A 144,179-nucleotide genomic window follows, 5' to 3' on the forward strand; every position below is an offset into this window, starting at 1 on the left:
GGATGTTCTTGAGTTACTAGAGCCACTTCTCATAGAGAGGTGAAATTTACAAATCCCAGGAGTAGTCAGTAGCTAGTAACTTGTTCAGAGTATGAAAGCCTAGCTCCTTTGCCTCCAGGTGGGATAAACTCTCTTTGTAATTTATGCTCTGGAGGTCCCTGGGACTAACTTGATGCTGAAATCATACCCTTGCTTTTTTTCTTTTTTTTTTTTTTAAGATTTTATCTATTTATTCATGAGAGAGAGAGAGAGAGGAACAGACACAGGCAGAGGGAGAAGCAGGCTCCATGCAGGGAGCCTGACGTGGGACTCCATCCCGGGACTCCAGGATCACGCACTGGGCTGAAGGCGGCACTAAACCGCTGAGCCACCCAGGCTGCCCACCCTTGTTTTTCTTATTCTCCTTTCTTGTCCTGCCTTCCTGACTACCTTATTGATTTCATTTTATAGCACATTTCTTTCTCTTTTTTTTTAAGGTTTTATTTATTTATTCATGAGAGATAGAGAGAGAGGCAGAGACATTGGATGAGGGAGAAGCAGGCTCCTCACAGGGAGCCCAATGCAAAACTCAATCCCAGAACCCTGGGATCACACCCTGAGCCAAAGACAGACAGACGTTCAAAGGCTGAGCCACCCAGGCATCCTTTATAGCACCTTTCTAATTAATCACTTGCACCTGGGTCCATATCTCAGTGTCAGCTTTTGGAGAACACAACCTAAAATTAGCTTGCATTTTAAAATTGCTTTTCTATAAAATGTCTCAATTGGTCTATTTTGCTTTTGCTCCCACATTTTTTGAATTTTTTGTTTGTTCAAAAAAGCTTTATTCTTTTTTTTTTAAAGTGTAATTTCCTATGTTGGAATTTGAACAAGGCCCTGTGGTTAATAATTCTTTTTATTTATTTTTAAAGATTTTATTTATTTATTCATGAGAGACACAGGGAGAGAGAGAGGCAGAGACATAGGCAGAGGGAGAAGCAGACTCCATGCAGGGAGCCCGATGTGGGACTTGATCCTGGGACTCCAGGATCATGCCCTGGGCCAAAGGCAGGTGCTAAACCACTGAGCTACCCAGGGATCCCCTCAAAAAAGCTTTAGAATAAAAGTGTTGAGCTGAACAGATATAGCCAGGGCACCTGGGCAGCTCAATCTGTTAAGTGTTGGAGGCAGGCACTTAAATGGCTCAGTTAGTTCAGCTTCCAATTCTTGATTTTGGCTCAGGTCACCATCTTAGGGTTATGAGATCAAGCCCTGCATCAGGCTCCATGCTCAGCATGGAGTGTGCTTGAGAGTCTCTTTCTCCCTCTCCCTCTGCCCCTATCCCTACTCTCACACACACACTCTCTCTCTCAAATAAATAAATCTTTTAAAATCTTTTTTAAAGAATATATCCAATTAAATCCTCTCATTTAATAAATGAAGCAACCCAGCTTCAGGATGGCAAATAACTAACTAATTCATGTTTACATAAGAGTAACTAAAGGTAACTGAGAGTGACTGAGGCAAGCTTAAAATCAGGTTTCATCATTTGGACTTATTCAAGTGCAACATGCTTTTAATTTTACAATGATCAGATTTTACTAGCTATTGGACAGTATGTTGCAAACCTTTACTTATGAATACTGCCAGATATAAATATTTGTGCAGACTTTTTCTGCAGGTGCAAGTTTGTACTTGTACAGTTTGATTACCTTCCTCATTTTGTGATCTTTGAACATTAACCCTTGGTTAGTGGTGAAGCAAGTGAACACATGCATTTTTAAATCTTTTAAATTTATATCTTACACCCAAAACCAAACCATCTCCCTCCTCCCATGTAGCCTCTCTCTCACTCTCTTCTCTCCTCCCAACCTCCCCTTCCTTCCCTCAGTCATGACACTTCAAATTTGAAGTAAAAATCACAGAGTCTTCAATACCTTATTGGCATGCATCAACTCTACATAGTGCTGTGGTCTTGGGACTGTTATCTCCATTTCTAAACTTCCATGTTTTCATCTCTCTTAATTTACTCTTATTTTGTAGCACATCCCTCAATAGTTTCTTAATTTTCATTTCTGGTAGATTTCCTCAACTTCATCCTCTAACTCCTGCATACTTTATTTCTGCTATCATATTTTCACTTTCTAATTATCTCTTTTTTATTCTCCCTAAGTTCTACTTTTAGATAGTCTTGTTTTATGTCCTCAGTATCTTCTCTAATTTCTTTGAAGATATTAATATACTTAAAAAATTATTCTGCTCCCAACATTGACTATTTTCTGTAAGCTCATTTTATCTATTATTTGTTTCTTTTTGCCTCTTTCATGCTACATGCTCTCTGTATCACAAAACAAGGAATAAAAATGCTCATTTGCAACTGTGTGTGCCTAGGTAGGATTTATTTATTTATATTAGAGTGATGTTGACCGGTTAGCTTAACATTAGAGTAGGGTTTCTCATCTTTGGCACTACTGACATCTTGGATCAGATAATTATTTTGGGTGTAAGGACAAGTAAAGATGTAATGCAGTGCCTTGTACAATATTAGTAGCATCCATGGCCCCTACACACTAGATGCCAACAGCACACCTCTTCCCCACTTCCCCCAGTTGTTTACAATAGCAAATTTCTCCAGACATTGCCAAATGTCCCCTGGGCTCAAAATCATCCTTAATTAGTAACCACTGTATTCTGGTAATGAGAGTTTTGAGAATTTCTTGTGATAAACTATCCAGTTTTCTGCTTTCTGAGTAAGGAATATAAACTGGTTACCAGCATTCAGAAGCCTACCAGAAGACTGGACCTGGGTGTCTCACCACTTAATATAGAGACCTTGACTTAATCTCTGCCATAGGCAGAATAATGGTCTCTCAAAGCTGTCCACATCCTAATCCCAGGAATTTGTGAATATTTTATGTCACATGGCAGAAGAGAATTAAATTTGCATAGGAAATTATAGTTGATAATCAGTTGACCTTAAAATGGGGAGATTACCGTGGATTTCACAGTTGGGTTTAAGGGTAAAAGAAAGCAGCAGAGTCAGTGTTAGAATGGTGCAACATGAGTGACTGGCTATTGCTGGTTTTAAAGATGGAAGAGGCTATCAGGCAAGAAATGCAAACAGCTTCTAGAAGCTGGAAAAGACAAGAAAACAGATTCTCTCCTACCTTCCAAAAAGGAGAATAACACTCTAACTTTAGCCCATTGGGACCCATTTTGGATTGCTGATCTCTAGAACTAGAAGATAATAAATTTGTGTCCTTTTAAACCACTGAATTTGTGGTAATTTGTTATAGCAGCCATAGAAAACTAACATAATCACACTGCTTACACTTTGGTACTTTACCAATCACCCTCACCTCTGCTTGATACTCTCAAGACCAGAACCAACTTGGGACAATCTCTCTCATCAACAATCAACAGCTCCCACTGATCTTCTCTCAAGGTTGAAGAAGGAGCAGTTTCCAGGCACCTGCATTGGGGAAGGGATCTAGGGAGCAAACTGCTCCTTTTTTTTTCTTTTTTTAAGATTTTATTTATTTATTCATGAGAGACACACACACACACACACACAGAGAGAGAGAGAGAGAGAGAGAGAGAGAGAGAGAGGAGAGAGATGCAGACTCAGGCAGAGGGAGAAGCAGGCTCCATGCAGGGAGCCTGATGTCAGATCATGCCCTGGGCTGAAGGTGGTGCTAACCTGCTGAGCCACCCAGGCTGCCCCAAACTGCTCCTTAAGCAGATTTTTAACCAATCTTTCCATTTCAAGCCCCCCACCCCCACTCACTCCCCCAGACTACTTAGAGGTATCTTGTGCCTCAAATCCCCAACATTACTTAGAATTCTGCAGCAGAGATAAACTTGCTTACATTTCCTCTTTCTCTACTCTGCTAAATCAATCACCACTCATCCTCATTCGTTTTTCCAAAATTTATGGACATCTCTTGTCCGCTATCTTCCTCATTCTTTTTGATTTTTAAAGGTTCATGCTGTTGGTTCTTTACTGCCATTGGAGCAGGACTTTTAAAAATAATAGAAATAGCGTGCCTGGGTGGCTCAGTCAATTAAGCGTCAGCCTTCAGCTCAGGTCATGATCCCAGGGTCCTGGGATTGAGCCCCACATTGGGCTCCCTGCTTTTCAGGGAGGCTGCTTCTCCCTCTCCTTCTGCCTGTAGCTCCTCTTGCTGTGCTCTCTTTCTCAAATAAGTAAATAAATTTTTTTAAAAAATGGAAATAAACACTAATATGTTTAACTATCATATTTAATGAGTTTTATTTTTAGCTGACATTTTATTGGGTCTTTACTGATTTTTGGATAAAACTTCACATGAATTACAGTATTTGAAGCTTTCAGTAACTCTAAAGGGTAGGTATTATGATTTTCATTCATATTTTATGAGTAAAACATGCTTAATTCACAAGACAAAGCTAATTTATTATTTTTTTTATGAGTCAGTTGACAACTGACTTTTTTTTTTAAATTTTATTGATTCATGAGAGAGGGAGAGAGGCAGAGACACAGGCAGAGGGAGAAGCATGCTCCATGCAGGGAGTTCGACGTGGGACTCGATCCTGGGTCTCCAGGACCACACCCCGGGCTGAAGGGGGCACTAAACCACTGAGCCACCTGGGCTGCCCGACAAAGCTAATTTAATGGAACAAAATTGGAATGGAACCCAAGTCTTTTGGACTTCCAAAACCCATTTTCCTAGCCAATTAAGCAATCTTGTTAATTTCTATACATTTCACTCTAGAACCTGGGTCAGCAAACTATAACCTACTCATCAAATCCAGCTTGTCACCTGTTTTTATAAAGTTTTATTGGAATATAGCCACACTCAGTCTTTGATTATGGCTTATGCCTGCTTTTACACTATAATGTTAAAGACAAATAATTGAAACAGAACAATCTGGCCCACAAACCCTAGATTTATTCTTTGATCACTTGTAGAAAAATTTGCTGACCCCTGCTCTAGAAATAACCTTATTACTAAGTTTTGAGGTCATGATGTCCTCAGGTACTTTTAAAGCTTTTACTACTATATCAAATCAAAGACATTCTTTTTATTGTTTCCTCAACCTTTTGTTATCCTACAGATAGCAATCTTTGGTCATGGTTAAAAAAGAAAGTTTCTAAACCAAACTCCTTTGTGAAGTCTTTCCCATACTCAACCATACTTGCTCCTTTTCTCAATTATTATAATTAAAGTACTTAATGCAGTTTCATTCACATCATAGTTACTAGCTATGACTCCCCTGGGATCTAGCAAGTGCTGGGCCTGAGTAGATATTTACTTAATAAGCATTTACTAAATACTTTCTAAGTGGCAGTGTTCTAGACACTGGAGATAGAAAAGTGAATATGGCAATTTTTAATATAGAAAAGAAATTGAGCATGGAATCTGGGCCTACGGTCCCTTCAACAGCTGCAGCAGATTCACCAGAGTGCTAAAGAACATTCAGACCTATTGAATCAGAATTTCAAGAGGTAAGGCCCAGTAATCTGTTCATAATCAGCACTTCAGATGATAACTTAAATAGGAAAGTTTGAGAATCACTGTATCAGTAAGTAGGAAAGGCTGTTTATAAATGTGCAAATATTATGAGAAGAACAAATCTCACATGATCTCTCTTAATACAACCAATTTCTGTCAAAATATGATCTTCTGTTATTTCTTCCTTCCAAAAGATTACTACACATACTTAACTGGTAACTGGGACCTTGTTCCAATCTCTTACTAAACATCTCTTTTACACCACTGTAACCCTGTTCCTGGCACATGGAAGGTATCAATAATTTGTGTTCAACTGTTGAATATTCAAAGTAAAAATCATTCAAGCTGTCCTAGTATATAGAAATAGGAGGTCTTCCCAGCTTTAGACTGGAATGATATGAGGATCATTTGAGTACAAGGAAGATAACATATTCAGGCAAACATCTGGTCAACTTATACCTTGTTTTCCTCCCTTTAGAAATGCCTCCATCTAGGTCTCAGGGCCACTCTCAAGGCTAAACTAGACCAAGCAGAGCCAAGTGGACTAGTGGAAAAGGTCAGGCATTATGGATTCTTCTTCATTGTAGATAATCTCTTTCTAGAGGCTTTAATCTGCAGAAAGCCCTGAATTATATTTTTAAAAGGATTACCTACCTCTGAAGATGATAGATACTCCAGTATCTACAATAAGAGGTTTAAAACAATGGACTCTTGCTATGCCTGCATAGATCTATCCCTCCCACTAGAACTCTGAATTATTTTGCTGGAGGCTACAACATTCTGAGTAGTTTGTTGGGAGTTGATGGGAGGTGGGGATAACTCACCCATACAAGCTTAGCAGAGTTGAGCCGCTGCAGCTTGTTGGGCTAGCCTTTGATGCAGACTGGTTGGACAGGTTCTGGATCTACAGAAGAACCGGTTTGACTGGCCTGTTATGCCAACATATTCTGGTTTGATTCCATGTTCCACAGACGGTAGAAACCTGCCCAGCCAGTTAAATGAAAGGCATATTAGGTTATCCATTGCACACTGTATATAGCTTAGATGCAGCAGGACTCTTTCACATAGCAGTAGTGTCTAGCAAACTCTAGTGTGGTCCAGAGAAGCGGCTTCCTCTGATTTACTGTTTAAGTTTGTAGCTTCAGAAGTCAGAAGTGAAACACCTTGTGCTTTTGACCCAGAGCAGAGGTTTCCTAAATAAATTGAAGGGTAAGTTAACATGTTTTTTTATATTCCTCAATTTTCTATGCACTTTTGAAAAGCTAAATTAAGAAATGATGTTTAAACAGGTATCTATGTTTAACATGATAATGCCTGGATTATACCTTTTATGTCAAGTTGGCTAAATATTGTTTTATAATACTTCTATATAAGTTCATTGATTTGTTTAAAGATTATTTGGTATATAATACACTATTTTTTGTAAGTTGCGCATGGCTTTAGTTATGAAGAAAACTGGGTTGAATACTTTTACTAAATATATTTCCTCTTAATGATTCATGTTAAGCCATCTACTTCTTTGATAATATACTATCATGTTTTATAGGCCGTTGCTATATGGTAACAATTTTATATGGTAAATCTAATTGTGAATATGATAATAATTGCCTTTTTAAGGCATAAAAAATAGTGTTGGCCTGCTTGGTGATCCTAAGTACAATACAGGAACAATTCACAGTAAGAATTGAGAAGTGTGAAAAACAAAGATTGTGGAATCTGGTAACTGATTAACTATTGGAGCTCAAAAGTACTTGCTGAGCTGAATAGAAAGGAATGAAGACAGGTTTTGTCATGCCTATTAGGTCTGAAAAACTTTTTAAGTTAAAGAATATTTGGATCTTCCTTTATATTTTTAAATAATTTTTACCTCTCTTTTTTACTGATGCAATTTTTATTTTAAGTAGTTTGTGTCATTTAAAATCAAAGTTACCAATCAATCCCTTTACATTTATTTTGGTTACCAAACTACTCCCTTAGTTATTAATATCGGATTGAATTGAATGTACATATCTTCTGGACATTGAATTAATATAGCAGCTGACAAGTGAATTTATCTGGGAATTAAAACAGCTTTTTAAAACAGAATTATACTGAATACTTTTCTGTCAAGAGCTGTCTATATATCATCTTAATATGACTTTGTCTTAAACTGAGCAAGAGTGATGCATCTTTTTTATTGTCCCCAGGTCCCCACTTTGTCATGATGTTTAAACTCAAAGGCTCTAAAAGTTTCTTTAGGAAGTTAATAAAGAATTTTTTTAAGTGAGAAATAATGTTCAGATATCATTTTGTTTGCAGGAAGGTTTGCACAGAATTGCAGGCAATTCTGCACAAAACTTCTGAAAATTCAGCTGAACTTCTAAAAAGCTATGTATGTTGAATCTGCATAAGGAATATGCTGATTCAACAAACCGAAATCAATTTTATTCAGCATACATTTGTATTCTGACAATTTTAGGGGAGACTATGGATCAAAATTTTTCGTTGGCTGAAAGTTTCTCTTTTCAATTAATTTTCAGGCAAGATATAGATATATGTCATTAGAGTATACTTTTAGTGTTTCTGGTAAATATGTTATACATATTAATTAAAAAAATTTAAACTATACTATGTTTAAAATACAAGGCTTTCTGTTTAAAGATAAACTTAAGTGGGAACTGCAGTTTATTTAGTGGACATTTTTTGTTTATGGTTTTGAAGAAAGCTATTTAGAAACTAGATACATATTTCATATATACATGAAAACTTTGGGTAAAATTTGCCTAACTATACTTTGGAAAAGGATTCTACAGCTCTCATATAATACACTTTGCAGTTTCAAATATATGAAAGTCCATAAATATGACCTTTATGTATTTCCTGTAAATTGATCCCTTTAAAATACTAATGCATTGTGATGTTTTGCTAAAATTAAGGACATATGGATTTATAAATCAAATTATGGAGCTGTAAGTGTACATGTGTGTATTTCACATAGCCCTACATTATCTCAGGACCCAGGTCAAAAAGGATTCTACCCATCTAAAAATCTCTTTATTCTTTAAATTAAGTCAGGGATGCATTCCTTTATCCTTATTTCTAGCCTCTCAGTTTCACACAATGACTCTTTTTGTCAACAATTCTAGCTTTCTTAACAACTGCAACCTCTTTCCTTCCTAAATTCTTCATATGTTTCCAACAAAAAGCACTTAGAATCCCGAAAATTTTTAACTTGAACTCTTAAAGAATAACTAGTGCAGGGGCACCTGGGTGACTTAATCGGTTAAGTGTCTGACTCTTGATCTCAGCTCAGGACTTGATCCCGGGGTCATGAGTTCAAACCCTGCAATGGGCTCCAGGCTGGGCCAAGAGCCTACTTGAAAATAAATAAATAATGCATAAATAAATAAATAAATAAAGCATCCAACTCTCCATTCTTCACTTAAATAAAAAGCCCCCAAATGTGGTTAAATCACTACTATTCAAGCTAAAAGTAGACCTGGGAGCAAAACATTTCAGTTTCCTGAATACTAGCCCAAACTAATATTTTTCACTATCCTACATGGAGTCTTCTGAATATTACATGAAATCTAAACTATATTTTCTAAAGAACTCTAAAAGGTAAAATTATAAGTTTCTACTAACTCATAAACAAAAAATGTTTATTTTCATATATGTATGTGTGTGTGTGTATATATATATATATATATATATATATAACTCTTATATCAATATAGTTTAGGATTTGCCAAAGAAGTTAGTACTTCTAAGATTTGGTTGGAACTGGCAGGAAAATTTCAGTAAGGTTATAAAGACCAGAATTGCAAAGTTCAAAACCCATTTTAGAGGTAACAGAACCTGCTTTTTTAAGGGGTAAGGTTCTTAATATGGTGCTTTGCACATAAGTTCTCAAAAAAATGTTTTAAATGTTTTTAACTTGAGGAATTCCAAGGAAATGGGACCACAGAAATCTTGAGAACAAAGGCTCAAAAATTGCAATTCTGATTTCTAGAACTAAATGTTAATTCTCCTAATCCCCTTATTTTTTCACAGGTAAACTTGTACCTGAGGGATGCTTCTTAACTTTCACAAATTTAGTTTTGTCCAAGTGGACTCTGAAAAATAATCACTTCCATTTGTTTCTCATTTTTACAATTAAGAGTAAAGGTAGTATACTGGAAAACATAGGCTTTTGAGTCCAACTAAGATGTATTTGAATACTGGTTGTTACAATCTAGTTTACCTTTGCAAATTATTTAACTTTGATTTCTCTTTTCTCCATCTGTAAAATAAGGAAGCGAATACCATTCTCTCAGTTGTTGGGAGGATTAAATGAGATACTTTGCCTAAACCACCTAGCAAGTACACGGTAGGTGCCACAGATGTCAATTCAATATCCTTCCCATCTCTTTAATAGACTATATAATAAATTTCAACAAATGGCTTAAATAAGAAAAGTCAAAGCTTAGCTTGGAATATACACTTTAGGGATCCCTGGGTGGTGCAGCGGTTTAGCGCCTGCCTTTGGCCCAGGGCGTGATCCTGGAGACCTGGGATTGAATCCCACGTCGGGCTCCCGGCTCCCGGTGCATGGAGCCTGCTTCTCCCTCTGCCTGTGTCTCCGCCTCTCTCTCTCTCTCTCTCTCTCTCTCTGTGTGTGTGTGACTATCATAAATAAAAAAAAATAAAAAAAAATATAAAAAAAAAGGAATATACACTTTATTTTTGTCAGAGAGATAAAAACTAAATTAGCAAACTCGGAAAGTGTCAGGGAGGAATGCCTGCCCCTGCCCTATGGTCCTTCTGGCTGGACTCATAATCAAATTGACATGAGACAGATTAACAGGAGAAAATCCAATTTAATAGGCATTTGGGGAATCCACACAAACATGAAATTCCAAAGAAAATGAGACAACATGAAACTTATATGAGCAAAGAGGGGGTATGGTTCGAGGATACAAAGGGGAGGAAAATCATTAGCAAGAATGTGAAAGGATGTGTTTGGAAAAACAAAGGTTGCCTCCTTATGCAGATAGGCTCCTTAATAAAGGACAATCTCTCTCTCTTTTTTTTTTTTTCAAATAGGCTCCACACCCAATGTGGGGCTTGAATTTACAACCTTGAGACCAAAAGTTGCATTCTCTGCTGATTGAGCCAGCCAGGCACTCTAAATTTCAAATATCAATCATCTATACCAAAGGAAGGAATTGTGGCAAGGACGGTACAAATGATACTTACTTGTGCCTCTTATCTAAGTTTTTCAAAGCCATTTCATAGCAATTTGTATCTATTATTTTATAAGACATGAGATTAGTTGGCCAAAGATTTCTATATGCTCTAAGGCTTGTGTTCTTTCTAGTTGAATTATTTCTTCAGGGCTCTAGAATATTTTTGTTCTTCTTAAAGATTCTCCTCCAAATTAAATTTATTGTAGGTCAATATTAAATTGTATTTCATTCTCATGATAATAAATAATGATAGAGAGGTTGAGTCCAAAGAGGGGTGGGTGAAAGAAGTAAGATGGAATAGGATTTAACATTTTCTAAAAGTAATACTAAATTAGTGATACATTGGTTAAGAGATGAAACCAACAAGCAAAGTTCACATGTGAGATACTATGAAATTTTATATCATGGATCAGAAGGGAGTTCAGAATAGTGAGCTAAGAGCTTGCTTAACTAAAGTTGGGCCAAGGGGGTACCTGGCTAGCTTAGTAGAGCATGTAATTCTTGATCTTGACATCATGAGTTTAAGCCCCACACTGGGTGTAGGGATTACTAAAAAAACAAAAACAAAAACAACTTAAAAATAAATAAAGTTGGGTTGATTGACACATCTTCCAGAGTGTAAATAAAAAGCAGGAAACAGATTATGACTTGATATTAGAACCAATAGATTCACTTATAACACAAACTCATCTTAGCTCTTGCAATCAACTTTAACTTCCTGAAAGTTTTTTTTTTAAGATTTATGTATTTGAAGGAAGCTCTTCTCCTTGAGCATGAGCAGTGGGAAAGGGCAGAAGGAAAAAATCACAAGCAGACTCCCTGCTGAGCATGGAGCCAGACACGCTTCATCTCATGACCATGAGAAGAGACCTGAGACAAAATCAAGAGTCAGATGCTTAGCAACTGTGCCAGCCAAAAGCCCCAAATTGTTTTTCTTTTAAAGTGAAAAGCTTGTATGTAGATGGTATACCTAGAGACAAAAATATCACTTCACCAATGTAGCCCATTAATTATATAATATTCTTATTAAAACTATTTTATTAGATACATAAACAATTTAGCTTTATTTGACTACTTATTGAATTAGTATTCAATTTGCATATTTTCATGTATTTAGAGTGGGTATTACTATAAACAATTGAAAAGGCAGGAAGTAACATAAATTTTTAAAATATTTTTAAAATATTTATTTGGGCACCTAGCTAACTCAATTGGTAGACAATGTGACTCTTAACCTTGGGGTCATGAGTTCAAGCCCCACATTGGGCATAGAGCTTAGTTTAAAAAAAGAATTTTTAAAAATTTCTGCATAAAATAGCTAATTTGGATAAATCAGCCCTATCAAACTTGCTAAGCCTCAAAGACTAACTAGGAAACAGAAGATGTTATAGCTCATCCTTAAAGACATACAGACTTAAAAGTAATCAGAAAACTATTGCCTTAGAAGTTATGTATTACTGACAGAGTGAAAATATAACTTGCATGGCAAACTTTAGTTTCAAAGTTCTATCTTAAAACAATTCCCTTGAAGTTTCTTTGTCTGTTACTACAATGATTTAGATTAGCAGTGAGAAACACTTCCCCCCAATATGAAAACATTTTAAATCTAATGAATTTCTAAATGAATCTTGAAGCATTAAGAAATACAATATCAGTAACTTTATGTAGCTCGCAGTACATTTATGAACCTGGAACAATATTGCAGAGTTCTGTAATGTGGATCTTTATTTAAAAATTTACATTTAACATATACAGGGCTAAATCTGGAGGGCAAGTTCTCCTAACTGAAAGTAGATGGTAAAATCAGTCATGTCTCTAAAAGTATTAATACTGTAATCAATTTTCAATAATATAATAATTACTGAATGGTAAATACTATTCCATAACATTTTAATGAGCTGTTAAATTCTGTTCTAGTCATTTTCCAAGCAGTTGTTTAACAAAATTTAAAACAAATTTATGTTGTTCAGGAGTAAGTATACTATTTTTTAACTATAATGTCAATTTAACCACTTGAAACTGGCTACAGGCCATTCAGCAAGAAAAGCTGTTCAGTCCATTCCAGCATGACAATATCAATCTCTTTTCCCACAGCTTTATTTGTTAAGATGTGTTTACATCTTTGAGATAAGTGGCATGTTGTTCTAATTTCTCCACTAAATGTAAATTAAACACATCTAGCATAAATTAAATTCTCAGCAGTTCATTGGTATCATAACAAACCACATGTTTATACAAATGTTGAAGCCAAGTAAGTATTACCAAATCAAATTTCTACAGAGGAAGAGCACAATGACTCTGAAATTAAAATTGGGTTATCTTTTCAATCTGACAACCCAGTCTATGGTTTCTTAGTTCAGTTTATGAGAACATGTGATTAACAGTATCATGACACTCATTCAGTCCCTGTGGAGTAAATTGGCTTTCATTTATTTCATAGTCACAGGTTACCCTCAGCAGCATTATCACTGTAATAATGTATCAATGTTTCTCAAAGTGTAGTCTGTAGACCATCCGATTCACCTGAAGGATGCTTATTAAAAATGCAGATTGCTAAATTCCATTCTAGACATATCACATTAGATCCTATGAATCTACATATTTATATTTTTTCCAGATTATTCTAATGTTCAATAAAGTTTGAAAAGTGGCAAGAAAAGATTCTCTTCCCTATAAGAGACTGAGCAAGAGTGTATAAATTCCTTCAAATCAAACTGTTACCACTACCAGAAAAATAGCCTCAATTGTGCAAGTCCAATCAGTCTTGAGTCAGTATCAAAATCCTTACAAATTACTGCATATAATTAATCTGACTGTCCCATCCACACATTCAAACTTTCAAAAGTTAAGTTTTCTTTTCTTTTTTTAAATTAATTTCTATGTCTAACATGGAGCTCAAACTCAAACCCCAAGATCAAGAGTCACATGCTTTATCAACTGAACCAGGAAGATACCCCCAAAAGTTAAATTTTCTATTAATAACTTTAAAATAGTGAAATGGATGAGGCACCTGGGTGGCTCATTGGTTAAGCATCTGACTGACTCTTGACTTAAGCTGAGGCCATGATCTCAGGGTTGTGAGACTGAACCTCTCATGGGGCTCCTTGCTCAACAGGGGATCTATTTCAGGATTCTCTGAAGTAGAATTTCCCCCTCTTCCTCTCTCCTTTGCCTCCCTCTTGCATGCTCTCCCTCTCTCTCAAATAAATAAATAAATTTAAAAAAATAAAAATAGTGAATTGGCTCTATGTCCAACATGGGGCTTGAACTCACATGCTTGAGATCAAAAGTCACATGCTTTACCAACTGAGGCAGCTAGGCACCCCTGAAATGGAAACGTTATGTCTTAGTTTGGATTTTCCGTGGAAAATGAGTCTTCCAAATTACATGCAAATTCTCTACTTGAGAAGTCATCCCCAGGGAACAATAGCTAAGCATTAGAAGAAAATGGGAGGGAGGGGAAAGCCAAAACAAGAGTGCATCCTTGAATGCTTACTTCTATACTGGCAAATGGGGCTCAATCCCAGGACCCTTCTTACAAGCCATGAAGCTGACTCAGGCTTGCCTGCCAGAAGATGAGAGAGAAGCATTTATCTATCAGTTCTGACTTCTGTCAGTTAAGGGTTGCCTCATAAGTTGCTAATTTCCTCACACTTTCAGGGGGTACTTCTGTTTCCAAAGGCTTCAGAGAAGCCCCCAGGCAGAAAGCCAGGTGAAGGGCTGTCAGTTTTCACCTTCAAGAATCCAGCTGCCATTGGAACGGCTAAAGCCAGCGGAGTCCAAGAGCTGTCCAGTACCTCACTGTGATAGGAGAAATATGATTAAACTGCTTTTCCCTTAATTGACCAATATAATTTAAACTAATACATATGCAACTAAAATGGATTTTCTGAAAAATGAGTATAGCAATTTCAAATGGCAAGAGAGGAACTTTAGCCTAATTTTGTCTGATGTATTTGATCCATTCCCACAAAACCTGAGATGCATTGAAACTTGATCTTTTGTGAGAAAGGCATTTTCTAATAAACTACATTTCATTTCCTGAATTTGGCTGCCAATTTTTAAAGGGCCAAACAGCACCAAATGAACAAATCAGTATGTACTCTGTAAATACTTTTATGCCCAGTATTGATTCAAAGGCTTTACTGTTTAGTTTACATTGGTAAAATTATAGTTAAAAACAGACTGACTACACTGGACCCTAAAGTAACACTTCTCATTATAGTGAAACACAGAATTTTGAATAGTACAAGTTTGTGTTGGACTATGTCCAAGAGGGTCTGGTTACAAGAGCTAATTCATTATAACCTTTATGTGATCTTGGAGCATAGCTCTGAAGAATACATTAGAGGAAGGCTCTACTCAAGTAGATTAAAAACAGAAAACTGAAATAGCCAGTTATTTGCTTTACTCAAGTAAATATCCTATTTGTTGCATAATTATAAAAACCGAATTTAGAGAAAATGAGGAAGGAGTAAATATAAATGTTTTAAAAAGAGCTGATTAAAAGCATATCATCTGGGCAGCCCCAGTGGTGCAGCAGTTTAGCGCCGCCTGCAGCCCAGGGCATGATCCTGGAGACCCGGGATCGAGTCCCACATCAGGCTCTCTGTATGGTGCCTGCTTCTTCCTCTGCCTGTGTCTCTGCCTCTCTCTCTCTCTCTGTCTCTATGAATAAATAAATAAAATCTTTTTAAAAAAAAGCATATCATCTCTTCATTTAACTTGAATTATGTTAAAATCAAATATCTGAGTTTTATAAAATAACTCTCTTGGACAGTGGTTAGATTAGCTAACGAATTCATAAAGGTAAAATAGAGAAATTGAACTAAAGAGGGCATAGAAATTTTTTAAAAGTGAGGACACACACTGTTGAACAAAGGCCACTACGAAGAGATACTATTTTTAGAAGGAGTTATCAAATATTCTCAGATCTTCACTAAATTAGTTCAGATCACAACCAACTTGATGCCAATACCTCTTTTCTTGCACCTGAAGCTGAGTAGGTAAATATAAATCTGTTAGGTAAACAATTTCTTACAATCACAAATTTCCAAAACACATGAAGAAGTTAGTTTCCCCTTTCTATACAGTTTTGCAGTTTAGCTAGATGATTTTTAAAGTTCCTTGGAGGGCAGCCCCGGTGGCCCAGTGGTTTAGCACGGCCTTCAGCCTAGGGCGTGATCCTGGAGACCAGGGATAGAGTCCCACATCGGGCTCCCTGCATGGAGTCTGCTTCTGTCTCTGCCTGTATCTCTGCCTGTCTCTCTGTGTGTGTCTCTCATGAATAAATAAAATCTTTAAAAAAAAAAAGAAGTCCCTTGGAATATAACAGAAATAACACCAATATAATAATTCTATCTGGCTTAAATTTAGTTACATGAATCAAATAAGATGTAAAAGCACTTACACTGTAATTTAAACTTTTCTACAATTATGTATCTCACAATTTTCATAGCATTTCAATAGTTTTGCTACAATTACATAACTTTTGCAATTGAAGAGATCTCTAAGCTGTACTTCTCTAATCTATTAACCACAGCTTCTTACACTCTTTGGATACATTTATAATCATTCAATTCTGTCAATAATCTTGCATGTAAAATACCCAAGGTATATATTATCTTCATATTACCGATAAATGAGGCACGAGAAGTTAGATTTCTTGCTCAGTATGATTATTATTAAAAATTAGAATTTATTCAACCTATACATTACTATATACTTACAGTTTCCAGCACTTACAATGATCCCCCATAGCAGAATGTTTGCACATACCTTCTGCCTGGAAAGCTTTCTACCATTCTACTCCCAATAGGCAAATTGCCTCAAACTTCTCTGAAATTTTCCTTAAGAAGTTTCACATATATTATTTTATTTTTATAACAACCCCTTGGACACAATATGAATATTCTCATTTTTCAGTTGGGGGAAATAAGACTCGCCTAGGAAACATGCAGATTATCAGAGAATCCTAGCGCTTAAATCTTAAATCCTGGGTCCTGTCTCCAGCTCAGGACTTGTACAGTATCCTAGGCCAGGAAAATGTCTATATGCCATCATCGATTTAGAACATAGTTTTTTGGAGCACTCCTTGCTGTGGTCCCTTCTGAGAGAACAACATAATTTAAGGCCCCTCCATCTACTTAGTTTTAAACTTACAACATGGAAGAAGCTTAAACTCAGCAGAAAGCTAGTATGAATGCTTCTGCTAACTCCTTTAGATGTTGATTTATAGGGGATCCGTGGGTGGCTCAGCAGTTTATCCCCTGCCTTCGGCCCAGGGCGTGATCCTGGAGACCTGGGATTGAGTCCCACATCAGGCTCCCTGCATGGAGCCTGCTTCTCCCTCTGCCTGTATCTCTGTGTGTCTCTCATGAATAAGTAAATAAAATCTTAAAAAAAAAAAAAAGAAGCTGATTTATATTCATCTCTCAAATGTCCACCATTATAAGGCATGTAAAAGAACATGGGTGCCATAATTTCTACCGAGTATAATTATTAATGCAAAAAAGTCTAAAAAAATGAACTCAGACTGGTCCATATAGGAGGTGCTTCACTCCAACCCTGAGGGAGAGAGTCCAATTTATTTTTCTTTTCTAAATTACGGACTTAAATTGCTATCAAATTTTAAAATTCCTTTTAGTAACCTCTTATAAATTTTCTGAAATAAATACAAAAATGTACTGGGACTGCAAATTAGCCTTTACAGAATAATTTTTGTGATAGGTAATAATTACTGATCAAAATTTAGAAACTTTACTTGGTTGTTTTCTCAAAAATAGTTTCCAAGTTAAAAAATAGAAAAGCACAAAATAAACTTTATATAGATTTTATTGTTCAAAAATAGCATACTGTACTGGAAAGAGCATAGATAAAGGATTTATAGCCAGAAAACTGGGTTAGGAGTCTTGGATCAACTTACCTACTAGGTTTGTACATATAATGTTAGTCAAATCACCTAATTTCTCAACCTCTGTGAAAAAGATGAAAACCGGGGCAGCCCCGGTGGCTCACCAGTTTAGCGCCGCCTTCAGCCCAGGGCCTGATCCTGGAGACCCAATGGAGCCTGCTTCTTTTTCTCTCTCTCTCTGTGTCTCTTGTAAATAAATACATAAATAAATAAAATCTTTAAAAAAAAAAAAAGATGAAAACTGAAACTGTTCTACCTTTATGACAGTTATTTCTAGGCTCAATGGGAAGATATGTAGGAAAAGTATTTTGTATTTTACTATAGCTAATTATTTTGAATCCATTTCCTATTAAACAAACCACTCCTCAACTCATAGGGAATTTCAGAGTAGTATCAATAAGTCAAAAAATACAACCCTTTTATGGCTTATATTATCTATTCCACAATATTCTTTAAAAATAATTTAGATAGGTCTGTACATAGTTGTGAATGAAATACTCTTGACTACAAAGAGTCATTTAAATCTTCCCTTTTTTTATTAGTTTATATTTCAAATGCCTTAAAGCTTCTGGCCATATGATTTATCATCCAAACCAGGACATTTTTTAGAGTAAACAGGAGCCCTATTAATAATTAAACCAGAACAATAGATATTAACCAGATTTATTGCTAGTAAGCCAGGGGATATGGTCACTTTAGATAAGAAGCATATTAGATTTGTCTTAGTATCATAAATAATCCACAAAAATAGTCACCAAAGGTATGAGGAAAGTTAAAACATAATTTAATTTCTAACACTTCTGACTATAACTTAAGTAAAATTGACAGGTATTGGCTAAAACTGAAGGTCTCCTCTAAGAACTAAATTTTTAAAAATTTATTCATTTATTCATGAGAGACACAGAGAGAGGCAGAGACATAGGCAGAGGGAGAAGCAGGCTCCCTGCAGGGAGACCGATGTGGGACTTCATCCCGGAACTCCTGGATCATGACCTCAGTCGATGGCAGACGCTCAACCGCTGAGCCACCCAGGCATCCCTAAGAACTAAATTTAAAATGTAAACATTTTTGGAAAGGTAACTATCAAAACTTCCTTAACTATAGACTGACATATGAATTAGGAAAAGCAAAAAGCTGATATTTTAAACAAAGGCTATTTTTCTCAAACAGAATAGAGAAAAATTGGGAAACACAGTCTGCCAGTGATTTGAAGACAAACCTGTAATTTGTGAGGCATGAGTACATTAAAGATCACAACTATTTTTCAGGATTGAATAAATTCATCAATTCATAGATGGAAAAAATACCATGTAAGACATGAATCATTATTTTTCTTAAAGTGGACAAAACAATGAATATTAAATGTGTTTGCTCTTGTGAACCTACTAAGGACTGCTTCAACTGAATCCAACTGTCAGTGACTTATCCTCACAGCTAATCCTTCTTAAATTTTCCATTTACATTATTGTACCTAAATATTGTCCCCACAGCTTTCGTCATGTTAGTATTATACATATGTATATAGAATGCAAGTATAGTACTATATTTACTGGATAAAAAGTTAAATATTACTTAGTTTTATAAGATTTTCAAAATAAAACCCACTTTTCTATTCTATGGTCTTACGGATCACTCTTAAATTCTTTTATCATCTCCATAGCAGTTAAGCTCTGGAGTTCTTATAAATGCCTATGTTAGAAGACCTAAGGGCTAACTAACAAAATTCCTGGGCTTTATAGACCTATATGCATTAAGTATGAAATACTGTCAAGCAGCCATATATTAGCCATATAATAAAATTATTGACCTGGAAGTAAAAGAAGACCTTTTCCATTCACAATAAATCATTTTGTAGTAACATATCATTATCATTCTATATTAGCCTGCCATCAATTTAAACGTAGGCAACTAACCAAATATACACTATATTCACTATAGTGAATTTAAACGTAGGCAACTAACCAAATATACACTATAGTCAATTTAAACGTAGGCAACTAACCAAATATACACTATATTCACACACTTCACTATACACTGTATTGTATAGTGTATAGAAATCTTTATCAAGTATAAAGAGATAAATTGGGCAAATTATATATCTAATAAAACTTTGCCCATTACTGATGTGAAATGAAGTAGCTATACAAATAACACAAGCAGGGATGCCAGGGTGGCTCAGTGGTTAAGCGTCTGCCTTCGCTCAGGGCATGATACTGGAGTCCAGGGATCGAGTCCCACATTGGGCTCCCTGCATAGAGCCTGCATCTCCCTCTGCCTATGTCTCTGCCTCTCTCTCTCTCTCTCTCTGTATATTTAATGAATAAATAAAATCTTTTAAAAACAACAAAAAAACTACTTTAATAGTTTATAAAGAGAAATGAAGAATGTATATGTAGCCATAATAAAAATCAAGCTTCTTATATCTAAGTTGGAAGTTGGCCAGACTACATAAGGCTAATTTTTCTAATTGGAAAGCAATGTATAATCTTTAATGTCTGTTATAAGTACATTAATGACCATTTAAGACTGCCAAAATAAAAACTGTAATACTGACATTCTCTGTAGAATGTTAAATACATTCTTAAAACAATTATAAAACTGCTCAACCCAACTGGAATCTTGCCACCATCAATTCAAATCATAAACAAAACATTTTGGCACTTGGGGCAAGATCACCAACTGATATATACTCTTACCCACAAACAACACTTAGTAATTACTGTAAACAACTTAAAAAATTAAATCAAGTGTTCAAGTTGACACAAATGCTGACAGGTAACATAATTTTCTTTTGTCTCAAAACTTCTTTTCCCTCTTATCTCTCAAACAGCATTTTGTCTTGTTCTTAAAATAGTTCTGACTATAGACAGCTCAGCCCAGTTCACTAATATCGTGTGTTCATTTTTTTATTACAATATGCAAAACAAATACTAATACTAATTTTCAAAGTATTGAAAAAGTTCGGGAAACATTGTTCAAAGCCACAAAGTTTTCTCACTTATCTTTAGGACCTCATAATTTATTCTATAACGTGGGGGTTAAAGCTCCTATCGGGAGAGAATATCTATGAGTATGCCCACCATTTCCACTATTAAGTGACCATCATAAAATCTCACATGGAGAATCTAAGAATTTTAAATGGATTCAAAGATTTTCTCCACTTACATAAAAAATAGCAATCCCTTAAGGGATGCCCAATTTATTCGTTTACCCACACAGTACAGACTTTATGGCAGGCACTGGGTTTCGGGAGATAAAAAACAGCAACAAAAAAAAGGTAGACAAGACATGGTTTTGACCTCAAGAAATTTAGTTTAGTGAGGAGAGAGAATTAATTAATTAGAACTAGTAAGTGCAGGACGCCTGGGTGGCTTAGTGGTTAAGCATCTGCCTTTGGCTCAGGATGTGATCCTGGGGTACCGGGGTCGAGTCCCACATCGGGCTCCCTGCATGGAGCCTGCTTCTTTCTCTGCATGTGCCTGTGTCTCTGCCTCTTTCTCTCTGTGTCTCTCGTGAATAAATAAAATCTTAAAAAAAAAAAAAAACTAGTAAGTGCAAGATGGGAAGGTACATAGTAACATAAGAGGATCTAATAGAAAAGACTATTAAAACTAGATAAAATGATTCGTAAATAGCTAGGCAAACAGCAAAGGTAGGTTTGGTTGATAATTCCAAACAGAAGTGAAGTCATGCAAAGACCTGCAAGACACTAAAAGGTCAGCAAGGCCTGGAGACACAATAGACAGTTCAGTTACTCTTCAGAGTATGCAGCATGATCAGATTTTTCAGAAAGATCACAGTAGCTACAATGTAAAGAAGTGGACTCAGAGTACGTAGGAGGAGGAAAAAATATTAGATTTCCATTTTTTCTCATCCTTTTAAAAAATGTCTTCAAAAATATAATACTGGGGCGGCCCCGGTGGCACAGTGGTTTGGCGCCGCCTGCAGCCCGGGTTGTGATCCTGGAGACCCGGAATCGAGTCCCACGTCAGGTTCCCTGAATGGAGCCTGCTTCTCCCTCTGCCTGTGTCTCTGCCTCTCTCTGTGTCTCAATGAATAAATATAATCTTTAATAAAAAAAATAGGGGATCCCTGGGTGGCGCAGCGGTTTGGCGCCTGCCTTTGGCCCAGGGCGCGATCCTGGAGACCTGGGATCGAGTCCCACGTCGGGCTCCCGGTGCATGGAGCCTGCTTCTCCCTCTGCCTGTGTCTCTGCCTCTCTCTCTCTCTCTCACTGTGTGCCTATCATAAATAAAAATTAAAAAAAATAATAATAATAGTCATGAGTTAGCTCAGAAGTACTAATAAGGGCTAGCTTTTTTTTCTGAACACCTCCTGTGTATCTAAACACTGTACTAAGCAGTTTACATGTATTCAATCATATACTCTTCATAACCCTGTATGGTTGATACTATTATCTTCATTTTACTGGCAAGAAAAGGTGACAGAAAGATTAAAAAATCAGTCCAAGCTCACTTGTTAAGGAAGTATTAGAGCAGGATTCAAACCCAGAAGTCTGTCTCCAGATCCCAACTTACCCATTAGACTATATGCCATTTTTCAACAATACATGTACACAATTTATCTTTTTTTTTTTTAAGATTTATTTATTTATTCATTCAGAGAGAGAGAGAGAGAGAGAGAGGCAGAGACACAGGCAGAGGGAGAAGCGGGCTCCATGCAGGGAGCCCGATGTGGGACTCAATCCCGGGTCTCCAAGATCACACCCTGGGCTGCAGACGGCGCTAAACCGCTGCGCCACCGGGGCTGCCCTCTTTTTTTTTTTTTTTTTTTTTTTTTAATTAAGCTCTACGCCCAAAGTGGTGTTTGAACTCATGACTTCAAGACCAAGAGTTGGCAGTCTCAGTCTACCGATTGAGCCAGCCAAGTGCCCCTATTTTTTTTTGAATGTATACAACTTAAAATTTAAATATATGGATGAATTGAGAATAGATACTCACATTGTTTTCTGAACACCAGTGAAGAGAAAAGTTTAGGTAGGTTTGTTGGTTGGGTAGATATGGAAAATAGACTAGCAGACCAGGTAAGAGAAAGTGGTATATTGGAATATGGTGGTAGTGAAGGAAAGAAGGGGATTAATTTGTAATATATTTTGGTAAGTAAAACTGAAGGGGCTTGGTAATAGGTTGGATACAGGGGCTAAAGGGGAAAAAGGTGCCAAGGACCAGATTCTTTGGATTCTGACTTGTATAAATGCATTGGACAGTGGAACCTCAGAAGAGGCCAGAGGAACAGGTTAGGTCATTTTGTTCTGACAGTTTTTCTTTGGACCACAAGTACACTGTTCTTCCAGTGTACTATTATTATATGACAAACTGATTACAAGTTCTTTCCATTTATAACAAAACTGTTTCCATTCTAAACACTTATACAAGCAATTATGCCTCCTGTGTTGCATCAGAAGTGACGGTCAATTTTTCACCCATTTTCTTTAAAAGTGTTATGAATGAAGTCTTATAAAATTTAGAAGCAAATGGATGCCTGGGTGGCTTAGCAATTGAGCATCCGCCTTCAGGTCAGGGCGTGATCCTGGCTGTAGGGATCCAGTCCCACACTTCGAGGAGCCTGCTTCTCCCTCTGCCCATCTCTCTGCCTCTCTCTCATGAATAAATAAATATTTTTTAAAAATTTACAAGCAAATGATAGATTACCGTCATAGGGTAATGAAGATTCAGTAACTCTCTTCCCTAAAGAAACCAATGTTCCTATAGCATTGCTAGAATGGTATAGAAACACCCTGTGGGTGCCATTCCAAAAGGAGTAAGCTCTGACAGTCATCCCTTAACATTGGGAGTGAGTGGAAAAATTACCTTTACAGTTCGTATCTATGGTCTCCTAAATACTGCTTAACCTCTAAAAGTTCCTAATACTATCCTGTCTTCCACCCAGATCTTAGAAGTACTACAGAAAAGGACTGAACCGCCTTAAAAGATCCTGTTGATTCTATCCTGTTCTGTTTATTTTCAACTTCATTTGTAGAATTGTTAACGCTAACACGCTTCTTTTATTAATCAAAATAAATAAGAAAACATACCAACGGTTTGAATGTTATAAACAGCCACAGGCACTGTTGATTTTTTTTTAAAACATTAAATTAGGGGATCCCTGGGTGGCTCAGCGGTTTTGCACCTGCCTTCAGCCCAGGGCGTGATCCTGGAGTTCGGGGATCGAGTCCCACGTCGGGATCCCTGCATGGAGCCTGTTTCTCCCTCTGCCTGTCTCTGTCTCTCTGCCTCTCTGTGTCTCATGAATAAATACATTAAATCTAAATAAATAAATAAAACATTAGATTACCTAAGAGCTTGTTGGTCCAACAAATAATACTAGTCACTTCTGATTCCGTCTCATTTCAGGGTCTTCAGGAACTCTGCCTGCAATCTCAGCAAAATACACCTCGTCTTGCTACACGGCCCCAGCGCCCGGTCCTGTCCGCTCCCATCACTACTGAGCTGCAGGTAATAGCTACAGCGCAGAAACTACGGCGGACGGATCCGAGTCCGCTCCGTCCTCGGTTCTAACCTCCAGGAGGTTCTCGCACATGCTTGCCCGAAATGCGCCGAAGTCAGACGCACCACGGGCTTGAAGTTCCCCAGGCAGAAAAGCATGCGCTTTCTCCAGCGCATCTCAACAAAAACGCCGCGGCCGCCAGCTCCTGGAGCGGCTCCCGAGTCCCAGGCAGCGGCGCGGGGACACACGGGGCACCACCTCGCTCGGCCGCAGGAGGCGCGGCGTGACGTAGCGGGAACCCCGCGTGACGTCATGCGGACCCGGGCGCGGGGCGGGGCGGGGCCGGGCGCCTCCCAGCCTGGCCCGCGGCCCTCGGGCGCTCCCCCGCCTCCGGAAGCGCAAGTCTCCCCGAGGGGCCGGCTTTCCCGGAGGGGGCTTGGCGGATTAGTGAGGGGAGGAAGAGCGAGCGGCTGCCTCCTCACAGCCCCGGAGCCGTGCGTGCTTCCGCGCGTGGGCTTTCGAGAATCTCTGAGGCAATCTTGGAAGCCGTGAGTAAAGAGGCATCTCCTTCCCGGAATCCGGAGCGGTGGGTCGTGGCGGCTACTTCCGGCCTGGGGCCCGGCGACCTTCGGCCGGAGGTGGGTCGGAGGGAGGACGAGCCGGCGCTCCCCGCGGGCCTTTGGTTTCCCGCGCGCGCTGCGGACCGGCCTACCGGCGCCGAGCCCGCCCCGCGCATGCGCCGGGGGCGCGTCGCGCGCTGTGCGCCAATCGCGCCGCGGGGTTTCGCGAGTTTGGGTGACGGCGGTGGCGGAGCTTTGCGCGGCGCAGGGCGGGAGAGCTGGCGGCCGCGGGCCCTCTGCACCTCTGCTTTGCTCGGAGGAGGACCGGCCCACGTCCCCGTGCGAGAACGTGTGGTGGGTGCGACAGGAAAGAAATTCTCTGAGCGCCTTCCCTGTGGTGGCTGACACTGCCGCAGGATGCACGGGAATGAGTTACATTACTACGGACCTTTGAGCGCGGGAGGCACTTCGAGACACCAGGTGAACGTTTTTGCGAAATCAAGGCACGTCATCGTGCAAGGTAGCGGTTCCAGCTGAAAGCGAGATTGTGACAGGAGAGCTGGGCGTGCAGCGTAGGTTGGAGAGGGCTTTGCGAGCCAGAAATGCCGAGTTTAGTGTTGTGCTAGTCAGTTGTTTTTATGTGGGGGAAAAAGACTTAAAAAAAAAAGATTTTATTTATTTATTCATGAGAGACACAGAGAGAGAGAGAGAGAGAGGCAGAGACACAGGCAGAGGGAGAAGCAGGCTCCATGCAGGGAGCCCGATGTGGGGCTCGATCCCAGGTCTCCAGGATCACACCCTGGGCCGAAGGCAGATGCTAAACCGCTGCGCCACCCGGGCTGCCCCCCCTCCCCTTTTTTTTTAACTACTTCTGAAGACACATTGAAGAATGCTTGTTTTACACTATTGTTTTTGTTATTTAATACTACGCGATTTAAATCATTCATTAGGGTAAATAAGACTTTATTTTAAACTATCACTTAAGAGAAATAATTATTTTCTTGGGCGGCAGTATTCTGTAGTTAATTAGCATCACTTGTGAGCCCCCTCCCCCCACCTCTTTACCGGTGTCCCAGGTAGCCTTTGTTGGACCTGACGGTATGACCTCGGGCGAGTTACTTAATCTCTTAAACCTGTTTCTCAAACTCTAAAATGAAATTATTATTATTTTTTTTAAATGAAATTATTAACAGTAGTTGTTTTACAGAGTTCTCAAGATTAGGTTTTAAGGTATAATTATAAAACATTACAGTATCTTTTTTTTTTTTTTTTTTTTTCCAGTATCTTACGTAGTAGTAAATGGTAGCTTTTGTTGACAATAGATAGGCCTGTTATCTTTTAGGGTTAAGATATAGTAGAATTCAGGCCTCTTTGGAATTAAAGCTGTATTAATCCATGCACCCAACCTCTCTTTTAAAAACTTAATTACTGGGACACCTGGGTGGCTCAGCAGTTAAGGCGCCTGCCTTCAGCTGAGGGCCAGGATCCTGGAAACCCGGGATCGAGTTCCAGGTCGGGTTCCCTGCATGGAGCCTGCTTCTCCCTCTGCCTCTCTCTCTCTGTGTCTCTCATGAATAAAGTGTTAAAAAAAAATAAAAACTTAATTACGGAAATAATAAATATACCCAAGAAAGAGACTAGAATTACGAACTCTGTCACATATCCATCCATTCCCTATATTCAATAATTGTCAAAGCGGCCCTTCTTATTTCATCCAACATTCGTTTTTTGTTTTAGCTGAAGTATTTGAAAGCAAATGCACAACAGGTGAATTTACTTGTAAACATATCCGAATATATCTCAAGAGCTAAGGACTTTTTTAAAATACATATTTTATTTATTTATTCATGAGAGGCTCAGAGAGAGAGAGAGGCAGAGACACAGGCAGACGGAGAAGCAGGCTCCATGCAGGGAGCGTGACATGGACTAGATGTTAGGACCCCGGGATCAGGCCCTGGGCCGAAGGCGCTAAACTGCTGGGCCACCAGGGCTGCCTTTTTTTTTTTTTTTTTTTTTTTTTCTTTTTTAACATGAGCACACTATCATGCCCAAGACAATTAAAAATAATTCCCTAACATTATCTAAAATCCAGTACATGTTTTCACTGTCTCAAAAAAGCCTAATCACAATTTTTAAAAAGCTTAATAAACGTGTATTTTAACAGTATTTCTGTAGTGCTTTTAAAGTATCTTCACTCATCACTTTGCTCCTTTAGAAAGGTCATTGCTGGGGCGCCTGGGTAGCTCAGTCAGTTGAGCATAGGACTCTTGATCTCAGAGTCATGAGTTCAAGCCCCACCTTAGGCATGGAGCCTGCATTTACAAAAAGAAGGTCATTGTTTATTTTAGCTTCATCATCAGAGACCATGAGAAGTGGTTTGTAAGAGACACTTAAATCAGTTTGGGCACGTTAGCAATAGTAAGGCCTTGGCTAAGGAGCCATATGTGAAATTTAGTAGACTTGTTTTACTCTTTTAGAAGTAGTTAGTTATTGGTTTCAGTTTAAGGACACATCTTAAAATGTTTATGAATCCACTTGAAGTTCTTAGCATACCATTGCTTCTTTTAGGGGCCACACAGATAATCATTCACCTCTATTCTGAGAGGGACACAGTATAGCCTCACTACCTTTTTGCCTTGTTGCTTGACATTTTTGTGTTCATAGATCTTTACTGTTCCTGTGTCTTGCTCACTGATTTCTCTTGTTATGTGAAAGGTATTCAGATCTTCAGGTGTATTCATCACAATCATCTTTCTTGCTCTTTTATAAGATTTGAGTTCCTTGGAATATGTAGGTATGTATATGTGAATGTTGTTTAAGTCAAAAGTATGTCAAGTTTTCCAGTTTTTGTTGCACTCCAGGCAACTCAAAAGTTTAACGAGGAAAAAAAAAAGTTTAACGAGGAATAAATTATTTTAGAAGGTGAAGCAATTAATACTGAGCATGAATGACTACAAACCTGTCAAAAGTAGAATCATCTCAACTTAAGTAATTGCTTCTTTCTAGGAGGACTTAGAGAAGGTTTGCCTGAAGATTTAGCTTAACTAAAGACCAAATAACTGCCATGAGGGTTCTCACCATAATTATCTTCTTCACTTCTGTCCCCCGAATTCTCAAAGTGATTGATTGTAGGTAAAGGAAAACTTGAGATGAATTGGCTAGGCTCAAAGATATTCTGACTTCAAATTACATACAGATAAATGCGAAATTCATTTATGTTGCCATCTGTTGTTTCAGGTATTTCAACTGTTGAAGACAACTTCATACCTGTATAATGTAACAGAAGAAGGTCAGAAAATATCAGGCAGATAGAAGTGTGGAGCATTTTAACAAGATGAACATCTCTGGAAGCAACTGTGGAAGCCCTAGTTCTGTAGATGTATCTAATGACTTTAAGGAACTTTGGACAAAACTAAAGGAGTATCATGATAAGGAAGTACAAGGTAAAATCTTCTTTTTAAATACTAATAGTATTCTATCGAGACTAATAGTGATAACTTTGTGTGACAGTTCTGAGATCTCATTTTTAAAGTACCTTTATTGTAAGTTTTTGTGACCCATTTATGGTTAAGCTTTATAACTATAGACAACTACTATAGAATGTAGTTCTTGCACAATATGTAGTTATTTACTTACAGTAATATGTGTGGTATGGTGGAAAGGGCATAGAAATTGTTGATTGAAGACTGGTATTTAAATTATGAATTCATATTTCCTTGCTCTATGATCTCAGTTTAATAAGCTTTAAACTTAATTTTTTTTCCTGTAAAATTATTTGAAGCTTTTTTTTTTTTTTTTTTTAGATTTTATTTATTTATGTATTCATGAAAGACACAGAGAGAGGCAGAGACACAGGCAGAGGGAGAAGCAGGCTCCATGCAGGGAGCCTGATGTGGGACTTGATCTTGGGACAAAGGCAGGCACCAAACCGCTGAGCCACCCAGGGATCCCAATTTGCAGGATTCTTTATAGACTTTGAAATGCTACTTGTTATTCTCTAGGCCTTTGGGAATCTATTTGCTACCAGGCACTAAGATATAAGAACAAATGGCAGTTTGCCCTCAAAGAGCCTGAAGTCTAGGGGATCCCTGGATGGCTCAGCAGTTTGGCGCCTGCCTTTGGCCCCAGGCATGATCCTGGAGTCCCAGGATTGAATCCCGCATCGGGCTTCCAGCATGGAGCCTGCTTCTTCTCCCTCTGCCTGTGTCTCTGCCTCTCTCTCTCTCTCTCTCTCTCTCTCTCTCTCTCTGTGTGTGTGTTTCATAAATAAATAAATAAATAAATAAATAAATAAATAAATAAATCTTTTAAAAAAAAAGAGCCTGAAGTCTAATAGAGATAGAGTTATATAAGCAGATAATTACAGTGTAATGAAATAGGAGCTAAAAGGTTTATACAATGTACAGTGAGTGTGCAGAGGATTGAGCTATTTGATTGGGATGAATATATAAATATTATTTGTGATTGTGTTATAAGGTACTCCATATAAAACAATTTTCAATTAAAGGTAAACTCAAGGGGCACCTGGTTGGCTCAGTTAGGCATCTCTCTGCCTTTGGCTTGGGTCATGATCCTAGAGTCCTGGGATTGAGCCCTGCATCAGGCTCCCTGCTCAGCAGGGAGTCTGCTTCTCCCTCTGCCCCTCACCCTGCTTGTGCTGTCATAAATAAAATCTTTTTAAAAATACAAAGGTAAACTCAAGGTGTAATATTATTATCTATCTAATTCTGTAACAGAATACATTTTTTCGATGCATGAGAAATGCATGGTATTACATTTGTTTCTTGCTGTAACTATAGGTTTATTTATTTATTTTTAATTTTTATTTATTTATGATAGTCACACAGAGAGAGAGAGACAGAGACATAGGCAGAGGGAGAAGCAGGCTCCATGCACCGGGAGCCCGACATGGGATTCGATCCCGGTTCTCCAGGATCGCGCCCTGGGCCAAAGGCAGGCACTAAACCGCTGCGCCACCCAGGGATCCCAACTATAGGTTTAATAGTAGAGTGCTTTGCAGCTTTTACGTTATGCTGAGGTGCCATTAAAACATGATCCACCTAAATCTAGGTGTTGGAACTTTTCCTGTGGTAAATGTAGTTTCTGGCAGAACTTCATCATAATGGACTCATCATTAATTAATAGGTTCTGAAACATGAGCCCCAGAAGTATTCTTGCATGCCTCCAGTGTACTTGGGAGACACTTATTGAAGGGGTGCACTTGCCATCTGCCATAACTTGTGAATAAGAATGAATCATATATAGTTATAGTTCTAAGGGATTTTGTAGTGTACCCTGTTATCTGGGAACACAAAGGAAGAACAGGGGTGCATGTGAGATTTACTGTCAGACCAGACTTTACAATCGAATGAAGTCAAGAGAACAGCATATGCAAAGGTTTGGTAGTTAATGGCCTCATTTTATTTTATTTTGTTTTATTTTATTTCATTTTTTTATTTATTTTTATTTTTTTTTTAAAGATTTTATTTGTTTATTCATGATAGACGTAGAGAGAGAAAGAGAGGCAGAGACACAGGCAGAGGGAGAAGCAGACTCCATGCCAGGAGCCCGACGTGGGACTCGATCCTGGGACTCCAGGATTGCGCCCTGGGCCGAAGGCAGGTGCTAAACCGCTGAGCCACCCAGGGATCCCAATGGCCTCATTTTTTTTTTTTTTAATTTTTATTTATTTATGATAGTCACACAGAGAGAGAGAGAGAGGCAGAGACATAGGCAGAGGGAGAAGCAGGCTCCATGCACCGGGAGCCCGAGGTGGGATTCGATCCTGGGTCTCCAGGATCGCGCCCTGGGCCAAAGGCAGGCACCAAACCGCTGCGCCACCCAGGGATCCCAATGGCCTCATCTTAATCAAGAAACTGTAGACAGGTTGGTATAGCCCACAGAGGGAATGAGGCAGGAGATGGGAGTTTATTGGGCAGGTGGATAAGAGATAATGCTAGAAAGGGAGATAGGCTCCGATTATGTAAAACAGTATGTACTAAAGGGATTGTTATCATGCTTTGCCTTTAGGATTTAGTGTAAATCCTACAACACCTATTTCTATGGTTTGGGAGTAGTGCTGTGTTGAGAAAGAGATATACTTGTTAAGTCTGTGAGTTCTGGATGGAGGCTGCCATCTAAGATGCCATTTGAAAGCCATCTCACCATTCAAAGGTAGTGGCCTTGTACAAGTTATTTAACTTTATGATGCATCAGATTCCTTATTTACAAAATAAAGATACTAATAATAGCTACTTCATAGTGTATTAAATAGTTTTATATATGTAAAGCATTGGGGAGAGTTTCTGGCACATAGTAAAGAAAATGTGTGTTAGTGATTATGTGTTAGATATTAGAATGCTATCCTTCTGAAGCAGCACCATTATATTATCAATGCCTGCTGTGGACCACCATCCCAGCTAGATACAATAAGATACTATTAAAAATTTGTAACAGAAAAAAAAATTCGTAACAGAGGTTTCACATACTGATTCCTTTTATTTTCCTCTTTATGATTTTTGTAAACTGCTAATTTCTAGAGAAAAAAAAACAAAAAGAATAGCCAAAGTAAACATGAGAAAATTTAAATGGTTAAGAAATCTTAGAAAATTCTTATCTTCTATCTCTTTTGGCACGGGATAGTTACTATCTCAAGGGAGAGTTACTATCTCTTTTTGAAGAATGGGGATAGTTACTTTTAAAAAATTGTCATGAGGGGGACGCATGAGTGGCTCAGTTATTGAGCGTCTGCTGCCTTCAGCTCAGGGTGTGATCCCAATCTGGGGATCAAGTCCCGCATTGGGCTCCCTATGAGGAGCCTGCTTCTCCCTCTGTCTGATTCTACCTCTCTCTCTGTGTCTTTCAGGAATTAAAAAAAAAAAAAAAAAAAAGTATATTGTCATGAAATATACATTAAGTTTTTCATCTTAACCACTTTCAGTTGCACAGTTGAGTGGTATTACATTCATCATGTTGTGCAACCATCACCACATCCATTTCTAGAGCTCTTCCATCTTGTAAAACTGAAATTTTATACCTATTAAACAATAACTCCCCATTTACCTGCCTCCAGCCTCTGGCAGCCACTTTTCTATCTCTGTGATTTTGACTACTGTAAACACCTTGTAAAAGTGGAATGTTACAGTCTTTTTCTGACTGGCTCATTTCATATGCATGATGTCTTCGAGGTTCATCCATACTGTAGCATCAGAATTTTTTTCTTTTTTAAGATTGAATGATATTCCATTGTATATACCACATTTTGCTTATCCATCCATAATTAGACATTTGAGTTGCTTCCATCCTTTCGCTATTGTGAATAATTGTTGCTCTGAACATGAGTGTACAAGTAATCTCTTCAAGATCCTACTGTCAACTCTTGGGTATATACCTAGAAATGGGATTGCTTAATTATATGGTAATTATATTTTTAATTTTTAATTACTATATTCTTTTCCATAGTAGCATTTTACATTCTCAGCAGCAGTGCATGAGGATTATAATTTCTCCATTTTCTCACCAACTCTTTCTTTCTTTCTTTCTTTCTTTCTTTCTTTCTTTCTTTCTTTCTTTCTTTCTTTCTTCTTTCTGATAGTGATAGCTATCCTAGTGGATGTAAGGTGATACTGTGGTTTTGCTTTGTATTTACCTAATGATTAGTGATGTTGAACATGTTTTCATGTGTTTATTGTCCATTTCTGTATCATTGGAGAAATGTCTATTCAAGTCCTTTGCCTATTTTTTAATCGGGTTTGTTTTTTTGTTGTTGTTGAGTTGTAGAAGTTCTTTATATATTCTAGATATTAATCTTTTTTTAAAAGATTATTTATTTGGGAGAAAAAAAGAGAATGCATGGGCAGAGGAGGAACAGAGGGAGAAGAGAGAGAATCTCAGATTCCCCACTGAGCATGGAGTAAGAAGCAGGGCTCACTCTCACAATCCTGAGACCATGACCTGAATCAAAATCAAGGGTCGGATACTCAACCAACTGACCCACCCAGGTGCCTCTGGATATTAATCTTTTATCAGATAATATAATTTGCAAATATTTTCTCCCATTCTGTGGGTTGCTTTTTCACTCTGTTCATTGTGTCCTTTGATGCACAGAACTTTTAAATTTTGATACAGCCCAATTTATCTGTTTTTTTCTTTTGTTGCCTGTACTTTTGGTGTCTTATCCAAGAAATCGTTGCCAAATCTATCATTTAGCTTTTCCCCTGTTTTCTTCTAAGAATCTTATAGTTTTAGCTCTTATGTTTAAATCTTTCATCCATTTTTTTTTCTTTCATCCATTTTGAGTTACATTTTGTATCTGATGTAAGGGTCACACTTCATTCTTTTACATGTGGATATCCAGTATTCCCAGCACTGTTTGTTGAAAAGACCATTTCCCCATTGAATGGTCTTGGCACCATTGTCGAAAACCATTTGATCGTATATATGAGAGTTTACTTTTGGGCTCTGTATTCTATTCCATTGGTCTCCACTTCTGTCTTTATGTCAGTACTACACTGTTTTGATTACTGTAACTTTTAGTTAAGTTTTGAAATCAGGAAGTATGTGATCTCTAGTTTTGTTCTTTTTCAAAATTATTTAGGCTATTGGGAGTCCCTTGAGATTACATGTGGATTTAAGACATTTTTCTATTACTTCAAAAATCCTAGAAAGAAAGAGAAAGAAAGAAAGAAAGAAAGAAAGAAAGAAAGAAAGAAAGAAAGAAAGAAAGAAAGAAAGAAAGAAAAAAGAAAATCCTCACTGGGATTTTGATAGAGATTGCATTGAATCTATAGATCTTTTTGAGTAGTCTTTTAGACATCTTAACAGTATTCAGTTTTCCAGCCCATGAACATGCCATGTCTTTCTATTTAATTTGCCTTCTTCAATTTCTTTAAGGAATATTTTGTAATTTTCTTTGTCTAAATATTTCATTTCCTTGGTTAAGTCTATTTTAAGTATTCTTTTTGATGCTGCTATAAATTGAATTGTTTCCTTCATTTATTTTTTCTTTATAAGTTCATTAATTTTTTTTTAAGTAATCTCTACACCTGACATGGGGCTCAAACTCACAACCCTGATCTCGAGTCACATACTTTTCTGTCAAGAGTTGCATACCCTTCTGACTGAGCCAACCAGGCACCCCTCATTTCCTTTTCTAATTGTTAGCTTATAGAAACACAACTGACTTCTATGTATTGATTTTGTATCCTGTAACTTTGTTGGAGGTCTTTACTTATTAATTGTAGTTTTTTTCATTCCTAGCTGAAATAAACATTAAAAGCTCTGTAATTTTTTTTTTTTATTATGAAAGGTTGGAGTTCAACTACCTCTACTATACAAGTATCCCTTACTCTTCTAGTCTCATTCTTTGATCATTCTGTTTCATGTTTCCATTAAAGCCCTCTTTCAGCATATAGAATTGCTCATCCAACTAGGGTGTAATTTCATTTAGAAATCCAGGTATTGGGGTACCTGAGTGGCTTAGTTAAGCAGCTGCCTTCACCTCAGGTCATGATCCCAGGATTCTGGGATCAAGCCCCAAATCAGGCTTCCTTTTCTTTTTTCTTTTCTATTCTTTTTTTTTTTTTTTTTTAAGATTTTATTCATTTATTCACGAGAGACACACAGAGAGACAGAAGCACAGACACAGGCAGAGGGAGAAGCAGGCTCTATGCAGGGAACCTGACATGGGACTCGATCCCGGGTCTCCAGGATCGCACCCTGGGCTGAAAGCAGTGCTAAACCTCTGAGCCACCCAGGCTGTCCAGGCTTCCTTTACAATAGGCAGCCTGCTTCTCCTTCTCCACTGCTTGTGCTCTCTCGAGTACATACTTTCTCCCTCTCTCAAATAAATAAATAAAATCTTTAAAAATAAAATAGAAGTCCAGGTATCAATTTTCTTATTATTGTTTTATGTATTGATTTTTTTTAGCTTAAACTTTTTCCTAAAAATATTGAAACACAAAGTAAAAAAAAGTTATACAGTTATACCCCAACACAAACTGGCAACCACTTTTATAATCTTTTTTTCTTTTTTTCTTAAGATTTTATTTACTTATTTCAGAGAGAGAGCATGAGTAGGGGCAGAGGAAGAAGGACAAGCAGACTTCTTGCTGAGCAGGGAGCCCGACATCGGGTTCAATACCAGGACCCTAGGTTTATGGCCTGAGCTGAAGACAGACTCTTTTTTTTTTTTTTTTTTTTTTTTTAATATTTTTATTTATTTATGATAGTCACACAGAGAGAGAGGCAGAGACATAGGCAGAGGGAGAAGCAGGCCCCATGCACCGGGAGCCCGACGTGGGATTCGATCCCGGGTCTCCAGGATCGCGCCCTGGGCCAAAGGCAGGCGCTAAACCGCTGCGCCACCCAGGGTTCCCTGAAGACAGACTCTTAACCAACTGGGCCACCCAGGCTCCCTTTTATAATCCTTTGTGTTTGAGTTCTTCTATGTTCCTTTCTAATTTAAAGTTTAAAATGGGGATACTTGGGTGGCTCAGAGGTTGAGCATCTGCCTTTGGCCCAGGGCATGATCCCAGGATGCTGGATCATCCCACATTGGGGCTCCTTATGGGGAGCCTGCTTCTCCATCTGCCTATGTCTCTGCCTCTGTGTCTCTCATGAATAAATAAATCTTTAAAAACTTTTTTTAAATAAAGTTTAAAATATTATGTTCTGTTTTGTTTAGGAAATACTATATATAAAAGTAAAGAAAACTGTATAATAATCTCTTATATACTTAATCACTCAGCTTGAACTATCATCAGTAAATGGCCAGTCTTATTTTACTTGTATTCCATTTACTTTTCAATCCCTCTTTCAGTCAGTCATTTTGGCATCTCTGACATAATTAATTTATAAACACTTTAGTATGTATTTCCAGTAGGCTTCTTTTTTTAAAGATTTTATTTATTTATTCATGAGAGAGAGAGGCAGAGACAGTCAGAGGGAGAAGCAGGTCCCATGGAGGGAGCCCGATGTGGGACTCGATCCCGGAACCGCAGGATCACACCCTGAGCCAAAGGCAAATGCCCAACTGCTGAGGCACCTAGGCGTCCCTCCCGTAGGCTTTTTTTTACCAAATAAATCTGTTATCACACTAACAAAACAATTTATTAACATCTAATATCTAATAGATGAAAGAGTTCAAATTTCTACAATTATCTAAGGTGTCTTTATTGTTGGTTGTTCAAGTCTAAATCTAAAAGACATCTTCATGTTATATTTGATTACTGTATATGTTATTTTTGTATTTCTCTTATGAGATTAAGCGTCTGCTTATGTTTAAGGGTGATTTATATTTTTTAAGAATTTTTATGAACTTATAACAATTTTACGAATTTATAACACTTTTTATGAATTGTTACACACCTTATTGCTCACTTTTTAGGATTGTTGGGCTTTCTCATCCCAATTTCTTGGAGCTGTTTAATTGACTGAGGCAGATAATTAACTTCAAATATTTTAAAAAATGGAAATTCAAAATTGTTGTAGTGATAAAGATCTAATTTTAAAGTGAACTATGCTCATGGTCATATGTCCAAGGATAAATATGAATTTTTAAAATTAATTTGCTCTTCTTTTGACTATACGGTTTTCTCCCAGAAAATCTAGTGTATAACATTGAGGAACAATTCTGAGTTTTAATACTGACTTCCTATTCATTCAGGGAGTAGTAATTGGATTATATGCTAGGAATGATAGGAGTTGCTGAGAATACAGCAGTGAAGAAGACACAGTAGGTTTTGGGGTTCTGTATTATTTTTTTTTTCCTTTTTTTTTTTTTTAAAGATAGACATAGTGGGGAGGGCAGAGACACTGGCAGAGGGAGAAGCAGGCTCCATGCAGGGAGCCCGATGCGGGACTCGATCCCAGGTCTCCAGGACCACGCCCTGGGCCAAAGGCAGGCCCCAAACTGCTGCACCACCCAGGGATCCCTTCTTTTTCTTTTAAGGAAAATGTTTATACAATATGATTGCATAATGAAATGATAGCAAAAATAAGTCACATACAAGAGAGTCTTTGTAATCCTAATAGCATCAATATAATCCACTATATGCACTACTTTTAAAACTGGGGAGGAATAAACAGTCTTCCAATTTCTGTTATAGAGCTGCAATATCTTCTTTTTGGTTTCTCATACTGTATCACATAGGTTTACCAATAAGAACAGCTTTAAGTTTATTATGGGAGTGTTACTACTGCATATTATAAAAGTTATTACTCTTTGAGACCTGGAAGTGAAGCAAATACAATACTTTGAAGTAATTTAAATAGGACCAGATGTAGTTGAGTTAGTTACTAATAAACATTTGATAGAGAATTAGCATTCTGCTGTCTTCAGGCATAAAGTTAAGTTCTTTATCCTTCAAATAATTACTTTCTGTTGTTTTATAACTGGTTTGAAGAAGATCATAAGTTTTTATTAGGCAGAGTAACTATCTTACTCATCTTTACATCTCTGTAGGTAAGAGTGCTTGGCACAGAGTAAAAAAAAAAATAAATGATATATGAATGAATTACATAGTTTATAGCTTGGTCAATGGAATATTTTCATGAACATCAGTATTTTAAATCCCATAACATGGAAATATCAGCATTTTATTTTATTTTATTTTATTTTTCAGCATTTTATATTTATTTAAAATGCTGAAATACTTTACTACCCATCAGGCTCCACGCAGGGAGCCTGATGCCGGACTGGATCCTGGGACTCCAGGATCACACCCCGGGCCAAAGGCAGGCACTCAACTGCTGAGCCATCCAGGCATCCCTCATTCCTAGTTTTTTTGTTTGTTTGTTTTAAAGATTTTATTTATTTATTCATGAGAGACACAGAGAGTGAGTCAGAGACACAGGCAGAAGAAGCAGGCTCCATGCAGGGAGCCTGACATGGGACTCGATCCTGGGTCTGCAGGATCATGCCCTGGGCTGAAGGCGGCACTAAACTGCTGAGCCACCTGAGCTGCCCCTCATTCTTAGTTTTAAAAGAAATTTGTGTCGCTTGTATTGTTGTGATCAGTGTATATAGTGTTTTATATCTGACTTATTTTTGTTATTTCATTTAAACTCTACTTGCTTTTCCATGTTGTGCATAATCATTTTAGAATTTTTATATATGCCCATTTAAAATTGAGCCACTGGGATGCCTGGGTGGCTCAGCAGTTGAGCTTCTGTGTGATCCCAGAGTTCCAGGATTGATGTGGACATCGGGTTCCAAATGGAGAGCCTGCTTCTCCCTCTGCCTATGTCTCTGCCTCTCTGTGTCTCTCAGGAATAAGTAAAATATTTTTTAAAAAATTAAATAAATAAAAATAAAATTGGGCCAGTTTTATTTTTAGGCTCTTAATTTAACAGGGATAAAATATTTGGCAGATTTCTTCTTCAGGTTCCTCAGTGTTTCAGGGTCTTCAGAAGATACCTATTTTATGATGAGGAAGAGTCAGGAAAATAAATAATACACTTTTTATAAGAAACAACATGCCATATTCATCAGATTATAAAACATATAAAACTCACAAATATTATATGGCAATAATTATTTTCAATTGTGTGCTCATAGCTATGCCCCAATACTCATCGCATTCCCGAGAGAGAGTTTGTATACACTGAAAATATTGAGAGGAATATAACAATTTTTAGTATGTTTAGCTAATATCTGTGTCTTATGAATGGTAGGTATTAGATATATGTGTGAATTGATGAGAAGATAATTTCTGGTACCTTAGAATACTAGATTAATCAGGGTACTTTTTCCAATTTCAGAATCATTTTGGATTCTTAAAGGTGTTGAATGAGTACTATTTTTAAAAAAGTAATGTTATTTTAGGGCAGCCCTGGTGGCTCAGCGGTTTAGTGCCGCCTTCAGCCCAGGGCCTGATCCTGGAGATCTGGGATCGAGTCCCCACATTGGGCTCCCTGCATGGAGCCTGCTGCTCCCTCTGCCTGTGTCTCTGCTTTTCTCTCTCTCTCTCTCTGTGTCTCTCATGAATAAATAAATCTTAAAAAAAAAAAAAAAAGTAATGTTATTTTAAAACATTTGGGTTTAGGGACGCCTGGGTTGCTCAGTGGTTTGACGCCTGCCTTTGGCTCAGGTCATGATACCGGGATCTGGGATCAAGTCCCACATCAGGCTCCCTGTGAGGAGCCTGCTTCTCCCTCTGCCTCTCTCTCTCTGTGTCTCTCATGAATAAATAAATACATCTTTAAAAAAAAAATTGGGGTTTAGATGAGGCAAGTTTGCTGAAAGCAGACTTTTTTTTTTCTTTTTGAAAGCAGACTTTTTAAACTATAGTTCTTTGTCAATGTATTCCACATAGTTCCATATAAAATTAGATCTTCCAACTGTGTGATAAGATCAAAGACATGCCTGAAGGGTACTTAATTTTTTTTTAAAGTGGGGGATCCACTTGGAGAAACCAGTATAAGAGGCTATTTGAAAGACATCAAACATGGACTTGTCCAGACTTTGCAGGTTTTGAAGTATATATAGGAATCAAAATTGACTCATTACTTTTAAACCTTTGTGTCAATTTTAAAAAGAGAGAAAAGAAATGTTTTGAACGAGAGTACTTGAATATATAATTTTTACTTAGATATACAAGGAAGTCTACCCACCCATAGGCACTTACATGCATCTGAATACCCACACTGTATCTTAAGATGTTTTTTTCCCTTATTTGACCAAAACATGATAAAATGGTAACTAAAACATGCCATATACAAAACAGTTTGTACATTAATCAAAAGAATGTATTAAGCTACATGCATTTCTTTTTAAATTGGGAAAGAATAAAGTCAACCTCTGTTGAAAAACAATATGTAAAGGAGACCATTTTTGTTGGAAAATTCTGGAAACATTTGTGACTGAGTTTTTATATCTTGTATCCTTAGGATAATTGTATCCTTTAATGATTGTTCCCTTTATTGTTTTTGTGTTCCTTTTGTGGCAAATGCTGCTACTATCAGGTCAAAAACAAGTTGTTACAGATAAATGTTACTGATAATTTGTTAGAGCATGTTTTATGTTTTAATATGATTTAATAGAAATTTCAGAATTTGTTAAATTTTAAAGGTTTGAATGAAGTATTTGGGTGCAATATCTTTTTTTTTTTTTTTCTTTTTAAATCTTTCAGTATCAAGTTTACTTAAAAGCACAGGTAATAAAATAGAAGTTAGAATGTTTATTTTTCAGAATGCTACCATTTTATTTTTCTTTACTTTTTTAAAGATTTTCATTTTTAATTAATCTCTACACCCATTGTGGTATAGAGGCACCTTAGAATGGCACCATTTTAATAAATAGTCTCTTATCCATGCCGGGTTCTATTGTCAGCATCTCATCTAATAATGTTTTAGTAAATCTGAACATCAGTTTCTTAGAAAACTAGGCAGGTTTTTCAGGACAAAATTGGAACCCCTTTTGAAGAAATAGGAAACACTAGGGGCGCCTAACTGGCTCAGTCAGAACATGAAACTCTTGATCTCAGGGTTGTGAGTTTGAGCCCCATGTTGAGTGAGGATTACTTAAAAAGAAATAGGAAACTGTAGAGGTTCTCTTACAACAGGATAAATACTTCTTGATTCAGTTCTGGACTATTTCATTTATTTCCTCAGATGTTTCGTCAAAAATTCCTAAAAGATAACATTTATATTAAGACTATATAAATAAACAGTGAAAGGAATTGCATGCAATTTTGGTCCATGACATCAGTGTCATACTCATTGTTAAGAATTCTATCAGCAGCTCTCACATCTATTATTTTTCCATTTGTGTTAACATCTATAAGTTCAGTTGGGTCTACAGAAAGTAACTTGTCCATTTTGAGATAATTAAATCTTAAGACCAAATAAAACATAAAGTCAAGATTTTTTACTTTGGTATTGAAATAACTTATTAGGGCCTTTGCAGAAATACTAATAGTAATATTTTGGTAGAAATTAAATTGCCTGAGCTATATACACAAAACCACTATTTGTCAAGAAAAGTATTATTAGGCTTATTCAAAACCATAAGTAACTTGTTTTAAAGTAACAATATGAGGATGCCTGGGTGGCTCAGCTGTTGAGCATCTACTTTTGACCCAGAGCGTGATCCCAGAGTCCCGGGATCGAGTCCCACATCAAGCTTCCTGCATGGAGCCTGCTTCTCTCTCTGCCTGTGTCTCTGCCTCTCTGTGTCTCTTATGAATGAATAAATAAAATCTTTAAAAATAAATCAGTAAAGTGACTCAATCAATATACGTACACCATATATGGATTGTTCTGGGTAGACAACTAACATAAGTAAAAAATTAACAGTGATTTTTATTTTGTTTATAATAAATTCTTGCCTCATTTCTAAATTCTTATAAATTTGTATCATTGATACAACTATACATATGGGCCCTTAATTCTTTCATTTCTTCTAATATTCATATGTTAGCCAGTGTAGGGTTAATTTGTAGTACAGTGCTTAGTCTTGTGAATGCTGTTTCCTCAATAGGTATCTCAGGTTGCCAGTGTTACAATCCCAAATACTTTGCCGAACAGACTACCTGTTCATACAGGAGCTGCATTGTTGTATAGCCTCATTCCTTCCGATGGGTGTGGAGCAGGATTAAAGCACACTTTATAGGGGTTCTAATTGTAGATGCCTAATTGACTTGATGAATAGCAAATGCTAAAATTTAAACACACATACATATACATACATACATAAACCTGTTTCAGGGCTGATCTGCATGACAGAACAAATGCCTCACAGGTGTTGAATGCTTGTAAGATAAAAGAGTACTCTTTCCATATTTCCCAAGAATTTTCTTTTGATGTTTATGTGGATTTTCTATCTCATTGTTTCTTTTCTTAAAATGGCCATGGCAAGAATCCACTTCATGTTTGGCTGCACTGAATTTTAGAAGTCAGCTAAAATTAAAAATAAGAAAATCTATCAATAAGTAAATTTTCACACACTTTGAGAAGAAAAAGAGTGAAAAACTGCTGACTTCAGTTTTTGGCCTAATCAGGTCATAAGTTCTTAATTCTTCAAAATGATTTGATGATTTACTAAAGTAATTTCAGGTTCTCATGCGTTTGTCGTTACCTGAATTTGTTTGACAAATGGAAAAGATTAAAAAATCGTACCAGTTTTAATCCTTAACATTAAAATATTTTCCTTTATTATTATTTTTTAAGATTTCATTTATTTGAGAGGGAGATTGAGAGAGCGATAGAACACCAGCTTAGGGAAAAACAGGCAGAGGGGGAGGGAGAGAGAGAGGCAGTCTCCCCCCACCCACACACACACTCCTGCAGCAGAGAGCACAATGTGGGGCTCGATCTCAGGACCCTGGGATCATGACCTGAGCTGAAGGGAGACACTTAAATGACTGAGCCACCCCGTCCCCTTATTATGTTTCATATTTTAATGGTCTTCCAACTCTTAGGGCTGATCTTTTTCCATAATTTTTTTAGCTTTTTATTTTAGCTTGTTGTAGGTTTCACATGAAGTTGTAAGAAATAATATCAAGAATTGTCCTGTACTCTTTACCCAGGGAGACATCTTTTATAACTGTAGTATAATAGCACAACCAAGAGATGGACACTGATACAATTTACCAACCTTATTCAGATTCTTCTAATTTTATATGCATTCACTCATATGTGTGTGCACCGTGTTTTCTATGGAGTTCAATCACATAGATCCTGTGACTACCTACCACCAAAGATCTCTCACACTGTTTTTTAAAGTTCCTGACCCCCTGTCTCCTATCCCTACCCCTCCAGTTTGTGGCTATGCATAATCTGTTCTTTATAATTTTTTCCTTTCAAGAATGTTATATAAGTACAATCACATAGGATATATTCTTTGAAATTGGCTTTTTTTCAGTCTGCATAATTTCCTTGGAAACCATCCAAGTTGTTGCATGTATCAGTAGTTCATTGCTTTTTATTGCTGAATATTCCATTGTGCTATAAGTATGCACCAGTTTTTTTTTTTCTTTTTAACAGTTGCCTTGGTGAAGGACATTTGAGTTGTTTCTAGTTTGGGGCTATTATGAATAAAGCTGCTGTGAACAGTTGATTATTTATAACTTTTTTTTACTTTTCATAATATTTGTTTATTCAAGTTTTAAGCTGTAAAAATAAGTAAAATTGTATCGTATCAATTGAACATTTCCTGGAGGGAGGTAAAACTTGTATCCACAATTGGGAAAATTGTAAAATACTATAAAGATTGATTTAGGAATCAGAAAAAGTAAACACAGAAACCTTTTCCTTCCTTTATGATAATCACATTGCAGAAAATAGAGGTCATAGAGAAAATAGAAAACCAAATTGTTTAGTGTTGCTAAACAGACATTTTTTTTTTACCTAATGCCTTTGATAACTGTATTATTCCATCAAGTGTTTAAATCATATTTTACTTAAACATATCCCTATTTTAAGCATTTTATATTGCTTTAAATTGTTCAATATCCTTTGTGACTATAAGTTTTTCTGGTTTGGATTATATTTGTAGGTTAGAATCCAAGAAATGAGATCTTGATGAAAGTATCTCCAGCAAAGTATAGGAGGATAGTTTCATAACACTTTTATCATATTAGGTATTATGATCATAATTTTGCTAAGTAATTGTTTTGGTTTGAATTTATAGTTAGTTAGTAATGTTGGATAGCTTTTCATATTTGTTTAATGATTGTTTTTCTCTTGTTAATTATTATTTCTGAAAATTAGAAATGTCACCCTATTTTGTTCATATCCTTCTTTGCAATTTCAGTGCCCTTCAGTCTACTTTCTTCACAATAACTACTTGAGTTCCATAGGCAGAGATCTTTTCTTGTGTTTCATGTCAGATTCCATTAAAATTAAAAATACATAGAACAGCTATCTTGAGTGTCCTTTGTTAAGTACTTTAGTGTAAGCAGTTTTGCTCCCTGTCCAGGACTTCCTGCCACAATCTATTTTAATCCCAGAAGACTTGAGCCTACATAAGCACGATTACTGTTAGCAAATACCTAGGCTATGTCAGAACATAGACCTTCGTTTATAGTGAACCTCTAATTATATGCTTGCCCCTGCTATTATAAAGGAAGTAACTCACTTTAGGTGGAGAAAATTTCATTCTACTTAGCTGTCACATAGTAGACTAAAAGCAGTAATGTTGCAGATATACTTTTGTGACCTCAGGGTACAAGTAAGGGAAATACACTCTCCAAACTAATGGGACCTGGCTCATTATTCAGAGCCCAGAGTTGAGTGACTTAATAGTGTAGCATTAGACTCATAAAGAAACTCAGATCAACTGCTTTGGAGATGATGAATGTATAAATAAAATACTGTGGGGTTTTTTTTTTTTTTTTTCTTTTTCAGGTTTACAAGTAAAAGTAACCAAACTGAAAAAGGAACGAATTTTGTAAGTATCAGTATATAACACTGATTTCTTATTTTTAAAGCAATTGACACTGATGTTCTATTTGACCTCAGTGTCTTATTTATAAGAAATTAGCTTTACAGCATGGACCTTGGATAGTTGACAATGAATTTTTGAAAATTCTAAGGTAAAAAGAATAACTTAATTTTGAGTATATCTTAGTTAATATTTGCATGTATTTATATTTTAATATAATTTTTATATGTGCACACATATAAGTTTGTATGTATATATACTTTTTTTTCCATGAAGTACTAAGATGAGAGCTGGTCTAGACATTCATTTTTGATCTATTAATGACATTCTTTTCTCAGCTGTGATTAACACCTGGACTGCAAGAAGGGAGAAGAATAATTCTGGGATTTCTGAACTGATAAAAGAAATGGGAGGGATCCCTGGGTGGCGCAGCAGTTTGCGCCTGCCTTTGGCCCAGGGCGCAATCCTGGAGACCCGGGATCGAATCCCACGTCAGGCTCCCGGTGCATGGAGCCTGCTTCTCCCTCTGCCTGTGTCTCTGCCTCTCTCTCTCTCTCTCTCTCTCTCTCTCTCTCTCTCTCTCTCTCTCTCTCTCTGTGTGTGTGTGTGTGTGTGTGTGTGTGTGACTATCATAAAAAAAAAGAAGAAGAAAAGAAATGGGAACAAATGAGACCCCTTTATTAACCAGTGTGAAGTTACCAGAGTCCCTTAAATTGTTTTGGTTATTAAGCTTAGAATCAGATCTGATTTTCTAAGTCAGAAGCAGATCTTATTCATGGTTCTTTACATCTTCCACATTCTGGGAATCTGAAACATATGGAGTCATAGAATATTATTGCTCATAACAAAATTAATATCATTGTGACTAATATTGCATTTGCTTTATAGTGTATAAATGCCATTGGGCCTCCGTTACTTCATATTCCTAAAGCTTCTAAGGCTCTAACCAAAATCTGAAGTTAACAACCACCCATCAAAACACACCCAGTTGTTTTTCTCCATTATAATCTGAAAATGAAAATTGGAAAGTTTCTTTCATACCTAGAAAATCATGTTTGGGAGATGACTGAAATTCAGAAATATAAAATTATAAATTTCATCTCTATCAAACTGAAAGTTAACTAGAAATATGGTATGTCAATCTCACACACCTCCTGATTTGATGCACTAAGAAGAGCACATTACTCCAGCCCATTTTTTGTCATGTGGAGACGCAGAAAACCCAAGTCGAAAGACAAATTAACTGGCCAGTACTTTTCAAAGATGTCAAGACTGTGAAAGACAAAGCTGGACAAACTGCCCCAGATTGAAGGAGACATGACATGAAATGCAGTGTAGGGTCCTTGATTAGATCCTGGACCAGAAAAATGACATTAGAGAGACAATAGGCAAAATTTGAATAAGGTCTATAGATTAGTTTATAGTATTGTATCAGTGTTCATTTCTTGATGTTCATAATTGTATCATGGTTACACAAAATGTTAACATTTTGAGAGGTTGAGTGATAGATATACAGGTAACTCTGTTCTATGTTTATAACTTATAATCTGAAATTATTTTAAAATGGAACATTTAAAAAAAATTTAAAAATTAATATTCATCCCCTGAATCTGGAGAGATCATCTTCTCTTTAAGCAGCTGTTGCATATTTAAGAAATTCAGAATTCTTTTAGCAAGGAATGAGAAAGAAATAGCTGTTGGACAGGCAACCAAAAATGTCACTATAGTTAGACTAGCCCTATTCCTACAGTTTAGAGAGTAGTTGCCAGTGCAACTTTTGAGGCATGATTTCCTTTTATGGCACAAATTACCTTCTGTTTCTGTGGGCAATAGGGATATTAAAAACTCCAGCTCTTTAGTGTACTTTAGTTAGTATTGATAGTATCACCTTATGTTTATGTATGTTAGAATTATCTGAAGAATTGCAGAAGAAAACTCTAAATGTAAATTCTTCCAATAAGAGTTATTCTAAAAATAAATATTTTGAAATTGTGTCAAAAGGGAAAAACAGGATCATTTTCTTGCTTAAGTAAAATTTCTCTTTAATCCACTTGAAATAAAAAAGGGGAAGCATCTTTGTTTTACTTAGAAATAAATACACTTCTTTTCAATGGTGAAAATATTTTGAGTCATTTGAGATTTAAAATTATAAAATGTATTTATTGTGTTGTTGCCATCCTCATTTTTATTTATAGCCCAGCTAGTGTTGGTTGCTACAAACATTGTTAATCAGAAAATAAGTACCATACCAAACTTGTTCCCTCTGGCCTTTTTTCTTTTTCTTCTTTTTTTTCTTTTTTTTAGAGAGAGCTTGTGCAGCACATGAACAGGGGGGGGTTGGGGGTGGTGTGCAGAGGGAGAGAGTGAGGGAGAGAATCTTAAACAGGCTCCACCTCAGGGTGGAGTCCAACTCAGAGCTCAGTCTCACCACCCTGAGATCTTGACCTGAGCCAGACTCAAGTCAGCCCCTTAACTGAATGGGCCACCCAGGCGCCCAACTTCTGGCCTTTTCTAATATCAAAAGTGTAATGTTTCTGAGTTGATTAGTAGTTAGAAAATGAGTACTTTATATTGTACCTTGGTTCCATGTTAATCTTGTTAATGCTGGATTAACAACCATTGATTAGAATGACATTTTTTTTTTTCTTAAGATTTTATTTATTTATTCATGAGAGATACAGAAAGAGGCAGAGACACAGGCAGAGGGAGGAGAAGCAGGCTCCATGCAAGGAGCCTGATGTGGGACTCGGTCCTGGAAATCTGGGATCAGGCCGTGAGCCAAAGGCACTTAAGCCACTGAGCTACCCGGGTATCCCAGAATGACATCTTTTAATCAAAATGTTGGTCACTTTTAAGAAGCAGTACTGAAACACAGAAATTACTGTTTGTGATTTGATTACACATTTTAAGTTGCATTCACAACATGTTTTTAAAGGAATTTAGTTTTATTAAAATGGATTCTTCGTGTAGGCCTAGTAATTTTCTTTTCTAAAATACTACTTTTTTTTTTTTTTAAGATTTTATTTATTCATGAGAGACACGGAGAGAGAGGCAGAGACATAGGCAGAGGGAAGAGCAGGCTCTGTGCAGGAAGCCTGATGCAGAACTCAATCCCAGGACCCTGGGATCATGACCTGAGCCAAAGGCAGAGGCTCAACCACTGAGCCACTCAGGTGCCCCAAAGTATATTACTATTTTAAATCCTAGATTTATAACTACAAGGTAGACCTTGAATCAGAATCATTTCCCTGCAATTGAATAGTAACACATAATTAGAAGCCATCTAGATTTGCTTATCACAAATGTACATTTTTATTACAGACTTTTTACACAAACATATTTCTCCGTATCTATAACCAATCAGCCACATGAAAAACTTCTTAAATTTGTAAATGATTGCTGAATTTTACTTTCTCAAAAATAATCTATCACAACTTTGAATTTTAAAGAATGGAAACAGCTGGTTTTTCAATAGCTGATAATGCCTTTGTAAGTTTACAGAGTCATTTGATCATCTTAGCAACCTTCTAATATATATTGTAACTGCTTTGTACCTGTGTACCTCAGGTAGCTTGGGGTGTACATTTTGGAAGCGCAGGTAAGTTACTGAATTCCCTGAGTAATAAGAGAATTCATGAGGTGCTCTATTTTGTAGTAAGTTAAATCTTTGTATTGTGAGATCAGGAACTTGAGCTTGACTATATTACCATAATCCCCCTATATCGGTATATTTTACAGTATACAGTGAGGGTGTAAGAATAATCAGGATGTCTTATCTCCATATTGTTAGAATAGCTATATTTATAAAATAGGGATTCCCCGGGATGCCTGGGTGGCTCAGCAGTTAAGCATCTGCCCTTGTCTCAGGGCGTGATACCACGAGATTGAGTCCCCCATCGGGTTCCCTGCATGGAACCCGCTTCTCCCTCTGCCTATGTCTCTCATGAATGAATAAATAAATAAATCTTTAAAAAAAAAAAAATAGGGATTCCCTATCCTTAGAGATTCCCACCTGGAAAAAAGCAATTAGAAGAGGAATTAATTATACCATATTTTATTCATCACTTGGTTGTTTCAGATATGTGCTTTGATGATCTTGCACATAGTTCATGGTATTCTCTTACACAAATTCATTTATAAAACTAAACATGGAAAAATGTCAACAGCTGAATATTGTGAGATTGTTTTTGAAAAGTTATACTTAAGCCAGGTCCGCCTGATTGTTTTAACCTGCTTGTGAACATGGACTACATCTCTTTGCCAATGTATATCCATTACTTACCAACTGATTAACTGTCTTAATAATCAATTCATGAATCTGATTATCCTATTTATTTGCCATTCTTTTTTTTTTTTTTAAGATTTTATTTAATTATTTGAAAGAGAACATGGGATAGAGAGAGGGGAACATGAGCAAAGGGAGGAAGCAGAGGGAGAAGCAGATTCCCTGCTGAGCAGGGAGCCCAATGTGGGGCTCGATCCCAGGAACCTGAGACCATGACCTGAGCCAAAGGCAAATGCTTAACTGACTGAGCCACCTAGGTGCCCCTGCCATTCTTTAAAGAAGAATAATAGTAACTACTTTAATTTTCACTGAGGAAATATAAAAATTAACATTTACCATATTCAGTTATCCAGCTTTATAGTAAAGATAATTCCCTTTTTAGCTGCCAAGAAATTTAGAAATTCTAAACCAACAAATAAACTAACCACCAACAAATAAAGCCCTTTAAATTATTTTTTTAATTTTTAAATTACAAAGAAAAAAAATCCTGCAGTTGTACAGGACTGTTTTCATACTTTTAATTTCTTAATAAAATTTAATTAAAATATATAAAATTTATTTATATATTATTTATATATATTATATATTTTATTGATTAAAATTACTTAAAAGTTTTTTCCACTTTTACATGCCAGTTATTATTTACATGCTATTTATTTAAAATATTCATTTACCTCAGAAAAACAGAAGGTTGCCTACTAGGAAAATGATACTAAGTTTCTAGTAAAGTGTTGCTTGTGGGATAGATACACTGAGCTTGCCTTAGATAGGTGAAGTTGGTTAGTTAGTCACTAACTTCCTTTGGATGAGTTCGAAGGTAAACCTGTCTTACAATATATTTCACTTGTAATTACCTGGATGGCTCAGCAGTTGAGGGTCTGCCTTTGGCTGGGGTCTTGATCCCAGAATCCAGGATCAAGTCCCACATCAGACTCCTTGTGAGGAGCCTGTTTCTTCCTCTGCCTTTCTCTGCCCTCTCTCTCTCTCTCTCTGTGTCTCTCATGAATAAATAAATAAATTCTTAAAAAAAAAACAAACAAACGGGGATCCCTGGGTGGCTCAGTGGTTTGGCGCTTGCCTTCGGCCCAGGGCGTTATCCTGGAATTCCAGTATCGGGTCCCACGTTGGGCTCCCTGCGTGGAGCCTGCTTCTCCCTCTGCCTGTGTGTCTGCCTCTCTCTCTCTCTCTCTCTCTGTGTGTCTCTCATGAATAAATAAATAAAATCTTTAAAAGAAAACAGTATTTTTCACTCAATATTTTTGAAATTGCATGACTGTTTTTTGTACCATTTAGAATTCATCAATTTGTTTTCTTAAAGAATTTGTTAAAATATCCTTATAATTAGTAGAAACCTGTTGTTTACCACTGAGTTGACATGAATATTTAATTAAGTAATTGAGGTTAGATTTAATTTGAACTTTGGCCATCAGTCTGTCTGGTTTTAAAACAAATTCTATTATGTTCTGAATCATTCTAAATAGAAACAATGTATAGATGTAGGAAAATCAGACATTACATTACTATTACAAGTTTTCTCTTTTCATAATTTAAGAAAAAAAGTTTTGCTATGAACTTTTCATTCCTTGAGAGAGAGAGTGTGTCTAAGTCTTTAATATATGAATCTGGAATGTAATATTTGATATATTTTTATGATTTAAATTAAATAAATTCAAATTATTTTTAGCAGCTAACAATCTGTTAACTTAGAAAATGTGTTCAGTTGTTCCCCCTAATTCAGACAAGTTTTAAATTTGGTTATATTTGTTAAATACTTGCAAAGTAGGATCAGCGAGAGCTTGATGTACTGCATCTGAATTAAATACATTTTCTAGAAGTATTGGAAAATATGGTGGGGTTTTTTGATAATTTTTTTTTGATAATTTTTTTTAATTAAGTGAGAAACTGCCAAATTAATGAGTTTCAGCTATCACCATATTATTCCCCAGGTTTTGGATATCTACATATGCTACCAAAACCATGTGCAGTAGGCAGTTATTCTTAGATGTATTGATTTTTCATTTCTCATTCAATATCAGCTGTTCAACCAGCATGATGAAGTATCCTCTGTATTGGGTATCTGGCATTTTACTTAGTTTGACTCTGTTTTGCTACCAGTGATATTACAGTCTAACCATTTTGACATAATCATTCTGACATCTACTTTTTGTAAGTGGACTGGTTTGTCATCATTTGATATTTTAGACCCTTGGGAGAACTGGGGAAGATGTTTCAATCACAGTATTATCTTTTTCAGCTTCAAGACCATACAGAAAATCCCAGTCAAATACCTAATGGGTTTTCTTAGAATTAAATGATATGTATACTTTATATAATAATGTGATTTTTAAAAATATGGAAGGATAGAATAAGACACTAACTTGTAAAGAAATTAGGTAATCTAGGAGAAAATTTTAGATGTCTTTGTTTTTTCTTGACTATAAAATCACAATGTTACACACTTAAATAGAACTTAATATGTGCTTGTACTATTCTGCATGCTATACACAAATTAGTGTTTAGTCCTTGCAAATGAACTCTCCCATAACTGGAATAGAGATGAGTGGAGATATCTTGTTACTTACATTAACAACTGTAGACAAAATAATAAAAAACCGTAAGTGTACATTTTAATAGCATTTTTGACAACATTGAGTCATCAAAATCCACTGATGGCATCAGAATCCACTTGTTCCTCTGTTCCAACATTGTATAATGAATGGCTGGTAATAGGACAATACTTTATGGTACATAAAAATACTATGTAACAAATTCTAGTATAATTTGAACTATAACAAGATATTTAAACTTTACCTTTGAAGTTACTTATTTTGATACAAGAAATACATGTTATGTAAATGTGAGACCATACTTTGGAGTTCTTATAGTAGAATTAATCCTGTTATGATAATTACCCTATTAGGATTTTTTAAAAACTTATTTCTTGACTTTTAGAGATGCACAGAGACTAGAGGAATTCTTCACCAAAAATCAACAACTGAGGGAGCAACAGAAAGTCCTCCATGAAACTATTAAAGTTTTAGAAGATCGGTGAGTCTAGTTCTTGGGTATTCTTGCGTAAGAGGTTATTTCCCTCCTTAATAGAACATTGCTTTTAATTTATAAATAGTTCTGAGACTAAAAGTACCCTTTTCCCAACCTTTATATAAATGCCCTTTATCCAGTGTCAACATTGAGTAAATACTTTATGAAATCAAGGATCTACTCTTACAAGTTCGTTTTTTTAATTAATTACAGCAATCTCAACAATTTACCCTTTAAATAATATTTCTTTATCTGGTATTTGATACAGGACAAGCGTAAGAGTAGCACTAATTAATTAGAATTAATGTTCTAATTCATTTGATCCTTTAATTCCATGTTTACCTCTAAGTAGGTGGCAACTGCTTCACAATTCTATTTGTCTTCGTATTCTGCCCTTTTTTCCCTGCATATTTCTCTACTTGCGGGGAGTCTAGGGATTCTTCTTTCTGAGTATTTCCAAGATGATGCCTATCACTTACTCTACTTCCACATACATCCTTCTTTGTTTCTCACTCCTATGAGATTAACACCCTAGGTTTAGAAGAGACTTCCAGAATTTGCTGTATTTTCTTGTCTGAACTATAAGTGCTATTTAAAACTTTGAACTACCTATAACAAATAATGTTTCCTGTGTTTATAATTAATAATTTTCTTTTGTTACTATTTTGTATATGTTACAGAAGGGCTGGTGGGTTTGAGTTTGCCACTGTTCCTTTAGTGGTGGGGTAGCCTACTACTATGCACCTATGCAAATTGCAGTTGTATGCTTGTCTTCTACAACTCCTGTCCCAGATGATGCACATTTACTAAAATAAGCAGCCTATTGTGGAATAAAGCTCCATATGCTTTGGAATCATAGGTGTGAATTTGAAATCAGGTTTATACTGTGCCCTTAATTCAGATTCATAAATATTTGAGTCCTTACTACAATCTAGGTGTTATACATCCTAGGGATAATACTATCATGTCATGAAGCTGATATTTAATTTTCAAAGGTTTGGAGCAAGTCATACAAATAAGATGATTTCAGATTGTAAGGACTATGAAGAAATACAATTATATGATGTAATGAAGTGAGCACAGACATTGGGAAGTGAAGGGATAGGTGTCAGGAATAGCCTTTTTGAGGAGGTGCCATTTGAACTAAGATCTGAATGATACAGATAAGAGCTAGTCACCTGGAGAACAGACAAATGCAAAACATCTAGGTAGAAATGAGTTTTGAAATATTTGAAGAATAGGAAGTCCTCTGTGGTTCTAACTTAATGAGTAGGAGAATGACTGATAGGAGCTAGGATTGGAAAGGTGGGAGTAACCAGATTATGTAGAATCATAGGCAAAAAGTTTGGATTTTAATTGCAACAGGAAGCAATTGGAGGGTTTAAGCAGGGAAATTACGAAGGGATATGAGCAGGTATTGACAGCATCTGTTATATCCATGTGGAGATGTCAAGTAGATAGATATGTTGAGTCTGAAACTAACTAGAGAGATTAGGGCTAGAGAAAAGAATTTGAAAGTCATCTGCATATAAACGGCATTTGAAACCTAGAGACTGGGTAAGATATCTAAGGACATGTTAGAGTATTGGAAGAAAATTAGAAGTGTTAGGGCTGAATCCTTGGACATACTAATACTAATTAAGGTTTAATGAAGAATAAGGATTCAGCCAGCAAAAAAAAATTGAGAAAGAAAAATTATCAGAATAGAAGAAAAGTCAAGAACATATGACATGACATTAACCATACCTTCTCCGCAGGGCTATTTTGAAGATAAAATGAGATTAATACAAGTAAAAGTATATAATAACAATTTTTTAAAACTTACAGTATCCTTCCTAATTGGTGACCATTATTCCAGCCATTTGTACTCCAGTCTGTAGAGTAGCCAGACCCAGTCTCTCTCCTGCTGAGGTATCAGGAAACTAGAAAGTCATTTGCCCCCTTCTCCCCAGTTCAGGATCAAAAGGGAAACCATCAGCTAGGTACTCTTAGTGTGGTGAGGGATTTCCTTGTTTTCTCTGGATATGTATTGGAGCATTTAGGAGGAATGGTGGAGAGCATATCTTTCTTAGGCTTTAACTCTGGCAATCAGGGCAGTCCCGGTGGCACAGCAGTTTAGCTCCACCTTCAGCCCAGGGCGTGATTCTGGAGACTCAGGATCGAGGCCCACGTCAGTTCAGGCTCCCTGCATGAGCCTGCTTCTCCATCTCCCTGTGTCTCTGCCCCTCTTTCTCTCTCTCTGTCTCTCATGAGTATAAATAAATAAAAATCTTAAAAAAAAAACAACTCTGGCAATTGATATGTATTGAAGGCTCACTTTGTACCCAGACATCTAGCACTTAATCTTCACATTAATGCTATAAGGTAGATGATAAAACCATTTTACATGTGAGGAAACTTAGCTGGCAAAGATTGAAAAAACTGTCCCTAAATCACAGTTAATGGATAATGAGGTAAAATTTGACCTTACAAACCCCCTATTTTCTGTGTTCCTGAAGCCTTGCTTGTATATTGTTTTAATTTTGTAAATGTGATATAAATGAATTATACTTTAACTGATCATTTCAAAGTATTTGTATTTGACCTAAAGTTACCAAAACAGATACTCTGAAATATTAACTCCCCAGCATTGTCCATTTTCTAGTCTGGTTTTTTGGGGGAAGTTTTGTTTTTTATTTCTCCTTTAAATTGCTAACTATATTCTACTTTTATTTTATTTTATTTATTTATTTATTTTTTTTTTATTTATGTTAGTCACACACAGAAAGAGAGAGGCAGAGACACAGGCAGAGGGAGAAGCAGGCTCCATGCACCGGGAGCCCGATGTGGGATTCGATCCCGGGTCTCCAGGATCGCGCCCTGGGTCAAAGGCAAGCACCAAACCAATGCGCCACCCAGGGATCCCCTATATTCTACTTTTAAATGTCTAAGTAGATAACATTTGGTAAAATTCTGCCTTATTTAAAATTTCATTGTAGTTTTATGTTACATAAGAATGATAAATAGAGCAAGCTTTAAGAATCTATACAAATGAATGTTTTGCCAAGACCTTTATTTTTTTTATTTTTTTTTTATTTTTTTTTATTTTTTTTTATTTTATTAAAGATTTTGTTTATTCATGAGAGACACAGAGAGAGAGAGAGAGAGGCAGAGACACAGGGAGAAGCAAACTCCCCTTAGGGAGCCCGATGTGGGACCTGATCCCTGAACCCCAGTATCACGCCCCAAGTGGAAAAGCAGAGCGCAACCCCTGAGCCATCCAGGCATCCCTTGCCAAGACCTTTAAAAAGCAAAAGTGTTTTGTTAAAATTTCTAGACAGTAATTCTGAAACTTGCTACTACTCTTTGTAGGATGAGACCATTTTTATTTTTATACTTATGTGAAAACATTGTGAGATGTTTAGATGAGAGGAATTACTTGGTAAAAGTAAATTAGATAATAAAAAGTTCTAATTTTCTGTGGCTGGTTTATATTCTACTCCTATTTATGTAATAGACTTTCCTTAAAGGAAACAAAGTATTTCACTAAATCTAAGAAATAGTCATTGTGTGGAGAAGTAGAATGCATTAAAAAAAAAAAAAATCTGAACAAAGTAGTTAAACCATGATTGTCTAATAGATTTTAGTATTTCTAAAAGCATTTTTGGCAATCATGGGAAAGTCATATTTCACCTGTCATTGAAAGGGAGAATTTGTACTTCTAATCAGAGGATTTATGGTTGTGAAACTATTTTTCAAATAATAGACTGTCCTCTTTTTGTCTTACTCATAGATTTTTTTTTTTAAGATTATTTATTTATTTATTCATGAGAGACATAGGCAGAGAGAGAGCAGGCTCCATGCTGGGAGCCTGATGTGGGACTCTATCCTGGGATTCCAGGATCACGCCCTAGACCAAAGGCAGATGCCCAACTGCTGAGTCACTCAGGCGTCCCATAGATTTGAATTTAAATATATTCTTCATGAAACCTCTGACTTTCTAGACTGGATTTAATTCTGGTAAGTACTTTCATAGTACCATGTATTTCCACTGTCGCGATGTGAATCATACTTTGCCATAATTACTTTTTTATTGCCTTTTTCTAATACACTGTAAGCTCTTTAAAACAAATGACATTATCTTGGCCACTGTTGTATATTGGCATGTATAGTACTCATTGTAGGTGTTCAGTAAACCCTTTTGAATGAAAATGAATAAATTTGAGGAAATCTTTTTGGGATGTAAACAATTGAGCATTCTGTTAGTCTGGTAAATTTTCCAGTTGCAAAATGAAAGGTTTTATTTGTTCATCTCTATGAGCAAACTGTAATATGACTTAGGAAGCATGTTGCTTTCTAATCTTACAAATGGAATTATGTTTCTTTTTCTGATAGCATCAGTGGAAGAGAGGCAAGAGGAAAGCAGTGGAACTTTGCTGATGGAAATAGGAGCTAGCATATTTTCTCACATCCATTTAAATTTAAACTAGGATCTGTAAGCAATCAAGAGTTGACTCTTTTTCACAGATGTTACCAAGAATGGCAGTTGAATTTGGAGGGACCTGGAGGGTATTATGCTGAGTGAAATAAGTCAATCAGAAAAGGACAAACATTATATGGTCTCATTCATTTGGGGAATATAAAAATTAGTGAAAGGGAATAAAGGGAAAGGAGATAAAATGAGTGAAAATATCAGTGAGGGTGACAAAACCTAGAAACACCTAACTCTGGGAAATGAACAAGGGGTAGTGAAAGGGGAAGTGGGCAGGGGATTGGGGTGACTGGGTGATGGGCACTGAGGGGGACACTTGGCAGGATGAGCACTGGGTGTTATGCTATATGTTGGCAAATTGAACTCCAATTTAAAAAAAAAGAATGGCAATTGACTGGAGAAAACTGGAAGTAATGAACAAGTTAGGAAATATTGTTTCATTTTAGAACTGTCTATACAAGTGGCATTTTTAAACTTGAAAGTAGGGGTTCTGAGGGATTGTTTTTGATGATACATTATATTTTAATATATTAGATTTGATTTCTTAGAAACAAGTAGTGTTCAGTTTTTACTGACAAATCAACTAGTAGAATGACATTTAAATAACCATTAGAATTGTTAAATGCCATTTATCTCCTTCATTCAGTGTTTTTCAAAAATGACTTTTTCAATTTTTTATTTTAATTTTTATTTATTTATTTTTAAGTGAGCTCTACACCCAACGTGGGACTTGAACTCAAAATGCTGAGATCAAGAGTCACATGCTCTACTGACTGAGCCTGCCAGGAGCCCCATCAGTGACTTTTCAATATTCTGTTCTCTTTGGCCTTTATTTTTTTGTTTTTTAAGATTTTATTTATTCATGAGAGACAGAGAGAGAGAGAGAGAGAGAGGCAGAGACACAGGCAGAGGGAGAAGCAGACTTCATGCCGGGAACCTGACGTGTGACTTGATCCCGAGACTCCAAGATCACGCCCTGGGCCAAAGGCAGGCGCCAAACCGCTGAGCCACCCAGGGATCCCCCATCTCTTTGGCCTTTATAGTTTAAAAATTCTGTGTGTAAATTATTTAACACAATTGGGTCAACTATTTGAATTTTTACTAATTGGACCCTAAGCTATTAATTTGAACAAATCTTAAAAGAGAAATGTAAATATGAAATGTCAGGTACTTTAAGCAAATGGTTAAAATTGAGTTTCCTCTTAAAATAGTTTAATAGTGTCTTGGTTTTGGAATAGTTTACAGAGACTTGTTTCCTTTAGAATTTTAAGGGCATAAACAGACTTTACCATTAGCTTTAGAAATGCTTGAGAATCTGAAGACATGTATTAGAGCAGAAAGACAAGATGTATGTCTTTTTTAGTACCTTAATTCTCAAAAAGATGTCACACAAAGTTTACTAGAATGTACTACTATTAAATTAAAATGCTATGATAAAAGGAATATACCATTTAGCTTATTTTCCCCCTTTTGAATTTTTATTCAAGTAAGGCGTGTACATTGTATAAAGTTGTATAATTACTATAAAAGCAGTAGGTTTTTTTGTTCTTCTCTTTGCCACCCATGCCAGTCCCAGTTCTTCATTCTCCAAAGTTCTAAATGATGTATCTTTTTTTTTTTTTTTAAGATTTTATTTTTTTTATTTGAGAGAAAGAACAAGAGAGGGAGCACAAGCAGGGGGAGCAGCAGGCAGAGGGAGAGGGAGAAGCAGACTTCCCGCTGAGCAGGGAGCCCAACACAGGGCTCAGTCTCATGACCTGAGCCGAAGGCAGACACTCAACGGACTGAGCCACCCAGGTGCCCCATAAATAATGTATTTTCACTCTAACACTTGATTTATCAATTTGAGACAATATCTGCTTACTTCTTACTATGAAGATGAGTATACTATTTATCTCTTGCGTATTTTTGAACAGTTACTATTTTAGTTCTATTTTACCTTCCAAACTATTTAATACATACATTTTTGTAAAAGTATGTCTTTACAGGAATATATTTTAGGAAAATGTCTGAACCATCTCCCTGAACTCACCACTATATTGCAGGAAGGTATTGATACTTTAACCCTTCCCGGCATCATTCTTCCTCTCTTCTACTTCCCACTTTGTTCAGCTGAACCTTTAAGTGTAAATAATGACAAGCTTGATAAATGTTACATTGTTTTCTGTTACCAGATCTCAATCTTTTATATTTGGTTTATAAGTTAATTATAGAAGCTGAAAAATTGTAAACAGTGTTTATTTATTGACTCTATAAATACTCTCAGCTGAGCCGGGATAAGATTTCCTTCTCTACAGATCCAGTATCATGACCTCTGTGCCACTTGAGACTTGTTTCCAATGTCCAGGCCACATAGATTCTTTTCTATTCTGTTTCATATCTTGCTCAAATCAGCCCATAATTATATTATGACTTGGACATATTTAAGTGAGTTTGCTGTGTTTTTCCTAGAAGTTCTAACAACTTTTTTCATATTGAGATAAGAAACATGTTTTCCTTACCATGTCATTAGTATTATGTAATGTGTTATTCTATTTATTGATTATAATCTTTTTTTGTTCTTTTCCTTGAAGGCATACTTCTTTCGCTGAAAAACTCTGTACTGATTTGGACCATTTACTTTCTAGGTTATTCTACAACTGCCATTCTGGAGTTTCTCTTCACTGGATCCCCACATTAATGCCATGATTTCTTTCTACTCATGTTAGCAAATAATTATGGAGCACTTGTTTTGTGCCAAGACACTATTTTAGACCTTGAAGATATACCAGTGAACATGGTTGATGAAATGTGGGCCTATTTTTCCTTTTTATTGGTTTTTCATGCTCATTTTGTTATAGGTCACCCTCAAGTATCTGCTGAAAAGAGCACAGAAAGTAAATTTTCAGAGTCCCTGCATATCTAAAAATGTTATTTTACTGTTGATTTAGATATTTTGAAAGGATATAAAATTCTAGTTTCCAAAATAATTTTCCTCCAAACTTTGAAGACATTTGTTTTCTCATTATCTTTGCATCCAATGTTGATAAGACTGATATTCTAATGTTATTCTTTAACATTTTTTCTTTCCTGGGACTTTTGATCTTTTTATCATTCTGAAATTTTGTGAGGGGGCTGTATGTGTGTTCCCTTCAATGTGTTAGGCACTCAGCCTGTTACTAACCTGAAGGCTAGTATCTCTAAAGGTCTGGCAATCTTTTTCTGTTATTTCCTGTCTCCAGTTTAATATGTTCTCTCTTTTTGTAACATTTCTTTCTTGGTCATAAAGTAATACTTTATAATCTTTTCTCTGATTTCTGTCTCCCCCCACCCCCCCATGTTCTGGAAGACTTCTATTTTCCAACAACCCTACAATTGAAGTTGTTTTGATAGTCACGTGTTTAATATTCAAGAACTTTTTATTGTTTATTGATCATTGCTTTATATGTACATGTGTGTTATGGCCTATTTTTGTCATTTTTCTTGTGATTCTTCTTTAACTCATTGTTTATTTAGAAGTACATTGTTTAAGATTCACAGATTTATGGGTTTTCTAAATTTTCTTATTGATTTTCTTTTTTCTTTTTATTTATTTATTTATTCATGAGAGGCACAGAGAGAGAGAGAGGCAGAGACACAGGCAGAGGGAGAAGCAGGCTCTATGCAGGGAGCCCGACGCAGGACCGGATCCCGGGTCTCCAGGATCACGCCCCAGGCTGAAAGCGGCACTAAATCGCTGAGCCACCCAGGCTGCCCTTGTTATTGATTTCTAATTTAATTCCAGTCTTCTCGCCTTAGGGACTTCCGAGTGGTACAGCGAAGCATCTAACAGAGGGGTTATGGCAGGCAATGGTAGAAAACTTCCCCTATTAGAGCAACAGGTGTCACCTAAACAAAATATGGCCCCAAAATAGCTATTCCCCTACTATCTTTACTAGAAAAGGCTCTAGCAATGCATTTAATATTCTAGTATATTTTTTAATATGTTCTTTAAATATATTGTTTTTTTAATCCATCAATAAACAGTGTCCAAAACAGTTTGCATTTACATGGAAAGGAAAGGAGTTTACATACCATGTGGTCCCAGTACTAAGTTAGTTTCCCTACTGTTTGTCAAAGTTTGGTTTGAAAGGACCTTAAGGTTGATATATAATAACTAATATGCTGGTGACATTAATCTTTGCCTTTTTTCACGTACAAAAACTCACTATGAAATTACTACCAAATATATCATATGAATTATTGCATGTATTATTAACTAGACATGTATAGTGTGTGTGTGTATATATATGTATATATATCACCAATTTTATCATTTCCATTGTTTTGTTTTTAAGATTTTATTTATTTATTCATCAGAGACCGAGAGAGTGGCAGAGACACAGGCAGAGGGAGAAGCAGGCTCCTCTCAGGAAGCCCGATGCAGGACTCAATCCCAGGACTACAGGATCACGCCCTGAACTGAAAGCAGATGCTCAAACACTGAGCCAGCCAGGCATCCCCCATTGTTATTTCTTTTACTTATTGTATTCACCACTACTGAATATGCCTTTCTTTAATTTATTACTCTTCTAAAACTGGAAGGCGCAAAGGGTAACATGAAGAAAATGTAATAATTTTACTTTACACTAAGCTTTGAATAAAAATGTTAATGATGAAAAAGATAGAAAAACACTGAGGAAAAAAGTCTATAATACTGGTATCTACAACATAACTACTATTGACATTTTGAAGTACACCTTTCTCTGTACCATTCCCCATCCCCTGTGTGCAATATGTGTATTTCCCCTCTTTCCTTCAGCACTAAACAAATAATCAGTGAAAGCTATTTTTAAAACTTTTTGCATAATAATACATTGTGAATTTTTCTAACATTAAGTTTTTTTATGCTGAAAAGAGGAAAATATGAAATACCTTTTTTTTAAACTTTGTATTCTTTGACCTTTAATATTCATTCAACTAAAAACGTTGAACATTTAATATGTGTTAATGCTGTACTGAGCAATACAGATGCCAGCTTGCTTAATATATAATTCAGCCCCATGGTACTGGACTGGAGTTCATATTTTGACTATAATAAAATAAAACAAGGTCATTTTTTCAATAAAGAAGTTCCCTTGGGGGATCCCTGGGTGGCGCAGCGGTTTGGCGCCTGCCTTTGGCCCAGGGCACGATCCTGGAGACCCGGGATCGAATCCCACGTCGGGCTCCAGGTGCATGGAGCCTGCTTCTCCCTCTGCCTGTGTCTCTGCCTCTCTCTCTCTCTCTCTCTCTCTCTCTCTCTCTCTCTCTGTGTGACTATCATAAATAAATTAAAAAAAAATAAAAATAAATAAAAAAAAAAAGAAGTTCCCTTGGATAGAGTTCAAAATTGGCGGAATTTGGGATGCCTGGGTGGCTCAGCAGTTGAGTGCCTGCCTTTGGCCCAGGGTGTGATCCTGGCCTTCCGGTATTGAGTCCCATGTAAGGCCCCCTGCATGGAGCCTGCTTCTCCCTCTGCCTATGTCCCTGCTTCTCTCTGTCTCAAGAATGAATGAATGAATACGTCTTTAAAAAATAAATAAATAAAATTGGCAGAATTTACAGAATTCCACTTGGAATTATAATCTATTGTAGAAAGTGATGTTGTGGCATGATTTCAGCCTATTCTAGAATATGTTAAAGGAATAATACATCATTAAACTAGTTAATTTTCTCTATTTACCAAGTCAGTTCTTTAGAGCTTCATAAAGTATAAAAATCTTGGAGTCCAAATATAAGGAAATAACTTTTAGAAGTTGAAAAATTGAATTTCAGCTTTATAGAGGTATAATTGATAAAAGTGTGAAATAAAATGTACATCATGGTGATTTGATAAACATATACATAGTGAAAGAATTTCCACTAATTAACATAGCATCATCTCACATATTTGTTTTCTGGTGAGAATAAGTTCTACTCTAAAAATATTTCGGTTTTGGGATGCCTGGATGGCTCAGCAGTTGAGTATCTACCTTTGACTCGGGGCGTGATCCCCAGGTCCAGGATCAAGTCCCGTATCAGGCTCCCTGCATGGAGCCTGCTTCTCTCTCTGCCTGTGTCTCTGCCTCTCTCTATCTCTGTGTGTTTCTCATGAATAAATAAAATCTTTTTTAAAAAATTAAAATATTTTGGTTTTGTGTCCTAGGCTAAGAGCAGGATTATGTGATCGCTGTGCAGTAACTGAAGAGCATATGCGGAAAAAACAGCAAGAGTTTGAAAATATCCGGCAGCAGAATCTTAAACTTATCACAGAGCTTAGTGAGTTGCCTTTCTTTATTCATTAAGTATTTAAAACATAATGTACTGTTGTTTAAACCTATTATTAAATTGGTTGCCGTCAAATGGATTGTTTACCTACCTTTTTCCTCATGTAGGCAAAAGTTCAAATGTCCTTTATTCCCTTTCTGTAGATTTAATTTAATGCTTATTTCAATAAGAAATAGGGTACAAAAAGATGGGATATACATTGTTCACATTTGCCCTCAAGTCTTATCAGCTGTAAAGCAAGAAGGAAATTTCCTTTGATCATGTCCATGTTTGTTTCCTTAGTTTTATCTTATTTCATATAATTTAATTGGTATTTAGTAAAGTTAACCAGGGTTAGTTTAGTAACCTCACGTATTATAGATAGCCAAAAAAAAATTCTGTTTACTTAACGAAGGAAAATATGTTTAGATTTGTAAACCACTAAGTTATTAACATATTTTTGGAATATGATTAACTTTCTTTTTTAGAGGTTTAGTCATATTTACTATGATCTTAGATATTCCTCCTAGTGAAGAATGTGCTTTAACAGTGACTTCATACTAAGGATTTATAATAATTTTGTGCTGATTGAAGTGGAAATTATAGCCCAAAGTTGAGTTTCTGCTTTCTAAATTAAATAAACACAAATTTAGTCAAGGTAGATTCAAACAAATACTAATACCAAAATTATGAAACAGGGTATGACTAAGGAAGAAAATTGGACCTAAATCTGCTTACGTTATAAAAATTATATACTGCTATTCAGTGTTATTTTACTGTTATTATCAGATTTATTTCAAGATATCTTTTACTAAAATGGTATTTGAAATTAGTAGGGCTGAGTAACAGATGGAATGCTCCCTTGACCTTAGTATGGATAATTAAACTGTACTCCCCAGTACATGAAGTACTTTTTCTCTTTTGCCTAAAGCATAAAATAAAATTATCAGTTAATTAGTTACATGGAACTGGCACAATATATGGGATGTAGTAATCACTACCTAGTAACGGATTAGTCTTGCACAGTAGTATTAACTCTAACATATGACTTAGAACTAGAAATCCTAATTTCTCCATAATTAATGATATTATTAAAAAAGCCTAACAGACATGTTCATATAGCTATAATATGTGCTTCTTTTTCATATTATGTTTAAGTGAATGAAAAAAATACTCTCCAGGAAGAAAATAAAAAGCTTTCTGAACAGCTGCAGCAGAAGATTGAGTAAGTATCTTTCCTTAATTGCAGCATAAAATTGAATATTTTCCCCTCAACTTTTCTTCCTTTGTTACACTTAGCTATACAAACTATAAAGATAATTTAAGAGTTACAGATTTTATTTTAAAAAACGGTACAGTTTTCTGTAACAATATAAGAAAAGCACTTTTTGTGTTTTGGGAGTATACATGAAGAGTGTATATGTATCTCCGGTTAATGCATACATAAAAAACATTTTAATTTAAAGCATTTTGATTTAGTAATAATTTAATCAGAACATTTTAATGGAAAGCATTTTAATTTTTAAAATTATTTTTTAATATGTATTTTTTTTAAGATTTATTTATTTGAGAGAGAGCATGAGCAGGGACTGAGGAGGGAAACAGAAAATCTCAGATTACCCACCAATCATGGAGCCCAAAGCAGGGCTCACTCTCACAACATTGAGACCATGACCTGAGCCAAAATCAAGAGTCAGACACTCAGTCCATTGAGCCACCCAGGTGCCCCTGAAATACTTACATTTTTATTTATTTGTTTGTTTATTTAAGATTTTACTTATTTATTTTAGAGGGAGAGACAGCATGATGAGCAGGGGGAGGAGCAAAGAAAGAGGGAGAAGTAAGCTTTTTGCTGAGCAGGGAGCCCAATGCAGGGCTTGATATCTATTCTTTGACCTAAAGCCCTCTATTTTTTCCATTATTCAACAGTATCTCAAAGAAAAAATAATAATCTTTTTGTGTATATGATCTGTCAGAGCTAAGATATTCTTAGTCCCCATTTGTAATAAACTTTATGAAACATTTTTTAAGAATTAGGTTCAGGATAGTCTTAATGGTTTTATAGTGCTTTTAAAGATTCTATTGCATTGCCTATGAGTGGACATCTATAAAATTTTGGTAAAAATTAAATTAGATAGATAGATAAAATTTTGGTAAATTATGCAGGTGTAACACATTATTTTGGCACACATCTTACAGGTGGAATTAACATCCTTATCAGTATATACTTTTAAGTACTGGATATCCAATAGGATTTTGATATTCCTCCCATGTTATCAGTCAACTAAATATTAGCAAAGGAAATTTTCAAAATGTCAACACTCTCCAGTTTTACTCATGCTGCATGTTGAGGTAAGGCTAGAACATACATCCACAATCTTTTATATGATTCTAAAATCCAAAAGTTTTTTAAATGTTATTTGCAACCTCACCTCAACTCACAGGATGCTATTTATATAGTCCTTATTTATCCCACTTCATGTGAGCATTCCTATGCTTTGCTGTGAAAGTCTCAGCATGCTTGACTACAGGATGATGCCTTGGGCTCCACTGGAGGTGTTATGTAATAAGCTATATATGCTCCATATTACCCTTCATGTTAAAAAAAAAAAATCTGTATTCCAAATCATGTCTGGTCCCAAAGATTTCGGATTAACTGATTGTTAACCTATATTAATTAATGTTTTGTGAAGTGATTCATATGTAGCTTATGGTATTTTGAACACCCCAGCCTTGATATTTATGAATACCAAAGATAAACAAGATAATGAGAGTGTAGAGGTTAATGTAAGACCAGAGAGGTGAGTGCCTCTAACACTAAGGCATATGAAGTGAATTGAAACTGGATAATGTCACTTGCTTGATGAAATATGATCTCGAATTCATTCAGAATTACTTTATTTTTAGTGTTCTAAAAGTCACTAAAGCTCACTGGTATTTTAGAAAAGAAATGAGAGCTAAAGTTTGAAATTACAGTTAAGATTAACCAGGTTAATGAGCTTCAAGGTATGCTTCTTTAATTTCAGACATGCCTGAATCAGAACAGTGTAGGAGTTTATCTAGCATGTCTTTAAGTTCTCTTCTGAAATTTAAGGGAGTTTTTATTCTCATAAGCCAACCTCTTTTGTAGCTTGCTTTCCTTAAACAAATTTACTTTTATTTGGCAGTTTAAAAAAATGCAAGTATTATCTTTTCTTTGACTGCCTAAACCACTGTAACATTATGCTATTAGGGCCTGAAATTTCTCTGTTTTTTCTCTCTTAGAAAAAACATTTGACTTATGCTTCTGCTTGTTATAGGCAATAATTGAGACCTAAACTGGTTTTGATGTTACAGATATGTTATATGGTAGGACAGTTACTTACACTGTACTAAGTGTACACTGTACTAAGAAATTATTCAGAAAAAAAAATTTGCTGTTATAGTTTTTAAAAATGTGTGTGTGTATCCTTATATGTATAACATATATTCAACTCTACCAGTCACAGAAAGCAATAAATAAGCTAAATATAAGTTTAAATAAGCTAAGTGTTGAGGTCATGGCTCTTTTTGTTTTGGAAAATGAATGTGCTAGATCAGTGGTCAAAGCAGTCTATACATTTAAGGGCTATAGGATTCATTTCATTATCACTTTTTTTTTTTTTTTAAAGATCATATTTATTTATTCATTCATGAGAGAGACAGAGAGAGAGAGAGACAGAGACACAGGCAGAGGAAGAAGCAGGCTCCATCCAGGGAGCCCGACCTGGGACTCGATCCCGGGTCTCCAGGGTCATGCCCTGGGCTGAAGGCAGGCACTAAACCGCTGAGCCACCCGGGCTGCCCATTATCACTCTTTTCTAAATTGAATTCTTTATATAACTTCTTTAACAAATAGCCATTGTTTGAATACTCTACTGTAAATGTAATCTCTCGAACCTGTTTAATTTTTTTTTTTTTTTTTTTTTTTTTTTTTTTAAGATTCCATTTATTTATTCATGAGAGAGACAGAGAGAGGCAGAGACACAGGCAGAAGGAGAAGCAGGCCCATGCAGGGAGCCCGACACAGGACTCGATCCCTGGACTCCAGGATCACTCCCTGGGCCAAAGGCAGGCGCTAAACTGCTGAGCCACCCAGGGATCCCCTGAGTCTGTTTAATTTTAGTGAGATATTAAAAACCTCTTCCCAAGTTTGTGTAGAAATTATTCTACTTACAGGTTATTTGTTTATTCCAATTTTGCCTTCAGGAGCCTCTGGAACAAATTTTACTCTTCTACTTTGCACATGAAGACAACTGTCAGGGCCCTCCTGAGTCTTACTCTTCCTTAGGGTAAATAGTCCTTTGTTCATTAACTGTTCCTCAGGCAGCATTACTTTAAGACTTCAAAGGACCATTTCTCTTAAACGATTTAGTTTGTCAAAAATCCTAATTACAAATTCAGTAGTCTAGGGGCACATGGGTGGCTCAGTTGGTTAAGAATCCAACTCTTGATTCAGCTCAGGTCATGATCTCAGGGTCATAAGATCAAGCCCTATGTTGGGCTCTGTCCTCAGCAGGGAGTCCACTTGAGATTCTCTTCCTCTGTACCTCCCTGGTACAGACCCGCTCTACGCTCACACGCTGTCTCTTTTACTTATATTAATATAGTCCAAGCATTTAGATATTATTGGTTGTTCCTTTTTGGGCTTACTGTGACTAGAACCTTGAAATCTGTCTTTCTTATCCTCTACTTGTAGATGCGTTGTTTTAGATAAAAATAAAGGACTTCAGAGTCATGGCTTCAGAGTAGGTTGCAGAGAAACCTTATACTATTTTTCCTACTCCATTGTAAAAGAAGAACACTATTGAATAAGTACTATATTCTGGAAATTGGATTATATCTTTATGTATACTGCTTCCATTTCACAGCTTTCCTATAAAAAGGAAGTAGTAACTTACAGTACCATACTTTATAGATAAGGTAACTAAGTTTCAAAAAGATTAACTGACTTACCCAAAGTGACTGATAAACGTCAGGGCCAGCATTTGAACCCAGGTCTACCTCACTTCAGAGTTTGTATACCCCTTCTATAATTTTGTGCTAAAGCATTTTCAAAAAATTAGCTGCCTGTGTGGGTGGCAAGCCGGATTCTCTCTTCTGATTCAGTTCAGTGAGGTTTTAGAATCACACATTTAACCTGTTCTATTTGGCTTTGTTGGATTTGGCCCATTATTCCCTCCTCTGGAAGTCTTTCATAGTTGGGTTTTTTTCCTGCCTTGTATTAAGTTAGGGCTTATTTTCAGCTTTATGTCTTCCACAAATTTGATGAGTATTCCATTAGTGCCCAGCATCAAAATCATTAATAAAATGTTGAGCAAAATCTGCCTGAGGATGGAGCCCTGAGGCATATTACTACATATTTCTTTCATTAGCACTCTGTGAGATGATACCAAGAGGATCATTTTCACATGCCTTCCAAAGAGAGCTACATATACAGTATTCCTCAGAATTAAAATTAGCCTTACTTGAATTACTCATATTATAAACTTGTAGTGGTTCTAAGAGAGCAGGATCTCAGACTCACTAGTTTGTATTTTAGGGGATTTTTCTTTTTTTTTTGAAAATCAGAATGTAGTGGGGGTTTTTTTAAAGATTTTATTTATTTGAGGGCAGCCCGGGTGGCTCAGCAGTTTAGCACCACCTTCAGCCCAGGGCCTGATCCTGGAGAGCCAGGATCGAGTCCTATGTCAGGCTCCCTGCATGGAGCCTGCTTCTCCCTCTGCCTGTGTCTCTGCCTCTCTCTCTGTGTCTCTCATTAATAAATAAATAAAATCTTAAAAAGGGGAGAGGGGCAGCCTTGGTGGCCCAGCAGTTTAGCGCCGCCTTCAGCTTGGGGTGTGATCCTGGAGACGCGGGATCAAGTCCCACGTCAGGCTCCCTGCACAGAGCCTGCTTCTCCCTCTGCGCGCCTGTCTCTCTCTCTCTCTCTCTCTCTCTCTCTCTCTCTCTCTCTCTCTCTCTCTCATGAATAAATAAAATCTTTTTTTAAAAAGATTATTTATTTGAGAGAGCACTAAAGAGACAGAGCAAGCATGAGTGAGGGGTGGAGGGAAAGAGAAGCAGACTCCCCACTGAGCAGGGAGCCTGATGTGGAGTTTGATCCCAGGACCGTGGGATCACAGCCCAAGCCAAAGGCAGATGCCCAACCAACTGAACCACCTAAGTGCCCTGAAAATCAGAATATTGAAGTAAACTTGATGACTGTAACTGCTTCATTAAGTTTATGTTTTCACTCTAAGTTCTTTAGAGGAGAAAAGCTCAATGTTAAAAGCTTTTTTTGTAGACTCTATACAGAGGGAGACCCTGGATCTTTATAGGTCTTTAGAATAAATAACTAAAGTTGTTTTGAAAGGAATTTAAGGGGAAGCCAACAAATAAAACAATCAAAAAAATTTTACTCTGCTGTTAGAAAAGTAGAAGAAAGCTGATGAGTGTGCATAATAACTAAAGCTATAGCGTGAACTTTTAAAGTTTCTCAGAAAATCAGAGACCTAATGCTTTAAAGAAGAGATTTATTTGGTTAATACATGGACTTATTTTGGTTTTTTTCCTTTTTATGACAAAAGAGAACAAAGCCAGCACTTGTTTACTTATTCCTCTAATTAGATCTAGGAGTTTTTGGGGTTTGTTTTGTTTTCCTTTTGTGATCCTCACTACTTATAGATGATGCCAGGAAATCAATTTCTTCTGACTCATTCATGTTCCAGGTTGAATTTTCATGACTAATAAGCAGATAGCCTGTGACGTGATTAGTTAAAGCAAGGTCAGATAGATTTTACACTCCATTAATTTATAAGGCTTTCTCATATGACCTTAGCTTACTCTGTTTTTCCAGAATAAGACAGTTTAAAAGTAAATATTAGCTCTAAAGATTTTCCTCAATATAGATTATAGGATTATAGGCTCTAAGTAATATTGATATTCCCCAGGAAATTAAGATACAAATCTGTGTTAGGAAAAATTAATCTTGTAATTTTTTAAAGATCTCTATTGGTCATTTTTTTTTAAGATTTTATTTATTTATTAGCATAAGAGAGAACACAAGCAGAGGGGAGGAGCAGAGGGAGAAAGAGAAGCAGACTCCCCACTGAGCAGGGACCCAGATGTGGGACTTGATCCCAGGACCCTAGGATCATGACCTGAGCTGAAGGCAGATGCTTAACCAACTGAGCCACCCAGAACCCTCTGTTGGTCATAATTTATAAAATTCTCATTAATTTTTGTTGGAAATCATATTACAAATTAATAATGAATATAATAGACTGGTTTTGTCACATGAAGCCTTATATGCCTGACAGACTGGTAAGAATTGGTCAATAAAGTCAGTAATCATTGCACACAGGAAAGTCAATTGAGTTCAAGTTAATCATTTACTTGATAACCACAATTCAGTCCAAACCCTCTTTACATGCCATTGGTCCTGAATCAAGTTAGACAGAAACATATGCCTGGATCAGCACAAATTTTTTTTCTAATGGAATCTGGGATTCTCTCATATTTATTCATTCAACAAATAATTTATTGAGCACATACCAAGTGCCTGCTGTTGTAGACACATAATGCATCAGTGAACCAAAGATTCTTTATGCTCTTAGAGCTTACATTCTGGCAGGTGAGCAGTAGACAAATCAATTACATACTATGTTTGAAAGTCATAAATACTGAGCAGGGCAGAGGGAGAGAATCTCAAGCAGACTTGGTGCTGAGCGCAGAGCCTGATGCATGGTGCTCAATCTCATGACCTGAGGCCCAAAACCAAGAGTCTGATGCTCAACCATCTGAGCCAGCCAGGCACCCCAGAGGTTACAATTGTAAATAGCACGTTCAGGGTAGGCACTGATGAGAAAATAAAACTTCAGCAAAGACTTGAAAGAAATGAGATATCTAAGGGCACCTGGGTGGCTTAGTGGTTGAGCGTCTGCCCTTGGCTCAGGTCATGATCCCAGGTCCTGGGATGAAGTCCCCCATCCGGCTCCCCACAGGGAGCCTATTTCTCTCTCTCCCTGTGTCTCTGCCCCTCTCTCTCTCTCTCTCTCTCTCTCTCTCTCTCTCTCTCACACACACACACACACACACACACACAAATAAAATCTTTAAAAAGAGTTACCTAGCTAAGCGATATCTAGAGATGAGCATTCCAAGCAGGTGGAAGAACTAGAGCAAGGAACCTAAGGTTGGTAGGTCAAGGAACCTTGAGGAAGCAAGGATGATTAGAATAGAGTCTAATATAAAAATAGATCAGAGAGGTAGTAGGAGGAAGGGACAATTAGATCATGTAGGACCTTGTAAATAATTTAAAGGACTTTGTCTTGTGTTTCCAGAGAAATGGGGAGAGGTAGCAGCTTATTGGAGGAGTAATATGATATGACTAAATTGTAGGACTTTTCTGACTCATATGTTGAGAGTAGATTGTAAAGGGGCCTGGGTAGAAGCAGTGGTGGAAACTCAAAATTTAAATCCTACTTGTAGTCAGTTATTTATCTCATGGTCTATACTAAGGATAACACATTGAATGCTTCTCGGTACTGTCTTAGGAATCTGCCTGTCTGGATTTAGATCCTGCTTCTGTTACTTATTATTTTAGTAAGTGGCTTTACTCTATATCTTCATTTTTTCTCATTTGTATAGTGAAAATGATGTTAATAGCTCATACAGTTGTGATAATTAAACTGATGCATGTAGCACTTAGTGCCTGGCAACATAAACCTCAACAAATGTTGGTAGTTATCAGTGTTAATATTAATCACTCTGTATTTGTCATTTGCCAAGTCATGTTGATTCTGCTACCACAGAATCGGGCCTTCCTTTCCATAGCTGTTTTCAACCTTCTAGTTCAAACCCCCAGAAACTCTGTTTTGTCTTGTTTGTTTTAAAGATTGTATTTATTTATTCATGAGAGACACAGAGAGGCAGAGACACAGGCAGAAGGAGAAGCAGGCTTCCCAGAGGGAGCCCGATCGATCCCAGGATCACGCCCTGAGCCTAAGGCAAACGTTCAACCACTGAGCCACCCCAGGCATCCCAAACCCACAGAAACTCTTGCCTGGACCATTATAGCCACTGCCTAGTTGATTCCTTGCTTCCTTTCTCTCTGTCCCAGTCCATGTTATGATCTTGCTGCTGGATTATCACATTACTTCCATGCTTTGAAACCTTAATTAACTCTTCTATCCTTGCTTTCTAAATTATGAACACACTTAAACAAGGCTCTTTTTCATGTAGTTCCAACTTGCCATTCTCTAACACCAGGTGCACAGTATTATATATGCCTTTACTCAAATGTGTGGAATCTCTGCTCATTTTCTCTGCCATTTGAAGTTCATTTCACCTCAGAGTACCACCAATCACACTTTGTACTTCACTTTTTTTGTTCTTGTACTTCACTTCTCGCAATAGTATTCCCTACTTGGTGCTCTAATCATTCATTTGAATACTTCTCTAGTCCTTGTATTTAGATTTGGAGCATTAAATGCAAGGAATTACCTCTCTTACAGCTTCATACCTGTGTTCTTTTATAAGTCCATACTAGATAGCGATGTTTTAATAAATGTTTGTTGAATTTATTTTCTTTCGTTTGTCATTTTCGTCTAGGAATGATCAACAGCACCAACCAGCTGATCTTGAATCTGAGGAAAATGTTATTCCAGATTCACCGATAACAGCCTTTTCATTTTCTGGCATTAACCGGCTACGAAGAAAGGAGAACCTCCATGTCCGGTACATAGAACAAACACAAGCCAAACTGGAGCAATCTGTGTGTACAAATGGTAAGGATTGGAGTTTTCTTTTAGTTATCTGTTTTTGTATAAAAACATATTCTACAATGGTGAGTTTTTCCATTCTTCCATCAAGTGGAAGAAAGACAACCATTGTTCAGGGAATTCACATCACAACTATAAGTTTAACTTCCATTAGTGAGGTGAACTGGGAAGGCATTTTCTGCCTATGTAACGTATAGGCATGTGTTGCTTATCTGAATATGTAAACGCTCAACATTATATAAATATAGTGTATAGGTTTTCTGCTTTTATTTTAAAAATATTTCTATGAGTAGGATTAGAAGGAAAAGAGGAAAGAACTTTTTTTTGAAAAGAACTTAATGTTAATTTTCACCTACTGTGTGCCAGATAAGTGAGTGATTTGAGTACATTGTTACTATTTTTTAATTCTTCTGACAAGCTTGGAAGGTAGCTGTCAGTATCTTCATTTTATAATGAGGAAAGGTATGCTCTTTGGAGGGATTAATTAAATAACTCATGCAAGGTCACCTGTCAAGTAACTAGATGAGTCAGAATTCAAATATAGATTATCCTGGCTCTAAAGGTACTTTCCATGTCTTACCCATAACTTCTCCTACCAAGAGCTTTAGCCAGTTAAAGCTAAATGTTATCATTTGTATAAAGCTAAATTGTTATAATTTGTAGTAATTGATGGTAACCAAGAAAATGGCTTTATAAAGTATCTACTGGGCAGCTCGGGTGGCTCAGCAGTTTACCACTGCCTTCAGTCCAGGATGTGATCCTGGAGACATCTACCTTGTGACTTATCCATGACAGATTTCTAATTCCAGGTGCATTTACCATTACTGCTAAATACTTTGAGACTACCTTTGCATATAGCCTGAAATTTATCATGTGATGTGATGCAATGATTTATTTCTTTTAATATTGATCTGAAGTAGGGGATCCCTGGGTGGCTCAGCAGTTTATTTGGCCCAGGACATGATCCTGGAATCCCGGGATTGAGTCCCACATCAGGCTCCCTGCATGGAGCCTGCTTCTCCCTCTGCCTGTCTCTCTCTCTCTGTGTGTGTGTGTGTCTCTCATGAATGAATAAATTTTTAAATCTTAAAAAAAATTGATCTGATATAAATGATAAAGACTTTCATTTTTAACCTAAATTGTAACAAGGAAAGCATTTGGAGGGAAGGGGTATACATACTTCTAGAGATATTTTCATAATATAAATAAATTGTTGATAGTAGCTATTTTTATAAAATAATAAGTAGATCTTAGTCTTTGTTGGAAAATTGGCACCATTTTATTTTTCCATTTTAGATGAGCTTGCATCACCATCTAGTGGAAAACAAAAGAACTGTTACAAATCTTACATGTAATTAGGAACTAAAGTAAAATGTAAGATCTTGAATCTAAAATGAACATTCATTGGCCTTTTAGTCTGCTGACAGAATCACTACAAATAAATATCTACATAATTTAGCTCATGTTTAAATCCATCTGTAAGAATACCTTAAAAAAAAAATCACAGCAGTTTTCTTTATTAGGAAAGTCTTTTTTTATATCTTGTATAAATGCTTCTGGTTTATTTATCCATCAAATGAGAATAACCTGTAAGTATTTTAAAACTTGTCTGTTTTAATCTTGCTCTGATCATTTTTACTTGGAATCTAAAATTTTTATTATAAAATATCATTTTTGAGCCATGCAAATTATTTTAAAACTTATTTAATGACTAGTTGGTCATCTCTTTCTAACTACCCTTGCTTATTTTAAAGTTTATAGTATGATATAATATTATTTTCTGGTTATAATTAATAAGTCTGTTTCCCTTTCTTCTTCTTCTGGTTTTCTTTAAATTAAATCCTTAAACATTGGAATGATTTCTAATAAAGCATGTTTCAGGATTTCTTCCCAGAAAATAAAAACTCTAAAAAAAAAGATTATAGAGATATATAATGCAGTTTTCATTTTAAATGAACCTACTGATTTGCAACAAATACAAAAGGAAAAGATATATTAAAACATAAGAACTCAAAAAAAAAAATTAGAACTCTAAGATACTTAAGTCAGAAGAAGCTTATCTATTCTAGTCCTTTCTCTCCCACTGTCCTGACTTCTGGCTTTGTTTCTTAGGGAAACTAAAAGAGTGAACCTTTTATTAGAATATGAAAATTTTATCAATAAAATATCACTTCTAATGCACTTAAAGACAAGTTTGTATTGGATTATATTTTGGTATTTTATATCATAAATATTTATTTATGTTATCTCTTTTTTCCCCTTAGAACTGGGAAAAGCTCCAAAGCCTTCAACTCATCCACAGCCTAAACCCAATGAAAGTGAAATTCTAGTGGCTGACACTTGTGATCAGAGTCAATCCCCCGTGGCTAGTAAGCAACATACTGAGATTTACTATATAAGTTTAAAGTTTGTGGTTACTGGTGGCCAAGAGTGGCCAACAATCTGAATTAGACAGTATTTTCCATATGATTTTGTTTGTATTATTGGTTGTATGACAATCTTTTTCATATTGGAAAGTCATATTATCCTATTGTTATTAATTCATATTTATCCCAGTCCATATTAATATAAATTGCTAATAATTTTAAGTAAACAGGCTTTCCTGTGCTTTACTCATTCATCCAACAAATACCTGAGTGCCTACTGTATACCAGGCACTGAATAAAACAAAGCCTTTAACCTCATAGAGTATACAATCTAGTTGAGGGAGAAAGAAAATATTAGATAGAAGCAAGTGTTATGAAAAATAAAGCAGGGTAACAAGAGATATTAGAAAGCCTCACTTTAAAAAAGTAACACTTAGGCTTGGGGCACCTGGGTGGCTCAGTTGGTTAAGCATCTGTCTTCAGCTCAGGTCATGATCCCAGGGGTCTGGGATCGAGCCCTGCATTGGGCTCCCTGCTCATTGAGGAGTCTGCTTCTCCCTTTCTCTCTCCCTCTGCTTGTGCTTGCTCTCTCTCTCTCTCTCAAATAAATAAATAAAATCTTCGGGATGCCTGGGTGGCTCAGTAGTTGAGCGTCTGCCTTCGGCTCAGGTCGTGGTCCAGGGTTTCTAGGATTGAGTCCCACATCAAGCCCCTGAGGGAGCCTGCTTCTCCTTCTGCCTATGTCTCTGTCTCTCTCTTTGTTTCTCATGAATAAATATATATATAATAAATATATATGTGTGCATGTATGTGTGTGTATATATATATATATACATATATATAATCTTCAACAAAATTAAAAAGTGACACTTGAAGAGATAGGTCAGGAAACAAGGGAGTCATGTGGATTTGGGGGAAGGGACACAGGTAGAGAAATCAGAGCACAAAGGCCTTGGGACAAGGATGTTTGGTTCTTTCTGAAGAACATCAAGGAAGCCTCTGGCTGGGGCAGAGTGAGTACAGAGGAGATTGATTTGAGCAACTCTGTTCTTTGGAGCTGCTGTTTACTAAGAGGAAAGAAACCAAGAGTGTCAGGTTTACAGATTGAGGTAGGAATAGGAGTGATTAGAAATCAGAAATTTGGTTTTGAGAATATTCTGACATGTTAGATAGACTTCAGTTAAGATTTTGAATGAGTAATTGGATGTGAGTTTAGAAAGGTCTAAGATAGAGATATGATTGGAAATTGTTAGCATGTAAGGTGGTATCTAGAGCAGCCCGGGTGGCTCAGCGGTTTAGCTACTGCCTTCAGCCAGGGTGTGATCCTGGAGACTGGGATCGAGTCCCACGTCAGGTTGCCTGCATGGAGCCTGCTTCTCCCTCTGCCTGTGTCTCTGCCTCTCTCTCTCTCTCTGTCTCTCATGAATAAATAAAATCTTTAAAAAAAAAAAAAAGGTGGTATCAAATCCAGGAAACTGGATGAGATCACCAAGCAAGTGAATGTAGATTGAGAAGTTCAAGTACTTAGCTCTGGGGTGCTTCATTATATAAAATAGTGATTGGTAGCTATTTTTCTCACCATCACACTAGCCTTTTTAGACGGTTTTTTCCCTAACCACTTTTCCATGAATTTCAGTACTGCAGATGTAGTGTATGAGTATATCCATATAAATGCTTTATGCATAAAAAGATTCTTTTGCCTTCAAAGAACCATTTTTCACCTCTTTAAAGGCAGTATTTACAGTTGTCTAGATGGTGATTTAGAGATTGTGAAAATGAGAAAGAACCAACAAAGTAATTAGCCAGAGAAGGAGCTGCCAGTGAGGTGATATCTCATCCCTGAGATAGGGGTGCCTGGTTGGCTCAGTTGATTGAGCATCCAACTCATGATTTCGGCTCAGGTCATGATGTTTGAGTCTTGGGATCCAGCCTGACATCAGGCTCTGTGCTCAGTGAGGAGTCTGCTTCTCTCCCTCTCCCCCTGTTCTCTCTCTCTCTCTCTCTCTCTGTCTCTCTCTCTCTCTCAAATAAATCCTTTAAAAAAAAAACTGATAAAGTAGTGTTCTTTAAGCCACATGGAAAGAGGAGAGAGTGGTCAACTGTGGCAGAGACTGTCAATAAGTCAGAGAAGATGAAGACTGAAAATTGGCTATTGGATTTGGTCACATGCAGATCATTGAGTGTTAAAACTCATAACATGAACTATTAGGTTGTAATGGTATTCAGCTAGACTTTTGAATGTCAAGAAGCTAGCAGGGAAATGGGAGAAAGCACTTGTAAACAGGTCCTTCGAGGTGTTTTGTGGCCAAGGGGATGGGAAAATGGGACAGTAGCTAGAAAATGGGTCAAGTAAGGATGTTAAAAGATGAGATATTATAACATATGCGGCATATTTTTAAAATTTATTTTATAGAGAGAGAGCAAGCAGGGAGAAGGAGCAGAGGGAGAGGGACAAGCAGACTCCACCCAGCAAGGGGCCAAACAGACACTGGGCTCAATCCCAGGACCCTGAAATCATGACCTGAGCCAAAACCAAAAGTCGGACACTGAGTCAACTGAGTCACATAGGCACCCCTTTACAGCATATTTTTATGTTGATGGAATGGGCAAGTACAAAGAGAGAAATGAATAATTCTAAGGAAAGAGAACAGTAACTACATCCGTGAAAAGGTGAGGGGGGGCACCTGGGTGGCTCAGTAGTTGAGCCTTTGGCTCAGGGCATGATCCTTGGGGTCCTGGGATCGAGTCCCACATCAGGCTCCCCAGAGGGAGCCTGCTTCTCTCTCTCTCTCTCTCTCTCTCTCTCTCTCTCTCTATGAATAAATAAATAAAATCTTTAAGAAAAAAGAAAAGGTGAGAGGAGTTGGGATCCAGAGTCTGGTGGTTGAAGGATTGGTCAAGGATAATCACTTATTCACTTAATATGAGTACAAAACTTAATCTATAAAAGATAAGTTGGGCAGCCAAGGTGGCTCAGTGGTTTACCACTACCTTCAGCCCAGGGAATGATCCTAGAGACCTGGGATTGAGTCCTGTGTCGGGCTCCCTGCATGGAGTCTGTTTCTCCCTCCGCCTGTGTCTGTGCCTCTCTCTCTCTCTCTCTCTGTCTCTCATGAATAAATAAATAAAATCTTTAAAAAATAAAAAATAAAAGATAAGTCATTTCATATTAGGGCGTGTGAGTATGTGTACATATGTCCAGACACACTGTCAGGCAAAGGGTGCTGAGGACATAACACTGAGTGGCAGATCCTTGCTTATCTGCCTTCTGGAGCCCATTCTCCTATGCTGCTGCCAGGACTTTGCTCCCTCAGTTGTCCTCTTTTTTTTTTTTTTTTTAAATTTATGATAGTCACACAGAGAGAGAGAGGGGCAGAGACACAGGCAGAGGGAGAAGCAGGCCCCATGCACCAGGAGCCCGATGTGGGACTCGATCCCGGGTCCCCAGGATCGCGCCCTGGGCCAAAGGCAAGCGCCAAACCACTGCGCCACCCAGGGATCCCCTTTTTTTTTTTTTTTTTTTTTTTTAAATTTAAGTTGTCCTCTTTTCTTACATCTCCAGCTTCTCTGGAGGTTCATTCTTTTCAAAATATGCACGTTTTCTTTCATCTTTTCAAAATAACCCCTCTTTATTGTCTCCATCATTAACTACAGCTTATCTTCAAAGCTGAAAAAGTGGTCTGTGTTCAGTAGCTCTTCAGTATTATCTCCCATTCACTCCAGTTGAATCCAGTAGGGTAGGGATTCCACTCTTCACCTCTCCACATCTCTGTGAGAGAGAGAGAGATCCCTCGCTAGCCTAGCTGGGCTTATGTCCTAATACTATTACATCTTTTGCATTTTGATTTCCAGCAATTAAAACACCTGTACTGTAGTTCCCTAAACATGCAATTTTGTTTCATGTATCTGAACCCTGCTTAAGTATTAAGCACATACTTAAGAGCCTACCCTCTCTCCCCCAGCCCAGTTGACCTGTCAAATTCCTCTTTCTCTCAAGGGGTCAGCCTAGGTATCACTTGGTATAGCTTTCCTTGATAACCGAAGGCAGATTTAGGAGTCCTTCCTCTGTTTAAATCCCCTCTTTTATGTGCCTTTAATGTTTATCATATTTTATTGCAATTCTCTTTTTACCTGTTTCACTTGTATGAGCCCTTAAGCTTTTTGAGAACAAGAACCTTTTTTCATCTAGTGCCTAGCACAATGCCTAGTATATAATATGTGCTCTGCAAATACCTGTTGATTTGAAACTCTATACATAAAAATTTGTAAAATACTTGAACATAGGTAATTTCTGTATAAATATATGTTAGCTTAAATTTTGAAAATCTCTCCCACAAACTATGTTTTCATGAAAGATACTATAAATATGCTATATCTTAGATCACAAGAAAGCCATCATAAATATACATAATTGGGGGGGGTTTCAGTGTCAGTAAGAAAAATAATCTGCCTGTTGCATTCAGTGCATTTAGGAAAAAATAGAAAATCTTAGCTGAAAAAATTTTGGCAAATGTAGTTGCTAGATACCTGCACTTTATTGCTATTTATGATATTTTGCACAGAATTTTGAAATTGTCCAGTGCCGTCTTATAAAATGGTTCTTTTGAGCCTCTTTTTTTCCTTTTTTTGTATTTTTCAATACATCTCATTTCTACAATTGTATTAATTGCAGGTTTTTGTTTTTGTTTTCTTAGAAACACATGGAACAAGCAGTTGTCCTACTGCTAAGTCATCCTTTAATTTAGCTACAGTTGTTGCTGAAACACTTGGATTTAGTGTTCAAGAAGAATCTGTGAGTAATTGTTTAGTTTGTTGATAATATGAATTAATTGGTGTCTTTTTAGGTCAGTTTTTAGAGAATTGAGCGAGAGAAAAATTATTTTATCCAAAGATCATGGGATAAAGGCCTAGAACAAAATTTATGTGGTTAGAAAGGCCCGTTTATATTATCTACCCCAGCATCCCCAAAACCTGGGTCTTTAGAATTCTTTGTATTAAAGGTTGTGGGTTGAATCAAAATTTAGGGAAGTGATGATGGCTTGGAAGTTTGTCTTCCCTGCTTCCTCTAACCTCCCTATCCCTACCTTGTTCCATCTAACTGAAGACTTAAACCTTAAGGTTGGTGCCAGAATTTATTGTAATTTTTCAATATTCTTCAAACTGGGGTTTGGTTTGGAAAACAGGCTGAATTCTTGGGACTGCTGTAGATGCTTTAGTTCTTTGTTCTTACATGTGCAATCTAATTCTTAGGGATTGGGACATGAATTTCATTTCATTGTTTTAGTACTTCCTTACATCAGGCACATTCACTTTTTTTCTTAATTGACCCCTAAAAATAGAAAACTTGAATTCTTCTATCTTAGGTTTTATTTTGATACAACTTTAGTATAGTATTCCTTTGCTTTAGTCAGTAAATGTGTATTTGCTCTTATAAAATGGTCTTGCTGGGCAGCCGAGGTGGCTCAGCAGTATAGCGCCACCTTCAGTCCAAGGCCTGATCCTGGAGACCCGGGATCGAGTCCCACATCGGGCTCCCTGCATGGAGCCTGCTTCTCCCTCTGCCTGTCTGCCTGTGTCTCTGCTTCTTTCTCTCTCTCTTTCTCGAATAAATAAATAAAATCTTTTTTAAAAAATGGTCTTGCTGTTAAATTTTTAAAAATTGAATTGATTTTTCATTACATTTGGATTTGTCTTTTTTTTTTTTTCTAGTTTTAAATCACTCTTCAAATGGTAGTGGGTAGTTTTTAACCTTTGAACTTTAAATGTGTTTTAATGATTTCTAACAGTTCATTGGCATTTAATACATTCACAGTATTATACAGCTACCACCTCTCTGGTTCTAAAGCATTCTTATCACCTCAAAATAAAACCTATAACTGTTAAACATTCAGTCCTCATGCCTCAGTATCTCCAGCCCCTGGCAACCACCAATCTGTTTTTTGTCCCTTATGGATTTACCTATTCTGGATAATTCATGTAAATCAAAGCCTACATGATGTGGCTTTTGAGTCTGGCTACTTTCACTTAGTCTGTTTGTGGGATTCATCCACACCACAGCACATATCAACATTTCATTCCTCTTTAATGAGTAATCTGGGGCACCTGGGTGGCTCAGTCAGTAAAGCATCTGCCTTTGGCTCCATCATGATCCCAGGATCCTGGGACCGGGCCCTGAGTTGGGCTTCCTACTCAATAGAACAGAGAGACTGCTTCTCCTTCTCCCACTCCACCGTCTTGTGCTCTCTCTCTCTCTCTCTCAAATAAATAAATAAAACTTTTTTTAAAAAAAGAATGAATAATCTTCCATTGTATTTATGTACTTCTTGTTTTACTATTAAAGGAATCTCAGGGTCCCGTGAGCCCTCTTGATGATGAACTCTATCACTGTCTAGAAGATCACAAGAAACAACCTTTTGAGGAATCTATAAGAAACAATGAAGATAATTTAAGGTAATTTGGGACACTGGTAAAAACTTACAGATTCCTGATGAGATCTCATTATAGTGAGTTCCATATAATCAAACTGCTCCTGTCTGTCAGCATATAGTTTGGCATTCTGGTGATATATATTTATTTACTTATTTTTAAGCAGGCTCCATTCCCAACCTGGGACTTGAACTCAAGTCCCTGAGATCAAGTCGCATGCTCTACCAACTGCATCAGCCAGACATCCTGTATTAATTTTATTTATTTATTTATTTATTTATTTATTTATTTATTTATTTATTTATTTATTTATTTATTTATTTTAAGATTTTATTTATTCATGAGAGACACAGAGAAGCACAGAGGCAGAGGGAGAAACAGTCTTCCTGCGGGGAGCCCAATGTGGAACTCGATCCCAGGAGCCTGGAATCACACCCTGAGCTAAAGGCAGATACTCAACCACTGAGCCACCCAGGCGTCCCTTAATTTTTATTTTAAAAAAATTTTCCCAGGGATGTCTGGGTGGCTCAGTGGTTGAGCACCTGCCTTCACCCCAGGGTATGATCCTGGAGTCCTAGGATTGAGTCCCACCTCAGGTTCCCTGAATGGAGCCTACTTCTCTCTCTGCTTGTGTCTCTCCCTCTCTCTCCCTATGTCCGTTTTGAATAAATAAAATCTTCAAAAAATAAATAAATAAAAATTAATTTTTTTAAAAATTTCCCCATGAGGTGCCTGGGTAATGAAGTCAGTTAAGCATCCTGCTCTGGATTTCAGCTCAGGTCATGATCTCAGGGTCATGGGATTGAGCCCCAAGTCAGGTTCCATGCCTAGTGGGGAGTCTGCTGGAGATTTTCGCTCCTTCTGTACCTCTCCCCTCCCCTCCTCACAATTGCCCACACACTCTCTCTCTCAAACAAATAAATCTTTATATATTTTTTCCCTACTTTATGATGAATTGAGGGCCTTTTGCATTGCTGTAGAGAGAAAGATATTATTTTTTAGGTTTTTTTCTTTTTTTTTTTTTTTTTTAAGATTTATTATTTATTCATGAGAAACACAGAGAGAGAGGCAGAGACATAGGCAGAGGGAAAAACAGGCTCCCTACAGGGAGCCTGATACAGGACTTGATCCCGGATCCCAAGATCACGCCCTAAGCTAAAGGCAGATGCTCAACCGCTGAGCTACCCAGGCGTTCCTCTTTCTGTTCTTCTATCAAGCATTATTTAAGTTTCAGCCTTGTTACTCTACCTCTATAAAGACCCAATCATCCCTTCTGTGTTTGTATTTCCAAAAACTAGGTGTTGTATAAAATGCATCTATAAGCTTACATTAATTTTTAAGATTGTGTTGTAACTCATTTACTAACTTCAGAACATCCGCTAACTAGTAATACCTATATTTATGTAATACTTTGGCTTTCTAAAAGTGCTTTTGGTTTTAGATACATATATTTAATTTGTCATCAAAGTAACTTTTTTTCTTATTGGAGTTCAGTTTGCGAACATACAGCATAACACCCAGTGCTCATCCCATCAAGTGCCCCCCTCGGTGCCCGTCACCCAGTCACCCCCGCCCACCTCCCTTTCCACCACCCCTTGTTTGTTTCCCAGAGTTAGGAGTCTCTCATGGTCTGTCTCCCTTTCTGTTATTTCCCACTCATTTTTTCTCCTTTCCCCTTTATTCCCTTTCACTATTTTTTTATATTCCCCAAATGAATGAGACCATATAATGTTTGTCCTTATCCGATTGACTTACTTCACTCAGCATAATACCCTCCAGTTCCATCCACGTTGAAGCAAATGGTGGGTATTTGTCGTTTCTAATGGCTAAGTAATATTCCATTGTATACATAGACCACATCTTCTTTATCCATTTGTCTTTTGATGGACACCGAGGCTCCTTCCACAGTTTGGCTATTGTGGACATTGCTGCTATAAACATCGGGGTGCAGGTGTCCTGGCGTTTCACTGCATCTGTATCTTTGGGGTAAATCCCCAGCAGTGCAATTGCTGGGTCGTAGGGCAGATCTATTTTTAACTCTTTGAGGAACCTCCACACAGTTTTCCAGAGTGGCTGCTCAAAGTAACTCATTAAAGTAGGTTTTATTACTCCTATTTTTTAGTCAACAGAAACACAAGTCCACAGAGGTTAAATGCCTTTTTTAATACCATATAGCTGTTAATGACTAGAGCCAGAGCTCTTGCCCATTCCACATCTTCAAACTTTAACCTAATACTCTTTCTACTATCAGCTGTCTGCTCTGCTACAAGGAGGCTCAGTCTTAAGTTATGTTCAATTCTGTAGTATAAGAATTTTGTGTTTTGAAGTTACTTATGATGAGATTTCATATCAACAAAAGAATTTGGGTCTCCAGTGGAATTTATTAAAATATGATTTTTTATATAGTGAAGTTTAAATAACTTAGGAAAAATATTTATGGATAGGAATATCAAGGTATTAAGATATATTTACTGTATCATTTCTCTCTGCCTTTTGTCAGCCAAAGGAAGAAAAGCTGACAACTCTACCCTATCTCAAATGTTGGTTAATCATGAGTCTGATACATGGCTAAGACCCTTACTCTTAATCATTCTGTTTTAGTGTAAGCTTTCTCATATGCTTGTCTTAGAATGTTTATCCTATTTCTTTAGTAGGAAGAACGTTTTACCACTCCTTATTTTTTTAGATTTTCAGATTCTAAGTCCAAGACTCCTCCTCAAGAAGAATTGACTGCTCGGGTATCATCTCCTGTATTTGGAGCTACTTCTAATGTGAAACGTAGTTTAGGCTTGAATACGAGTTTATCCCCTTCTCTCTTAGAAACTGGGAAAAAAAACCTCCTGAAAACAGCACCCTTCAGCAACACTTCTACTTCTAGATCAGAAAAAAACAGATCAAAATCTGAAGATAGTGCCCTTTTCACACATCATAATCTTGGGTCTGAAGTGAACAAGATTATTAGCCAGTCGTCTTCAATTAAGCAGATGCTTATCAGTAAAAACATAAGTGAATCCAAAAATGAACAGGATAGTTTTGATCACATTAAAGATACTGTCAATGATAAAGAAAAACATGCAGTGCCCCTGAAATCATTGGGAAGCAGAACATCCAAAAGGAGGAAAGTTGAAGAAGAAAGTGAAGATGAACTAAGCTGCCCCCAAGGCTCTTTTGATAAAGAAAATGCTTTTCCTTTTTTACTGGATAGTCATTCTTCCATGAACGGAGGAGACTATGTAATGGATAAACCTCTAGACCTGTCTGATCGATTTTCAGCTATTCAGCGTCAAGAGAAAAGCCAAGGAAGTGAGACCTCTAAAATCAGATTCAGGCAAGTGACTCTCTATGAGGCCTTGAAGCCCATTCCAAAGGGCTCTTCCTCAAGCCGTAAGGGCTTGAGTGGGAGCATTGTGTTTACCAGAGATTCCCCAGAGGAGCCCTGTTTACAGGAGTGCGTCCTCCAGTCCTTGGAGAAATCATATCCAGATAATAAAACACCATTACAAATCAAGGAAGAAAATCCCATCTTTAAAATTCCTCTACGTCCACGTGAAAGTTTGGAGACAGAGAATCTTTCCGATGATGTGAAGGTTTGTGTTAAATGTTCAAGTACTTTTATTAAAATTATTGCTCATGATTTCATCTAGATGCTAATAATTCTTTCTGTTTTAGGGAGCTGATTCTCACGAGCCAACAAAAATAGCCAGGTCGGTCCGTGGAGCATGTGAACTTACATCCGTTCTTCAGTTAAATCCATGTAGAGTTACTAAAACAAAGTCTGTACAAAACAGTCAAGGTATGTTTAGTGGAAGTAGTATTTCCAAAAAAGAAAATAGTATTTCCCCTCTTTTTTTAATGGCTTTGAGTGTTATACTATATATATTCTTTGGCTATATTGAATTGTTTTAGGAAAAACATTTCTTCCTGCATATTTCTGTGTTTATAGAATGTTCTCACTGGTTTCATTTACATGTAATTTTCCTGCTTTCATGCTTTTTGAAAAAAATGAATGAAAGTCTTTAATACCTACTTTTATAGGTGATTTTGTGGATTTACCTATTTTATGTAATTTCTTACTTTCTTTACTAAAGTTTTACAAATTTTTTTTAAAGATTTTATTTATTGGGAAGCCCGGGTGGCTTAGTGGTTTAGCGCTGCCTTAAGCCCAAGGTGTGATCCTGGAGACCCGGGATCAAGTCCCATGTCAGGCTCCCTGCAGGGACCCTGCTTCTCCCTCTGCCTGTGTCTCTGCATCTCTCTCTCTCTCTCTGTGTCTCTCATGAATAAATAAAATCTTTAAAGAAAAAAAAAGATTTTATTTATTCATGAGATAGAGAAAGAGAGAGACAGAGACACAAGCAGAGAGAGAAGCAGGCTCGCTGCAGGGAGCCCAATGTGGGACTCAGTCCCGGACCCAGGATCACACCCTGAGCCAAAGGCAGTGACTCAACCACTGAGCCACCCAGACATCCCCAGTTTTACAAATTTTAAACTATGTGGAATTTTTAAGTACATAAAGTAAAATCTCCATCATCCAAACCTTTTTCCTCAGTCCACAGGTAGCTTGTCCTTTTTCTTTGCATTTACATGTATCTATATAAACATACACATATATACATTTATGTGGGTTCTTAAACTTATTTGAAATCTTTTTTTGCTCCTTTTTTTTTAAAGATTTTATTTATTCATGAAAGACAGAGGGGGGGAGAGAGAGAGAGAGAGAGAGAGAGAGAGAGAGAGAGAGGCAGAGACACAGGAGAAGCAGGCTCCATCCAGGAAGCCTTATGTGGTACTCGATCCCGGGACTCTAGGATCATGCTCTGGGCTGAAGGCAGGCTCCAAACCACTGAGCCACCCAGGGATCCCCTTTTTTTTGCTCTTAATATGTATGTTAATCTTTTCATAATTTTGCTGTGTTTAAAATGAGTCTTTGTTTTTTGGCCACCAAATGCTTCTCTACTGTATAGGTAGTATTTTTTCTTTTATTCTTCATTGTGGAGTTTTTCATTCATTCTGGGTTTATTTTCCTTTTAATTGTTTTTCCAGCAAGAGTTTCAGTCTTTCTATGAAAAAAACCCTTTTTTTCACTCTCATTTCTGATTTTTTTTTTTTTTTTTTTTTTTTACATTTTTGGTTTTGGAGTTCTTTTCTTATGGTTGCTATAAGGATTATAGTTTACATACTTAACCTTTCATGACCTATTTAAAGTTAATATTGCACCACTTTGTGTTCTGTGGCTGTGCTTTATATAGGTGTCATGTATGTCCACATACATTGAAAACTCCTCCAGTATTAGAATCTTAACATTTTATTTTTTAAAGATTTTATTTATTTATTCATTAGAGACAGAGAGAGAGGCAGAGACAGGCAGAGAAGCAGGCTCCTCGCAGGGAGCCTGATGTGGGACTCAATCCCGGGACCCTGGGATCACTCCCTGAGCCAAAGACAGACGCTCAACCTCCTGAGCCACCCAGGCGTCCCTACAATTTTAACTTTTTTAAAACAATCTGCTATATAAAAATCACTCACTAAAGTGTACAAGTCCATTATTTTGTATTCTCAGTTGTGTAACCATCACTGTAATCTTAAGTTTAAAACATTTTATCACCTCAAAAGAACAGTACACATCAAATTAATATCGAAAATATGTGAAGAACTTAGACAACACTAAAAACACAAATAATTCAATTTGAAAATGGGCAGAGGACCTGAACAGACACTTTTTTTCAAAGAAGACTTACAGATTGCCAGCAGACATAATGAAAAGATGTTCTACGGGGCACGTGGGTGGCTCAGTCAGTTAAGCATCTGAATCTTGATTTAGACTCAGGTCTTGATTTCAGGTTTGTGAGATCGAGCCCCAGGACAATGATGGAGCCTGCTTGAGACTCTTTCTCTCCCTCTGCCCCTATCTTCCCCGCCCCCCACTTGCTTGTTCTCTCTCTGTGTCTGAATAAATAAATAAATAAAATGTAGACTTTAAAAGAAAAAATGTTCCACATCACTAATCATCAGGAAAATGCAAATTAAAACCACAGTGAGATATCACTTTACACCTGTCAGAATGACTGAAAGCAAAAACACAAATAACAAATGTTGACAAAGATGTAGAGGAAAAGGAAGCCTCGCGCACTATTGTTAGGAATGCAGATGTTGGAGAGGATGCGGAGAAAAGGGAACCCTCTTACTCTGTTGGTGGGAATGTGAACTGGTGCAGCCTCTCTGGAAAACTGTGTGGAGGCTCCTCAAAGAGTTAAAAATAGACCTGCCCTATGACCCAGCAATTGCACTGTTGGGGATTTACCCCAAAGATACAGATGCAATGAAACGCCGGGACACTTGTACCCCGATTTTTATAGCGGCAATGTCCACAATAGCCAAACTGTGGAAGGAGCCTCGGCGTCCATCGAAAGATGAATGGATAAAGAAGATGTGGTCTATGTATACAATGGAATATTACTCAGACATTAGAAATGACAAATACCCACCATTTGCTTCAACGTGGATGGAACTGGAGGGTATTATGCTGAGTGAAGTAAGTCAATTGGAGAAGGACAAACAGTGTATGTTCTCATTCATTTGGGGAATATAAATAATAGTGAAAGGGAATATAAGGGAAGGGAGAAGAAATGTGTGGGAAATATCAGAAAGGGAGACAGAACATAGAGACTCCTAACTCTGGGAAACGAACTAGGGGTGGTGGAAGGGGAGGAGGACGAGGGGGGTGGGGGTGAATGGGTGACGGGCACTGAGGGGGGCATTTGAGGGGATGAGCACTGGGTGTTATTCTGTATGTTGGCAAAGTGAACACCAATAAAAAATAAATTTATTATAAAAAAAATAATAGTGAAAGGGAATATAAGGGAAGGGAGAAGAAATGTGTGGGGAAATATCAGAAAGGGAGACAGAACATAAAGACTCCTAACTCTGGGAAACGAACTAGGGGTGGTGGAAGGGGAGGAGGGCGGGGGGTGAATGGGTGATGGGCAAGGGGGGGGTGCACTTGACAGGATGAGCACTGGGTGTTATTCTGTATGTTGGTAAATTGAACACCAATAAAAAATTTATTTAAAAAAAAAAAAAGAAGCTGAGTGAAACAATATTGGTTTATAATGGATTTAAAACTAAGCCATGCTTGATAAATGTAGAGCTGGCATTGTTCTGTTGTTTTTCTAATGTTCTAATGCTGTTTCTCTAATGTTGTTTTTCCAACTTTCCTAAAATCATTCAGGGTTAAAAATAATAGAAATCACTTATATCCTGGGGGGGGGGGGGGGGGGGGAGGAATGCAGATGGGTGGGCAGCCCCAGTGGCTCAGCAGTTTAGCGCCACCTTCAGCCCAAGGCCTGATCCTGGAGATGGGGGATCAAGTCCCACGTCAGGCTCCCTGCATGGAGCCTGCTTCTGCCTCTGCCTGTGTCTCTGCTTTTTTCTCTCTCTCTCTCTTTCTCTCCCTCTCTCTCTCTCTATCTCTCATGAATAAATAAATAAAAATCTTAAAAAAAAAAAAAAAAAGGAATGCAGATTGGTACAGCTACTATGGAAAACAGTGTAGAGGTTCCAAAAAATTAAAAATAGAATTACCATATGATCCGATAATTCTACTGTGTATGAGAATACTAATTCATGGGGTGCCTGAGTGGCTCGGTGGTTGAGCATCTGCCTTTGGCTCAGGGCATATCCCGAGTCTCGGGATTGAGTCCCACATCGGGCTCCCTGCATGGAGCCTGCTTCTCCCTCTGCCTGTGTCTCTGCCTCTCTCTCTCTCTCTCTGTGCCTCTCATGAATAAATAAATAAAATATTTAAAAAATAAAAAAAAATTTAAAAAGAGAATACTAATTCAGAAAGATATATGTACCCCATATTTCATTGTAGCATTATTTACCATAGCCAGGATATGAAAGCAACCCAAGTGTCCATAGATAAATCAATGAATAAACAAAAATGCGGTTATGTACATACAGTGTGATATTACCGAGTCATAGAAAAGAAAAATATCTTGCCATTTTGCAACAACATGGATGGACCTAGAGGGTATACAATGCTAAGTGAAATAGAGAAAGACAGATACTGTATGATTTCCCTTACATGTGGAATTTAAGAAACAAACAGAAGAGGCAAAACTAAAGCAGACTCTTAAATACATAGAACAAACTGATGGTTGCCAGAGGGGAGGTGGGGGAGTGGGAATCAGTGAAATAGATAAAGGGGATTAAGAGTACGCTTTCTTGATGAGCACTGAGAAGTGTATAGAACTATTGAGTCACATTGTACATCTGAAACTAATATAACACTGGATGTTAATTATACTTGAGTAAGAAGGAATTTTCTACATGAAGAACAATACCCATTAGCAATCATTCTGCATTCCTCTTCCCTCTTCCCCAATCCCAGGCAACTAGTCTACCCTCTATCTCTATAGATTTGCCTATTGTGTTTTCATATGAACAGAATCATATATGATTTTTTGTGACTTTTCACTTTTTCACTACTATGAATGTTCATAGCAGAATATTGAGTGCAATCTTATGTAGATGTATATTTTCATCTTTTTTGAGTTATATATAGGAGTAAAATTGTTAGACCATATGCTAACTGTATTTAACCTTTTGAGGAACTGTTTTCCAGAGCATCTATGTCATTTCACATTCCCATCAGCAGCACTTAAAGTTCCCATTTCTCTACATTTTCACCAATACTTGTTATTATCTTTTTTATTCTAGCCATACTTCGGGTATGAAGTGTTAACTCATTGTGGTTTTGATTTGCCTTTTCCTGACAGCTAATGCTGTTGAATGTCTTTCCATATGCTTATTGGCCATTTGTATATCTTCTTTGAGGATTGTCTGTTTAGATTCTTTGCTTATTTTCAGTTGGGGTATTTGTCTTATTGAGTTGTGAGAGTTCTTTTTATGTCCTGGATGCAGCCCCTTTAGCAGATAGAAGATTTGCAAATCTTTTTTCCCATTCTTTGGATCCCATAATGTTTTAAAGTGATAAGAATGTTTAAAATCCATTTTTTCCATTTTAATTGTATTTTTTTCTCTTTATTGAAGATGGATCCTTTGAAAATATCCAGTGGAGCATAGATCCAGGAGCAGACCTCTCTCAATATAAAATGGATACTACTGTAGTAGATACAAAGGTAAGTTTGAAAGTAAAACCAAGGCCCATGTGGTTATTCTAGTAAGTTGTTAGTCATCCTCCTCCCCTAACTAACTCTGTGACGTTAAGATAATCACATACATGCATTTATTTATTCCAAATAAAACCTGCATTTCTTTATTCAGAAAACTAAGAAATGAAAATGCTTATTCTTCTAACTTTATGATGTTTTTGAAAGGGTAATAATACCTTCTGACTTTAAAGGCCTTTGTTGAGACACCCAAGGGGCTCAGTAGGTTAAGCATCCGACTCTTGATTTCAGGTCATGATCTCAGGGTTGTGAGATTGAGCTCTACATTAGGCTCCATGCTGGGCTTTGAACCTACTTAAGATTCTCTCCCTCTCCCTTTGCCCCTCTTCTCTCTCTGTCTCTCTCCCTCTCTCTCTTTCTCTCCACCCCCCCAAAAAAAATGAAAAAAGAAAGGCCTTTGCTGAAAAATATTATAGTATTAAATAACGAAAAATGCTAATTACATATTTTAATAATTTTCTACACATATAATTTTAAAGATTTTATTTATTTATTAGTGTGTACACATGCAAACTAGGAGGAGCAGAGGGACAAGCAGATTTCCCTGCTAAACAGGGAACCCGATAACAGGGCTCAATCCCAGGACCCTGGAATCATGACCTGAGCAGTAGGCAGACACTTAATCAACTGAGCCAGCCACAGGCCCCTTAATAATTTTATGTTTTATCAAAATAATTTATCATATGCCTTGATTAACTTTTAAAATAACATACCATCAAGAAAAAAATTATTTTCCTAGTTGGCTATTTTTTAAATACTGTATATTTCTCTAAAAATTAAAATTCCCAGGCTCCTGGGTGCTCAGTTAAATGTCCAACTCTAGATTTCAGCTCTGGTGATAATTTCAGGGTCATGAGTCAGGCCTCACATTGGCCTTATGCTGGGCATGGAGCCAGCTTAAGATTCTCTCTCTCCTTCTCCATCTGCCCCTCCCCTGCTCTTAAAAAAAAAAAAAAAAGATAAATTAAAATTTCTAGTGGAAATAACTCTTGGCTTGTTTTTAGGTTTTATATAGTTTGAAAAGTACTCTTTCACTTGGGAGCATATTAATGAAGTATTTAACTTGGTACAGTATGAAATTGTTGTTCTTTGTGTACACTGACATTCATTACTGTGAAGCCAAATGGGGAAGAAAGGGAGGAGAAGCCCAGGGAGGTCAGTGGTATGCATCTCTCCCTTCCTTGGCAGCAGTCCTTCTTTTTGTGGGCTTGAGAGAGGATACTTGTGTATTGAAGCTAAAATGTTTTACAGGCAATAAAACCTAAATCTATATATATTCCTAAAGAATAAAAATAAATTTAACTTAATGCTATTGACGTGTACACTTAAAATATGGTAAAAAATGGTCAATTTCATGCTGTGTATATTTTACCAGAATTTTTAAAAAGTAAATATAAGGCCATATGGGATAATTGTTAAAATTTTTGAATTTTTAAATATTTAGGATGGCAGTCAGTCAAGATTAGCAGGAGGAGAGACAGTGGACATGGACTGCACATTGGTTAGTGAAACTGTGCTTTTAAAAATGAAGAAGCAAGAGCAGAAGGGAGAGAAAAGTCCAAGTAAGATTTGATTTTTTTTTTAATTTAATAAAAATGTAGAGGGAAGTTTATAGTCATACCATTGCACTGATGACCAGAAGTGACCTCTTCACCATAAACCAGGGGTTTTTTCTTGTTCTGATGAATAGATTTCTCTTAGTAAAGCTCAGTTTCAGTATTATAAGGGGAAAATATCTTTAGCCAAAATCTTTTTTTTCCAGAAAGAACTCAAATTGTCCAGGGCTCAGCAAACCACAACCAGCTGCCAGTTTTATAAATAAAGTTTTATTGGAACACAGGCTCACTTGTTTATGTATTGCCTGTGGCTGCATGCATGGTACCACAGCAGAGCTGAGTAGTAGTTGCAGACCTTCTTGGGCCCCCAGACCAAAAATATTTCCTGTCTGACCTTTTTAAGAAAATGTTTGCTGTGATCCCTAGTATTATCCCTAGATAATTTTTTGTAAAAGGGAATATTGAGAGTCCTATTTGAGAAAGCAGAATTTCCAAAGCAATTTGATAAGGTATGAAAAGGGGAGACTCTACTGATAAGTATTAGTGTAAGTTAACAGTAAACTAAGAGTAATCGTATATATGCTGAGTTACTCTGCCATATTCTGCTTCTACAGAAAAGGATATTTAGCCTTTTGTGGTGACAAACTATTAATTATTCATCTAAAGCCTTGATTTTGTGGTGCCTGGGTGTGGCTCAGTTGGTTAACCGTCTGCTTTCAGCTCAGATCATGATCCCAGGCTCCTGGGATCGAGCCCTGCATCAGGCTCCCTGCTCAGCAGGGAGTCTACTTCTACTTCTGCCCTTCCCCCCTGCTCGTGCTCGCTCTCTGTCTCTCTCATGCTCATTCATTCTCTCTCTCAAATAAATAAAATAAAGCCTTGAATTTCTAAAAGACTCGGGAACAGAAGGATTTTGGTTGGCACCATCTTAGCAATATCCCAGGAATAGTGTCACTTACACCCTTATGTATTGAGGGGTTAGGATCTGCCACAGAGAATGCAGTGCCAAAAGCAAGGACATTTTCCAGGGATCATCTGCTAGTAGCTGAGGACAATCAGACTATATGTACATATCCTATCTTGTTCTGAATATTCTGTATGTGCCTGCCCAGGGCTGAAGCCAGTCTTGTCCTCACTCCTTTTAAGATTTTATTTATTCATTCATGAGAGAGATAGGGAGAGAGACAGGCATAGGGAGAAGCAGGCTCCCTGGGGAGCACAATGCAGGACTCGATCCTGGGACCCCAGGATCACGCCCTGAACCAAAGGCAGATGCTCAACCATGAGCCACCTAGGTGTCCCTTATTCTCACTTCTTTTGAAATACTTTATCTTGGGGCACCTGGATGGCTGTTAAGCGTTTGTCTCTTGGTTTCACCTCAGGTCGTGATCTCACAGTTGTTGTATTGAGCCCTATGTCAGGCTCCCCGCTCAAAAGGGATCTGCTGCCCCAATCTCTCTGTCTCCTTTGGCTCCTATCCCTGCTCATGCACATACTCTCTCTCTCTCTTTCTCAAATAAGTAAATCTTTTAAAAAAAAAAAAAAGAAGAAGAAGAAGAAACACTATCTCTTGCTGCCCTAACTGCAGTATGTAAGAAAAAATTGTAGTAGTCTTTGCCTTAATTCTTTGTTCTTTAGGAATAAGTAACTATAAGATCAAGTAGCTGGCTGTCTACATGGAAAGGACAATACCTATTAAAAGAATCTTTAACAGTTATTTATTGTCCTTTTATAGTGAATGACACCTAAGTAACTTTCTTCTTAAGAAGATACTTTGGTTTTGGGACGCCTGGGTGGCTCAGTGGTTGAGCATCTGCCTTCAGCTCAGGGCATGATCCCAGAGTCCCGGGATCGAGTCCTGCATCGGGCCCCTTGTGGGAAGCCTGCTTCTCCCTCTGCCTATGTCTCTGCCTCTCTCTGTGTCTCTCATGAATAAATAAGTAAAATCTTTAAAAAAAAAAAAAAAAGAAGAAGAAGATATTTTGGTTTTAAGAGTATTTTGTTCTGGTATCAGCTCCTGATAATGTTTTCCTTATTTCTGTTTAAAAAAGAAAGAGAGGGATTGGGGGTTGGGGAAGTGATTCTTTTATAGAGAGGAATTTCAGCAGGCTTCTGCTCCATCATCTTTGTTAGCCAGTTGGATCTATTTCTGTTTTTTAGTTAACTGCTGTTTTTCAAAATGTGATTATATAGTAGGAAATGTAGTTAGTACTCTGAAGATGAATTTAGCACTTAACATTTCAAATGAGGAATTGAATTCATTATTTCTATCAGTATTCAATTACCAATAATGATGGTAAGAAATAGTTAATAATGATGTAAGAAATTACATTTTTTGCAAGTACATTAGAAAAAAAGCAGATGAGCAAGATTCTATAGATTTTAATGTCAGCTGTTTATACACTTTTTATTTAAACTTAGTATTTTTCATCATTCATTATGATGCATATTCTATTCCTTACAGTTTTTGGTAAGACTCGTTTTAGCATAGTATGAATTACTATTTTTTTTATAAAGATTTTATTTATTTAATCATGAAAGACAGAGAGAATGAGGCACAGGCAGAGGGAGAAGCAGGCTCCATGCAGGGAGCCCGACGTGGGACTCGATCCTGGGTCTCCAGAATCATGCCCTGGGCCGAAGGTGGTGTTAAACCACTGAGCCACCAGCACTGCCCTGCATAGTATGAATTATACATGAGCTAAGAGGGAGAAAAAGATTTTTATGTATGTAATGACAGCAACAAAAAAGTAGCATTCTCTGCACATGAGTAAGGGACATTTAAAGCGCTAAGTCTTTATAAATACAGTAACTATCTAGACTTGGTTTATTGTTGCCCCATGTACATCTGAGGCAAGTGTATTTTGTGGCAGTTACTACACATTTCACATTGGTCTACATAGAAAGCAAAAAGCTTGCTTCTTGCCCTAAGCCAATGCTCTTTTACACAGATGGAGAAAGAAAAATGAATGATAGCTTGGAAGATATGTTTGATCGGACAACACATGAAGAATATGAATCCTGTTTGGCAGATAGCTTCCCCCAGGTGGCAGATGAAGAAGAGGGATTGTCAACTACCACAAAGAAACCAAACAGTAAGACTATTTTCTTCCTAATTATGGCTCCTCAGTTACACTCAGTTTAGTAAATCAAGTCAAGGAGCTAGTTAACAAAGGCTTGATGAGGTATATATTAACAATTAAAATTTCATATTTCTTACATAAATTTCTTTTAGATAGTGAGATAATTTCAGACCAGTAAAAAAGTTACAAAAGATAGCTCAGAAGGAAAAAAATAATTAAGAGAATTCTCTGTACCTTTCATTCAGTTTCCCCTTATATTAAATACTACCATAAAATATTCATCAAAACTAAGAAATTGAGGTGCCTGGGTGGCTTGGTTGGTTAAGTGGCTACCTTCGGTTTAGGTCATGATCCCAGGGTCCTGGGATTAAGCCCCAGGTCCAGCTCCCTACTCAGTGGGGAGTCTGCTGCTCCCTCTGCCCCTCCCTCCGCTCATGCTCTCTTGTACACTCTCACCCTCTCAGTTTTGCGCTCTCACTCTCTCAAATAAATAAAATCTTTAAAAACTAAAAAATTAATCTTGATTGAATACTACAAATTTCTTTGTACCTTACTCATAAAGTTCATAAAAGTTTTGAGATTTTTTTTTTTGTCAAGTAATAAATTAATCATTGTAATACAGTGGAAGGAGAAAGTTTTATAGAAAATTCAGACTCATTTTCTGTTTGAATGCTTTACCTTCCTTCCCAAACAACATAATGTAACTATATGTATCAATCTTTTTAAAACTCTTTATGTTAGAAGCAGTAGTTTATAGTGCAAGGTAGCAATCAAAAGAATAAGTGAAACTCCAAGTAGATAATCTGAATTGAAAGTTAAAGTTAAATGTCTCATTTTCTTTTTGTGAATAAAAGGGAATTTGTAGTCCAGTGCAAAGGTTATAAATGAGCACACCTTCTGCTATAGTACATTCTCTTGATTATGTTTTCCTTGTGCTTCCATCAGGTTTTTAAAAATACAGCCCTTATTAGCTCAAAGCGAGAAAGACCTTAACCAAAGGTACAAAACAGCAGGGTTTTTTGCTTGTTCAGTCCATGGCAAAAATTTGATCAGGCCAACTTTTGTAATAAAAATTTACAACTGTTCAGCTTACTTTTTTCCCCCAAGAAGAGCCTTTTGCTAATTGTTTTCACTTTAGGGGGGGAGAGGAAGGGGCACTTGGGTGGCTCAAGTGGTTGATCATATGCCTTTAGCTCAGGGCGTGATCCTGGAGACCTGGGATCGAGTCCCACATCGGGCTCCCACATGGAGCCTGCTTCTCCCTCTGCCTGTGTCTCTGCCTCTCTTTCTGTGTCTTTCATGAGTAAATAAAATCTTTAAGGGGCGGGGGGGTTCTTTTACTAGACATAATTGTTAATTTCTGTCTTTTTTTTTTTTTTTCTTAAGTTACATCTTACACTGACCATCCCAAAGTTTCTTCTCAATCATTTGTGTCAGTGCTGTACTGTTCTTTTGATCTCTGGGAACTTCTTCCTAGAGTATCCCAGGACTCTGTTTTCTTTCTCATATATTTTTCTCATGCTTTTCTTAACTACCTCTGTATCTCTAGTTTGACCTCTCTGATGAATCCCAGTCCTGTAATTCTTAGAGAAAATGTAATATAAATGCAAATGCTACTTTTGTGTCTCTTCAACAACTTAAACTTAACATATCCAGGCCAGGTTCCATTTATTTCTTACCAAATGACCTTTCAGACTTTTTCATTTTTCTCAGTCACATGGTTTAGGATTTTACTGTCCATTTATTTCATTTTCTTGACCGTCATATCACAAAATTCTACCTCATCTTTTTTAGAAAGAACAAGTTTCAGGGAGGGTACCAAAAGCTTAGCTCCAGACATGTTAATACTTTACTAGATATTCAAGTGGAAGTATCAGTAGGTAATTGATAGGGTGTTGAGTTTGGACAGGACCTCCAGGATAAAGAAATGATTTAGGGGGCAGGAGGTCAACAGCAAGTAGATGATGGTACTTAAGGCCACAAAACTGAGTGAGATCAGAGAAGCATTTCAAGTTCTGACCTCTAGGGTATGACAACTTTAAAAGATCGGAGAAAGAAAGAAGAGCCAGCAAAGGAAGTTGGAAGAAGCTACAGCTAGTAAAATAGGAAGGAAACAGGAATATGTGTTGTAGTGGAAGTCATGTGAAGACGTTTCTATATATTCATTATTCCTAGCCTTGTCCTCTCTCTTCTGAACCCCAGGCTTGAATCCAGCTACCTCTTGGACATCTTATGAACACCTTGAACTTAATAAATTCAAATTAGAAATCTTTATTTTCCTACCGAAATTTGATCTACCCCTGCCTTTCCTGGTCTCCTTAAACCTCAGTTACTATCGTCCTGATTACTAAAGATAGAAATGTGGGAGTCATATTTGACTTCTCCTTTCACCTCCTCATCATGCCCAGTCTGATACCCTGGCACTACTATCTCTAAAATGTCTCCTATCACTTCACTTCTCTCCATCTTTGTAGCCACTGCTCTAGTCTCAGCCACTCTCCTCTCCACCTCTTCAACTGCAGGCCTCCTGACTAGTCTTTTTATGACAGTTGTTTCTCCTTTTCAATCCATTCTCTGCACAAAATTAAAATTCATTTATTTCACATGTAAGTTGGATTGTATTATCTTCTTACTTAAAAACCTTCAATGAAAAGATATTTGAAGGGCCAGTAAACACATGTAAATATGCTCAACATAAAAAAAAAAATTAAAAATAAATAAATAAAATATATTCCCAACATTATTGGACATGAGGGACTGAGATACCACTTCACATCCACTGAAATGGTTAAAAAGACTGGTAATATCTGACATGAGAAAAAAAAATATCTGACATGAGCAAGAGTGAAGAGCAACTGGAACTCTCATTCTTTGCTGGTGGGAATATAAAATTGTGCTATGGAAAAGAGTTCAGCAAGGCTTTTTTTAACAGCTTTATTGAGGTTTGTCAGTTTCTTATAAAGTTATATACATACCCACCATAGTACCTAGCAATTCCATTCCTAGGTATATAATATAAACAAGAAAAATGAAAACAGAGGCACATGGGTGGCTTAATCGGTTAAGCATCTGCCTTCAGCTCAGGTCATGATCCCAGAGTCCTGGGATCAAGCTCCACATCAGGCTCCCTGCTCAGTGGGGTGCTTGCTTTTCTTTCCTTCTCTTCCCCCATCCCGTACTGCTCATGCTCTCTCTCTTAAATAAATAAATAAAATCTCTTTTTAAAAAAATGAAAACACATTCTTAAAGCATTGTGCTCAAGAATGTTCATAGTGCTATTTGTAGGAGCTCAAAATTAGAAATAAACCAAATGTCCATCAACAGGTAACGAAATACAAATTGTGGTAAACTCATCTACTTGTCAACAAAAAGGAGGGTATTAGACTCAGCAATAATCTAAAATCTGTTGAGCTAGAAAAATCCAAAAGATGGAAAAGAATACATACTATGTAATTCCATTGATACAAAGTTTTAAAACCAGCATAACTAAGCTGTGGTGGCAGAAATCATCCCTCCAGAGGGGAAGGGAAGAGACAGCAGAGAACATGTGTTTGAGAAGCAGAACAGGAGGAAACTTCCAGGGAAACTATTTTTGGTCTTCAGAGCACATCATGATATGGTACTTGCCTACCCCTTCAGTCTCATCTTTCCTAACACCTTTCTTCACTCAATCTCAACCACACTGGCCTTTTCTTAGTTCTTATACCAAACTTTATCCCATCTCAAGAACTTTACCTGGAACCTTCTCCATTCTCCACTCTTGCTTTTTGTGGCTGAAGTAGTTCCCACTTCCTCAGATAAGCTTTAGCTATCTACTTGCTTAATGCCTTTTTCCCTCACTGTGGCATAAACTCCAGGAGGACAGGAGACCTGGTTTCTTCTGTTGGACATTACATGGCCAGAACTTAGCAAGATGCTTGATAAATTTTGATTATTTGAATACACAATAGCAGTTGGCTATTTGGGTCTAGACAATTTGGGATTCATTTCCCTGAGCTTCTGTTCTAATTTTGTCACCAATTTTCTGATAAAACTTTTTAACCTCTATTTCCTAATTAATCTACCTCAAAGACACATTAAAAAAATCAGTAGGACTGGACCACCTACTTGGAGCTTGTGACTCTTGATCTCAGGGTTGTGAGTTTGAACCCTATGTTGGGCATAGAGCTTACTTTAAAAATAAAAATCAACAAGACTAAAAATGAAACTTATTAAAAGCTGTCTTGTCTGATGCCAAATGATAATGGGCATCAGACTAACTCTTTTTAAAGTCTAAAATACTTGATATTTATATGTAATCTACACATATGTACATATATGTCGTATATATAGTTTTTAAATCTAAAATAGTTTTCTAGGGACACCTGGGTAGCTCAGTGGTTGGGCATCTGCCTTTGGCTCAGGGCATGATCCCAGAACTCAAGTATCAAGTCCCGCATTGGGCTCCCTACTCAGCGGGGGGCCTGCTTCCTCCTCTGCCTATGTCTCTGCCTCTCTCTCTGTGTGTGTCTCTCATGAATAAATAAAATCTTTTTTTAATTTTTTTTAATTAAAATAGTTTTCTAGGTAAGATTTTTGTCTCGAGTAATTCTGAGGTAAACAAGATAATCAGCTCATTAAGCAGACGAAAAAAAAATTTACAGAAAATTTAAATGAATTGCCCAGTAGCCTACAGTATGAAATCCAATAAGAATGGAAGTTTTGATATAAGTCATTCCTGTTGCAAAAAAAACTTTTTCTTAGTTCTTCATTCAGTGTGTGGTATGTGTGTTTTGTTTACAGTTCATGATGATAATAAACAAGATAAAGTCAAGCAGAAAGCATCTGTGGAGCTATATTTTAAGGATGATGAAAGGTAAGTTGGCCTTGATTAATACTAGTGATGTGATTGGAAGTAAAACAGAGCTATCGTTGTCAGAGTATCACTGAACTGTTAAATTGCTACTTTGGTTAAAAACAGGTGCAGATCACTTATTTTATTTTATCATCATAAAAAAAGATGGAGTCAGGCATAAAAATTAATATTACAAATAAGGCAATTGATATCACCACTACTCTAACAGTGGCAATAGTTATTTTCTCTTTTTTATAACAAATGTTATTCCGGTTCTGTTTTATTGTGGACTTTATTTAAATTTCAGGAATTTGTTAAATTATATACTGTAACTTACATAGTAATAAGACTTTAGGTGGCAAGCCTTAGGTTGTGCTTAAGAATTATTGCATGAGGGTTGTTTTTTTTTTTGTTGTTATTGTTTTTGTTTTATTAAAGATTTTATTTATGTAATCATGAGAGACCCAGAGAAAGAGGCAGAGACACAGGCAGAAAGAAGCAGGCTTCATGCAGGGAGCCTGACGTGGGACTTGATCTTGAGTCTCCAGGATCACACCCTGGGCCAAAGGCAGGCGCTAAACCGTTGCACCCAGGCGTCCCACATGAGGGTTTTGTTTTTAAACCTTAAAAGAAAAACTGAACATCTTGATTTTGAACCATGATGCTGCTTTGTGCCCTTTGTTCAAAGGTGGCAAATTCTGTTTGTTTGGTTTTTTTTATTTAAAGATTTTGTTTATTTGAGAGAGAGCATGAGCAGGGGGAGGGGCAGAGTGAGAGGGAGAAGCAGACCCCCACTGAGCAGGGAGCCCAATGCAGGCCTCCATCCCAGGGCCCCAAGATTATGAGAGAGGGAGTTTTTATTTATGGTGTTATTATGAACTCATGGATTTAAATGTTTTGTGTGTTTTATTCTGAGCACTAGGGTTGTTCATTGCTACTATTAGTCATTGTTTCTAGATCTTTTGGGTGGACAGAGTTAGGAATAAGGTTTTTGTTTCATTTTGATTTTTAAGATAACTATACTTTTTCATATTGATAGCTGCAACTTCAAGATCTTTATGTAATAACCTCTTTTGTCTCACATCTGTACCTACTTTCCCCTTCTGAGAATCCCACCTCTCAATGCTACCAACAACATTTCTCTTTAACTTTATTCTTTAGTATATTGAGCAATCTCAGAATAACATAAATTATCACCAATAATTATGATTTATGAAAATGGTTTAATGTGTTTTTGTGGGGGGTTTTGTTCTTAAGATCTATTAGAACAACCATGTTATCTGCAAATTTTCATACAATAAAAATTATAAAAATGAAAAAAGTTAGGACTATTATAAATGTACAGTCCAGTCACTGTGTTTTAAAGCCATTTGGAAAAATACACAAAAAATAATTATTTTTTGTGTAGGTATGTCACTGATTCAGTCTTTGGTTGGCTTTATTTTGCTTTTGAATTTTGTAGAAATTTTTTCTTTTTATCTTAATTCTTTTTTAAAAAATTATGTAAAATAGGGATGCCTGTGTGGCTTAGTGGTTGGGCATCTGTCTTTGGCTCGGGGCCTGATCCCAGAGTCCCGGGATCAAGTCCCGTGTTGGGCTCCCTGAATGGAGCCTGCTTCTCTCTCTGCCTCTCTCTGTGTCTCTCATGAATAAATAAATATTTTTTTTAATTATGTAAAATACGTACATGGTTTCAGAGGCTACAAAACAAGGTGTTTTCAGATACTCTAGTTTCTGTCATTGTCCCCATTACCGTATCAGCTCCCACCCCTAAAGGTAACCATTCGTTAAAAATGAGGGTTTTCAGTCTTTTTTAAAAAATAAAAGATATCTATACAGAAATATATTTTTGTTTTCTCTCCCCTTAAACAAATGGTAGGGTGTTATATATACTTCTCTCCATTTTGCTTTTGATTTTTTCATTTAAGTATATATGCTAGAAATCACTCATAATTTTGTATGATGGTATTCCACATTTCTCTTTTTAGTTGCATAGTATTTTATGTTTGTACCATAGTTTCTTCCTTAGTAATGGGTATTTGGGATGTTTATAGTTTTGCTAACACAGAACACTGCAGTGAATAACGTACATTCTCTTTTTGTATTGTTGTGTATCTTTGGGGTAGATTCCTTGAAGTAGGATTGCAGAGTAAGAACTGTCATTTCAAATTTTTCATATTGAAGGTTCACTAACTTTTTAAAAGCATGTGTAGTTCTATTTATTCTGAAACCATTAGATAGCTGGAGACCTAAGAGTTGAGTATAAGGCATAAGGATGGTAAAAGTCTTAAGATTAGCATTATTCCTTTCCCCATAGACAATACTAGCAAAGCCTGGGAAGATGGGTTGTTTTTTAGAACAAGAAGCTTAGTAATCTTTTAGGTGATGCTTAAGGTCTGCTACAGATGCCAGAGTGCTAATAGATTCCTGACAGCATTTTAACAACAAAAGCAGAATAAACAACAAAGGAGAGGATATGGCCAAAATGTATTCTGCAAAAGCTTTTAAAAGTCCATAAACTATTTGAAAGAAAGCAATTTTTATCTGTCCTTTTAAGTTACAGATTGTTCTAAAGTTGAGAGTTCCTGGGTTTTAGCCCCACCCCAGAACCTATAACCTCATATACTTTGATCTAGAGCAATTAAAGCTTCCTTTTGAGAGAAAGTATTTGTCAACTAGAGGGGCATGTGATCAGAATGCCTCAGAGGAGTAGATATGTTACCAATAAATCGTTTCACAAATCAGATTTTGTGAGTCAGGCTGTTGAAGCTCCTGGGGGAGATTTCTATTATAAACAAATATATATACCATCATTTAATTCTTCATTTACCTATTTTGTAAGTTTGGACTTTCTATATTTGGCTTTAAAATTTATAGCAGGATACAGTATATTAAAAATTTCCATACTTTCTGCTTGCTCTTTCTTCCCAAAACACTCTATACCTCATTAATACATACCTCATGGCTTTGACCCTCTTCAGTTCCCAGTAGTTCTCAGTAGGATCTGATCCATTTAAGGACAAGCACAAATAATTATTCCTAACATTTTGAAGTATCTAGGGTTGGTGGAGGCAGCAAAAGGAATTTTTAGAGAAAATGACAAATAACATACAAACAGGTGAATCTTTTCTTTTCTTTTTTTTTTTTTTTAATTTATTCATGAGAGACAGAGAGAGCTAGAGACCTAAGCAGAGGGAGAAGAAGCAAGCTCCCTGCGGGAAGCCCGATATGAAACTCAATCCCACGACCCCGGGATCATGACCTGAGCCAAAGGCAGGCACTCAACCCCTGAGCCACCCAGGCATCCCATTGAATCTCTTTTTTGAGGGAGGGGAGTAGATTAGCCCAGAAATACAGGTTCTTAAAGAAAACTGAATTAACAGGCAGTTATTCTCTTTCTTGGTTATGTTATGGAATACCAATTCCTGACTTTAATAGTACAGCATTTCTTTTTAAATTAGGTTATTTTCAGGGCTCCTGGGTGGCTCAGTCAGTTAAGCATCTGACTCTTGGTCTCAGCACAGGTCATGATCTCAGGGTTGTGAGATCAAGCCCCACATCAGGTTCCATGCTCAGCACAGAGGCTGCCTGGGATTATCTCTGTCCTTCTCGACTCCTCCCGACTGCCCACATGTTCTCTCTCTAAATAAATAAATAAAATCTTTAAATAATAATAATAAATTAGGTTGTTTTATATATTATTTTCTGCCATCCAGAGCCAAAACTATGAAGTAATAGGGTTTTTTCTTTTCAGTTAGAGAACAATATACATAAAAATACCTGACAAATAGTAGGTATCTAATAAGTATTTAGAGAAGAATGCATGAAAAAATGTTTGTTTTTTTTAAGATTTTATATATTTATTCATAGAGACACAGAGAGAGAAGCAGGCTCCATGCAGAGAGCCTGATGTGGGACTCTATCCAGGGTCTCCAGGATCACGCCCTGGGCTGCAGGCGGCGCTAAACCACTGCACCGCAGGCGGCGCTAAACCACTGCGCCACTGGGACTGCCCAAAATGTTTTTCTAACATAATAAACATTTCAAGTAAAATGAATAAATGTTTTGGGATTATTTCTCCTCTAGGCTCTCACCTTCATTAATTAAAAATCTAAACCAAAGATCTTTGTAGTAACAGTGGATTAATTTTTAAATTTAATTCCTTTTTCTTCCAGAGAGACTAGGTTACAAAATTTTCCTCATATTGAGGTAGTTCGGAAAAAAGAAGAGAGAAGGAAATTGCTTGGACACACATGCAAGGAATGTGAAATTGTAAGTACTAATGTAAATACTGTCCAGTGGATTTTTTAAAATATGGCTTTATAGATCATAGAATGCATGACTTAAAAATCATAGAGACTATATTTGTATCTAGAAACCTAGTTTGAGCCAGGAATAGCAGGATGCATAATTAAAGAGCACACTGGCTGTGACTTGAGAGATCTAAATACATGGAAATGAAAGCCCTCAGTCTCTCAGACTTTCACTAAGTGAATTTGGAGCCTAAGCCCTTATTCATTTTACCAGCTTAAGACATTTGTGCCGTTTTTCTTTTCCCTGTTTATTTGTATTTGTTTTAATTTCTTTCCCCTGGTGTTATATTATAGCAAAGACCCTTCCTTATTCTATTGCTGTTGGGGAAAATTCTGATATTTTAGTAGGAATCTTTAACATTTATTATACCAGTACTCTCAGGAAATGAGATGTATCCATAATTTTTTTTCTAAATAATTGATAACTATAAGCTCTTAACTTTTTCCCCAAATACTCCTTCCTAAACAAAATGTGATGAACAGGTTCTGTGTCATCCTTGAACACAATTACATTTTCCTTTTATATATTGGCTATCTTGGACTAATGACGTAGAATTAGTACTAATTATCCTATCACTAAATATCTCATGCAGGTTCTGTGTTTTTCTGAAACATGTTTTTTTTAATTACTTCCCTTGCTATCTGTTAGCTATTAGATGCCTGCCTCTAATGATTTAGTCCCCCTTTAAAATTTTCTTTTGGGACGCCTGGGTGGTTCAGCAGTTGAGCATCTGCCTTCGGCTCAGGGCGTGATCCTGGAGCCCTGGGATCAAGTTCCACATTGGGCTCCCTGCTCAGCAGGGAGTCTGCTTCTCCCTCTGTCCACCTCTCACCTCCCACTCATGCTTGCTCTTGCTCGATCTCAAATAAATAAATAAAATCTTGAAAGGAAAGGAAAGGAAAGAAAAGGGGAAAGAAAAAGAAAAGAAAGAAAATTTGATAACCAAGCAAAGTTAGTTACATATGGATAGTTTATAGTGCAGGTATAGTGCAAACTGTTAATTTGCTTTCTTTTTCTCAGGAATCATTTCTTATGCTGTCTGCTATTCAGTCTCTAAAAACCATTGTCTCTTATATTTTATTCCAATATTTTTGTTGTTTAAGATAGGAGATAAATCTGTTCCCTGTTACTCTCTCATGACCAGGAGTGAAAGTGCCAGTCCTGTGTATTTAAATATTATCTATATGCTGACAGTTGCTAAAATGTATCCCAGTGTCTGTTCCGACCTGTGGAATATGTAATATACATATGGAAGTGTAATAATCATCTCAAATTTCACCATTTCCAAAAGCAGAGTTTTTACCACTGATCCCCTACTCAACTGAATCTCCTATAAGTCCATTCTTCTAGCTATTTAAACCAAAGCTCTTATAACTATCCTCTATTCTTTTCGTATCTCAGTAACAGATCTATTAGCAAATCCCATCAGTTCTACCTTCAAAGTGTATCTCATTTCCACCCACTTAACTTTCACCACCACTAATCCCCTGGACCAAGGCACCATTTCATCACTCTGGACTACTAAAATAGCTGCTATGTGCTTTCCTTCTGTTGTTTTATTTTAATCAACTGTTTTTTGAAAGTGTAAGATCCACAACAAAATTGAGCAGAAAGTACAGAGAATTCCCATATACCTCTGTCCTAATTTTTCTTTTCTTTTTTATACTTCCTGCAGGGAGCCTGCTTTTCCCTCTGCCTATGTCTCTGCCTCTCTCTCTCTGTATCTCTCATGAATAAATAAATAAAATCTTTTTTAAAAATAAAAATAAATTTTAGCCTTGTTTTTATGAAGTTCAAGTTCTTTATTTGCAGTTGTAAGAAACAATACATCGTTGATCCTAATTGAAAAAATAGCCTGAAGGGGGAAGTCATGAAACCTGCAACTGCAGAGCTAAACTTTTATTTGTAAAAACTTAGATAAGAAAATTACTTAAATAAGAAAATTACTTCAGAACACACATGTTATATCCAAATAACAACTGAGAAAAGTGCTGTTCAAAGTGCAATTTTGTTATTCATCTGACAGTTGAGATTGTGCCAGTATATAAATCAACTACATCACTCAGCACACTATTAAGCTGGCAGTTTTTGTTTTTGTATTGTAAGACTTTATCAATGAGAAAAGCAGCATATTGCTTTTACCTTGCGATACAAGCTCCTGGCTCCTTTTCTCATTTGTGGAGCAAAGATTTCACAGACCAGCACTAGTTACTGTTAGTATTAATTACTAATATTATCTTTGGTGGATGTTGTTTCCTTAACATGCTGAATACTTTGTTGTTGTTGTTTTAAGATTTTATTTATTTATTCATGAGAGACACAGAGAAAGGCAGAGACATAGGCAGAAGGAGAAGCAGACTCCCTCTAGGGAGCCTGATGGTGGGACTCGATCCCAGGACCCCGGGATCACTCTTTGAGCCGAAGGCAGATGCTCAACCACTGAGCCACCCAGCCGTCCCTTTAACATGCTGAATACTTTGACAGCTTTTTTTTATTAGCTTCCAGTTTGTAATCAATAAGCCTAACAGTACATTTATTATTTCTAAGTGAAAAAACTTACCAGTTTCTATTATTAGTATTATGCAGATATTCCAGCAGAAGAAAGAGAAAAGAAATTGGCTTCCTGCTCAAGACATCGATTCCGCTACATTCCGCCCAACACACCAGAGAATTTCTGGGAAGTTGGTTTTCCTTCCACGCAGACATGTATGGAAAGAGGTGAGAGTACAGATTATAACATTTTGGCTTTTTTATAATGTGTATATGCAAGTCTAAACATTAGACTTTTCCCTATGGTTCCTTTTACCTTCTGCTCAGAGGCTAGTTCTGAGACGTAAAAATAAATTCCTAAAGATAAAAGGCTTACCTTTAACACTGTGAGTAATGTCATTGAAACCAGAGATTGTGTATAATCACTTAAATACGATTGTGTATTCATTATCCTCATTTATCACTCAAATTTCAGAAAGTTAATTTCTCGTTTATCCTTTCCTTTCATCAAAATGACTTTTAATAAAATGACATTACAAAAGTTGCCAGCAAAGTTATATCGTTAAAAAGAGAGTATCTTTTTAAAGCAACTACTCTGAATTTTAGATTTTAAAACCTCACTTAATCCAGAATGCTGGGTATTTATAAACCATATCTGAGTTAAAAGGACCATTGTTTGGAAGACTGCTGCAACTAGCGCCTTCAAATTGGCACTGACATTTAATATGACTTGAGAATGTATACAGCTCTGAAGCTCCAGATATTGAGTAGTAAGATAGTTTTTCCAAAAGATGCAAGGTCTCTTGTAGCCATTACCATATTTTCACTTTCCCCACTAATAAGCCAAATTACCTTCCCTTTGACTTGATGACCCTGCCTGGTCATCAAATAGAATTAAACAATCTGGATAGACCCTGTGTTTATACACCTACTATGACCTTAAGGGGTTATGACAAAGTGCAAACTACATGATTCAGGATACCTTAGGAGAATCGGATGATTGAAGAGTATAGGGGCACGTCATCTAAAGAAGTAACTGCCACAGAAAGTCTTGTTGATAAGCACCTGGAATTATTGTAATAGTGAAGAGTTCTCGTTTAGCAGTTTTTCCCCATTTGCAACTGATAGGCAAACTAGGAAAGTACTTAAGAGCTCTGGTTCTGGAGGTTTGACAGCCATTTATTTAGTAAAGTGTCAGCCTCTTCCACTTCGTGGCTTTGTGAACTTGAACAAGTTCTTTAACTTCCTTGGGTCTCCATTACCTCATCTGTGAAGGAGGTATAGTGGAGGCTACTTAAAGGAGTGTGAGCATTAGCCGAGATAATGTATACAACACATTTGATAAGTAGTGAAATGATTCATTCATTAACATTGCATGGATAATAATCAGGAGCATGTAAACTAGAAGGCATTAAATAAGTCATATGTTTACTGGGTACATGCTGAGAGAAATACATGTTGCAAATACAGTCTCCTAAATTTGTCATTTGTTTTTAAGGTTACATTAAGGAAGATCTTGATCCTTGTCCTCGTCCCAAAAGACGGCAGCCTTACAATGCAATGTTTTCTCCAAAAGGCAAGGAGCAGAAGACATAGATGTTGAAGCAAAAACAGGATGGAAGACAGTTCATTTCTTTTTAGTTATTTATAGTTAAAGTTGGTATTAAACATTGATTTTGTTTGATCTTCTATAAACTGACTTATAAATCATTTTTCTATTGAACGTGTTTTTAAATGGCATTTACCCACCACACAACTATTTAAAATGTGGATGTGCTTATGTTGTATTGTCTTGCTTTGCACCTTTAAAACAGTAAGGTGCTTTCATTTGCACTCTAACTTAAGAGTTGTTTATTTACTTTATTTGGTAATACCTTATTACAATTTTGAAAATATGATAGTTGTAGTCTATGATTTGTTGCCTTTCATATCTTTTTACTCCGTCTTCCCTTGGTGTTTACATTCAGCAGTGGCTTTGTGAATCGCTACAAATTTTCATTCTCTTAATCAGTTGTTTGTTTGTTTGTTTGTTTTAAGATTTTTATTTATTTATTCATGAGAGACACAGGTAGAGGGAGGAGACGCAGGCTCCATGCAAGGAGCAGGATGTGGGACTCAGTCCTGGGAATCCAGGATCACACTCTGAGCCAAAGGCAGGCATTTAACCGCTGAGCCACCCAGGCGTCCCAATCAGTTGCTCTTCTTTAGGTCTTTCCACTATCTGACATTTAAGTCTTAAAAAAAAAAAAAAGGTCTAAATTTTAGTAATCCTTTTAACTTTACAGCATTCTTTGGTTTACTTGAAATGAGCTACTATTCTGTAGTGAATTCCTTTGGAGGCTCAGCCACAAATACCAACCTTTCTTCTTTTTGCATATTCTATAAGTTCACATAATTCTTTGATCTGATCATAATATCCCAGGTTTTCACATAGTCTATTTTCATCGTACTTTTACTTTTCCAGTGCAGTTTTCAAGCTGAATTTGTTAGGTTCTTCTCTGCCAATGTGTTCAAGCTCAGTAATATTTGTCTTTCTGAAATGACTGATATTAATTAACTTCCAAGTGGGCAGTAAAATAGATTTCTCTATTCAGCAAACTTCTGTTCCTCTGGGACCTAGTGTCTGAGTCATCAAGATGACAGACCACATTTGTGTCAACCATTTTCGGTGACATTTTGTTTATCAGTGTCTTTTTTGAATATTTCTTTAATCCATATTTTGACAGTATTGCTTAAGCAGGAGAAAATGAGACACGGAATGGAATGAATGCCTCACTAAAATCTAACCACATACATAAAACTGTTCTCAGAGTTCCTAGAAATCTCTGCCTCGTCTCATCTTCTTCGTTGATCAAGGTTCTCACATGAACACATGATATCAATTTATGTTCTCCGAGAGGATAGCAAAAGAAATTACATACACTGAGTATCTACTCCAAGACCCCTTAAGAACACACATGGCCTGGCTCTAAACATGATCTGAATTTTTTACAACCCTATCGTAGCTTGTTTTGTTTTTTTTTTTTTTTTAAGATTTTATTTATTTATTCATGAGAAACACAGAAAGAGAGGAGAGACATAGGCAGAGGGGAAAGTAGGCTCCTTGCAGGGAGCCTTGATGTGGGACTCAATCCTAGGACCCTGAGATCACCACCTGAGCCAAAGGCAGATGCTCAACCACTGAGCTACCCAGGCATCCCCCATATTGTAGCTTCTATTCAGCACTTTTCTTCCCTTCCCAAATTGTTTATCCTATATTTGATTTTTGTTCCCTGCTGGCAGTCCCCAATCTTTCCAAAATAATAGCACCCATTCAGTGGTAACTTTGCTATATGCCAGGAACTGTGTTATACTCTTCCATAGATTTTTCTCTTTTAATCCTTAAATAATCTTGTGAATTCATGTGTCAGCTTAACATTAAGCTGAAAAAAAAATGGACCTAAAAAACAGATTAAACAACAAATGACTGGTTTTATTTTTCTCACATTAAAAAGTCTGGAGGTCAGCAGTCCAAGGCTGGTAATGCAGCCGCATGATGCCCTCAGGGACCCAGATTCTTTTAGCTTTCTGCTCTTTTGTACTTTGTGTGTGGCCTTCATCCTTGTCACTATAAAGTAGCAGTAGCTATGCCACCTCTAACATCATGTCCATGTTCTAAACAGAAGGAAGGGAAAAGAAAAAAAGATGTCATTTGTTTCTGTCCCTCTTTAAAAAGTTTCCACTCAAATAAACTTAGATTGAGGTGGTACCTGGCTGGCTCAGTCAGAACAGCATGTTACTCTTGACCTCGGGGTGGTGGGTTCGAGCCCCACATTGGCCGTAGAGATTTATCACTTAAATAAATAACTTAAAAAGTTTATTTCCACGGCAGTCCTGGTGGCTTAGCAGTTTAGCGCCGCCTTCAGCCCAGGGCATTATCCTGGAGACCCTGGATCAAGTCCCGCGTTGGGCTCCCTGGATGGAGCCTGCTTCTCCCTCTGCCTGCCTCTCTCTCTCTGTCTCTAATAAATAAATAAAATCTTTAAAAAAAAAAAAAAAAAGTATTTCCAGAAGGCCCCACCTAATAACCTCCCCTGTTTCTCAATGACCATAATTAATTGTTACTGGGCTACCTCTAATAACTAAGAGGTGAAAATTAGAGCCCAGGATTGCCTAATTCCAGAATCAGAGCTGTATCCATTATCGTATAGTACTTCTAAAGGCCAGGAGTCTGAGGGACACCTGGATTTGAACAGGCACCATATGTGCAGTTAGAGCTCTATATCTCCAATGGATTTTCCTTTTTAAAAGGAAGCTTAAGGGGCAGCCCAGGTGGCTCAGCGGTTGAGCGTCTGCCTTCAGCCCAGGGCATGATCCTGGAGACCCGGGGATCGAGTCCACATCGGGCTCCCTACATGGAGCTTGCTTCTCCCTCTGCCTGTGTCTCTGCCTCTCTCTCTCTGTGTCTCTCATGAATAAATAAAGTCTTTTTTTTTTTTTTTAAATAAATAAATAAAAGGAAGCTTAAGGGGTGCCTGAGCGGCCCAGTCAGTTGAGTGGCCGACTCTTGGTTTCCATTCAGGTTGTGATCTCAGGGTCCTGGGATCAAGCCCTGCATCAGGCTCTGCACTCAGCATGGAGTCAGCTTGAAAGATTCCCTCCGCCCCTATCCCCTGCACTTGCTCAAGTACTTTCTGTCTCAAATTTTTTTAATGTTTTTTAATAAAAATAAAAGAATAAATAAAAGGCAGCCTAAGCAGAGACAGGAAGCAAGAGATAGTCTAACCTGTAGCTTAACAGTTATCCAACCATTTATTTTATTTTTAAAGATTTTATTTATTTACTCATGAGAGACACAGAGAGAGAGAGAGAGAGAGAGGCGAAGACACAGGCAGAGAGAGAAGCAGGCTCCATGCAGGGAGCCCGACATGGGACTCGATCCCAGGGGTCCAGGATCACACCCCGGGCTGAAGGCGGCACTAAACCGCTGAGCCACCAGGCTGCCCTATCCAACCATTTATACCTAGCATTTTTCATTTTCTCTTCAGTCAACCTGTGAGGTTGGGTAAACTAAGGTCCTTCTCCCTTTTTTTCCTCTCCCTTTTTATCTGTTATTGACCAGCTCTATCTTTATTTATTATATTTTTTAAAGATTATTAGAGAAAGAGCAGAGTGAGTGGGAGAGAACACAAGTCATGGGGAAGGGCAGAGGGAGAGGGAAAAGCAGGCCCCCTTTTGAACAGGGAGCTTGATATGGGGCTCAATCCCAGGACCCCGAGATCATGACCTGAGCCAAAGGCAGACGCTTAGCCCACTGAGCCACCCAGGCGCCCCTGACCAACTCTACCTTTAAATGAGTTTTTAAAATGCACTTTTTTAAAATTTGAGGTTTTCTATACAGGAAGCCCAATGAGGGACTCAATCCTGAGATTCTGAGATCACGCCCTGAGCCAAAGCACTCAAACCACTGAGCCACCCAGGCATCCCTAAAAACTCTTTAATAAATAAAAATGCATAGGGATGCCTGGATGGCTTAGCCTTTGATCGTTGAGTGTCTGCCTTTGGTTCAGGGCATGATCCCAGAGTCCAGATCGAGTCCCACATTGGGCTCCCTGTGGGGAGCCTACTTCTCCCTCTGCCTATGTCTCTCCCTCTCTCTGTGTTTCTCATGAATAAATAAAATCTTTAAGAAAAAGAAACACTTTGGGGTGCCTGGGTAGCTCAGTCAGTTAAGTGTCTGCCTTCAGCTCAGGTCATGGGTCCTGGGACTGAGTCCCACATTGCGCTCCCTGCTCAGTGGGGTCTGCTTTTCCCTCTCTACACCATCCCCCCACAGACTTGTGCACGCACCCTCTCAAATAAATAAAATCTCTTTTAAAAAGGAAAAGAAACCTACACCTAAGAATCTTATTCTGTTAATCCTGATTTTAACAGAGTGGAATTTTTTTTTTTTAACTGTGGAATTTAATTGTGAAAAATACCACTTCAGAAATAAGCATTTTGAAATACATCTCAAATTTTTACCATCCAGCTGTCTGTGCTCAGCAAGCGTGGCAGTTTAAGAGACCTCTCAAAATCTTTCACTTTGCTGAATTGATACTGTTAGAATGGTTCCTTTCAAAACTCCAGTGTCTTTACTTACGTCTGAGTCCTTGAGCATGCACTTAAACAAGAATTAACAAAACGGTTGTCTGCTGTCACACCAGCAGAGGCCAGAAGAGAGCTGTTTTTAGAGACTACTCCCTGGAAAGTAGAGGAAAAATAGGAAGGACTGATAAAAGAAACTTTATAAGATGAATAAGATATGAATTAGAACCTTTGGTACAGTAAGAAAGATTCACTGGGCAAAAATGGGCAGCGGCAGTAATTCATGGTCCTAAAAAGAAAACCAAACCTTGCTTATTTACCATGTGTTAGGTATTTGGGGATACAAAGGAATATGTGAGACCTTGTTAATACTCAGTAGGAAGCCAGACATAAACATAGAAAGATGCCTAAGAGGTTGAAGAAACTTAGACAATGAAAAAAAAAAAAAATAGTAAGGATAATTAGAATTCAAACTATGCCTCAGGATAAATTAACCCAGAGAAGCAGAAAGGAAAAGATAATGCACTCCAAGTTGGGAAATTCACCTAAATGTGTAAATGATAACATACCAATTCAGAAGGGGTCCTAGACAGACTTGGTTTTATCTCCTCCCCTCATAATGAGGAAACAGAACCCCAAAGAGAATTAGTGACTTGCCAAGATTCCAGTGGGCTAGAACTAGAATGTAGTCTGGGACATCCTTATGGTGCTCTTTCCCCTTCCTAAGTGCTGAAGGCATACTTCCTAGACATGTGTTACAGCTAGAGAGCAGAGCTAAGGGGGTATCAATAAGAGAAGCAGTACACTCTGTCCTAAAGGCAAGACTAAAGAGTTTACAACCATCAGAAAGGATGCATACTTTGTTAGCATTTACACTGACATGGATGGAACTGGAGGGTATTATGCTGAGCAAAATAAGTCAATCAGAGAAAGACAATTACATGGTTTCGCTCATGTGGAATATAAAAAACAGCGCAGAGGATGATAGGGGAAGGGAAAGAAAACTGAGCAGTCATCAGAGAGGGACAAATCGTGAGACTCTTAACTATAGGAAACAAACTGAAGGTTGCTAGAGGGGAGGGGCATGGGGGATGGAGTAACTGGGTGATGGGCATTAAGGAGGGCACATGATGTGATGAGCAGTGGGTTTACACAGAACTAATAAATCATTGAACACTACATCTGAAATAATGATGTTCTGTGTGTTGGCTAATTGAATTTTTAAAAAAGACTAAAGAGTTTAGACTTGAGTCTGCGGGTCCTGTAGTTTTCAAATCATTAGTAACATCCCTTTATTAAAATTAAATCTTACACAGAATCCCAATAAACAATGATATTTTAAAGTCATAAGTTTATTTCAAGCATCCAAATTTAATAAACCTTTGCGTATAAATCCAATCAGCAAGACTAAATAAATTCAAAATTATGGTGAAATGATTATGGATGGCAGAGGACATAAGCCTCATTATCCATGATATTCCAGTAAAACCTTTGCCATACCCCAAACCAATTGAATCAGACTCTCTGGGGATAAGGTCCAGGCATCAGTACTTTTTTTTAAAAGCTCCTTAGGTGATTCTAGTGTGCAACCAAATTTAAGAACCACTGCCCTGTGTCACTGTTGGAGGTTAGTTTGATGTTATTCAAACTTTCGTACACATCAAAATCCCCTGAAAGACTATTTACACCAAAACTATCAACCCCACCACAAAGCAGAGAGGGGCCCAAAATTTACATTTTTTTCTTGCTCCCAGGTGATGCTGATGCTGCTGGTACAAGGATCACAAGTACTTAATCAAAGAAGTCACCCAGATGCTTAATAAATAGAGATTTTTAGGTTCTTCCTTTCTGGATTTTGATTTGGGTATAGCCTGAGCATTTAGAAATCTCAAAAGTTCCGGGGGAACCTGGGTAGTTCAATCAGTTAAGCATAGGACTCTTGGTTTCAGCTCCAGTCATGATCTTAGGATAGTGAGATCAAACCCTCTTGGGGCTCCCAGCTTAGCAAGGAGTCTACTTGAGATGCTCTCACTCTACCCCTCCCCCCACTCACGCATGCACTCATGCACATGCACAGTCTCACTAATATAAATAAAATATTTTTAAAGGAATAAGGACTTTTGGGCAGCCCAGGTGGCTTGCGGTTTAGCGCCACCTTCAGTTCAGGGCGTGATCCTGGAGACTCGAGATCGAGTCCCACGTCAGGCTCCCTGCATGGAGCCTGCTTCTCCCTCTGCCTGTGTCTCTGCCTCTCTTTCTCTCTCTCTCTCTGTGTCTCTCATGAATAAATAAATAAAATATTTTTAAAAAGTAAAGGAATAAGGACTTTTTATTATTTTTTCAGATATTTATTTGAGAGAAAAGGAACACAAGCAGGGGGAAAGGCAGAAGGAGAGGGAAAAGGACTCCCCACTGAGCAGGGAGCCTGATGGGAGGCTCAGCTGGGCTCAGGACCTAAGCTGAAGGCAGACACTTAACTGACTGAGCCACCTACATGTTCCATAAATAAAATCTTTGAAAAAATATAAAGTTCCAGATATTAGGATGAGACAAATCTAAGAAATTTCACTTAAACAACAGAAAACTAAGCAAAAATTTTAAACTTCCAGCATCCCCTTGACTAAAAAGTTTTGAGCTGGCTAATGATGCATTGATTTAGGTAGAATTATCAAGTTAGCAATATTTGTAAGATGATTTTTTTTGGGGGGGGGGGTCAGGAGTAGTCAGGCATCAAGTGTACAAGAAAAAAAATTCAGTAATCTGTTATAATATTCCAAGCACAATAAAGAGCAGCTAGGCTAAGATGATGGCAGGAGGAATGGGGGGGAGAATGTAAGCAACTACTTCATGATTGTAGTTTACTGTGGCAGCTAAGGATAGAAAGATGAATATGATACCTATCACCAACTTAGTGCTTAGAAGGGATATCATGAAGTAAGAATCAATTGGACAATGTCTCCCACTGGAAATGAGAAGAGACCCTTGCTCCACATGGTATTTATAATGGTAAAACTTTAAAAAACAGATGAATTCGTCTGTAATTCTGAAGTGAACTTTTTTTACACATTAAAGAATTCAGCAACAATGATATAATAGATATTTACCCAACAAAATATAATTTATTGAATCATAGGCCAAAAAAGAAAAACCCCACAAAATATAGGACAATTTTATTGGGCTGTTAACAGATGGCTTGGAATATCTCTCCTAATGCATTCCCTAGTATTGTTACTCTCCACTCAAGCTCAGGAGTACACATTATCATCCAGCTGGAGATTTGCCCAAGAGATCTGCCTTTTTTTTCTTTTCTTTTATCCTTTATTCACTTATTCCCTCAGATAATCATTCATTCATGTTTACTGACTCTGGGCCCTTTTCATTGTCCATTAACATTTCCACCAAAGGCTGGCAGGACTAATAAATGTGAAACTCAGACCAACCTCAGACCATCAATCTATTTTGACAAGATATTTGGGAGAAAAAGTGCTCTCAAAATATGAAGGATGATTTGGATTTCCAGTGGACCAGGCAATGGCCTAAAAACTTAAGTCAATAATTCTCGGGAAAATAGAGATAAAAGCAAGCTAGAGAAAGTCTCTAAAATTAACTTAGAGAAAGGTATTCAGGTTTCCAGGCAGGATCCATTCAATAAAAATCACTCTTTAAATGCAGGAGAGATCTGCTGAAACAACCCCAGATAGAGACTCTAAGGTTCCAGGGAGAGGAGATCCCTTGAAGAGGGAAGCTGACAGTGTTTCTATGGGATGGGAGGCTGAGCAGTCCAGGCTTCGTCCATCAGAGGAGGCTGAGAACCCAGTGGAACTGCTGGTAGTCTCACAATGCTGGATGGACAACCCTGGAAGCTTTACATTATAACTTTTCCCTCAAGATGTATATCAAATGTTGAAATAATACAGGATGAGAGGCTAAAAGTTATACTGTAATCCTCTTTTGGGGAAAATTATTAAAATGGTATATTTATATTTTACCATAATGAGAAAATTTTAGAAACAGTTTTGAACAGACTCATTCTGCTAAAGAAAGCAACAATAAAGTTCAGGACCTGCCACAGGAAGGTGCCTGGTTAATGCTCCAGACTTCTAATTGAAAGACCAGGAGGGCTATGATGTCGGAATCGGCTAACAAAGGCAGGCTTTGCCTCGCCAGCACTGTAACCCCACTTGCCCTCCACTTAGTCCCTGGTTGGACTGAGATGCTCAGTCCCCACCCTGCCTGACAGAGGAAAGTGGGAGTCCTCTGTGGAGGAATATAACGTCATATCTGGAGCCTCAGAGTGTTCAGCATTCCATTAAAAAAAAAAACTCTAGACAGGTCCCTGACTGGCTTAATCCATAAAGCATACAACTCTATCTCAGAATCATGAGTTCAAGCCCAAGGCGGGTGTGGAAACTACTTTAAAAAATAACAAATTCTAGACAAGCCAAAAGACAGGACCCTATAGCGGAAACCCAGTGGCAAAAACAGACTCACAGGTGATCCAGATAGTAGAGTGAATAAAGACTTCAAGATCACTGATGAAAAGAGGAAATCTGAGAAAATCAATTTTTTAAAAAAGACAATTTCACCAGAAAATTGAAATATATGTTAAAAAAACCCAAAAAAATTCTAGAATTGAAACATATAATACCTGAAATTAAGAACTTGATCACTTTAGACACAGCAAAAGATAAAATCAGTAAACTGGAATATAGGTTAATAGAAAATTTCCAAACTGAAGCAAAGATATTAAAAAAACAAGAAGGGTAGGGGCCCCTGGGTGGCTCAGTCAGTTAAGCAGTCTACTCTTGTTTTCAGATCAGGTCATGATCTTGGGGTCGTGAGATCAAGTCCCACTTAGGGCTCCATGCTCCACTTGGGATTCTCTCTCCCTCTCCCTCCACCCGCTCTCGCTCTCTCTCTCAAATAAAAAATAAATCTTAAAAAAAAAAGGAAGATAAAGAGCCTAGAAGACCTGGGACTCATTGAATAATTCAAATGAGCTATGAGAATAATTCAAATGAGCACATGTAAATGGACTCTCAGGAGAGAATGGGCAGAAGCCATAGCATAGCTCTGTTGAGCCTTTCCTAAAACGAACAAATGACACTAACCTACAAATTCAAGAGACTCTTCAAATCCCAAGCAGCAGACACACAAATCCAACCACAGCTGGCCATATAATGGTGAGACACCAGAAATCATGAGAAAAATCTAAAAGCAGCCAGAGGAGGGAAAAATTCATTACCTTCAAATAATTCACAATGAGATGGCTGATTTCTTTCTTTCTTTCTTTTTTTTTTTTTTTTTTTTTTTTTTTTTTGAGATGGCTGATTTCTTAAACTGGAATCCAGGTGACAGTAGGATGACTAATTTAAATTGCTGAGAGAAAATAAATGATAACTTAGAACTCTATGCTCAAAGCATCTTTCAAAAGTAAAAGTTTCAAAGAAAAGCAGAGAAAATTCATCACCAGCAGACTTGCACTAAAATAGTGTCCTAAGTCCTTGAGGTCAAAGGAAAATGATTACAAACAAAAACATGGAAATACAGGTAGGAATGAAGAGCACCAGAAATGATAAATATGAACTTAATATATTGATTTTCAGACATTTTAACAAGTGGATTTTTTTTTAAGAGATAGAGGATGGGAGGGGCAGAGGGAGAGGGAGAAGGAGAGAGAGAATCTTAAGCAGGCTCCATGCCCAGTGCAGAGCCCAATATGGGGGCTCCATCTCACAACCCTGAGATCATGACCTGAGCTGAATTCAAGAGTCAGCTGCTTAACCAGTTGAGCCACCCAGGACCCCCATCAAGTGGATTTTATAGGAAGTTAGCATTAAGCTCAAGAAAACCACAGATAAAAAACTGCAAAATGGGGATCCCTGGGCGGCTCAGCAGTTTAGCGCCGCCTTCGGCCCAGGGCGTGATCCTGGAGTCCCGGGATCGAGTCCCGCATCAAGCTCCCTGCGTGGAGCCTGCTTCTCTCTCTGCCTGTGTCTTTGCCCCTCTCCCTCCCTCCCTCCCTCCCTCCCTCTCTCTCTCTCTCTCTCTCTCTCTCTCTCTCTCATCTCTCATGAATAAATAAATAAAATCTTTTTTAAAAAAACTGCAAAATGTCCTGCTGAGCAAGTATCTGATGGGCAGTTTCAAAGTATCACAGGATAGGGGTGCTCATTCAGTGAAGCATGAAACTCTTCAAAGGCTTTAAGTTTGAGACCTCCATTGGCTGTAGAGATCACTTAAAATTTAGGAAAAAGTATCACTGGATAAAAAGTGAATGCTGGAAATAATCTAATTCAACCGTTCATAAATAATTTGGGGGTATGTGATTAGTTGTCTTTTTTTCTACAGGTGAAGAGAAAATTTTGAAATTTGGAGTTATAAATAACAGTTGCAATGTTATGCCAGCTTTATTTAGTATAAAAGTTATTTCTGGGGATGCCTGGGTGGCTCAGTGGTTGAGCATCTGCCTTTAGCTCAGGGCATGATCCTGGAGTCCTGGGATCCAGTCCCCACATCAGGCTCCCCACGGGGAGCCTGCTTCTTGCTCTGGCTATGACTCTGCCCTCCCTCTCTCTGTCTCAAATAAATAAATAAATAAATATCTTGAAAAAGAATAAAAATTAAGGTTATTTCCATATTTTCATTGCTCAGGATCAAGATTATCTTGATCCACATAGGTAAGTTGTTGTTAATGGAAAACATTTTTAACATCTCTCTTGTATCACATAGGACGCTATTCTATTAACTAATCCAAAATCTTGAAGAAGAAGAATAAAGCAATTTCAGGGCAAAGGTGAATCATTTATAATACCAAACAAGGGGGCAGCCCTAGTGGCTCAGCGGTTTAGCGCCTGCCTTCAGCCCAGGGTGTGATCCTGGAGACCCAGGATCAAGTCCCACATCGGGCTCCCTGCATGGAGCCTGCTTCTCCCTCTGCCTGTGTCTCTGCCTCTGTGTGTGTGTGTGTGTGTGTGTGTGTGTGTGTGTGTGTGTCTCATGAATAAATAAATAAAATCTTTAAAAAAAAATACCAAACAAGGGCTTATATTTCTTACATAGATAGAACAAGTCACATAAGTAGCCAAAACTTTCCAAAACTGTGTGTATTAATACCCACTTGTCTAACGGATTATAGGATGGTAACAAATGCAACAGAGCCTTGTTCACTATTGTTCAATACGCGTGGTACAGTTGTGACGGGTACCGTCTTTGTTGTGCTGTTATCTGTGAGCAGACATAACCAGGCCAAATTTTTTAAATGGCTGTGTAAACTTCCTAATTGATTCCACATTTTTTATTTTTTTTAAAGTTTTATTTTTTTTTTATTTTTTTTTTTTATGATAGGCACACAGTGAGAGAGAGAGAGAGGCAGAGACACAGGCAGAGGGAGAAGCAGGCCCCATGCACCGGGAGCCCGACGTGGGATTCGATCCTGGGTCTCCAGGATCACGCCCTGGGTCAAAGGCAGGCGCCAAACCGCTGCGCCACCCAGGGATCCCAATTCCACATTTTTTAAAGAACTTCTAATATATATGCCCAGAGATAGTAGGGAAAGCTTTATTGTGAGTTGCCACAAAATTTGAGTTAATCTAGCAGTACAGGGATCCCTGGGTGGCACAGCGGTTTGGTGCCTGCCTTTGGCCCAGGGCGCGATCCTGGACACCCAGGATCGAATCCCACGTCCTAGTGCATGGAGCCTGCTTCTCCCTCTGCCTGTGTCTCTGCCTCTCTCTGTGTGTGAGTGATTATCATAAATTAAAAAAAAATCTAGCAGTACAAGTTAACTCCTTGCTATCCAATTTATCAAAATTTTATATATAACATGGTTGCATGGCATTTTTTTAAATTACAAGCTTTTAATAGTTTTAAATGTGGTTTTTAAAAATAAAGTCAGAGTTAAACACTTAGGAGCCTGAAATACCTGTATTCTTTTTGAAAACTATTGTTTCATTTTTATAACAATTTTTAAAATATCAATTAGGGGCACCTGGCTGGCTCAGTTGGTAGAGTGTGCGACTCTTACTCTCGGAATCATAATTCAAGCCCCACGTTGGGCACGGAGCCTACCTAAAAAAATAAATAAGTAAGTAAAATTAAAAAATTAATTAGGGGCACCTGGCTGGCTTAGTTGGTGGAGCATGCAACTCTTGATCTCAGAGTTGTAAGTTCGAGCCCTATGATGGGTGTAGAGATTACTTATTAAAAATAAAATCTTTTTAAAAAATAAATAAAATAAAATATTACTTAATTAATTAAAATAAGAATATCTGAAAGCTGAAATTCACACTGAAGAACTTATTACCAAAATGGTGAAAAAAAATCACAACATATCGCCTATTTTACTCAGAAGTCCAGGGTTCATTTCTTTTTTTTTTTCTTATAAGATTTATTTATTTATTCATTCAGAGACAGCGAGATAGAGGCAGAGACAGGCAGAGGGAGAAGCAGGCCCCATGCAGGAAGCCCAATGTGGGAATAAAATCTTCAAAAGCAAAAACCAAATATTTAAAGACATGAAGAGAAATCTCACAGAGGAAGACATAGACATGGCCAACATGCACATGAGAAAATTCTCTGCATCACTTGCCATCAGGGAAATACAGATCAAAACCACAATGAGGTACCACCTCACACCAGTGAGAATGGGGAAAATTAACAAGGCAGGAAACCACAAATGTTGTAGAGGATGTGGAGAAAGGGGAAGCCTCTTACACTGTTGGTGGGAATGTGAACTGGTGCAGCCTCTCTGGAAAACTGTGTGGAGGTTCCTCAAAGAGTTAAAAATAGATCTGCCCTATGACCCAGCAATTGCACTGCTGGGGATTTACCCCAAAGATACAGATGCAGTGAAACGCCGGGACACCTGCACCTCGATGTTTCTATCAGCAATGGCCACAATAGTCAAACTGTGGAAGGAGCCTCGGTGTCCATCGAAAGATGATGGATAAAGAAGATGTGGTCTATGTATACAATGGAATATTACTCAGCCATTAGAAACGACAAATACCCACCATTTGCTTCAATGTGGATGGAACTGGAGGGTATTATGCTGAGTGCAGCAAGTCAATCGGAGAAGGACAAACAGTGTATGTTCTCATTCATTTGGGGAATATAAATAATAGTGAAAGGGAATATAAGGGAAGGGAGAAGAAATGTGTGGGAAATATCAGGAAGGGAGACAGAACATAAAGACTCCTAACTCTGGGAAACGAACTAGGGGTGGTGGAAGGGGAGGAGGGCGGGGGTGGGGGTGAGTGGGTGACGGGCACTGAGAGGGGCACTTGACAGGATGAGCACTGGGTGTTATTCTGTATGTTGGTAAATTGAACACCAATAAAAATTAATTTATTAAAAAAAAAACAAATATTTAGTGGGCACCTGCATGGCTCAGTGGTTGAGCGCCTGCCTTTAGCTCAGGGCGTGATCCCTGGGTCCTGGGATCGAGTCCCACATCATGCTCCCCACAGGGAGCCTGCTTCTCCCTCTGTCTAACTCTGGCTCTGTGTGTCTCTCATGAATAAATAAATAAAATATTTCTAAAAAAATTAGTAAGTGGCAATGTCCCTGTCACTGTTGTAGGTGCTGGTGATTCAGCAGAGAGCAAGAGAAAGCAAGTCCCTGCTATCTCTGAATTACATTCTAAAAGGTGGTGTAGGCTCTTTTGATAGGAGCCTTCAGGGAAGGCTTCAGTAGGGAAATCAGAATGAAGTGAGGCACTGAGCCACAGGAATACCTGTGGGGAAGAGGTTTCCAAGCAGAAGAGTAGCATAAAGGCTTTAAGGTAGGAGTCCGTAGTATGCTGAGCCCTCATTATCTGGAGCAGAGCAGATATCTGGGGGTATCTGGTGGGAAATATGGTCAGAAAGGAAAGCAAGGACAAGATGGTGTAGAGCTTTGTGCCCAGAAAGGACTAGATTTTTAGTCTGAGATGAGAAACCATTAGGGGATGGAGTGTGATGTGACCTGACCTGTTAAAAGGATTATTCAAGCTGATGTGAGGAAAGGCTGAGAGGGGGTAAAAGTGGGAGTGGGGCGTCTTAGATGAATGCAGCTGGTGGTGAGAGGTGGTGGTTTACGAGGCTGAGCAATGGAGCTGAGCATCAGTAGGAGTCACCAGGTGACTTAAAAGGGTGCAAGGGAAACCGAGTCAAGGATGGCTCCAGAGTTTCTAACTTGCATAGCGAGGTGAAAATGGAGAAGTGAATTTGGGATGGCGTGACAGGAATTGGTCTTGGACATTGAGATGCATGAGGCATGAGGTAGCCAACTGAATGGCTTCCAACTTTGAAGTTCAGGGAAGAAGTTAAGGTGGGAAAAACCAGCTTGGGAGTCATCTACCTCCAGGCACTATTGAAAGCCTTTGGTGCATGAGGTCACCAATTTTGGCTATAGATAGAAAAGAGAGGAGTCTGGGAAGCTTGAGTTACATTATGGATGTGTCAAACTGTACCCACGGAACAGTCTGGATGGGAAGGATTACCAGAGGCTTCTAGTAACAGAGACACTAGATTATAGGACAGGATGGCAGGAATCCTGATGGCCCCTTAGGGCAAGTGGATAATTGGTTGTAATTATAGCCTCCTTCTTGTCCCTACCTCTCAGGAAGTTTATATGAAGGGTGGGTAGGGTTGGAGGGGTGTTGGAAATAGAGTGTGCTCTACCTGGGGCAGACTGGGTTTCCCAACCATGAGGCATAAGAGGTCCAGTCCAAGGGTCAGGCTCCCTCCCCTACAGGCTGAAGTCAGGCCTTTCTAAACCACCATAGGCTGCACCAGCATGGAATGAACAACAGGGAGCCTGTCCCTCAGCTACTGCTTCTGTGCCTGTGCTTCCGTACTAGACACACTTGGAAAAGGCCTGTTTGTGTGCAGTTGGGTCAGACAGCCTTGTTCGGGTGGCATGTGGTAGGTTGCAGTCCAATACTGCTGGCCCGGTAGCCCTCTCTCCATTACATCAGTGTGCGTGTCTATCTTTATTCTGATCTAGTATGTGCTGACATTACTGTTTGAATCTCAAGGAACAATGGCATTTCCTTTCCTTCCAAGTTCCTAAACAGGATCTCACTGTGGCCCCCAACTCCTGTCAGCTCACTTGAGAGGGTTTGTTGGGCATTTCCAGGGATCCTTAGACAATACCTGACCGTGAAATAAAAGACAATAATACAGTCAGGTAGTGATGTCAGAAGGGGAGACAGCTAAGACAAGCTTGGTGACTTCTATACACACACACACACACACACACACACACACAAGAGCAAAAGAGGGATAAAGTCTTTTGGAATTGGATAGTCTTTGTTGGCAAAACTTGGAGTTATGTTTCCTGTTTTCTAATGCTTGTCCTTAAAACAGCTACTTGAACAATATTGAATTATCTTCATGGGATCCCTGGGTGGCTCAGCAGTTGAGTGTCTGCCTTCGGCTCAGGGGAGTCCCAGGATGGAGTCCCGCATCGGGCTTCCTGCATGGAGTCTGCTTCTCCCTCTGCCTGTGTCTCTGCCTCTGTGTGTCTCTCATGAATAAATAAATAAAATCTTTTTTAAAAAAGAATTATCCTCATAAGCAGTGCTTTTCTGCACTCTCCACATGACCCTGCAAACACCCTGCCCTCCAGTCTCTAACACACTGCTGCTGCTGAGAGTGGGTCAGACCAACAACAATGGTACCATGTTGAAGCTGGCAGTGGTGTGTGGCGCTTCTGCACAAAGCCACACTAGGAGGAGGCAAGGGCTTGCTCTTTCTGATCCCATTTTGTTTTGTTTTGTTTTTTGTTTTTTTGTTGTTTGTTTGTTTTAAAGATTTTTTTATTTATGATAGAGAGAGAGAGAGAGAGAGAGGCAGAGACACAGGAGGAGGGAGAAGCAGGCTCCATGCCGGGAGCCCGATGCGGGACTCGATCCCGGGACTCCAGGATCGCGCCCTGGGCCAAAGGCAGGCGCTAAACCGCTGAGCCACCCAGGGATCCCCTGTTTTGTTTTTTAAACATGAAACACTTAATGAATTTGCGAGTCATCCTTGTGCAGGGGCCATGCTAATCTCTGTATGGTTCCAATTTTAGTATTTTATGCTGCCAAAGCGAGCACTCTGATCCTGTTTTAAGACAGCTTTTTGTGTAGATTCATTAAACTCACAAACAGTACAGCAGGAATGATGCTCAGGGCCCAACATAGTGCCTTAAACATAGAAGGCTTTAATATACTTTTGTTGAATGAATGAGTGATGACTGAGTCTGAGAACCAGAAAAGCTGGTACTTACCCCGAGTCTGCTAACACCGCACTGTGTTACCTGTTGTCTCTTTGCCTCTTTGGGCTTTAAGATCCTCATCTATAAATGAGGATTAGATAATATGACCTTTGAGGCCCCACCTAGCTTCATCAGCTTCTCACAATTAGATAATCAGCACCTTTCAGGAGGGCAGATTGGAAGGGGTTAAAAGCACGGCTGTCAGGGCCAGACAAACCAGGACAGGAGTTCCAGCCCCGTCACTTAGAGTATAACATGGCCAGTGCACTCTGACTCTCCGAGCATTCTGTGCTTCCCAGCCACAAAGTTATCATGAGGACTGAATGAGATGCTGCAGGAGTCTCCTATTGTGCCTGGCACACAGTTACTATTCAATCATTGATAGTCGTTGGTACCATTATTGTGAATATTGAAGAGACAGCGGGGACGAATCAGAAAGGAGGCTCCTTGGAGAAGTCAGAATTTGAGCTGGGCCTTGAAGACTAGTTCAGGTATATAGACAGACTTGAGGAGCAAAGTGGGAAAGGGGTTTTCATAAGGGAAAAGGGGTCATATGAGCAAAGGCCCGGGAGCACCAGAGGAGGAGGGGTCCCAGGTTGTGATGAGGGCTGCAAGGAGATGACAATTAACCAGGTAGCAGTGTCCAATAGGGAAGTCACTGCCCATGGGACACACAAGAATGCCCCTAAGTCAGGATCTTTAAGTAAAATTGAACAAATGACACTAAAACTCTAAGGCCCTGAAACCTCCCTACATTCCAGACGTTCAAACTCTGGAGGAGGGCCACAGAGCAAGCAACACTTGGCCATAGAGTCATTTCATACACTGTGATTTTTTTAAAGACTCCATCATTTTTTAAAAGTGAATTTAACTCCATAAATTTTATTTCATAGATATTAATTGACCACTAGTTATTTACTCACAGTGAATTTAGCAGAGACTAGAGGTAGACATTAAACAGGCTTCCTAGGTCCAGATGAGAACTGAAAGACCAAATCAGTACTTCTAGAATATTCTAGAACACTCACAAGAGGATTTTCCAAAAAGTGCACAACGTGGTTTCATATTTCAGGACTTGAAAGAGAAGTCAGTTTGATCATCTACAGATGCAACACACAAAAGGCTGATAGCTGGGAATCCCTGGGTGGCTCAGCAGTTTAGCGCCTGCCTTTGGCCCAGAGCCTGATCCTGGAGACCCAGGATCGAGTCCCACATCGGGCTCCCTGCATAGAGCCTGCTTCTCCCTCTGCCTGTGTCTCTGTCTCTCTCTCTCTCTCTCTCTCTCTCTCTCTCTCCCTGTGTCTCTCTTAAATAAATAAATAAAATCTTAAAAAAAAAAAAAAAAACCTGATTGCTCAGCTGGTGAGTATTTCAGGTACACAGATCTGCTTGGCAGTACTACCCGTCCTCCCAACTTACTTCCTGGACACCCCATTTTTTTTCCAGACAAGAGGAAGAAGCCAGGCAAACCTGACACAGCTGCTGAATTATCCAAAGATGTTCCCTGGCACACCCCTTCTTCATTCTCTGCCTAGAAAACTCATGAAAGCCTCCTTAAACAGAACAGTACAGTGGGGAGTCTTGGTGAGACTTGCCCCTAAAATACCAAAACATTACCTACTTAGTAATGTCCTAACATCAAGGGGAAGCAACATGGAAACATTAGAAATAGAATTATCTGTGAAATGAGCTGTGTAAACTGAGATGTGTATCATGGCTCTATTTGTCCTCTGACAATGTAAACATTGCATATTTTTTATCCATTAGAAACTGAGATAAAAAAAAAAAAAACCACAGCCTTCATCTCTCAAAGAGATAAACCACTGCTATGTGGGTTTTGTCCCCTTCCTCTGATTGTTTAATCATTCGATTCCTCTGACTTTGTCTCAGCTGAGTGGAAAGAGCCTTGATGTAACTTCAGGGCTCCAGAAATCACCCCATTTACCTATGACCCTAAACTGAAATGCTCCTCATCACAGAGCTATTTCCTCACGTTAAAGCGTTCTACAGAACTCCAGACCTCTCCTGTTAAAATGTGAGCAAGCGGGACCCCTGGGTGGCTCAGCGGTTGAGCGTCTGCCTTTGGCTTTGGGGTTGATCCCGGGGTCCTGGGATCGAGTCCCATGTCAGGCGGCCTGCATGGAGCCTGCTTCTCCCTCTGCCTGTGTCTCTGCCTCTGTGTGTTTCTCATTAATAAATAAAGTCTTTTAAAAAAATAAAATGTGAACATGCCTACCTGCCACACTGAACAGTGTAAGGGTCATCCTCACCTGGGCAGTGACTCATTTCTCAGGTAATCAATTGCCATGTTGTTAAAGAAGGACGGGGTCTTGGAGAAGGATTTTCTAAAAAGTGAAATGTCCGAGAAAGGAGAGAAGAGTCCAAGATACCACATACTCCCCACGGAGTGGACAGACCAGGCATTGCTCTAAATTTCAACAACTTTTTCATATTCTGCATGGGGATGGTTGTCTTGAGGGAAAGCACTTGTACAGTGGAGTTGCAAGCTGAACTAGCAACTCTGCATGAAGCGGCATTTCAGAAAAAGGACCAAGAGAAATGGTTCTTCAGACTCGACTATTTCACAGTCTCTCTAAAATGAAGTAAGTCTGTGTCCTCAGGGAAAACAACGGCTGGTATTTGTTGCCAATGGTAAAACATGAACTTTCAAGTCAAAATTAGAATCTTGGGAAACTTGTATCTGCTACTTAAAGACTTTTTTGATGAGACTGGTGATGTGGCATTAATGAATGTGATTTTTCGCCATATACTGAAATGGGTCAACCCACCCTGTTCATGCTCTCTCTCTCTTGCTTTCTCTAAAATAAATAAAATCTTTAAAAAAATAATTGTCTTTTTAATGTTCCATGGATCATCTGTTAGATAATTTCAAGACCTCTAAGAAAGGAAATCTCTTTGGAAGAGATTTTAGGAGCCAGAGAGCAGTTGAGGGCTATAAGTCTCAGGGTCATATTCTCTCCAGGTCAATTCACCAGCATGCAGAGTACCTAAAGTCCAGTGTCAGGCTCCCTGCTCAGTGGGGAGCCTACTTCTCTATCTCTCTCCCTCTGCCGCTCCCTCTGCTTGTGTGCTCTCCCCTCCTTCTTTCCCTCTCTCTCTAATAAATAAATAAAATCTTGAAAAAAAAAAAAAAGAATGAAATTACCACTTTTTCAATAGGTTTGTTGGGGCATTGAAGACTGATATCCAGAACTATAATTAGTATGGGGAGGTGGGAGTGAGGACTGTAAAGAAAAAAAATGTTTTAGGGGAAAAATATGTAAATACATCTGAGCAGTGTAGTGAAAAACACAATCTAAGCAATGTGAAGTTCTGAGAAAGACATGTGGCATCCCATAATAGAACTGAAAGTTGGGGCGGGGAGGGCGCCTGGCTGGCTCAGTCAATAGAGCAGGTGACTCTTGATCTTGGGATTATGAGTCCAAGCCTCATGTTAGGTGTAGAAATTACTTAAAAATAAAATCTTAAAAAAAAGAAAAATAATAATATAAATACATACATACATACATACATACATACATAAAAGAACTGAGAGTTTGGCCTGGAGTTTTCCCCGACTTAAAGCATTTTAAGGAAAGTATTGTGCTTGTGATTCATGTTTTTTAATGAGAGAATTATAGATTCACATGCAGGTGTGAGAAATAATACAGAAAGAGCTCCTGGATCCTTCACCCAGTTTCCCCCAATGGTAGGATCTTGCAAAACTGTAGCACAATATCACCACCAGGATATAACCTTTGATACCACGCCTCTCTTACTCAGATTTCTCCAGTCTTATCTGTATCCATTTCTGTGTGTGCATTTAATTCTAGACAATTTTATCACATTTGGGTGTCCACCGCAGTCACCATAACAGCCAACAATCTGTCTTCCATTTCTAAAGTTTTGTCACCTCACAAGTGTTAGATAAGTGGAAGCGTACAGTATGTAACCTTTGGGATTACCTTTTTTCACTCAGTGTAATTTATCCAAATTATTGCCCGTCTCAGTACTTCCTTTTTATTGCTACTGGTATAGTATGGATCTACCACAGTTTGTTTAAACTGTTGTAAGACATCTGGGCTGTTCCCAGTTTGGGGGCTATTACAAATAAAGCGGCTGTGAGCATTCATGTAGTGGTTTTTGTGTGAACACACATTTTCATTTCTCTGGGAAATTGCCCAAGTGTCATTACTGGATCATATGGTAATAGCAGATTTAGTATTTGGAGAAACTGCCAAACCATCTTCCAGAGCGGCTGTACCATTTTACATTTTTCGAAGCCATGTATGAGGGATCAGTTTCTCCACATCCTTGTTGGCACTTAGTATTAGCGACTATTGTAATAATAGTCACTATTTTTTATTTTCACCACTCTGATAGATATGTAGTGATATCTCATTGAGGTTTTCATTTGCATTCCTCTGAAGGCTAATGATGCTGAACATCCTTTCACGTGGTTATTTCCATCTGTATATCCTCTTCAGTGAAATGTCTCTCCATACATTTCGCCCATTTCTAACTGGATTTTTTTAGCTGTCGAAAATGGTTTACATTGAAATGGAAATCTACTTATTTTTGTCAAGAGGAAGTCCATCTTGCAAAATTTATTTAAATGGAAGTCAGCTTTACCTCATAGCAATTTCAGAGGTGCTAAGGCTATTTATGGCTACCTGGTGAGTACCAGGGTTTTTTAAAAAGATTTTATTTATCTATTCGTGAGAGACAAGGAGAGAGAGGGAGAGACATAGGCAGAGAGAGAAGCAGGCTCCCTGTGGGGGACTGGATCCCAGGAACCTGGGATCAGGACCTGAGCCAAAGGCAGATTCTCAACCACTGAGCCACCCAGGTGCTCCTGAGTACCAGTTTTTAAGATAGGATCAGAAAAAAATAAATTGCGTGCACTCCCTGGATACTTAGGATTTTACTCCCTTCTGGGGCTAATGCTTCACACACACACACACACACACACACACACACACACACACACACACACTTTCCACAGGTCTGCTTGTTCATATCCATTTTTCAGCAAACGGGTATCAAGCCTATATGAACTGCATCAGGTGAAGGCATAGACTGAAGTGGCTTGTCTCAATCCAGAGCATCTATCAGCCCCTGTTCCATGGTGAGGACCTTGAGAATCAATCACCTGGGCACAGTTAGAGGGTGAGTCAGACATGACCACTGGTTCCCTCTAGATTTTCTCACTTCCAGAGAGTGAGTGGCTAGCAGGTGTTGCCCTAGAGTCCAAAAGGAGGGGAAGACAAATGCCTCCAGACTGGGCGTCTGTGGGGGCCTCTGGGGAAGGCCGAGGACTGTCCAGCCTTCGTCAGCAATCGTAAGCTTTCAATGTTCTGCGCCAACCTACCTCATCAAAGCTCTCAACATATCAGCCCAGGCCAGCACTCTACAACTCGCTAAGCTGTTCCAAGCCTGACAAAAGATTTTAAAAATATATCCGAAAGTGCTCACTCCAAGCTTTGATTCCACTGTCTGCACATCCTTTGATGTCACATAAAAACTTTCGTCCCGTTGCCCTTGCCCTTCTGAACACAGTTCTGTTTGCTCAGAGAAACCTAAGATGTCTGTTTTCTCCTTCAAAAAAGAAAGAAAGAAAGAAAGAAAGAAAGAAAGAAAGAAAGAAAGAAAGAAAGACAGAAAGAAAACTTTTCCCATTTCATTTTATATTTTCAGTTTCTTTTAGTCTGTAAGCTGACATTGGAGCACACTAATTGGTTATGTTATTTTTAAATGAATTTTTAATGGCAAATAATTTGTTCCATCTGGAAAGAGGCTGATGGTATTTTCAGCAACCAGGCACAAATCAAGATGGATTATTTCCAGCATTTAAAAAAAAAAAGTTTATTTAGATCCACATCATCCTGGTCGTTCAGTGTCAGCGGCATTTCCTGATCCTAAAGAGGGCTGAGCCCTTGGCTGCTTCTGTCATCCCTGAGGCCACCTGCCTCTCACAGTATTAAAGACTTTTGCTCACCACACTCTTACCCTTCCATGGTTTCTGTCAGCCAGTTTCAGGTGGTTGCTGGGGACTCCTGTGGTTCACACTGTGGTGGTAGTTCACACTGAGTTCAACCCAACCATTGGCAAAGGCATTAGGTGGTGTTTTGCATCAGCCACTGAACTTGGCTTCTCCAGGTGCTGTTCCCATAGTACACAACCTCTCCTGTAAGAGGAGGGAACAGAAAAAGCCATCAAGCATTTAGAGAAAGCAAAGGATAAGATAATCCTGGGGTCCTGTTTTGATCCATCCAGCTCTCTCATTTGCTGTCCGGGAGCTCCAGAACTAAAGGCATTCATAAAAGAAAGGAAAGAACGGCTATTTATACACATTCATAGCAGCATTTTTCACAATAGCCAAAAGGGAAACAACTCAAAGGTCCATGCAGATGAATGGATAAACAAAACGTGATCTATATGTACAAGGAATTATCATTCATCCAGAAAAAGGAAGGAAATTCAGACACATGTTACAACCATGGGTGAAGATATCATGCTAAGTGAAATAAGCCAGACACAAAAGAACAAATGTTATTATATGTTTCTTCTTACCTAGGGCACCTAGAGCAGTCAAATTGACAGCAACCGAAAGTAGAACAAAGGTTGCCAGGGACTGGGAAAGTGGGAAATAGAAAATTGTTTAATGGGTATAGATTTTCACTTTGGGATGATGGAAAGTACGGGAGACAACAATGTGAATGAATTTTATGCCAGTAAACTATACACTTAAAAAATGATTAAAATGGTAAATTTTGTATGCTTTACCACAATAAAAAAAGGGGGGGAGGAGGAAAAATGTTTGTGTTCTTCACTGCCCCCAAGTCCTTTCTTAAAGAAAGGCAATGGTTAGCAACCAAACTAGCCAGTGGAGTGCTGGTAAATGTTTATCAACCGGCTTCCCAACAACAAAATATCTGTATGCAAATATGTGTGCAGAAGTTTATTATAAATTTTATTGATATGAAGGATGTGAGTCACATGATTTACAAATGATAAAATATACAAGCTCTTGGAGATCAATTCTCAATAAAACTGAAAAAATATATACAAACTTTTCATTTTAAATTCCTCATAGGCAACTAATTTTCACGAAATGATTTCGTTAACTTTTGCTCAACTCTTGTATCCACAGCCAACAGTGGTTGCAACGGATGAACAAATATAGTTCTGACATGAATACTGGTTGATATTTAATTTAATAAGACAAAAATGAGACAATAAAGACAGGTGAGAATATCACATCAATGATGAAAGCAATTTCTTTTAATGAATTGGATGATAGTTTTTGTACTGTGTTGTTTTTAAGTAGGCTCCATATCCACATGGGGTTTGAACCCAGAGATCAAGAGTTGCATGCTCTATCAACGAAGCCAGCCAGGCATCTCTTCCCTCTCTTCTTGACCTAGCATAACAGGGACTTATGCTTACAAGGGAAATTAGACAATCAGAAAAGAAGGAGAAACTCTACAGGATGTATTTTAGGTGGGAATCTTGGGGTTGCTGCCCATTAAATGGGATTTCTTTTTTTTAAATATTTTTTTAAAGATTTTATTTATTTATTCATAGACACAGAGAGAGAGAGGCAGAGACACAGGCAGAGGGAGAAGCAGGCTCCACACAGGGAGCCCGATGTGGGACTTGATCCCGGGTCTCCAGGATCACACCCCAGGCTGCAGGCGGCACCAAACCGCTGTGCCACCAGGGCTGCCCTTAAATGGGATTTCACTAGTGAGAAAATCATATCACAGAAGGTGGGAAACCTAATAAGCCCTATGATAAAATGAGGCAATAAAAATAGTGCAAATTTCTATTTATTTTTTAAAGATTTTATTTATATTTATAAATATTTTAAATATTTATTCATAAATATGTATTTATTTATTCATTTATTTATTCACAATCACCTTTGGCTGTTGTGAATTTATTTATTCAATATTTATTCATATTTATTTAAATATTTCATTTATTTATTCTGTGTCTGTGAGAGACAGAGAGAGAGAGGCAGAGACACAGGCAGAGGAAGCAGCAGGCTCCACGCAGGAAGCCCGATGTGGGACTCGATCCCAAGTCTCCAGGAACATGCCCTGGGCTGAAGGTGGCGCTAAACCACTGAGCCACCAGGCGTCCCTATTTATTTATTTTTTAAGTAAACTACACCCAACGTGGGGCTGGTACTCACAACCCTGAGATCAAGAGTCACATGTTCTACTGACTGAGCCAGCCAGGTGCCCCAGAAAGTATTTAAAAAACAAAACAAAAACAGAAAACTCAGTGACATCTGGTCATCAAATATTATGTAATTCATGGGCCCTTTTAAAGAGGAAAAAAATGTTGCAGACTTAGGTTAAAAGAAAAATAATTCTCATGGACCCTCAATATTGCCTTAAATGATTATTATGTTTTTTAAAGAGTACGAACATAAACTAGGCATAAAGTCCATATGCTTATAACCCTCATATAATTGTAAAAATAAATAAAAAATAAATACAAACAAAACCATCCATAATACTTTAATAAACAACATTAATTTGATTAATTTAATGTGATGAATGATATTCTTTTTTTTTTATTTGATGAATTATATTCTTAAAAATAAGTTGCCACTGTTGGGGTTTAATTGGCCTGTTGGAAAAAAAATAATCAGTGAATAAATCTTTTTTTTTCAGTGAAAAAATCTTGACTTAATCAGTGCCAATAGCAGGCAAATTGTGGCACCCCTGATCCTTCCAGCGCCCCCAGCTCTTCCCTGCTATATAAATGTCAGGGGCGGAGAGCCCTAGCTCTCCTATAAGGAAGTTTCTTCTCTCTTATGTTTTCTCACATTTGTCACTATTAATAAACAAACAAAAGAAGAAAAAGCAGGGAGATCACATTCACCACTTAGCTCATAAATGTATTTGGAGTTTAATTTTACAGTATGAAAGGTTGCCTGGGGAAAATTTTTTCTCTTGCTTCATTTTCCTATAACTGATTGTATATTGCTTGAGACCCCACTCCTGTCCAGCAATGAGAAATACCTTACCAATACAGTCCCTCCAAGGGGACAATAGTCTCTGGTGGTCTTCCTGGCAAGTAATCCCTCTCTCATTGCCATTCCCCAGCAAGCAGGTGGCACCATCCAGCATCACCATAAACAGAATCTACCCTGGGACTGTGTCTGTAGTAGAGGATGGTGCTAACAACAACTCGCACCCCACTTTCTCTTTTCTACTGGAACTATGATGTGCTTTCCTGCAGGCGCCGGGCTGCCCTGGCACCCTGCACACCCCCCACGCCCCCCCCCCCCGGGGTAGCCCCATCGTGCCCTCAGGTCTTTCCTGCCAACAGAGCTCTGTGCTCGCACCCAGGTCCCTGACTCCCTACCCCCACTGAACCAGAGCCACTTTCTTAGCTCCAGTCTAAGGGCTTTGTCCTCTGATGCCTGGGTGGAATCTGGAAAGGCAGGAGGTGGGAGGAGGTGCCATAGTCAATGCCCGACAGAGACTGGGCATGGGCATGACTTTGTGTTAAGTATTAGCACTACAGCAAATTCTGTGGACTTTCAAGGGGAGCAGATTTTGCCCGCCGTCCCCCCACCCCAAGATATGCCTCTTTGGCATAATTATCTTAAGCTGATTCTTTTGGTTTTTAAAGATTTACTTATTTATTTGCAAGCGGGCAAGGGGCAGAAAGAGGGAAAGGGAGTCTTAAACAGAGCCCGAGGCTGGGCTCGATCTCACCACACTGAAATCACAACCTGAGCTGAAATCCAGAGTTGATCGCTTAACTGACTGCACCACTCAGGCGCCCCTTAGGCTGATTTTTTTTTTTTTTTTAAGAAACTGCAAACACAGGGTAAGCTAAAACTGAGAAATAACCCTTTTGTAGGAAACATTTACAAGAGAAATCTCCATTTGTAAGGGTGTCTCCCACAGGACCCTGGAAGAGGAGGACATCTAAATCTCTAGAGATCTGTTATCAATGGAGAATGCAAGGACTTCAATCTACAAGACAACTTTACCTCTGCTTCTCCTGGTCTCCTCCCATAAAGCACTCTCCACCCCCCACCCCCCACCCCCAGCATCTTTAGTTTTAAGCGTATTTGCTTTGGCCCTTTTGGGGGGTTCTGTTTTCTTGGGCCTCTCCCTTTCTATACAGGAGGTATATCTGTTATTAAACTGTCGTTTGTTTTTCTCCAGTTACTCTCTCATGTCAATTTAATTATTAGACCAGCCAAAGTGCCTGGAAGGGAAGAAGTAAAACTTGTCCACCCCTACGTCCCCCATGACAAACCAGCACTGGGAGTACTCCCTGAGCACCCACCATAAATGTTTCCTTGGTGGCAGATGCAGCTCCGGGGAAACTTTCATCTACGGCCACTACCAATCACAATCGAAGCTAATCGGACAAGAATCAACACAGAATGGATAAGATCAACCATCTGCAGAAGCAAAGCACTTCAGTCATCAACAGGAGCCAGCAGCTCTGCCAAATATAATCAGGAGACAGAGCACCTCTGAAGCCAATCAAGAGACCAGAGGTTCTCTATCGTGTGAGCCACTGCATCCTTACGCCTGGAGTCTATTTTATTTTATTTTATTTTTAAAGATTTTATTTATTTATTCATGAGAGACACACAGAAAGAGGCAGAGACACAGGCAGAGGGAGAAGCAGGCTCCATGCAGAAAGCCCAATTCGGGACTCGATCCCAGGACCCGGGATCACTCCTGAGCCTCTGGGGATCACGCCCTGAGCTGAAGGTAGATGCTCAACTGTTGAGCCACACAGGCATCCCAGGAATCTTTTATAAAGGTGCTTGGATGGTTCAGTCAGTTAAGCATCCAACTCTTGATCTCAGCTCAAGTCTCGATCTCAGTTTCGTGAGTTCAAGCCCTGCTTTGGGCTCCATGCTGGACATGGTGCCTACTTTTAAAAGACTTTAAAAATTAACCTATTTTGGGATGCCTGTGTGGCTCAGTCGGTTGGGCGTCTGCCTTCGGCTCAGGTTAGGGATTCCAGGGTCCTGGGATCAAGCCCCATGTCAGGCTCCCTGCTCAGTGAGAAGTCTGCTTCTCCCTCCGCCCCTCCCCTCCACTTGTGCTCACTCTCTCAAATAAATAAATCTTTAAAATAAAAATTAACCTTTTTTAAAAAAAAAATTAGCCTATTTTATCACATTGTGACTGATGACCTGATAGAAGGCTGGTGTGCTCTGTATGCTAGAATCTAGGAGAGAGAGCCAAAGAGTAAATATTTATCAGTGTTCATCCTGTGCTGGAAATACTATATGTTTGACATGTCACTGGATAAAATAAAAGCCAACATTTGCAGGACACTTGCTGTAAATGCCTAGCCACAGGTAAGGAAGCTTAAAATCCACTCTCAGTTAATCCTGACAAACACATAATGAGGTAGGTTTATTCATCAGGCTTTTGTGAGTTTGATTATTGTGAATCAGTCTCCTTTGGGACTGATTTGCTCTGAGGGATCAAATGATACCCAATATCTGAATTTGCAAAGCTAAAAGTTTGGAACATAGTGACCCCGCCAACATTTAACTACCACGAGGGTGCCAGGCTGAAACAGATGGCTGGACTGTCTTCAATCATCTTGATTACAAAAGAGATCATCTGTTCCAGCCCTTGGTTGACCCAGGCAGCTTATCAAAGTCATGTTTTTATTGCAAGATGCCAGACTCCAAATATGCAAAACGCAGATTGGAACAGAGACGTGACATGGAGTTCAAATGGGCCAGTCCCTGCAGAAACTGGAACTGTTTTCATCATACATGCTTTACTTCAAGGACTCATAAATAGAAACAAGAATGCCTTTCACTAAAGACAGGTGACGTGTCTAGAATGGCTTTTAGGGAACAAGAGTAGGCACAGAGCGGGAATGCATTGTCAAGGATTCTAAGTGCCAAAAAAAATTAAAAAAAAAAAAAAAAAGGATTCTAACTACCAGGAAAGGAGAGGAACCTCTGCTCCCAAAAAGCCATCTTTTTTTTTTTTTTTTTAAGATAGATTTATTTATTTAAATATTTGACAGAGAGAAAGAGAGAGAGAGATAGCACAAGCAGGGAGCTGCAAGCAGAGGGAGAGGAAGAAGCAGGCTCCCCACTGAGCTGGGAGCCTGATGATCTAGGGCTTGATCCCAGGACCCTGGTTTCATGATGGAAGCCAAAGACATACGCTTAACCATCTGAGCCACCCAGGTGCCCCCTCAAAAGAAGCCATCTTGATAGAAGATTGAAAACTTGAATTGGGCAGCTTGGGTGGCTCAGCGGTTTGGCGCTTTGTGATCCTGGAGACCGGGGATCGAGTCCCACTTCGGGCTCCCTGCATGGAGCCTGCTTCTTCCTCTGCCTGTGTCTCTGCCTCTCTCTCTCTCTGTTTCTCATGAATCAATAAACAAAATATTAAAAAAAAAGAATACTTGAATCATCAACATTATACTCTTACTGCAACATGTAAATATCTAAAAGAGGGAATTATAAATATTCTGACACAGCTTAATGTCAGTCTGAGCTGCTGACTCTAAGACAAGTGATTGCCCTGTGGCGTGGGGAACACCCATCCGCTGCCCTCACATAATCTAAACCAGCAGGGCTGGAGAGGACTGTCATGCTGCTATTGCACCAAGATGAAAGTGGCTAGCTAAGTGTGCCTGGTTTGGTAATTAGACCCTTTATGCCAGCTCTCAAAAGTAAAGCCAGATCCAGCAACTTTTTTTTTCCCCAGCAACTTTCTTTGATAACAAAATATTCCTGCCTTCTTCCAGACATGGAAATATACAAAAGTATAAAATATGCATGTGTATGTTTATAAAATATGTATAATGTATTGAAAATCAGAGAAAACTTATAAAACAGTATATATCTATGATCTGAAAGACAGCGAGACAGCCTCAAATACGTACATACAGATGAATAAATGGGGATCCATGTTGCATCAATGTGGACGCCATGGAGATGTGGGCAGAAAGGAAAAGGAGGGGCACATAGGTGGCTCAGTCAGTTGAGCATCCAACCCTTGGTTTTGGCTCGAGTCAATGATCTCCGGGCTGTGGGACCGAGCCCTGCATGAGGCTCTACATGCAGTGCAGAGTCTGTTTGAAATTCTCTTCCTCTTCCCCCACCCTCTTTAAAATAAATAAATAAATAAAACTTAAAAAAAAAAGAAAGAAAAAGGAATAATTTGTAAATATTAAATATATATTTATATTTTATTTATACCCATTTATTTTTTAAAACACTGCTTTTACATATTATATATAATATAATCCTCTTATATATTATATATAATATATTCATATTCTATTTATACATATATATTTTTCAATATTCCTTTTTCTTCCTATCCATGTCTCCTTAAAGTCCATGATGGTGCAGTATCTTGGGTCCCCATTCATTCATGCCCCCCTGCTTTCTCCTATTCTTCTACAATCAGATAAGGGAGATAAGATTTCAAACAATGAGCATAGTATTTGTGGTATTTTAGTTTAAGGATGTGGGGAGTAGTACAAAAAGGCAGCTATTTCCAACAGGACACAACAGTTCCAATGAGTCCAACCATCTCTTTCTTCTTCTTTTTTAATTGAAACAAAAAAAATTTTTTTTAAGTAAACTCTATCCCCAATGTGGGGCTTGAACTCATGACTTGGAAATCAGGAATTGCATGCTCTACAGAGGAAGCCAGCCAGGTGCCCCTTCAACTGTGTCTTTCAATCAAACCAAGCGTGATCTGTCCATACCCCAGTGAAATCAGAACATCTAATCCTCACGGGTCTCCATGGCTGTGTGGACAGAAAACATTGACCAGTCTGATCAAAAGCTAGAGCCAGGATAATTCTCAGAATTTTCCTATTGCAATTTTTTTTCCTATTGCAATTTTTTAAAGAGACAGTTTCAGAAGGGTGGCAATGATAAATTGAACGAAAGTTTGGGTGAGCCTGTGGACCAGTGAAAATAATGCTTTTTTAAAGATTTTATTTATGTATTCATGAGAGACCAGAGAGAGAGAAAGAGAGAGGGAGAGACAGAGGCAGAGGGAGACACAGGCTCCCCACAAGGAGCCCAATGAAGGACTCGATCCCAGGCTCCGGGGATCACAACCTGAGCCAAAGGCAGACGCTCATCCACTGAGCCACCCAGGTGCCCCCAGTAAAAATAATTTACAGGCTGAAAATGTTTTTTACAATTTGACAATTTTTTTTTTTTTTTACTGATTAGTAAAGTAATATAGCTCATTATAGAAAATATAGCAAAGCATAAAGAGACAAAAAAGACTCCAATAGCCCTTCTCCCACCGTGGCTGTGAACAACTGTTTCAACCTAAGAGGTGGAACTAAATGAATCTTTCATGATCAACAAATGTCCTCAAGTATTCTGGTGTCTGCCCCTCATTCTAAGAGTTTCTTAACCACACTCTCAAAGTCAATGACACTTCTTAGGCCAGCCTTAGTCTTGGACAGAGTGGGGAACCCCTATAAAGTGAATGTTCAGGGCCCTCAAGGAGGCTTCTGCCCAGAAATACTCTGTTCCAATCTGCTCCCCAGAACCAGAACTCAGGGAACAGCACCTGTTATTTCACGGTGAAAGTGGGCTAAAAGTAAATACTCATTGCCTTAAACTCATTCATGCTAAAATGTAAATAGGAACTGTTTGATGTTTCTACAAGGCATCTGTGTTAGGAGCAGGGTGCCAGGAAAGACTGCCTTTCAGGAAGGAGCCCTATTTGTTGGTGACTCTTTTAAAGCCTAAATGGGGCCCTATCATAACTTGAAGCATGGCTGTTCTTTGAGCAAAAGCCACAGAACTGGTGCTTGTTCTACACTGAAATGGCACTATGGCACCTCTGTCAACTGGGAGAGAGGCTCTTGCACACAAAGTCAAAACACAGACATCCCTTCGTCTACCTTCTCCCCCCACCCCTTTTTTTTAAGATTTAAAAAAATTTTTTTTTAATTTATTTATGATAGTCACAGAGAGAGAGAGAGAGAGAGAGGCAGAGACACAGGCAGAGGGAGAAGCAGGCTCCCCACCAGGAGTCTGGTGCAGGACTCGATCCCGGGACCCCAGGATCATGCCCTGGGCCAAAGGCAGGCACTAAACCACTGAGCCACCCAGGGATCCCCACCTTCTTCCCTTTTGAAAATAGCCTCTTACTCTCACATCTCCTGTTAAAATTAATTTAAAATAGCAGTGAGACTATCAGGCCAAGTTGTCCAGTTTCACATGAGAATTTTTCATCAATCCCCAGGACACAATCTTTCACAATTTGCGTCCATGTCTGAATTAGACATGGTTCTGAGGTCATTGAACCCCAAATGGGTTAAATCCCTTGAATTGGCTTGTAGAAAGAGTTATCCTGTATATTTATTAAATAAAATTATCTAGTGTCTTTCAGATTCTTTTACAATGAACTAATTCCCTTGCTTCCTGGGAATTCTTTGATATTCCCAAAGCTTCTGGCACATCTTACATGAGACTCTTCTAGGTTCTTCTTCCTTAGAAACAGGAAGTTGACAAAAAGTCCCAAACATTTATTTTAGTTCCCAAAATTGGGATGGATGTTGAGCGAGTTCCAAAAATAGGAATAGCCGTTCAACATTGAATTTTGCCTTTACCAAAATAGATTTAAATTTAGTCTGAAATTTATCCAAGACTCACCTGACTAGGTTTAGAGGCATCTTTACACTCACAAATATTTTCAGCTCTGAAAATATTATCCCTGGAAAATTGCTTTATTTCCATTCTTTGACAGAATAAATTATTATAATAACAACAAACATCACTGATGATGACAGCATGCTTTTCATTGAACTATTCTATTCTCTTTCATAACAGGAAGTGCTCGCTATATTATCATCTATGGGTCATTACACCTTGTTGCCTATTTGCTTTTAATAATTTGTTGAGGGATCCCTGGGTGGCGCAGCGGTTTAGCGCCTGCCTTTGGCCCGGGGCGCAATCCTGGAGACCCGGGATCGAATCCCACATCAGGCTCCCGGTGCATGGAGCCTGCTTCTCCCTCTGACTATGTCTCTGCCTCTCTCTCTCTCTCACTGTGTGCCTATCATAAATAAATTAAAAAAATTAAAAAAAAAATAATTTGTTGAGACGAGGGATGCCTGGGTGGCTCAGGGCATGATGCTGGGATCTGGATCAAATCCCACATCAGGCTCCTTGCAGGGAGCATGCTTCTCCCTCTGCCTCTGCCTCTGTGTCTCTCATTAATAAATAAAATCTTTAAAAACTTTTTAATAAATAACAAAATAATTTGTTGAGGCGAAATTGTTATATAATTAAAGTGTTTTCAGGGTCTAGGTGGCTCAGTCCATTTCTGCCTCTGGCTCAGGTGATAATCCCAGGGTCCTGGGATCTAGCCCTGAGGAGGTGCTCTGTTCACCTGGGAATCTGCTTCTTCCTCTCTTTCTGCCCCTCCTCCCTGCTCATGCTTGCTCTCTCTCTCTCATTCTCAAATAAATAAAATCTTTAAAAAAAATTAAAGTGTTTTCAAGGGAACTGTTTCAAAGTGAACAGTTCAGAGGCATTTATTGTAACATTCACAATGTTGTGCAACCACTATCTCCATCCAGTTCCAAAACATTTCCAGCATTCCAAAGTAAAACCCTGGGCACGTGAAGCAATTTCTCCCCATTTGCCACCACCCCCAACCTCCCAGGCCCTGGCAACCACCCAGCTGTGTTCTATTGCTCTGGATTTATCTATTCTGGATCTTTCATATAAATAAAACCATACAATATGCAGTCTTTTGTCTAGCAAAAGACTTAGGGTCATGGCAAGAAGTTCATCCACAATGTCAGTACTTAATTCCTTTTTATGGCTGAATAATTTTCTATTGTACGTACATATAATTTGTTGATCCATTGATGGGTATTTGGTCAGTCCTACCTTTCACCTGTTATGAATAGTCCTGCTATGAACATGTTTGTACATGTGCCTGTTTAAGTTCCTGTTTCAATTATTTTGGGTATGTATCTAAAAGTAAAACCACTAAGTCATATGCTAATTCTGTTTAACTTTTTGAAGAACTGCCAACTGCCTTCCCCAGTGGCTATACCATTTTATGTTCCTACTAGCAATGTATGAAGGTTCCAATTTTTTAACATCCTTCCCAACGCTTTTTAAGATTTACTTATTTATTTATTTATTTGTTTGTTTATTTGTTTATTTATGAGAGACGCAGAGAGAGGCAGAGACACAGGCAGAGGGAGAAGCGGGCTCCATGCAGGGAGACTGACATAGGACTCGATCCTGGGTCTCCAGGATCATACCCTGGGTTGAAGGTGGCGCTAAACAACTGAGCCACCCAGGCTGCCCGCTTTTTTTTTTTTTTTTTTTTTTAATAATTGTTACATAGAGTAACTGGCTGGCTCCTTTTAAAAAAATTATTGTTGGGCAGCCCCGGTGGTGCATTGGTTTAGCACCGCCTGCAGCCCAGGGTGTGATCCTGGAGACCCTGGATTGAGTCCCACATCAGGCTCCTTGTGTGGAACCTGCTTCTCCCTCTGCCTATGTCTCTGCGCCTCGCTCTCTCTGTCTCTCATGAATAAATAAATAAAATCTTTAAAAAATAAATAAATAAATAAATAAATAAATAAATATTGTTATATGGGGTCAGTTGAGCATACGACCTCTGACCTTGGGGTTGTGGGTTTGAGCCCCACGTTGGGTGTGGAGAGCACTTAAAAATATTTTTTAAAATAATTAAGAACATTATTGGGATGCCTGGATGGCTCAGCGGGTTGAGCGTCTGCCTTCTGCTTGTGTCCTGATCCCAGGATCCTGGATCAAGTCCCGCATCAGGTTCCTTGTGGGGAGCCTGCTTCCGTCTCTGCCCATCTCTCTCTCTGTGTATCTCTCATGAATAAATAAAATATTTAAAAAATAAATAGATAAAATAAAAATAATAAAATTACTGTTATAGCCATCCTAGTGTCATCGCCTGTTTTTTCTAAATAAAGTTTTATTGGAACATAGCCATGTCCATTCATTTACATGTCTATGGTACTTTTGATACAATGGCAGAGAGTGTATGACCCATAAACCTAAAATATTTACCATGTGGCTCTTGAGAAAATTTTTTCTATACTCTGGTTTGGATGATTAGCCCTTCTTTTTAATTTGTCATTTCATTTGACAGCTCCCTCAAATAAGACCAACTAGTATTACGACCTTGGATAAGTTAACTTATTTTTAGTCTTACATCTCCTTATCTGTAAAAAGATACAGTAGGAAAAAAAAAGATACAGTAGGCCTACTTGATTTCTAAGTTCTCTTTTGGAACTTTATAATAATCTGAAAAACTATGGTACTTCCAAGATGGGCAATTAATTTGCAGTTTATATTTTTTGTAGTCTGCAACTTGCTCGGCTTTCTTCTGGCTTAAATTAATGGTTTCCTCCATAATTCTCTTTGATCTATTCATCATGCAAGTATAGGACAGTAGCCAGTTCCCAGCTCATGCTGTTCCTTCTCTGTACCAAGATGCAATGATTTGGTGGGATTGTCCAGGAAGGTGAGGACAAGCAAGCAAGTGAAAATTCCTGGCTCCTCTAGCAAGGAGAAAAGAAACCCTATCAAAACCAAATGGGGGACTCCTGGGCGGCTCAGCAGTTTAGCTCCTGCCTTCAGCTTAGGTTGTGATTTCAGGATCCAGGCTCGAGTCCCACACCAGGCTCCCTGCGAGGAGCCTGCTTTTCCCTCTGCCTGTGTCTCTGCCTCCTTCCCTGTGTCTCTCATGAATAAGTAAATAAATCTTTAAAAAAACAAAAACAAATGGCATCAGGGGCACCTGGTGGCTCAGTTGGTTAAGCATCTGCCTTCGGCTCAGGTCATGATCCGGGGTCCTGGGACTGAGTCCTGCATCAGGCTCCCTGCTTAGCAGGAAGTCTGCTTCTTCCTCTCCCTCTGCTCCCCCCCCCCCCTTTCTCAAATAAGTAAACAAAATCTTAAAAAAAAAAAAAGTCTTCATTAATGGTTTCTAAAATACACAGCTGTGCCCAGTTTAAGAGAAAGGGAAGGAGAGAAGGAGTGAGGGAGAGAGAAAGAGAGAACAGACCATTTCGTGGTATGTTGCTAAAGGAATGCTTGACGGGATGAGCACTGGGTGTTATTCTGTATGTTGGCAAACTGAACACCAATAAAAAATAAATTTATTATTAAAAAAAAAAGGAATGCTGACATTAGACACCTCATATTAATAACCTATTTACCCCCTTAGAAGGCTGTAAGGAAGAATGAGATACTTAGCAGGCATCTCAATATGCCAAGAGTTGGGTGTGGATGAGACCCCAGGGAACACTGTAGCCTGGGCCCTCACTTTCAAAATGAAGAAACAGAAGTCAAGTTCCTGGCCCACATTCACTGAGGGACTTGGCTGCAAACCATGGATAAGCCCAGGTGCCCTGACTCCAATCCAGAGAAAGGAGGTACCAGTGCGGACAGAAGAGCGGATGCTTTGTAACTCATCGGATGACATGTATATGGCGGCCAGGAAGTAAGGGGGATGTTCTGCTGGTGTGACCATTCTGACACCAGAATAAGTGTTGCCTGCAGTGGTCAGGAAGGACATACCTGGTCCACAGAGAGCTGTAAAACATACCTGGGCATTTCTTACCCCTGGGTCTCTAAGATGGTTTACTTGAAGCCACACCAAGAATTGGGCCCTGTGTTACGGTTTACTCATCAACAAGCTGGAGTGTAATGGGTAAACAGACTATACACACTCCAGAGAGGGCTCAGAAGG

General features: G+C 38.0%; 1 protein-coding gene and 1 non-coding gene across 9 annotated transcripts; one reads left to right on the forward strand and one right to left on the reverse strand.

The window, feature by feature from the left end:
- Positions 1-6,443: 6,443 nt before the first annotated feature.
- Positions 6,444-107,993, forward strand: RBBP8 (RB binding protein 8, endonuclease). Of its 8 annotated transcripts, none has more exons than XM_026006536.2 (20): positions 6,444-6,683; positions 23,972-24,073; positions 27,863-28,068; positions 43,973-44,015; positions 51,247-51,342; positions 61,953-62,065; positions 63,212-63,278; positions 71,666-71,841; positions 74,100-74,204; positions 78,896-78,993; positions 80,542-80,651; positions 83,314-84,214; positions 84,297-84,420; positions 89,682-89,770; positions 91,266-91,383; positions 94,329-94,472; positions 99,243-99,315; positions 103,470-103,566; positions 106,185-106,326; positions 107,597-107,993. In XM_026006536.2, the coding sequence occupies exons 3-20, from the start codon at positions 27,960-27,962 to the stop codon at positions 107,692-107,694; spliced, it is 2,703 nt and encodes a 900-aa protein (XP_025862321.2). In that variant the 5' UTR covers positions 6,444-6,683; positions 23,972-24,073; positions 27,863-27,959; the 3' UTR covers positions 107,695-107,993. The 8 variants fall into 8 exon arrangements, with proteins under 8 accessions (XP_025862321.2, XP_072591180.1, XP_072591176.1 ...); XM_072735074.1 differs by lacking the exons at positions 6,444-6,683; positions 23,972-24,073 and adding exons at positions 24,399-25,105; positions 27,341-27,419; XM_072735079.1 differs by lacking the exon at positions 94,329-94,472 and having other exon boundaries at positions 6,463-6,683.
- Positions 107,994-124,141: 16,148 nt separating this feature from the next.
- On the reverse strand, positions 124,142-124,246 carry LOC112925782 (U6 spliceosomal RNA). Its single transcript, XR_003236202.1, has one exon. It is a non-coding gene; the product is annotated as a U6 spliceosomal RNA (small nuclear RNA).
- Positions 124,247-144,179: the final 19,933 nt, after the last annotated feature.

This window comes from Vulpes vulpes, chromosome 13, assembly GCF_048418805.1.
Source record: "Vulpes vulpes isolate BD-2025 chromosome 13, VulVul3, whole genome shotgun sequence".
Lineage (NCBI taxonomy): Eukaryota > Metazoa > Chordata > Mammalia > Carnivora > Canidae > Vulpes > Vulpes vulpes.

Excerpts from the sequence above, each read along its gene's own strand:
- RBBP8 (XM_026006536.2), top strand. The coding sequence starts at position 27,960 with ATGAACATCTCTGGAAGCAACTGTGGAAGCCCTAGTTCTGTAGATGTA. Across the intron at positions 62,066-63,211 it reads TAAACTTATCACAGAGCTTA|TGAATGAAAAAAATACTCTC; the intron begins GTGAGTTGCCTT and ends ATTATGTTTAAG. Across the intron at positions 99,316-103,469 it reads TATTTTAAGGATGATGAAAG|AGAGACTAGGTTACAAAATT; the intron begins GTAAGTTGGCCT and ends TTTTTCTTCCAG.